The sequence below is a fragment of the Bactrocera neohumeralis genome, chromosome 5 (genome assembly GCF_024586455.1).
Source record: "Bactrocera neohumeralis isolate Rockhampton chromosome 5, APGP_CSIRO_Bneo_wtdbg2-racon-allhic-juicebox.fasta_v2, whole genome shotgun sequence".
Classification (NCBI taxonomy): domain Eukaryota; kingdom Metazoa; phylum Arthropoda; class Insecta; order Diptera; family Tephritidae; genus Bactrocera; species Bactrocera neohumeralis.
Genome location: NC_065922.1, coordinates 55,858,914 through 56,003,092, shown reverse-complemented (window position 1 = coordinate 56,003,092; position 144,179 = coordinate 55,858,914). Strand labels below are relative to the sequence as shown.

Below are 144,179 nucleotides of genomic sequence, written 5' to 3'. Positions count from 1 at the left end.
CAGTATTTTTGCAGCGCTTTTCTTTGTTTTTTACTTCATTAACTCGGTGCAGATTGGCGTTCCATAGCGTTGCAGATTAGTTGTTTTTCTATTGTATAGGGGGTTGCATGCAACAGCACGCCGTCAAGTGACTAAGTGACTAAGTGCAATGCAACAAGCAGTGCATACATACACACACACATACGCTTGTAGAACAACGAGCGGAGTGTTCGAGTGCCAGTAAGTGAAGTACCAACAAGTTGAAGTTGAAGTGGCCGCTGTTGAGTTCATAAGTGTAGTACACTTGCAACTTTTCCACTTAAGTGGTGCTGCAACACTGTGGGCAACATGTTGATAAGACATTTTTTTGTATATTCAGTATTTATATTTATGTATATACATAGTTTTGTGTATGCCGAATTTTTTGAAGCAATTCAGGAACAATTTGTGCTGGCTAAAATATATTTGAGAGTAAAGAACTAATTATATGTGGTAAATTATAAGCATTTTCGATATCTGAGCACTACTTCTGTTACTAAGTCGGGGTTGTGTACTTAATACTTACATATCGTCACCCTAAACGATATAACATACCATACATACATTTACATATGTAATGTAGTAAATAAATAAAGCAATAAAAAGCTCAATTTTGATTTTTGATGATATGTTGTTTTGCATTTTAGGTGACGATATTCACAAAACTTTAATCAAGAAGATTTCAAAAAATATGTATTTAATCAATAATTTAATCAAGGTTTTGTTACCATTTGAAGTTATAGTTACTCCAGGGAAGAGACATAACCCAATCTAGAAACCACATGTACATTTTCAATAAAATACAGTAGAAAAACGTGAATACCCTTCATAGGTTTCAGGTTTCCATATAAGAACTTGGTTTTTATTCTTCAGTTTGTATGGTAGCTGCATGATATAGTTACTAAAATTTTTTCGAAAATGTACCATTGCCAGTGTCTTGTTTACTGTCAGGAGCTCTTTATTAATTTCTGCTTCAAATTTTTTGACTATTGCAGTGTTTTCCAAGAGGTTGCAGTCATTAAGGTGAAAGCAGAGCTGCTCCGTAGCTCAGCCTCCTTCAGAGAAGTGCCCATTAACTCTGATAGCAGAGCAGCGATACTAACCTTGACCTTATTAAAAATGCATTCAGGGTTGGTCCTGAAGTGCATAACCTCGCTATTAATAGCATCGAGTGTCTTTGTCATGAAACTGGGATGGGTGCCAGACCACAGCGTAATCGTAGGAAATTGAAAAGGTGATGAGCTAGCAAGGAGAGGCACTCTAGAACCGCTATCGGTGGAATGGTAGTATTCTACTACTAGATAGCTGGGCGGTACAACGGTACATGCACTATTGCAAAAGCCTTTTGACCCAAGATCGATCGCATGATTTAGTAATACCTTTGGCGTCAATAAGGTTAGACTCTCTCTTGTTGTGGGGCTTTTAACAGGCTATTGTCCTATTAGCGGCCATATTTTAAGGTTGGGAATCTTACCAAACACCATCTGCAGAAGCTATTTGCAAGAAGATGAGGTGGAAACAACTCAATACTTCTTTCCTGACTGTCCCGCGTATGGGAGGTCAAGTTTTTAAAAAGAGGGGAGCGCATTCTTTCAGACATTCCACCAAACTGGCGGAAGTGGAAATTAAACGCCTTGTGAAAATTTGTATTTGATACTAAATGTTTCGCTAATTTATAAGTTCGAACACAGAAGTTCTTAATTTTTATAACTTCCCAAAGGACTACAGGATACAGCAGTCCACGTTGCGATCTCTCCAGATCAGCCATCTTAGCTTATTTAAACTACCATTGTTCTAGACAGTAGTCCAAGCCAATTTTCTCGAGGACACCTCCTCGAATGAGAAAGTTTTCATACAAGAATTTGATACTAATTATTCACTATAATGCGCTATATACTATAATGGTGCATTATAAACAGTCCAACCAAATTAGCAAATGAATATTCCAAAAACTGAAGACAGACAGCAAACAGACAGATATATGATAATCGACTCAGTTCGTTATGCTGATCATTTATGTATATATTTCATAGGGTCGCTGTCTTTTCCTTTTGGGTGTTAAACTTAATATACCCTGTTCAGGGTATAATGATTTCGCAAAGAGATCGCCACGGCTGGCTCTATTTAATTCCAGCCGACCACTTTTTGCAACAATTGGCGCCGTACGTCTGCAATAACGCGCCGAATATTCTCTTCTAAGGTGTCAGTCGTTCGGGCTTATCTGCGTAAACAAGCTACTTTACATAATCCACGACCTAAAGTAATGCGCTCACAATTAAGTTTTGAGGAATATTGTCCAATGTTCACTGCCCACAGCGCACACCAAACAGTGACTTTTTAAGTAACGTTATCTTAACAATGATTAAATATGAGTTTCAGATATACCTCGAGAGCTATTCCAACTAAATTTTATCATATTGCGAAAATTGGTATCTGAACATACAGGGTTTGTCCGGAAAGTAATAGGATTGATTTTCTTCCAACGCGACTGTACTTCGTTAGAGCAGAGGTTCGCGATTAAATTCAGAGTGAAACTCAGAAAATCTGCGACAGAGGCGTTTGATATGAACAAGTACGTTTACCGAGATGTTGCTTTAGGGAGAAGTGGTGTGTTTAGGTGACACCGAACCTTTTTGGAAGGCCGGAAAGAGAACGCTAATGAATGAGAAAATCCAAAGGGAAAACTCATTTTTTTTTTTACATTAAAGGCATCGTGCACTATGAATTTGTTCCTCCTGGACAAACCGTCAACGCCAAGTTTTACTTGGAAGTCCTCAAGAGACTCAAACGAAGGGTCAATCGGGTCCGACAAGACATCGCAGCCGATTGGAAATTGCACCACACAACGCCCCGGCTCACACCGCCTTTCTTGTGGACAGCTATCTACCCCAGGCTGGTATCCCAACGGTTCCGCAGCCGCCCTACAGCCCAGATGTGCCACCCGGACTTTCTTTTGTTTCCATGCCTGAAAAGGCCGATGAAGGCCAGCATGCTTTCTGTGACGCATTCAATGGAAATCGCGCTGGCAGCGCTGCATCGAGACAGACGGGGTCTATTTTGAAAGTTTTTAAAAAATTGTAACGATTGCTTCAATAAATCTTTTTAAATCGATTCAGTCCTATTATTCAAAACAAACCCTGTATTGGAAATTATGATAGATACGGGTTTACATATTCATAAAAGAAGTACAATATTTGCGAACATTGCTTAGATTATGAACCTACCACTTACAAAAGGGCTTAACTTAGTAACTAAATCGTTACCGATTTTTAGTAGTTTTGGACCAAGATTGGATCAAGCTTACTCCGAAGACAATAAATTATACTAAATTTTTCTTCAATACCATCATCAAAACTTGATTTATTGATTCCTATTTAAAAGAAGACTTAGAATTATAGATAACTACTTGGAAAACCTTAAAAATTAAATTGTTTAATTCTCTTTTCTGTTGCTAAATAAGCGCCAATTAAAACTACAACAAACTGTATTCCCTGTTTTCTGCTGCCACAAAGGTGCAAAACTAAGAGTGAAAAGTTAGTTTGGTGTGAAAATACACAAACACAAAGCCTGAGTAAACACTTTCGCCACTTTACCAGCTTAGCTAAGACAGCAAAACTTTACAACTTTGGCTTTAGCCCGAGTCTTTAGACTGAGTTTTGCGCTCGCGTTAAATGATAAGCAAAGCTGTTGAGCAACCTGAAAAGGATATCGTTTACTTAGCGCACTTTCAGCTGACACTTAAGCGCACTTTTGTGTAGTTATTTGCTATTATCTCGGTTAAGTTTCTGCTTAGCGCAGACTTTCTAATTTAGCAGACGAATAGGGAGAGAGTAAAAGAATGCGAGCAAGCGGAAGTAAAATGAGCGCATAGGTTTGGTGGATATAATTTTACTTTTCTTCCAACAAATACCTTTCTGAATTGATGTGCGTCAGCGTATGTGTGCGACTTTGAGGAAGACGAAGGCGCGTTTGGACTTGCCAGTAATGATTATCCTGTTGGGAAGTGATTAATCATGCACCTGAGAGAGCGCGCGCGTGATTATCACCAGTAAGTGACACGTCGGCGGTTGAGTGCTTGCGACGTAAAGTATGCGAAGAGTGTACGTCGGCAAGGAAAAAGAGCTAAAGAAATAGATATATAGTAAATGTGTGCTTACAGCAAATAGTTATGTGGATCATTTTAATCGACGAAATCTAGGAAAGTCAACATAATCTAAAGCATGCTGTGGGTGAAACGAAGATGGAGACTGTGAAGAAGTGGTTGGGTGGCTGCCATAATGCTTTATTTGCTGACGCTTATATGGCGATGTTTATGGGATCATCAGTTTATATAGTGGCATAGACCCATACATACACATCACAAAATAACTGCTGTTATGAGGTCGGTTGGATAAGTACATAGACTCACCGCTCGATCGCGCTAAAAAGAAATTTGCCATACTAAGACACTGGTATAAATTTAATGATAAATTATATTGGAAATTGTGCAATTCCTTCAAAGAATGTACTCCGAAGAAGTCGAAGATTGTCCTATTGGAAGCAGTGAAGTTCACCCGACGAACGTACTTCGAAGAAGTCGAAGATTGTCCTTTTGGAAGCAGTTTAATTCAAACTCGGTTTTGCAGAAAAAACAGCTTATGAAAAAACGTCTGCCTCCATCATGACAATGCTCACACCTCCGCCAGCGTCACAACCAAAATGATCGAATTATGTTACTAACGGTTGTCTCATTTACTGTGTTAGGTCAATGTGCCTTTCTGTCGTTTTCAAGTTCGAAAAAGTCACTCACCCCCGAGCCTATCCTGACCTCCGAAAAAATGTATTCTTCAAACGATTTAAAAAAGTTACAGCGTGGCTTTGTAACTGTAGAGTATCGAACTTAAGGAAAAATAGTCTCGAAATACATAAAAATTGTTGACTAATTACTTATCGGACCGTCCTCGTTTTTATAATCTCCTCATTTGCTGGTGTGCATATGTTTCACACGAAACTGCATGTGAATAACTGCGAATAATAAATTTATCATTTTGTCAGCAGTTAAACGATTGCGTTCGCCCCAACAGCCGGAGCACGAAATTAATAATTCATTGCACGGTGCCTACGCCAGCGGCGACAAGCACACGCACAGACACACACACACACACACCGCCACATGTCATTGGTATTCGTCGGTTCACTCAATCACTGAATTGTCTGCCTGGCAGACGTGCGCACACTTCAAACACCAATTACTCGCATTCGCAACGCGATTCGCACGCCCCACGGCCCCCCCTCACATACCGCTGGCAGCAGTTTTTTGTAATGATTTTCAGCAGCGCAAATAGTTTGTGGAAAAATGGCATCGCCACTAGTGTCAAAAACTGTCAAATGCCGCGTACGATTCAACAATAAATCGTCGAGTTTATTTGAAGTGTTTATTGAATCCGTGACAGCTGTTTTTTCGCACTTTTTCAGTTACAACGGCTGCTTTCCTTCGCTCGTGTGCAGTAGCGCCTTTCGCTCAATTTCGTTGGTTGTCTGTCGTTGACAGTCGATTTTTGTTTGTCGTTTGCCATTTGGTGTGCGAATCTATTAGCCGTAGAGCATGGCGTCTGACGTCGCGCGCAATGTCGCTGTGCAAATGTTTGCTCAACGCGTATGCCTTGCTCTACTCACGCTTAGCGCGTTCGCTGGCTGCTAGCTCTAGCCTTAATGTTGACTCTTCATTGAATGCATTGTGACAATTCATCTTTTTACTGGTGTCAACACGTTTGGACAACGAAGAGTGAGGGTCATGAAACTGCTGAGCAATGCGAGCAGGTGATATGGTGAAGACTTTGATATTCATAGTTTGTGAGAATGATGTTCGATCTTTCTTTTTATTAGGAAGGACATTTTAGCAATAACGTTTTGAGGTTTCGAGATTTATATTAAGTTAAATTAATGAACTTCAATTTACAAAATAAATACAGAAAAGCTTTTAAGCATCAAATATTCAATATAATTTGTTCTCGCATGATGCAATTAGCTCTCTCTCTAATAATTTGCCTTTTCATTTATATATTTATACCCTGAACAGGGTATATTGAGTTTTTTTGTTTTTTTTATACTGGTGTCCATACCGGCCAGAGAGCTAACACACTCGTTCGACATGCTTTTGGACGGTGCAAAAAGCTGTATTGAAGCAGAAGGAGACTATTTTGAATAAAATAAATTGATTTTGCCGAAAAAACCATTTGCTCTGTATTTATACCCAGAACAGGGTATATTAAGTTTGTCACGAAGTTTGTAGAACCCAGAAGGAAGCGTCGGAGACCCTATAAAGTATATATATAAATGATCAGTATGTTGAGCTGAGTCGATTTAGCCATGTCCGTCTATCCGTCCGTCTGTCTGTCTGTATATGTATATACGAACTAGTCCATCAGTTTTTAAGATATCGTTTTGAAATTTTGCAAACGTCAAGCTGCTCATATCGGACCACTATAACATATAGCTGCCATACAAGCTGAACGATCGGAATCAATCGCTTGTATGGAAAACTTTCGCATTTGACGTGGTATCTTCACGAAATTTGACATGGATTACTGCTTAAGGTAATAACATAATCTCCGCAAAAATTGTTCAGATCGGATTACTATAGCATATAGCTTCCATACAAACTGAACACATAGTTACTAAAAGAAATGCACCTGTGAAGGGTATATTAGCTTCGGCGCATCCGAAGTTAACGTTTTTTCTTGATTTTATATATATTTTTCGAATATCGTAACTCATCAATTTATGTTCGAACTATGCCACTAAAAACCATTAACCCACAATCAATGCTTTTATACTGTGTCAATATGTTGCCTTAGAGTATTACAATTTTTTTCTCCTAACCGATATTTGAAATACCTAGAATTAATCAAGATATAACTAACGGGTCGATAGGGATGCTACAAAAGTAGACCGATAAGGACAGCAAACGATGTCATATTTTTTCCCGCTCTTTTGACATTTCTCTTCAGTAAGTTTTGCCATTTCATCATGGAAAGGCATACGATTCAACAACGAGTCGAATTTATTAAAATTTACTACCGAAATTTGAATGCAGAGGCCGCAACTTTTAGAACGCTACGTCCAATTTATGGTCGTCATAGTTGTCCTGTCAGATGAACAATTGAGCATCTAGTGGAAAAATTTGAATCCACAAGCACAGTACAGGAAGATCCAAATCATTCTCTTACACGTCGTTCTCAAGCGTTGGTCATCTCTCTGATATTCGTTGTGGCAAATATTGCAAAAATGTCTTGGCCTACATCATCACAAGATCAAATTAACGCAAGAACTGAAACCGCATGACCACCAGAATCGTCGTATGTTCTTGAATTGGGCTTTATGGGCCAGCGGCGTCATTGGGCCGTACTACTTCCGTTATGATCAAGACCGTCACGTTACTGTGAATGGGAATCGCTACCGATCAATGTTAATCGTATACTTTTGGCCCAAATTGGAAGATATGGTCTTGCACAATATTTGGTTCCAACAGGTCGGTCACAATCGATTTATTGAAAACCAAGTTTGGTGAACGGGTTACTCAAGAATAAAGTATATGATCTATGCCAAAAACCCAGCGACGATTGATGAACTTCATAGGAATATCGATTGTGAAATTGCAGCAGTAACGGCCAATTTTTGCTTGAAAGCCGTCGAAAATTGAGTTCAGCGTCTAGGATTCTGCAAGTGTACCCGTGGTCACCATGCAAAAGAAATTGAGTTCCATACATAATGGCATCGAATGTTCTTTCACAGGTATAAAGAATTTCATTGATATCCCATAGAATTATGTATTGGGTCAGTCTTTCACTGAGTAATTTCTGTTTGTTTTACGAACATTTTTTTCAAAACATCCTATGAAACTATATAGCTTGAATTTTGATCCATTTCAAAACATCCTGTGAAACCACAATACCTTTTGCCATCTTCGGGCATGAGACTGATTCCATGCTTTTAAATGTTTGATCCTTGTAGGTCTATGGCCTAAGTGATCTTTGCCGTCCTGATTTGAGGTGAAGGTTCTCCAGTGGAAAGAAATTTTGGACAGACCGGAACAAGTAATATTCCGAAGGTGCCAAATCTGGACGATTTGGTAGTTGTGGAAGCACAATCCGTTCAACCTGCAGGAGCTTTTGGCGAGTCATCGAATTTGCATGAGGTCTCACATTATCTTGGTAGAACACTACACCTTTTCTAATGATTCTGGCCTTTTTGTTTGAGTGCATCGCTCCATTTGTCTAGTTGATTAAAATTCACTTCAGAATTAATCGTGGTATTGTCGGGCAAAAGCTCAAAATAAACGACCTCTTTGAAACAGGCAACATAACTTTTTTTTGTGAACATCGGCTTTCGAAGTGATTTTAACTGGTTAATTTGTTTGAATTTTAATTTCTTAAAACTTTTCTTTAGAATGTTTTTCGACAAGACCAGCGGTTTACTCAATTTTTCAAAAATATGTGAAAAACTGAAATAGAAGTACTTTAATTCAAAATTAAGTGCTCAAATTTCCAGGAAGCGTTTTGTTTTTAACATAAAAATCCTAATTTTTCATACGTCCCCAAAGAAATAAGAAGAAAGCTTTAAATTAAACAACCTAATGCACATTGCTGGCTTTTTGCCCAAAATATTGATTACTACGTGAAATATCTTAGTAATATTCAGAGAACTCTTTCTGGTTAATAGTTTTCTCAGCACCCAAATATTCAATAAAGACATTTTCTAACTTCCTTTTCGGGCAATACGTACCAAATACTTAAAAGAAGAACCTTCATAAATTTTTCTCAAGGCTTTGTTTTAAAGTTACCTTAAAACAGCTAGTAGTACATAATTTTCATTTGTTACCAGGCGTATAAAGAGAGAGCAAATGAAGCAGCTGCTGTCGTAAACTGTTAGGCCGATCAAGGTCGAAGGAGTTGGTGCTCAAAAACATTTAAAATCAAAAGGAAATACAAGTAAATTTATCTAGGCATTTGTACAAAATAAATTTTAGTCCCTTTAAAATTGGCATAGAGTTGCCACGTTTCAGAAAAACTAACAATTACTAAATGCTTCATAATGTAGGTATGTTATTACTAAATTTTTTAGAGTTTAGTGCCAGCTGTATGAGATATATGACGACATTGACATAGTTCAGCGAATTAAAAGACAGCGGCTACGCTGGCTAGGTCATGTTATCCGAATGGACGAAAACACTACAGCTCTGAAAGTATTCGCCGCAGTACCCGCCCGGGGAAGCAGAGGAAGAGGAAGACCTCCACTCCGTTGGAAGGACCAGGTGGAGAAGGACCTGGCTACGCTTGGAAGAAGAAATTATGTCAGAAATTTATTACAAAACTTTGAAAATATAATACTGAAATACGATTTTTAAAAATATTTGGCAAAATTAGCATCGTAATCGTTTCGATTTTTTCAATTATTTAATGGAAATATAAATATTTCGTAGAAAAGAAAATTTTTAAATTTACAAAATAATCTTTATCAATAAACAAAAGTTTGCGGCGGTCATTAGTTGATTGCTTGTCATCTGCAATTAAATCGAATTCCCCAAAAATTCCCCTATTCCAAAGTCATATTCTAGCTATACAAGCGTACTATTCATGGTTCACAAAAGGATTAAATCTGTAATAGCCTCTTTGACCTACAGTATTAAACAAAGCACTTGCAACCGAAATATGATAAGACCTAAATCTTATTTTCCAACTATGAGGCTCAATTAAATAAGTTCCAAAGTAAACAGGATTTTTTGAATCTAGCGCCCCCTGGTGGCACCATCTATATGTTGACTGGTGCGTTAGAATCTGCTATCTTTATCAATTGTCCAGTGAGAATTTGATGACTTTTAATCAATTTAAAGTGACGTTATTGCGTTTTAAGTGTCAGTATGTTTGTGTTATCGGTGCGAAAATGAGCTTCGAACAAAGAGCCAACATTTAGTTTTGTTTTAAAATTGGTAAAACTTTTACCGAAACGTTTCAATTGATGAAACAAGTTTATGGCGATGATTTTACCGAAAAAAACATTTGTTCTGTTTTCGATGACCTGCTGCCCCCATACCAAAATCCGCATCAACTGGTCAGTTTTTGAGGAGGAAATTATGTTTCCTGAACCAGTCGATGATTTGACTAATCCGATAGTGACAATTTAGTTTGTTGACATAACCATCAAACCAGAAATAGTCCTAATTTGTGAATATGATATTTCCATGAACGTGATCTTGTGTATTTTTCGGTTAACGTAAATTTGTGTAATAATCTTGGAAACGTTACGAGATAAAATGGCAAACTTTACTGAGTACACTGACAAAATTTAACACAAATTCGTAAACAAACATGGTCGACACCAGCTGACAAAATAACGTGAGATTGTACTTTAGGTTTTATTTTGAATATGTTAATGCAAATAAATTTTATTGGAAAATATAACGAATTTAAGGCTGCTTTCTCAATGTCTGGTTACCAGCCTTTCTCTCCGGTTAATAGAGTTGTCCACTTAATAAACATCAACAAATTGTGGGACCGGCCAATGTGCATGGTTAATGGAAATGTCCGCTTAATAGAGTGTCCATTTAATAAAGTTTTCACAGTATTTTATATTCATGAATTATTTTTACTACCCTATGTATATCCTAAGTTGTTTCGAACAGTAGTTTAGAAGTGCATCGCGGACAAACAACGTTTTATATATAAAGATTACCAGCGTGACGAGCTTTATTGGTTTAGCCATGTCTGATAGAGATCAATAATTAAGACATGTTAGTTTAAAGTAGGGGCTCTCGAAATCGAAGAATGCTTATATCAAACAACTACAACTTTACAGAGTATGTCGGTAAATTATTGGCTTACTGTCAAATATTACTTACTTTGTGTTCCGGCATGGTTAAAAATTTTCTGTTAATTATTAAAGAGTATATATTTGTTAAAAATAAAATTTTTGCAACTTGGCAACACCTTTTCGAAGGACTTTCCTTTGAATTTCTATGCTTTCGGACACCTTCGTAGTGCCGACATTATCTTTAAATGATTTGCTTACTTGCACCAAATAACGTACACAAATGCGGCCGACAGACGTTGTAAGCTTTCGGAAAACGCTAGACCGTGGCAAAAAAGTAAAGAGTAAACAAGTGCAAAGGAGAAGCGGCGTGCTAAATTATCGCAAATCAATTGCACGTACTGGCAAGTAGCTGGAATGTACAACGATTGGGGGAGAGTGCGGGGTAGAGTTATGAGAACGAAGCAGTTAGGCAAACGACCCTTTACAACAATAAGTGTAGCATCTGTTTTCATTTTTACGACGAGCCCAACTTTTTCTTTTATTTTACTATTTTTGTTGTACGCCGTTTTTATCGCTTGCCAAAGCGAAAACACAACAAAAGTGGCAACAAGCAATGTTGCGCCGCGTGAGTAGATGGCTGTGTGCAATGCAAAAATTTTCTTGAGGCTTGTTGTTCATATCGATGGCTAGTGTAGGCACACACCTACAAACGTTTGTTGAATTGAAATCGTGTGGCTGTGGTAAGGCCTTGCCATTTACTGCCACGTTTCATCTTAATTTTTTCGCAATTTAAGTTTCTTATTGCTGTTGTTTTTATTGTTGTTGTAATTTGTTGCTATTGTTGTCGCTCAAGTTACATTGTTTTGCTTTCCCCTGCGCCCATAAAGCAAATTTTATTGAGTTGCCGAATATGGGTTGCAAGCCCACACATACACAAAGACCCACAAGTTGCAGACACAAATGTTGCACGAGTGAGGCAAGTTTTCTGGAAAAACAACGGGTTTATGTACGCGCCTCAACATTTATGTGCGTGTGTGTATGGGGGCAAGTAAAATTAGCTAGAATGCCAACTTACAGTCAGCAAGGTGCTGTTGCCACTGCCTCAATGTTGCCGCAGTTGTCACTGCTGCCAATGCCATTGCTCTTGATGATAAAATATTTTACCGTATTTCCCCCGACTCGCCAACCAGCTTGCATACAAGCTAGAGCAAACAGAACTCATCGTTGTTATTGCAAATTCTATTTGCCTCTGCATTTCACTAGCGTACACATGACACCCCTTGCTGCCTCGGCCTTAGATGCCGCGTCTCGCTGCCTTTTTTGCACCCTTACCCCGCTTGCTCCCGCCCTAGTATTTTAGGGTATTGAGTAATCGTTTACAGCTGCTCGAATGCGCAAATAATTTGGGGCAAAACGAGTGTTGTTGCCACAGTTGCAACTACGCTGTAGCTGGCGCCAACAACAACTATGCTAGTGCAATAACAATATTATGGCTATGAAAAAACACTAAAATTTCATTTAGCAGCGGTTATATGTTTGTATGTATTTTAACCCATCTATGTGTGAGTGTGTGTGTGAGACTTTGTGTACTAGCCGTTGCTGTGGCTGGTCACCGTTGTGTTGGCAGCTAGCACAAGAAATCACTACTGACGTAATTGTGAGGAATCAGGAAAACTTTCACAGAGACAGAATCCTCATAAGCAATTTGAGTCACTGCTAACAGAGAAACAAACACAAGAATGCTAGTTAAAGCGAAAGAACGTTTACTACAGGAGCGTTTTAAGTAACTCTGTAACACTTGGATCTATGCATAAAACCTATTTTTTTATTTTTGGAGACTATGAACGGAGGGCGCTCTGTTGTCTCCTCATGTGGCTTGAACTGTACGCTTGCTAAGTCGCTTTGGCTGTAAGAAAATTGCAAGAGCTTTATAAAACATTTTACTCTCAGAAGAGATCAGCTTACGTTAGTTATTTACAGGATTTCTCCGGAAAGTAATAAGACTGATTTTCTTCCGCCGCGTACTTCGGAGGGTGTGCGCACCGACTGGATTATTAGAGGGCATTCCTAGTTGTCTCCGATCACCTGGAGAATCAAGAAAAAAATTTTCGCGCGACGTGTTTCTGTGAGTGGCGCAAATCGGAAGTGCTCACTGACGGCCAGAAATTGCGGTGAGTTGAAGTGTGTCAAGAAAATTTGAACATGTGTGAAAGTGACTCCCAAATTTTGAATAACGTAATTACAAGTGACGAGTCATGGACCTTTGAGTATGATTCTGAGACAAGGCCGATGAAAAGCAATAATTTTGGGCCGACAGAGGGAATCCAAACAGCATGCACCTCGGCTCTCAAGGCGATTCCAGGAAATGACTTTCGTGACGCCTTCAATGCTTGGAAATCGCGCTAGCAACGCTGCATCGAAGCAGAAGGAGCCTACATTGTCTTAATTTTGTTATTATTAAAACTGGCGCAGTTCTAGATTTCTCAGGAGACTGATACATGAGTGTCATCAAATTTTCGACCGTAAAACTGCATACTATTCGGTATATGTTAAGAGTCTTCAATATACTCTATTCACATCGGACTTTGTGAAATATGTAGAGGTAGCTTTTAAATCATCCACGTCCATTAAGTACTTGGGTCAGATTGAAATCCATATCCCCATGTCTTCGCCTATCCATTATTAGGCATCCGGTACAAGTCTGTGAGTCCAGCATCTTTTGGATGAGGATAGCCAGCGCTGCTGACACATTTTGTTGCTCTTGCTAAAAAGCTGATGTATGCTCCTTTTCAGTTCTTCGCCGTCGTATTTGAATAGGTCGGCCGGCAATCCATCGATAGGTCGGCCGGCATCATTGTTCTTCAAACGAATAATTGCTATTCAAACTTCTTCATGGTCTGGCAAGGGAACTTCATCGATTGGGGAATCGGGCTTGCCATTTCCTGGTGTTATACTTTTACTGCCGCCATTCAGCAGGCTGGAGAAGTGTTCCATCCATAATTTCAGTATGCTTTGGACATTAGTCAATAGACCATACAGCATGTGCTGTGGTCGATCGTAATGTTGCAAGGTAGGCAGTCTGTTTTCTCTCCACTGCGACATGACACTCCTCTTTCTACCAGGTACTCTTTTGCCTTTTCCAAAAACCAATGGTTTCGTTTGCCGTTGTACGTTCGTTGGTGCTGTCCTACAGTTCCCTTATACCAAGTTGAGTGCTCTCAGAAAGCAGGAGTATAAGTCGGGCAGGGAATCATTCGGCTGTCTGTTGTGGTTTCAGCTTATCGACATTGAACCTTCCTTGTGTTTGTTGACGTGCGTTTTTTGCTGCACAGAGGCGGGTGCGTATCTTCGCTGCAACAAGATAGTGATCCGAGTCAATGCTAGGACGCATTTCTATAGCATTGGATACATATCTTACGTCTATTACAACATGATCGATCTAGTTGATGGCGTTCAAATCGCCAAACACGATCTTGGTATCGTGACGGGGCAGCTCTCAACATTGGTCAAAGCTTCCATCTCTTTCGTCGGGGCGTGGCCGCGAAACAGCGATCTGCTGAAGAACTTCGCTTTTATGCAGGTTGTTGCTAGACGTTCATCCATTGGTGGTGGATGCCAGTACTTGGCGATGGAGTCTCGTTCTCACCACGAGGTTCGCTCCTTTATTTGACCACCGTCTGTCGGATTTCTTGGACAAGGGTGATGTCTTACGAGGACATCAACCAGCTGTGCAGAGGGAGCTTCCCAACTAAGACATTCTGGATGTATGTCCTTAAATTGTAAAACGTTAAATCCTTAATATGTTTGCAGGTGTCTTCATCAAAAGGGGGTCTCTCCTCCCATGCTACCCATGGGATACTTGGTCTAGGCCCGGAAGGCGTGAGCTGCTTGGCACTCAGAGTATATAAAGCACTTTTGTCTCTTGGGAAACGAAATATTTTTATAAAATTTTTGTATGCGCTTTGCTGCTGAAATTTTAGCATTTTTATAACGAGCAATGTGAACATATTTTTTGTTCAGGTTAGAATTTCACTCAGCACGTTCTTCGCCAAGAATTAGCCTTTTTCGTATCCTGAACACAGAAGTCGCCCTTCGTCGTCCGAAATTGGCATCAATACCCCTGAATACACCCCTGTCTTCGTAATTGCACCACTCCAATCATATTCACTTACGCCGAAATCAAACCCCTGCTGCTTGCCCCAATTTAGACTCATTAGAGTAAAACATTATGAGCTTCCTTACCCACCGCATCCAAGCACTGCTGGCAGTGAAGTAACAAATGTAATAAACGCGAATGCGTCGACTTCAATACAAACAAAGGACGGAGAAGAGATTGCTCCACTCGAAGGTGGCAGCAGCTTGTATGGGTGTATATGTGTATGTGTGTATGTTTATTGCACACTTGTCTGCTTGCCTGTCGATGAGTTTGTAATGTTTAAAAAGGGATTTATTTTTTGTTGCCGCTCGTAAGCTTCTAATAATTTACTCGTATTTATTGCTTATGCCGTTATGAGGTACGCAGGCTCCACCATGGCCCGACAACCCAGCACAGCTGCCAATTGCCAACTGCTAACATTAGCCAGGATTGGTATTGTTGCTGTTGCTTGCGCTGAGCGAGCTTTATTTTCCTGCTGCTGTTATTGAGGCGGCCCGTTACTACATTACCGTTATATGCCATATGTGCTGTGCGCGTTTTCTTTTGTGCTCTCATACGCACCCATTTGTCTTACGCGGCAATAAGTCGTGTTTCCGCGTTCTCATTATTCCCCCCCCACCCCTCACTCGCTATCATTTTGCTGTCTTTTTAGCTCGTCCTAATGAAATAATTTCACCCACGCAAAGTCCATTGCTCTCGTTGGCTTTAATTTGTAAATAATTACGCACGCATTTTGAACTTCGCCCGGTGATTTGTGAGGGAGTGCAAATGCGCGAAGAAGAATCACCAATTCGCCAAACTCCGGCAAACTTGAATATATAGTTTTTGGCAGTTGCTCGCAATATTCTCATAGCTTACGGTGCTGCAACTTTTAAGTGGCAAGGTTGTGTCCTGTCAAAGTTTGCCTTTGGCAGCTGTTTGCTCTTTTTTCGCTAGAATCTAACACCTTTTCTATTTTCCACTCTCCTTTCTTGTTTTTGCAACGAAATTTGTGCGTTTCCTACGTGACAAAAATGTGTCAGTTTTCGCATTACGACTGCAATCGTTGCTGATAAAAAGCACTTCGAAGGTGTTATTTGTGGCACTAAGCACTAGCATAAGTCTCGTGTAAGCTTAGACTGTTATGAAAGCAAATTCATAGTTAAGTTTCTAGCGAATTAAAGTTTAAATCAAATCAAAGTGGTGCTAAAATGGTTTCTGACGTTCATGCAAAATTAAGTTAACAAATATTGTGAAATTGTCAAACATTTCCATCAGCTGTAGTTTCAGCACACTGGTCTATATAAAGACATAAAATAAAATTCTTTTTCAAATCGAGTACAGTTGGCACTATCAAATCTATTATGAAATTTTCAGCCCCGTGAAACTGAGTCAGAAAAAATGGAGTACCTTTATAAATCTGTTCTAATCAAGCAATTGTGAGCTTCTGGAAGCTAAAAATATGAGAACCCACATTAGTTCTCTTCTTCTCCTTCCAGCTTTAAACAATTGGACGAAAATACCCTCTAGGGGTTACATGGGTTTAGGGGTTTTAAAATCGAATCTTTTTATTGTCTTATTAAACTCAACAACAACTCTATAATATTGTCCTAAATTTTCAAGTTGATTCAAGTAATAGTTTCGAAGATATAGCCTTAAGAACTTGTGCACTCGAGGCTAGCTATGCTAAGTGCGCCGTCTTTAAACGCGTTTTTCTCGAAACAGTGTTTTTAAAGTCGGTTTTTCGAGAACTACTCAACCGATCTTCATAAAATTACACAGGTCTTTGATATACAATTCTTAAAGACTTGGACGAAGGATTTTTTTCGATTACAACTATTTGAAAATATATTGTGGCGAAATTTTCACTGAAATTTTATTTTTTTTGTAAAAATGTCTGCCAAAAATCCAATTTTCAGTTGTATTTCCTTCGTCCAAGTTCAAAGTTAAGATTTTAACTTAAGGAATCACCGGAATTTGCGCCGCTAAGGCCGAGTTTAAATTAAATTTTTCCAAAAATTACAAAATTTCATTGTCAATAGTGTATGTTTGTAACAATAAAAAATTCTACAGGGTCCGGCACTCGAATTGTAGCCAACTTCAGGCCGTTCGCGCAGCTGTCGCACTGGAATCAGCTGTTTATAAATTTGCTGAATGACAGTTCGGAGTATTGTTCATAAGTGTACAAAAGCGAACGCAAAAAAACTGATCAGCGATGGAATTCAAACGTAATAGTGTGATTGCTTTATATTTAGCTGGAAAATCACAGCCAGCAATTGTTCGTGAGCTCAAACACCTTAATGTGACTAAAGTTCTTGTTTATCGCATCGGGAAAGTGTTCTGGAGGCTGCTTTGAAGCCGTGGGCAAACAAACATTTCGGTCGCAAACCATGGACGTTTCAACAAGACTCAGTGCCGTCTCACAAAGCGTGAGTGAACCAAGAATGGCTGAAAAACAACGTTCCGAACTTCATTACGACCACACAATGGCTCTCGAAATCACCAGATACGAATCCAATGGATTATTCTCTCTGAGCCGTTTTGGAGAGCAAAGTCTGAAGTAAAAAATACACCAGTCTCGAGATGCTGAAGAAAGCCATGGTCCGTGAGTGTGCCGGCAAGTCACATTCGGGCATCTTGCGATTCGTTTTCTGACCGTCTCAAGGCCATAGTTAAGGCAAAAGGTGGTCATATCGAGCAAAGTGAATTGGTCCTGAATTCATGATTATATTCACACATTTTGTACTTTAAAATAAATAAAAATAATTTTGCAAACCGAATGAATGGCTTTTTAATTGGTTATACTTTGAGTGCCGGACCCTGTAATAAAATATTTCATTTTTTATATGAGAAAAAATTGTTGAAAAAAGGCTGTTTTTACCCGAGGAAAGCCATGTAACCCCTTAATAAAACCGATATCTCGTTAGCATTATTCTCGTTATTCGATTTTCCGTTTGACCATAAAATAATGTTTCATATAATAAAAAGAAGTCAACACGAGTATTTAAAATGCATTTTTTTACATTAAACTAGAGGGAATAAAAGCGTTGCACTAAACTTTCGTTCCTTCGCCAACAATTATATTACATTTCTTATCTTCTTATCCTAAAGAGAGGGCTTTTATTCGGAACAGAAAAGCTGAACATCACATTTAATCCACCTAGGTAGAGAACTGATCCATCTGACATAGCACCGAAGCCGGTAACCACTCTAATCCAGCACTGCCGTTGGACCTAAACTAGACTTATCATAATGCTTAGATGTTCCCCTGGACTGCAGAGCCCTTTATATTTATTGCTTTCTAAATTTATCTTTGAGAGCTTATCCTCAGAATACTATATTCATGTAGGTTCTAAAATATTAATATTCGTAATTTCCCATCGAACATGATACAAAAGAATTGTCATTCAGGCATTTTTGGCGTGAATCTTGTTAAAAACCAGCAAGGTATTAGCACTTATAGTAAACAGATTTGGCACGCATTTCTCTTTCATCTAAATTTGATTGCAATTAGACTTAATATTCAGCCTCCAAACATAGGAGGGTCTCAGTGAGAAACATTGATTATATACCGAAAATACCTACCATAATATTTTTAATTACCTAAATGGTCGCATATATCGTCAGTATTTGAGTTATATTAATAAATTTTTCAAACCTTCGTTTTCTTAACATAAATATTTCTGGTAGACTTAATTCTTACTATGTATTAAATATTTTGTGTATTTCCTATCTACCATTTTGCACATGATGTTTTCAGTTTCGCACGCAGGTAGCTCTTTCCATCAGGTTTTGATTGTCTTTACCATGTTTCAGTCCAGATTGTCGTATAGCCAATGCATGTGATCACGTTTTCGGGTGTTTGCCGTACACCATTCTTGGCAATCTCGTCCACTATTTCAATGCCCTCGATGCCTTTGTTGCTTGGCACCCAGTAGAAGTGAAGGTGCTTGCTTCTGGCAACAATTTCCACTGCTGCCCTGCTTGCCAAGACACTTCTGGCCGATATGCGATACGAGGTTACTGCCTTGATTACTGCTGGCTATCTACGTAGATGTTGATTCTGGATTTGGCTGCAGGTGCATTAGAGGTCAGCTCCGCGGCTTCCCCAAAGCAAAGTCCTCAGCTTGAACTATACTGCAGTGGTCCGGCAACTTGAAAGGCTGCCTTATGAATCTTCTTTTCCAGTTCAAAAGTGGGATCATGTAGTTGGTTTTTGCCCAACCGCCATTACCCACCGAGCTATGCCCGAAGGTTCTTTATGTAAATTCTCCTGCAGCCAGTAGTAATCTCGTCGATTTTGCTGCACAGTTTTAAGCTAAGAGGTCTATATATGGCAGGAATAATAACAGTTCAAAAGCCGCCTTTGGAGTTGCTCTTAAAGCTCCCATTATGCTCAGCGCAACGAACTTCTGAACCTTTTCCATTAGTTTTTGGTAGGTGGATTTCCGTACGCATGTCCGCCATACTACTGCACCGTAGAGCAGAATTAGTCTGTGTAGCACCAGTGCATGAGAGAGCGCCAGGTTGTACCGTGGGCATCTGCCTACACGCATATAAAGTATTGCCAGCTTTTCTCACTATTTCTTCAAAGTTGTGCTTCCACAGCAGTTTACTATCAAAGACTACCCCAAGGTACTGGCCGACAGTTATGTCCCATTTACCAAAGTAAACCTTCATAGAGGAATTTTGCGTTTTCTTGTGAACCCAAGCAGTTTTCTCCGGGTTCAGTACCAGATCCGCTTGGGATGCCCAATTCTGAACTGTATTGAGAGTGGTGGTCATAATATTGTTAATGGTCTGTAGACACCTTACCGTTATTTAGAAAGCAATGTCGTCCGAATATGCCACTATCTTAGGGGCCTTGCCGTCCAAGTTCATTAGCAGTTTATTCACCACTAATGTCCATAGAAGCGGAGTACCTCTAAAGACTTTCTTGATCATTTGAGTGTGCTTCCGTACTGGTCTTCTCTTTCTAGAGGCCAAATGGCTTCTGATCCAGCGTTGTATAGCCGGATCGAGAAGTTGTTGAATACTCTAGAAATGTCCAGGAATGCTCCAAGAGCTTATTCCTTATATTCAAGAGCCCTTTAAATATCAGTGTGTGCAGTCTCTACTAATCTGTACTTCGTATATGCGTGTTGCGCCTTGGAATATATATACAATAAGACAGAGTATTGTAATTAGTCATCTACTGCAAGAGCTATACACCGATCTGGCAACTTTTTGATATAATTTTTGTGAAAATATTTGCCTCTCTGCAAAAAAGAGTTCAGTAACAACGAATATATTCACGTCACTAAATTTCTATTCGGCCAGCATTATCTTCAACTCTGAGGATGAGGGATTAGATTCGGAAAATACAAGGTTTTTCTGGAAAGTAATATGACTGAGTCGATTAAAAAAAATTTATTGAACCAATCGTTACAATTCTTTAAAAACTTTCAAAATAGGCTCCTTCTGCGTCGATGCAGCGCTGCCAGTGCTATTTCCAAGCATTGAAAGCGTCATGGAAGACATTCTCCGGAATAGCCTTGAGATCCGAGGTGCATGTTGCTTGGACCCCTCTCAAAAGGAAGATTACCTCTTTGTCTCGGGATCATACTAAAAGATCCATGACTCGTCACATGCGTCTGCGTTATTGAAAAATTGGGGTCAATTTCACACATGTTCCAACTTTCTTGGCACACTTTCACTCGCCGCAATTTTTGGTCGTCAGTGAGCACTTTTGGGACCATCTTTGCGAACACCTTGCGCATGTTCAAGTGCTCCGTCACTATGCCATGAACTACAGATTTTGATAAATTTAACATCTGTGCAATTAAACGAATACTTAGTCGATGGTCTGAGTTCAAAACTGTGCGCACACAAGTCACATTGTCGGTGTTTGTCGAAGTCGCAGGTCTCCCAGCACGTTCTTCATCGGCGACCTCTTCCCGGCCCTCCAAAAAGCCTGATGCCCCCGAAACACACCACTTTTTGTTAAAGCAGCATCTGGGTGAGTCCGCTTGATCATATCAAACGTCTTTGTCGCAGATTTACCTTTGCTCTAACGAACGCTGCATTTTCGGCTTGCACCACTCACAGAAACACGTCGCGCGAAATGTTTGTCCTGACTCTCCAGGTGCTCGGAGACAACCGACCAGCCGAGCGTTCGAAACCTCTACCAAATCCAGTCGGTGCCCGCACGCTGCGAAGTACAGTCGTGGCGGAAGAAAATCAGTCCTATTACTCTCCGGACAAACCCATTATAGTCATCTTCAGCGAACTCTTTTTGTGTTTTAGATCACATCCAAAGGCTTTTAACGTCATTTAACTACGTTTTGCTTATCCGAGGATGTTTCCACTTCACTTGATTCCGGTTAATAATATTTATTTTCATTTGGCTTGAATTCCATTTCATGCTTTAAACTGAAATTTAATCCACTCAAGCCTAGAGATGCATCTCCTAGGTCAATAATATCAACATTTGCGCCAATATTGACAAGCGAAAGCCGAATGCAATTCCGAGCTCTAATAGACATGTAAACACGAATGCTGCACTTAAACTGCATGCTACACCGCAACGGTCAATGTTGCAACAACATGGCGCGTCATGTTGTTATTACAATACGCTGCGCACATACAACGCTGCTGCCGGCGCAATTTTGCATTGCTATATACCTAAGTGTGCAGCACACATTTGTGGCATGCAACGCGCATTTGGAAAATGCACGAATGGTGACCCAGAGAAGCTAGTATTTAGCTGGAGTGCCACCAAAATATTAAACAGCAGTGAAAGCAATGGCAGCAGCATCAACAGCACCGGCAACAAAACAACAGCGACGGCAATAAAAATACATGACCAGAAACAACAGTTGTGGCGCTGTCCTTAAACACATACAAGTGCATATACCGTACAAACTTACGTTGCGGGTATGTGCCTAGGAAAGTGTAAATGTTGCAAGGCCATGAACGCGAGGCGGTAGGCAGCTTGTTTACGCCAAAGTGCTGTGCGGGTTGCTGAAGACGGCGGGAGTGCGAGTGCAGTGTTGCACCAACAGATTGAGCTGTTCGCCTTGCCACAATGCCGTTACATATACTTTGTGTATGTTCGTGTGTGTATGGCGCATTGAACAATTAAATAACAGCTGCTACCTGTGCACGTTGTTGATAAATATCCCGGCAAGTGTGTGTGTGTGTAGTTGTTAACATGCCACAGCGGCAATGTGGCCAACCAGTGTGCCGTGACGATAATTCACCCATTTTGCCGGTGGCAACGCTGCCGTTGGCGCAGCTCTCCTGGCGCTGAGCCCACCAAACTTATATTATGTGCGCCGTGGTGTTGCCGTTGCTGCCACACCGAATGGCGCTGATAAAGTAAATTAAATGCAACACACTGCTGAATGACCCAGGCTCCCTTAACCGCTGCTATTGTTTTAATTTTTTCTTCTTTGCTCATTGGCCATTTCAGTTTTTTGCTTTGGTATACCCGATTTTCTCACTTCTTCCTTCCATGGGCTTTGTACCCAATTCAAAAACAGTTTGGGGTATTCTTGCGTTATGAAACAGAGTTCAGTAGCCGCAAGAATGTAAAATTATACTTGTAAATGAAGAGGCGGGCCAAGGGAATTGTTTAAAAGTACAAAAAGTGAAATAACTTTCTGAGGATTACTGGATGATATATTAGTAAAAGTTTAATATCATGCACTCTAGGTGAGAATCAAAACTTACTTCACTCCTCGTACATAATATGCCGAATTGAAATGTATAGCTTTCCAATTATGCCGCATTATCTTCTTTTCTCATACAGCTTATGGTTCCATCGAAAACTATGTATACTCGCTGTCATCCCACTGACCCCACATTTTCCGCAAAACCTTCTTCTCGAAAACTCATTACGCCGACTCATCAGATGTTGTCATCGTCCATGTGACTTTACTTCTCAATTGCCTACTCAGTCCAAACTAGCACCCGCAGACAAGAGTTATGCTGATTTGGATTTCGAGGCTTACATTGACGTAAGAACCAAGTCGCTAGTGCGGAGACTACCAGACCCATTTGCTTCGCTTCCTTACCCAGTTTGATGTTAAGACCAATGATATCAATATCATCGGCGTACGTCAGCAGCTCGATTCAGCTCTGCAGCTCGAATTATTTTCTCCAGCAGCAGATTGAAGAACTCGCACATAGGGGTCGCCTTATCTGAAACCTCGTTTGGTATCGAACGGTTCGGAGAGGTCCCGACCCTGACGGACGTTTCAGTATTGCTTAACGTCGATTTACATATCCGTATTAGTTTTGCGAAAGTACCAAATTCAGACATAGCGGCATAAAGGCAACTCATTTTTGTGTTTGCCAAAAGCAGCTTTAAAATCGAAGAAGAGGTGGTGTGTGTCGATCATCTTATCACCATAAACATAAACGTAAGAAATCATATGTAAAACCTGGCCAACATGCCAAATCAATACGTGCCGCCAAGATAATACTCTTTATCTGGTAGGATCAGAAAGACGTGCTATATTATAAAGATCTAAAACTGTATGAGCCATAATGAGAATGGGTATACGAGAGTAATGCTACCCAAGTCAGCTCGTCAAATTGAAGTGAGCAATTTCCTAGAAACATCCGGTAATTTGACTAAACACGAGACAATAATTTTCCATCATAACAACGCTCGGTTTCATGTTTAAAGACCAATTATAAACTATTTGGAAAACAGCAGCTGGAGGTTATGGCTCACCAGCGTTACAGCCCAGAACTTACTCCTTCTGACTACCATTTGTTCCAATCGATGTAGAACGTCCTAACGTATAAAGAATTGGCTTGATTAATTATTGACTTCATTCAACGTGGCTTGTTTGGGATGGAATTCAGAAATTGCCAGAAAGATTGGAAAGCGTTAGAGCTTTTGATAAGCTACACATTTAATAATACTATTGTACACGTTTTTCTTAATTAAACGGTTAAGTTTTCTTTCTTCCTTTCGGTTTCGTTTCTTTACACAAGTTTTTGATTCCATTAGAATATCGAAACAAGGTTTTCCTCGACCAATAAAGAATGGAATTGGCACAGTCTTTCACCTTTTAATGGTACGTTTAATGAAGCAACAGTTTAATTGATTCCAATCGTACCTAATATCACTCCATATCCATTGGTGCTCGTACTGTCTTTATTATTTTCATATCCGTTTATGTCCCTACCAAACTTCCATCAAAATGATCAGCTTTCATTAAAAATATCCTCAGCAGTATAGACTACTTTTGGCGATAATGTTTGCCCTATTAATAAACAATTCCCTTTGTGAAAGTGAATTTTTTTTTATACCCTGAACGGATTTTATTAAGTGTGCACTGTGTTTTTATATTATTTTACCTCCTTTTTGAGGGATTGGTTAAACAATGATTGAAAAGTAGTTGGGTTTTTGAATTAGTTTTTGCCAATCTGTCCTTATATTATACGTTACCACTCCTTCATCGGCATGGTCGAGTAAAAGGAATAAGAATTCCTAGATTCAAATTGGATTTCGATTCACCATCTTTTCTGGACCAAAGATGGTTGAACTCGTGGACTGCATATTGCAATCTCAACTTCCGAAGATTGGCTATTGATAAGTTTTTGCGATCAATACTTAGAGAATGTCGGTATAGTTATACGTCGATAGCAATTAAAACAATAATTTCACATCACGATGCCTCAAAGGACGTCCTTAGCGGCAGGGAGGCTGTATATATAGTGGCTGCTGGAAAGTGGTTGCATATGTACGGGACCACAAGGGCGATCCGGGAAATGAAATAGTAAGTCAAAAGTACCAGCCGCTAGACTAGCGAACCAGTTCAGAAAAAATACAAGTCGCTAGAAACGCTACATAAACAAATTTCCGAAATGCTGACAGACGGATCAGGGTAAGATAGACTGCCTCAGGGAGCGGAAGGAAAACGCAAGTTTTCTACTCACATGGTTTCGAAAAGACTGCAGGGCGATTGTTGACATAGTCACAGGTCATAACTTACTGGCAGCTCCTCTGCTTCGGTCTGGCCTTATCTAGGAGCTTCGCTGGATGAAGTACCAGAATTCGATTAGAAGTCTCTATTAAACTTTGCAAAAGGCGTTGACGTCCTTCTGGCTTTACAAAGGACCTGTAGGTCCATTGTATTTCTTCCGTTATGGCGATGTCAGCATTTGCTTTCTCGTGAACATTAAGGAAACGTACACATTTACAAATCGACCGCTCGCCGTTTCAACCATTAGAAAAAATGTTGGCAATTCTCACCTCCATAAACATAGTCTCATCCATGAGATTCGTATACCATTGAGAAGGTGTGTTGGTTATAAAAAGTTCGATTTCACTCGAACTTGATATTTTACATCTTTCCTGTTAACACGTTCAGCTTTCGCCGATTACCGGCATTCCGAGGGCACGGCACTTTGCTGTAGATTCCATAGCACTACAAGGTTCGAGCAAATCAAAGGATAAAAACCGGAGTGTCGGATGAAGTCTATTAAATAATCGAGTAAACTGACGCAGCGTTCTCCCTGCAGTTGTTGTTCCTGTGTTGTTGTTGTTCTTGGTAGTACTATTTCTGTGCCTTGTGTACGTTGTCGTTGTTTTTGTTGTATAAATTAAATGATTCCGCAAAACAGGCATTTTCAGCAGGTTTCTCACCTCACCTCGGCCCGCACAGCCGTGACAGTCCTCCGCTCGCTTTGAAATATGCTCGTGTTATTGTTTACTACTCGTTCCATTCACTTTACTCCTCGGTTTTGTTTATTCACACCATGTAATTCGGCTGTTTGTTTTGTTTGTGTGTTTCCTTCTTACACCTTATTTTTACAATGGCACTGCCGTGTGCGGCGTTCGGCGCTGCGGTCATGTCTCAACGGTAATTCGTGGTGGCTATTTGTTTGCTCTTTATCCGCCGCGAACTTCATCGCCCACACTTTCGTCTTTCGCTTTTAAAATGAAAATTTTCCGCATTCATTTAATGCGTGCGGATTTTCCGACACTAAGTGGCCACATTAGGGTAAAGTGTGAAAAAATCTCATTGAGCTTTGCCACACTTTGGCGCTTACACTTGAGGGTTTAGTAAATAATTTTGGTTAATCCAGTTCAGCAAACCGCTGGGTGCGGAAGTGTGGACTTAAGACCTGCTCTTACTGTGTTTGCTATTCCCTCTTACTTGCTTGCTTTTGTTTACTGTTTTTGTTGTTTAAAATGCTATGCTCACGAGGGAGCTTACAGCTTTTCAGTTAGCTTTCACCGCTAAGTAGCACTAAATAGGCGAAAGTTGAAGCTAATGAAATTGTTCGGGCGTATTTGATGTGATTTTCGCGCTTACAGTTAATTATCACGTTTACACTTACAAACGTACGAACGAATTCGCTTTTAATTATGCCATTACTATTATTAGAACGTCCAGTTAGGTTAGGTTAGGGATTCACCTTTATGCAGTTGAAGACCGATCTTTTCTAAAACCGTAAGATTTCTAAAGATTTATGAAAATGTTCACTTTTCGATGAAGATCGATCATTTAAAGTCGATAGAATCTTTCGTTTTACCAATGGAATTTCGCACAAATCTTCTTTGGCACTACAACGTGGGTCGGTCTGGGTTTTGTACACCCAAAGTGCACTAGGAGAATGGAGTCATGTGTAGAAGTTCATGCAGGTCAGGAAAGTTCTCTGATCGCCATTCACTTGGGAGTGGCCAGAAACGATTCTTTTAAATATGACTCAAGCAGCTCACGACTTGCGGTCTTTGACCAAGTTTCCTCTGGGTAGCCTAAGAACATCCGTTCGAAGGCGAGCTAAAGTGAGAAGGCGAAACATCTCCTACATAGGGTTGTGCGCTGGGTTTGGGACCCGCCACATAAAAAGCCCACCCAATGAAAAACTACCAACAGCCTCGGATGAGAAACCCCCCTTTGATGACGACCATGGCAAACGAAATAAGGACAACGATATTAGGGCATGCACCTGGAATATCCGGTCCCTTGATTGGGAAGGTGCCGCTGCCCAGCTGGTTGATGGCCTCGTTACAGTGAAGGCTGACAACACAGTAGTCCAAGAAATGCGATGGACGGGACAAGGACAGAGACGAGTGGTCCTTGTTTCATTTACTACAGTGGCCATATAAAGGAGCGCAAGTTTGGTGTTGGATTCGTGGTGGGAGAGAGACTCCGTCGCCGAGTACTATCATTCACTCCGGTGAATGAACGACTAGCCACAATCCGCATCAAAGCGAGGTTATTCAACATATCGCTGATTTGCGCCCACGCCCCGACGGAAGAGGGGGACGATGTGACCAAAGATGTTTTCTATGAGCGCTTGGAGCGCGCCTATGAGAGCAGCCCCGCCGCGATGTTAAAATCGTGCTTGGTGACTTTAATGCCAGGGTGGGCAAAGAAGGTATCTTTGGCACTACGGTCGGTAAATTCAGCCCCCACGACGAAACATCCTCAAATGGGTTGAGGCTGATTGACTTCGCCGGGGCCCGAAATATGGTTATCTGTGGTACTAGTTCCAACATAAGAAGATTCATCAAGCTACCTGGCTGTCTCCGGATCGAAAAGCCACCAACCAGATCGATCATGTCGTGATAGACGGAAGACACGTCTCCAGTGTTCTAGACGTGCGTACGCTCCGAGACCCTAACATCGACTCGGACCACTATCTTGTTGCAGCCAAGATTCGCACCTGCCTCAGTGCAGCAAAAAACGCACGCCAACATACACAAGGAAGGTTCGACGTCAAGAAGCTGCATTTGCAAACAGAAAAAGAAAGAGGCCGGAATGCGTGAGTACGAAAAGCTTGATAAGCTGGCCGACAGGAATAATGCTCGAAAATTCTGCAAAAAAATGCGGTGGCTTACAGAAGGTTTCAAAACCGGAGAATACTCTTGTAGAACCCCCAAAGGTGGTCTAGTACCGATGCCCAGAGCATACTTAAATTATGGAGGGAACACTTTTCCAGCCTGCTGAATGGCAGTAAACGCACAACGCCAGGAGAAGGCGAACCCGATTTTCCAATCGATGATGATGGAGCAGACGTTCCATTGCCCGACCATGAAGAAGTTCGAATAGCAATTACCCGCCTGAAAACAACAAAGCAGCGGTGGCCGATGGATTGCCGGCCGAGCTATTCAAACAAGGGGGCGAAAAACTGATTAGGAGCATGCATCAGCTTCTTTGCAAAATATGGTCGGACGAAAGCATGCCCAACGATTTGAATTTAAGTGTGCTCTGCCCAATCCACACAAAGGGAGACCCCTCAATCTGCGCCAACTACCGTGGGGTAAGCCTCCTCATCATCGCATATAAGGTTCTATCGAGCGTATTGTGTGAAAGATTAAAGCCCACCGTCAACAAACTGATTGGACCTTATCAGTGTGGCTTTAGACCTGGCAAATCAACAACCGACCAGATATTCACCATGTGCCAAATCTTGGAAAAGACCCGTGAAAGGAGAATCGACACACACCACCTCTTCATCGATTTCAAAGCTGCTTTCGACAGCACGAAGAGGAGCTGCCTTTATGCCGCGATGTCTGAATTTGGTATCCCCGCAAAACTAATACGGCTGTGTAAACTGACGGTGAGCAACACCAAAAGCTCCGGGAAGGACCTCTCCGAGTCGTCCGATATCAAACGAGGTTTAAGACAAGGCGACTCCCTATCGTGCGACTTCTTCAATCTGCTTCTGGAGAAAATAGTTCGAGCTGCAGAACTTAATCGATCAGGTACAATCTTTTATAAGAGTGTACAGCTGCTGGCGTATGCCGATGATATTGATATCATCGGCCTCAACACCCGTGCCGTTAGTTCTGATTTCTCCAGACTGGACAAGGAAGCAAAACAAATGGGTCTGGTAGTGAACGAGGGCAAGACGAAATATCTTCTGTCATCAAACAAACAGTCGTCGCACTCGCGACTTGGCGCTCACGTCACTGTTGACAATCATAACTTTGAAGTTGTATATAGTTTCGTCTATCTTGGAACCAGCGTAAACACCACCAACAATGTCAGCCTAGAAATCCAACGCAGGATAACTCTTGCCAACAGATGCTACTTCGGACTGAGTAGGCAATTGAGAAGTAAAGTCCTCTCTCGACGAACAAAAACCAAACTCTATAAGTCACTCATAATTCCCGTCCTGCTATATGGTGCAGAGGCTTGGGCGATGACAGCAACCGATGAGTCGACGTTTCGAGTTTTCGAGAAAGTTCTGCGAAAGATTTATGGTCCTTTGCGCGTTGGCCACGGCGAATATCGCATTCGATGGAACGATGAGCTGTATGAGATATATGACGACATTGACATAGTTCAGCGAATTAAAAGACAGCGGCTACGGTGGCTAGGTCATGTTGCCCGTATGGACGAAAACACTATCCTAGTTTTTTCCCAATAGTGACGAGGATTTCTATGAAAGTACCATTGCGATATACCTACTAACTAATGAGTATTTTTTAGACATCAAGAAAAAATGAACCAGTAATTGCAGTTTCTAATTCGAGTAAATTCCAAACCAGAGTTTCAATTTTCGATCATTTCTTGCAGCAAATGGAGTCATATGAGGGCAAAAATCGAGTATTCTTTTCCAAGGCGTCAATCAGCTCAGGTTTTGTGCACACTAAAAGTTGCCTTCAATAAATTGATTAGTTCCTTGGCCGTAGGGGATATTGCGGCTTCTTGTTGGAACCGAAGGTCGTCCACATCAACAACTTCCAGTTCAGGCACGAAAAGGTAATTAATCATGGCTCCATAGCGCTCCCCATTGACTCCGACATTACGGCCGGCTTTATTTTTAAAGAAGCAAGAACCAGTGATTCACTTTACCTATAGAACACAGCAAACACTTACTTCTAGAGGATACAATGGCGTCCCAAGAATGGCTTGTGGATTATCATCTCTGCCAATAGGTCAATTTTGTTTTTTAAGAGTACGTTAAGTTAGCCAAAAATAAGCTTCACCGCAGCATTGAATTTTTTTTTTCTAAAATCGGAATCATTGGCCATTTCGTTTTGGGCCCACTCATCGTACTTACGACGCGCTTGATGATCGTTTGATTTCAATTCTTGCATGAGTTGGATTTTACAAGCCCGCATACCAGGATTCTTCAGCAAAATATTCTATAAAGTAGTTGGGTACAACTCCAATTGCTGCGCGGTATTGCGGTGGGACTTATTTGGATACTCTTGAAAACTGTGCTCTACACCAGCAGCTCTGAGAATGCGCATTATCCTTTAGAGTAAACGTGAGACGATACCGATTCTTGGTTGCTCGAATTACCGACTCTGCTGGGCGATTATGTCTGATACCATTGTTTTGAAGTAAGACCGTTTGCTATGAAATGGCAAACCAAATTGTGTATAACGCAGGAAACAGCTGTCGAAGACCAACCCAGAAAAAGTTTTGCCTCATTGGGTGTGTCGAGAAAGAACACCCTTATATTCTATAGCGGTCCGATTTCGATGATTACGACAATTGAGCAGCTTCTTGGGTACAAAAAAACGTGTTCACATTCTAGTATAAGAACATTTTTTTAACTGAACTGAAATGTTATCTTTTAGTACACTAAAAATCAAAATTTATACCATATTTAAGTTTTATACGGGAAATTACAAACTGTCATGCGTATTCTGTCATCAACGCATCACTTATGTTTAATCGCCGCTATTTCACCAGCTCAAACTGCAATCCGTCATAAGCACAACTGCATACATTTGAAGCAACAAATTGTTGAAGCAAAGCACACAGCACAAGTTGCAACAACATGCAAGCGTACATGCAACCTGAATATCTGTTCGAGTATTCATAAAAACTTTAAAATTACTGTGGCATGCTACGAATATGCAAAATTCCCTCAAGGGTAACCAACCGAACACATTGTTGTGTGTGGCAGGCACGGCAGCACAGTGAAGAGACTGATGTAACGGTAAGCAGGTACAAACGCACAGAAAAGTGGAAGCATTAAAAAAATTTACAACAAAAATTATTTGTGTGGCAAGGTGTCAACCACCTGCCATTTGGCATACTGTGTAGCCACTTGACGCGCAGCAACAACAACAAAGCACAGCAAGGCTACACAATAACTAAGCGGCTGTTGAAAAAGCTGAGGAAGCCAGGCGGTGAAGCGAGGGAGGAGTGGAAGAAGGAGGAAATGTCGTTTGTTGACAATAAAGGCAATAACAAAAACTAACAATAAAAGTAGTGAATGGCAATAGGGATGCCAAGATGAATGAATAAAACGACGTGCGCGTCCGTAGCGGTGACTTGAAAGGATAACGGTGCAAACTAAAAAATGCGACAATGACAAAAAACACAACACTTTACTAAGCGGGCGGCACAGCAGGGAGTGGTGGGGCGTTGGTTGAGTCAGTGATGTGGTCTTATCAGCATTTCCTGTTGAAAGTTTTCATATTTTCACACTAAGCGCACTGTCGTACATATCTACACATATCCAAGCCACAGCCACTTCCGTTTCGTTTTTCTGTTCTCGTTTTTTTGCCAAATAACGGCGTACGACGTGGCGTATGCGCAACAATGGCTGCTGCTACAACAGGTTGTCGGGTGAAAGTGTTGTGATTTTTCTTGCCGTTTTGCCGTTTTTGCTGTCACAATTTTTTCGAAATCAACTGGGTGTATGTGAAAAATATTGTTGCTTTTTGTTGCCGCTGGTGTGTGGCGTTGGTATGTGTGGTGGCAGCACAATAATAGAGCGGAAATATTTAAACATTTTTCTTGTTGATCTGAATGGCGCAGCGAATGACTCTATCTGTGTTTTTAACGTGCGCTTTTGTGTTATTGCCAGTGATTTTCTGCTGAAGATATTTCGCAAAGTTAAATACAGTTTTTTGTTGACACAGAAAAAGGTCTGTAAACACAAACTGGTAGAGCGTTTGTCAATATTATTTTATAAAATATATTCTTAAACATAAATATAAAGAAGAAGGGTTGCACTGCAATCTTAAAAGTAAAGAAAAACGGGATCGCTCATACATAAAAAATATTAAACTTGAAAGAAAAATTTTGGAGATTTTTTATTTATAACGAAATGATGGATATGTGGAATAAAACATAGAATTACGGTCGTTAGGTCATAATAAAGTTTCTCTTGTCGATTTCTCAACCACCTTTGTTAATTTGGAACTACTATGTTCTAAATTTATCAAGATAGTCACGGCCAGTGACTTTTTGATGTTTGAAACTACTGCCTCTCGATGGTTTCTTTGACTGTGCTTCGATAATGTTTTATGGGACCATTGTTTGGTGAAGGATACTAGGAAAAACTAGCTTAGCAGCTGGAGCGTGTTCAAAGAACGGTCCTCATCGCCATTGGTTGTGTACTAAGAACAACACCAGCAATGATGCTCAATATCATTTTACATTTTTTATTTGTGGACATAACTGGAAGTTTGTTGTTGTTGTAACGGATACTTACGGTGAAGGTGTTAATGGCTCCACTGAGAATGGGAGATAGCTATTTACGGTCATTTTAGGTCAATCGCGCTGAAAGCTGCTGACCCGCAGTAACATCTTCTGATCATTACGTGTCGGTATACATACCTGCGTAAAATTTGTTGTCGCGGCGAAATTGTTAGAAAAGGGATGTAGAGAGCATTTTGATGAAAGCTTAGAAGTTAAGAGGGAAGGGAATTGTATTCTTCTGTCGCGTGCACTCTATAAACTCTAGTGTCAGGCTGTAGCGTCTTTCAAGCGGAAACTTTAAAGTAGCAGTAGATATACTGTTTGAAGTGAGTAAGTTTTCCTCAACACTGTTCATTCAGTAAGCTCAATAACCAAAACATGTGCCGCTGTGAGATTTATCTGCCACATAGTGAACCGTAAGATGTTCTCCGACTGAATTGCTCCTAGAAAAGTCAATCCCATTTTTGCGGCTAAATATTTTTTCCAGCAGTATGGCGGCACTTTCTCCTCTATTACCTATAGTTTTTCAAACTGAAATGGAAATATAGCTCGGTAGACATGCTTTTGGCGAACTTAGCGAATTGACGAACATAAGTTAAACTGTGGGAACTGGCCTTGTCGATCTATGAGGATATGTTAAATTTTAAGAGTTTATGGGTAAGAAATGTCGCGAGCTGATTTGAATAATTTTAGAACACTAAACAATGTAAACTTCGGCTGCTTTGAAGTTAACATAGCTCCTTTCACAAATACACAAGATCCTCTGCAAGCACTAATTTCCGATCGTATGACAGCTATATGCAATGCTGATTCGATCTAAAGAGTTTCTTCAGAGATTGCATTACTTGCTTTGGATAAGAATCCATACCAATTTTCGTTCAATGAAAAAGTTTCCCAACTTTCCCATCGTTCAGTTTATATGGCAAATATAAGATACAGCGGTCCGATTTCGGCGATTACTACAAATTACTTCGCTTCCTTATCCACTCTGCAAAACGCAGGACTAACGGCGCGGTTATTAAGGCCAATGATATCAATGTCTTCGACGTACACCAGCATTTGTGTTCTCTTGTAGAAGATTGTACCTTCTCTATTCAACTCTTCGACTTAAATTATTTTCTCCAACTGTAGAATGAATAAGTCGCACGTTTAGGACTCGCCTTGTCTAAAACCTCGTTTGGTATCGAATGACTTAGAGAGGTCCTTCCCAATCCTGCCAGAGCTTTTGGTATTGCTCAACGTCAGTTTACACAGCCGTGTTAGTTTTGCGGGATACCAAATTCAGTCATCGCGGCATGAAATTGTGGGGTCTCCCTTTTTGTGGGTTGGAAAGAGTACACTTAAATTCCAATAATTTTACATGCTTTCGTCCGACCATATTCTACAAAGAAGCTTATGCATGCTCCTTTTTAGTTCTTCGCCACCGTATTTGAACTACTCGGCAGGTAATCGGTGTTATGCTTTCACAACCATTCAGCAGACTGGAGAAGTGTTCCCTCCATAGTTTAAGTATGCTCTGGGCATTGGTCACTAGATCATTTCAAGGGGTTCTACAAGTGTATGCTCCGGTCTTGAAACTTTCTGTTGGTCATCGCATCTTTTCGTAGAATTTTCAAGCATTACCTTTGTCGGCCAGCTTTTCCAGCTCTTCGTACTCACACATTTCGGCCTCTTTCTTTTTTTGTCTGCAAACGCGTCTCACTTCCCTCTTCAACTTTCGGTATGTTACTGATCCTTCTACTTTACAAAATATAATTCGAACATATGTAAATGATGAAATTGGAATTACAACCTTACGCAAAGAGTGCTTTAAAGATATGTCATTACATTTCCAAAACTGGACTCGAAATCGAACCATAACTTTTCAAAACCGCAGATACTGAATATGTGAACCTCAGTGCCTAAAACTGTTTTGGTTTTTACCCAAAATAACGGCGATATCTCTTTATATTACTGAAAATCAGAGAGCGTCTTCCCCTCATAGAAGTGTGGCATTGTATCCAAAATGGACGAAATCGCGCCAATACTGGGGTATTATACCATAATATACCTAACTTCCGGTAAAATTTGTAGCATATCAATCATTAGTTGATCGTAAAATATTTAATATACTAAAGATGAATTCTGAAATTTTGACAAAAGTTAATACAATCAGTTCAAAGCTTTCTCTAGCTTCAATATACGCATTACAGTAACTTCTATCGAACATACGCAACGTATTTTAAGAGTTTTTGAGTTGCCAAAATTAACAGTAATTTAAAAATACCGCATAAAACTAATTAAATTTAAATTTTTTCATAACAAAATTAGAAACAATCGCAAAATGGAAACACAATTGATTGAACACCAAAATTGTCCTCGAAATGGCATGTCACATGTGGCACCGTTTTAAACGTAGACGTGCAATAAAACATTTGCTAATGGCTGGACAACAATAACAAGTTTTGCATTTGCGGTTCATGTTCCACCGCGGCCTCTAACCATATTTCGTTGTATTTGAAAGTTTGTTGCACGCTTGAAATTAAAATCACCCCACAATGTAAGTTCACAACGGCAGCGTTTTGAAACTATAACCAGCACAAATGTTGTAACAACAACAACGACTCTCACTAAAATTGTTACCAAACTCATGCATAGCCGAAATCAGTGGTATGAGCGAGGAATTAGAGCTCAATGTCCTTGGAAAACATACCGCCAGGTTTCATTAATTGAAACGTTCACATGCTTGTGTATATGTGTGTGTGTGTGTGGTTACATATTTATTTGACAACTCAAAGTTGCCCATATCACCTCGTGTGAATATGCATTGTTGTTGTTTTCGTTTTGTGCATGTGACAAGATGTGTAAGCGCTTCTCGTTGGCGGATGAAAATCAAATCGTCCGTACCCGTGGAAAATACGCGAAGCAGAGTTGTTTTGGTGGGTACTGGTGTATCCCGCGACAGGGCTTTGGTGTCACTGCGAACACAAATTGCATTGTCACTGCCAATTAAACATGAAAGCGAATATGACTTTTTAGTGTGCTTCAGGTAAAAGTGAGTTTTTAAAGCAAAGCTTTTGGAGATTTGAAAAGTCCCAAGTAAGTTTAAGTTTCAAAAACAGATTAAGACTCAGCAATCATTATTGTATAATATTTGACAGAATAGACCATGTCCAGCACGCAGTAAAAAAAATATAGCAGCCGTAGACGAGGGTGTACACGGAGACTGTGGAGAGTCGATTTGGCGCATTTTACGTCCAGATCTTAAATTGAAAGCGTACAAAACACAGTTTGTGCAAGGATTAAAGCCGTTCGACCTTCCCAAGCGACAAATGAGAGCCAAAATTATTCAGCAATGAGGCTCATTTCTGGCTCAATGCAGCATTTGGGACGAAGGGCAACCTGAAGATCTTTAAGAGATTCCATTTCATCCAGTAAAAACAATGTTTTGATCGATTCATATTTCTTCAAAAATTATGCCGGTGAGAACGTAACTGTCAATGGCGACCGTTATCGCGCCATGAAAATCGAATATTTGATGCCTAAAATTGAAGTTCGTGATCTCGGCGACTTTTGGATTCAACAAGTCGACGTCACTTTCCAGGGGATTTGTAAGACTGAATAAAGCGATCGTTGTGCCAAAGATACTTTCTTTGCCCTCCCTAGCGTTAAAGTCGCCAAACACGGTTTTGACATAGTGGCGGGGCAACTCTCATAGATGCGCTCCAAGCGCTTATAGAATTCATCTTTGGTCATATCGTCCTCTCCTCCGTCAGAGCGTTGGAGCAAATCAGTAATATGTCGAAGAACTTCGCTTTGATGCGGATTGTGGCTAGACGTTCATCCACCAGGATTAATGCCAATACCTAGCGACAGAGTCTCCCTCCCATCACGAACCCCTCACCGAATTTGGACTCCGTTATATGGCCATTGTATTAAATGCCACAAGGACCTACTCCCCTCAGTTCTTGTCCCGTCCATCGCGTTTCTTAGACGGCGGTGATTTCCGCCTTTACTGTAACGAGGACATCAACCAGCTGGGCAGCTGCACCTTCCCAATTAAGGACCGGAGATTGCAAGTGCATGCCCTCAAATCATAATCCTTAATGCGTTTGCAGGGGTTATCAAAAGGGGGGTCACTTATCCGAGGCTGTTTTTTCCTTTTCATTAGGGCGTTTATTTACGTGGCGGGTCCCAAACCCAGTCTCGGGAGGTATGGTTCGCCTTCTCACTATAGCTCGCATTCAAACGATCTTGGATCTTGATCTTAGACTGGAAGTCGTGGGCTGCTTGAGCCATATTTAAAAGAATCGTTTCTGGTCACTCCCAAATGAATGGCGATCAGAGAACATTCCTCACTTGCGCGAACTTCTAGACTTGGCTCCATCCTCCAGGGGGTTGCCATCTACTAGAAAACTTAAGTCCAATAATGTAATAAAATGAAATATTAAAGTATCGTTTAAAAGCCAAAACCAAGATATTAAAGATTTGAAAGTATTTCTAGAAAGGGTTGCCACCTTAAAACAAAAAAAAAATATTTTCAATAAAAATAAAAAAAATATATGAAATATTAGGATGTACTCTAACTTAAATGTTTTGAGAACGATTTTTGTCAGATATAATTTTGAGAAAGGTTGCCACCTGTCAAAACTTTAACTCAACCAAATTGATTACATAAACAAATTACTAAAAGACTTACGAATTTCATGCCGAAATGAATAAAGAAAACTACTTTACAAATATTTTTGTGTAGGGTTGCCACCTGTTCAGTTTTTATTTATTTAATGTACTAAATAAATAATTGATTAATAGCATACAGCTATGTGAGTGTCAAACTAAACCGGTTTAAGCATAATTTGCGTCGAAGTCAATTTTCAGAAGGGTTGCCAAAATTCAAAAAAAATTTATAAAATTAATCTCTCATTACAAGCTTTGATGGTTGAAAGATATTTAGGAAACTTTTGACAAGCAATCATAAGATCTGATGGGATCATAAATAAGCTTCAACGATTCAAAGTTATCACCTATATAACTAAAGCTGGAAAAATATATACTTAAAATATATAACTCGAAATTTTTCTGAGATCTTGGTATTTTTATTTGCTTACTGCAACACGTAGTACAGTATATCGAGTTGCAACAAATGAGTTATGTACATGTGATTTTGAGTATATTCGAGTATGTTGTAAGCAACAAATTTTTCACTTCCCTCCTCTGCCTTTTTTCGTAACGTGAAATGCATGAAAGCGCATACGTTTGCTTACCAGAGAACAAATTGCTAGGGTGTATGTGTTCACATGTAAATTGAACATGAGTTTAGAAACAAACTTCATCGTTAGCGCTCAACACCTTCATTCACACCCTTGTGCCACACCTAAAGTTTTACTCCTACAATGCTTACTTCCTTTCCATTGTTTGTCTGTGCCTTTGCCGACTGCTCGGTTTTGTTCTTTAACTTTCGCGATATTCTTGAGCAGCTGCGGTAACACTTTTCTCCTGCAAAGACAAATTTAAATGTGAGCAACCGTCCGCGGTGAATGCAGTGCAAAATCCTATAAAGGGATTGGTGGTAAAGGAAATATTAGTAGGAGTAGTACTACTTCCTTTGAGTATAAGGAAGCTCAGCACCTTCCTCGGGTATGAAAATTCAAATAGTTCTGCAGTTTTTGCGGTGTCGATCTGAAATTTCCAACACATAGTTTTTGCCAAAAAAACTGCACATTTGTAGCAATGGCCGATATTGGACCACTATAGCATAAAGCTGCCAAACTGACCGATACGAATTTACTAGAAAACTTTCTCATTTGACAGTATATCTTCAAGACGTAATATCAGATCGGACCACTACACCAATTACCAAATCAAGTTCTTGTATGGAATATTTTTAATCTGTGAAGCATTTTACTAGAGGGTTAAGTGAGCCAGCTCATATCCTTATATCCACACTCACATATTAAGCTGAAAAGGTGCAACTTCACTTCGCTAGAAGCCCTTCTTCAGTCGTCGTATGCTAATTGCCTCGTTGAGTTTGCCAAACTTTTACTTAACACCAATTTTATTCTTGATGATACCTTCCGGTTACACTCTCCTGCCGCTTCTTCGTTCTCTATTGTTACTACAGGTACATTTCTCAAATATCTAGCTGTTAATCAGTTTAACACTTTCTATTTAAAACGCACATAAATTACATCTCACCGCTTAGTGCTTTTCGATTTTATTTAACTGTCTAAGATATTCTTATTTACATATGTCAACTATTCACCAGCTATACATATGATAGCGCCTAAGCTTAATTAATATTCAATTAAAAACTAGATACTTAGTTAATTTACTTCTTACAGTTTGAAAGTGAGTGATGTCTGAAGGGTTTATGACATACCAGTTTGTTCGATAAGTTTAGTCGTTTGAGAGGAAAAACAAAATTTTATGATTCAAAATACATTTTATTATTCAGTATAATCTCCCTGAGCATTAATGCACTTTCTACAACGATCATCCAATCTGTGGATCCCATCCCTGAAGTGAGAATCCGGAAGGTATGCAAAATATGCTTCAACAGCTCTTATGACTTCTTCATTTGATGAAAAACGATTGCCACGCATACATTTTTTGCGTTCTGGAAACAAATGGAAGTTGTTGGGAGCCAAATCTGGTGAATACGGTGGATGCTCCAACAATTCGAACTTTAATTCATGGATTTTAGCCATTGTCAAAATGTTCTTGTGACACGGTGCATTGTCCTGATGAAAAAGGATTTTTTTTCTTTTGCAAACCGGGTCTTTTTTCACGAATTTTTTCCTTCAACTGGTCCAAAAGGTTGTAATAATATTCAGAATTAATTGTTTTACTAAGTAATCCACAAACAAAATTCCTCTCGCATCCCAAAAAACTGTTGCCATAACCTTCTTGGCCGATTTCAGGACACAAACTCGTTTCGAAGCCGAACAACAAGGTTCACACCACTCTTTAACCTCTTGTTTTGATTCAGGATCATGGTGATAGACTGCCTCATCCATTGTGATGAATCGACACACAAAATCCACTTTATCATTTCTCAAGTGTATCCGTGGTGATCCGCATCTCGTCAAGGATTATTTATATAGTTTAAGTTATAAAATCAAATCTTGCTAATCTGTATTAAGCATGGCTTTATATAACCGTAGTAATACTTATATAAACTCAAAATTGTAACTTTTTCATTTAAGAAATTTTACATGCTTCCATTCGTACTCTCATTGCGGGAACCAGAGATAAAGAGATGTTTAACTCCTCTCTCACTGGAAGTGAGAGAGCAATTGCTAAACGTCAAAACCACCTAAACTTTGACAGTTGATCGAGTTCAGGAGGTTTTGACGTTTAGCAATTGGAAACGAGCGATGGCCAGATTGAAATCTTACCAAAAAAAAAAAAAATACGGAGGGATTTGTTGCATCGTTCAAGACCTCTTATCAAAAATGCAATACAATGAGAATTAAATAAATTTGTGAAATTTAAAGGTATTTGATGAAATGTTTTGTAATTTGAAACATCATAGTATTATTTTCAATTGAAAATTATTAAAAACTTTTAATGATTGAGAGCTAACAACCTTAAATCCTATTATTGGGTATTGAATAGACAAAAGTCAGTTGTTATAATATTCTTTAAAAAAATTTAAATAGTTTCTCCATATAATAAATAACCACTATTTAGTAATTTATATTCGTACTAAATGTTGGGTATTGGGTTAAAATGCCCAAAAATTGTTATTTTGTTCGATCTGGCCATAATGGAAAATGTTATAAAAAACGCTAATTTTGAGGCGCTCTCACACTGGAATAAGTTTAACATCCCCTTATTCCTGGCGGGAACTGTGCCCTATATGTGCCAATCTGTACTTTATCGCGTTCGTCGTGCAATTGGCCAAATGTTCCAGTTATCCGGGTAGCCATACATATGCTTCAAATATCGCGGACCATGTGACTATTTTCTACTTTTCAACATAAAAGGAGTAACTCAAGTAGCTGAAGCAGCTGAAGTGCATTACAAAAAATTATATAAATATCTGTGCATACACTAGTTGACCATTCGAAACATTGTGTTGGGTCTAATGGAACCTACTTTGAATAAATAATAACATCAAAGTTAGTATAATTGTATTTTATTTCATACCCAAAAAGATAGGTTTTATTTACACACACTTGTATGTAGAAATTCTGAAGAGGAGTCGATTCGTGCAAGTTTTCATAATAAATAAATAAAATATATTTCAATAAAAAGGACATGAAGAAAAAAAACAAGAAAGTTTGCATTTCAGAAATATAAATGCCAAATAAATCCCAAATAATTAACAATCCAACCAAAAACTAAATTGCAAAAACCAGATTTTATGAGGAATCGCTATTTTCTTCATTTCTTTCAATTTTCGAAAACTCCTCTTCAATCCCTTCAATTTGACACCAAAGTCATCAAAATCGGTTAAGAATTGCCGAAATTCCGAAAAAATTCCAATCTGGTCACCCCAGTCACACGGCGGCGCAAACAAAATTTTTCATTTCACCAAATCGCCGATTTGCACCAGGCGCACAGAATCGCCCAGTAGGTAGCTGCCGCGAAAAAATATTTTTTTCCGTAGCCTATCTCAAAGGCGCATTATGAACTGCGTTGCCGGCACATGCAGAACAACCGGATGTGAAGCATGATACAACGTTTAAGCGAATAACTTCCATAATTCTGCACCAATGTCGACCGTTCAAGCACGAAATGAAAGGGCAAGCGTGCAGCGATACAATCAGCTGAAAATAAAAATTAACAAATCACATATAGAAGAAATTTTTTGATAAGCAACACTGTAATGAAAAACTCTAGTTCAGCATTTATAAAACAAGACGAAACAATCTTTGTGCTACTAATGGATTGAGATACTTTCATATGTGTAGTCTGCAAAATAACCACTGTTGTGTAAGGTTTTATAAGCGCTTCTTTCGCACTGAATTGCAATGTTTACGTACAAGATGAAACAAAGTGCTCTATAAAATTGTATTCTCGAAGCGATTACCTTTCGTTTGCCAACAAAATCACTGAAATCGGTTGCGTTTTATCACAGTTATAGCGAATCTGCCGACTTGACTGTATTAGTACTGCATTATCCACCATTTCCTGTAGCTCCGTCCGCGCCTTTGAGGTATGCTACGAAAAAATGTCACATTATGTATTTTCCCGCAGCTACCTATTGGCTGGTTATGGTCGCCTGGTAGAATTTGATGTTTGTGAATTTGGCGAAAAATGCCCAATGTAACCAGAAGTGGACCAGAAGTGGTTTTTTCGTAGTTCCGGCAAATCTTAACCGATTTTCATGATTTTGGTGTCAGTCAAATTGACGAAATTGAAGAGGAGTTTTGGAAAATTGTAATAAACGGAGAAAATATCGGTTCTTCGTGATTCTTTGCCGATTTTGATAATTTTGATGTCAAATTAAAGGGATTTTAGAGGAGTTTCGGAAAATTGAATAAATAAAGAAGCATTGTAAAAATAAAATTTTGTGCTTAGAAACATTTAAATAAAGAAAAAATGTACACATTTTTTCTATAAACTTTATTTTGACAAACCATATACTACAATAATAGTTCATTTGTGTTATTTTAGGTTATGTTTAGTAACATGTATATGTTTTTCAACTGTTTTATTATCTTCTTTTACTTTTTATTTTTTTATTGTTTATTTAAAAAAAGTATTAATTGCAACTAAATATTGAGATGTATATAAGCAATGAATAGTGAAGTGCAGCTTCTCTACATGCGTCTGGATTCGCGTGTAATACTTTTCGGAAATCAGCGTGCTGCATTACTTCTGTATATAAGCGAGTGTGAAGATTTGAGGCCCCGGGAACGTGCACTTTCAAACTGTCAGCGTCAAAGCCTGCGAAGCAACCTAGAATATGTGAAAAAAGTTATCAGTTGTAAAAAGATATTACATATGCATATACATAAATAAAGCATGTTTGAAATATACCTATAATAACTACTGTTTATGAATTAAAAAAATCGTAATCGTCTAGAAGGGTATTATCGATAATTTGGGGGTTCTACCGAAGGGAACACGTTTAGTGCAGGGAACCTGTAATGTGTGCCTGGTGTAATATGTACCTGTTTCTTACGAATTTCACAGCAATTCTTAAGCCCATGAAGTGTGGAATATCGACTTCTGGTGACTGCTAGCAGGTCACCACTTTAGTCTTTCAATTTTAAGAGGTAATCTCGAATTTTCGATTTTTTTATATTATCAAAAAGCAATTATCCAAAAATATTCTTGTAGACATGTCGACTTTTCAATACTCAAATTATTTTCAGAAGATTTGTTGAACCGGCATCCAAAATAGTTAGGATTTTCTCAAAACCTTAAACGCGTTTATCTCGAAACTATCTTTTTCAAAACATTTCTCCCTATTTCACTGGTTTTACTATACCGATTTACCTGAAAATTTTAGAGACATTTTTATAAACTTTCTATCAATATCCCGAAATTTCAATTTCCAAATTTTCTCAGGCTTCTCTTGAAGCCAACTTTACTCCATTAAGGGAGTTCTGCATTGACCGATACAAATGGTAGTCCGATGGTCAGGTCAGGGCTATATGGTGGATGCATCGAAACATCCCAGCCAAGCTCTCCCAGGTTTTTCCGAGTCATCAAAGCTGTTTGTGGTCTAGCGAAGTCCTGAAGGAAGAGGGAGCCCTTTCTGTTGATAAGTTCTTGCCATTTTTTTCGATTGTTTGCTTCAATATCATCAGTTGGTGACAGTAAAATAGAGAATCAATGAAGAAATGGTTCGATTTCATTTCGCTTCAGCAAAGAATCGCAGATGTTAATTCGGTCCATTCAATTTTTCACAGACAATTTGTGTGGTACCCAAACATCGAGCTTCTTTTTGTAACCAGCCTTTTTTAAATGGTTCAAAACCGTTTGATGATGAATGTTAATGACGGTCCTGGTCAATCTTTCGTCGACTTTTTCAACGATAGGTAGACCAGAGCGAGGTGCATCTTTCACATTAAAATTTCAGAACGGAAGCGAGTGAACCATTATTGTGCTACACGTACTGTAACAGCGTCGTCTCGTAAGTCCGGGGCATTCTTCCCTTTTTTATACAAAAATTTTAAAATATTTATTCTTTATATATATAATACAAGTATATGTATAATATTATTTAAATATTTCTTCATTATTTTCCTTCATTTACATTTTTGAATAGGTGTAACTCTTTTTCAACTTCCTTGAATTTTATTTTTTTTTTTGGTTAAATAACCTTCCCTGACATACTGAAATTATCGAGTGAACACTTCTCCCGCCTGCTGAATGTCAGTGAAAGCATACATAACACCAGGAGATGGTGAACCCGATTCCCAATCGATGGAGATGGCGCAGACGTTCAATTGCCCGACCATGAAGAAGTTTGAATAGCAATTACACGTCTGAAGTACAACAAAGTGGGGGGGAGGGCGGATGGATTGCCGGCTGAGCTATTCAATTGCGGCGACGAATAACTGATGAGGAGCATGCATCAACTTCTTTGTACAATATGTTCGGACGAGGATTGGAATTTAAGTGTGCTCTGCCCAATCCATAAAAAGGGAGTCTCCAAAATATGCGCCCTGTGAAAAGAAGATCGACACACACCACTTGTTCGTCGATTTGAAAGTTTCTTTTGACGGCCTTTATGCCGTTATTTCAGAATTTGATATCCTCGCAAAACTAATGCGGCTGTGTGAGCTGACGTTTAGCAATATCAAAAGCTCCATCAGGATCGGGAAGGACCTCTTCGAGCCGTTCGCTACCAAAAGAGGTTTCAGATGAGATTTATCCCTTTATTCAATATATTGATTTTCGTACTTTTGGTTCACCATATTCCGCATATGTTTTCTATTAAAATCTAACGTATCATTAAACAAGTAAGGAAGGGCTAAGTTCGGGTGTCGAACATTTATACTCTCGCATGATAAAATTATAATCGAGATTTCATTATCCGTCATTTACATATTTTTTTTTTATTTTGCTGTACAATTAATTAGATTAGCAGTTCCTGAGATATGGTTTTTGGTCCATAAGTGGGCGACGCCACGCCCATTTTCAATTTACAAAAAAGCCTGGGTGCAGCTTCCTTTTGCCATTTCTTCCGTAAAATTTAGTGTTTCTGACGTGTTTTGTTAGTCGGTTAACGCACTTTTAGTGATTTTCAACATAACTTTGTATGGGAGGTGGGCGTGGTTATTATCCGATTTCTTCCATTTTTGAACTGTATATGGAAATGCCTGAAGAAAACGACTCTGTAGAGTTTGGTTGATATAGCTATAGTAGTTTCCGAGATATGTACAAAAAACTTAGTGAGGGGCGTGGCCACGCCCCTCCCTAATGCGATCCTTTGCGCCAAATTTCACTTTAATATCTTTATTTATGGCTTAGTTATGACACTTTATAGGTTTTCGGTTTCCGTCATTTTGTGGGCGTGGCAGTTGGCCGATTTTGCCCATCTTCGAACTTAACCTTCTTATGGACCCTAGAAATACGTGTACCAAGTTTCATCATGATATCTCCATTTTTACTCAAGTTACAGCTTGCACGGACGGACGGAAGGACAGACAGACAGACACAGACAGACATCCGGATTTCAACTCTACTCGTCACCCTGATCACTTTGGTATATATAACCCTATATCTGACTCTTTTAGTTTTAGGACTTACAAACAACCGTTATGTGAACAAAACTATAATACTCTCGTTAGCAACATTGTTGCGAGAGTATAAAAATGGCGAAGTTCATTCAAACGTCAAGCAAGGTAACCGCCATTTCAACGTTCACATACAGAAATTTACCCGCAAACTGCCAATTGCAATACTTTGGCCAATTAATAGAGCTAATAATTAGTAGATAGCTCGCAGACCACATCCGCCTAACAGCATCCACACTGTTATTTGGCACTTTGTGGACAGTTGTAATCAGCGATGAGACGAAGAGTTAGAGTCAGACGATGAAAATTCGTCGAGTAGCCGGAATACGTTGAACAACGTTGTCACACTTATGAAAAATGGTCAGAGTTTTATAAATTTTACTTAGTTTTGGAAGTGTGTGTGAACGGTTATATAAGGTCGGATTGTAAAATCAATCAAATCACATTGCAAATTGCAAAATATTTTTGATGCTGATTACTTGAAAGAAGCAGCTGATTTCACTCATATCGTCACCTAAATGCAAAATAACGTAACATCATTTTTCATAAGTTTACAGGCGAAGGAAAAACAATACAATAAAAACCAGTCATATTGAAACAAAATTTGAGTTTTGGTTATAAAATGGTTATATATTGGTTATGCATTGATTATATATTGGTTATTCATTGGTTATATATTGGTTATATCTCACAGAGAAAGCTCAAAATTTTATGTTACAAATAATGTAATATGGTGTAGTGAATTGTAATCAATAAAAAGTTCAATTTATTTTAGGTGACGATATGTAGTATGGTGTGCTATATAGAAAATTGATTTTTCAGTTCTGGCGAACTCTGCGTTTTTGCAAATTTATGTGGTTGCGTATACGCACCGTGTGCCCCAATCGATTTCATACAAGTATACATGTAAGGCAGAGAAGGTGCAATACCCAGTAGAGGAGCTAATTCTTTATACCTACTTTTGTGCATGTATTAAAACTTTTCTTACAACTCTTTTGTAGTGAAATAGATATCACTGGAATCGACCACCGCTTTAGCATTGGGACCTACTTTCGCAGCCATTTTTCAACCACTAAAGCCATCATCAAGCATTTGATGTGAGCAGACCCATCAGCAAGCTAGCATATTTGCCGCACACAAATCTACACACACTCAACCGCGAACGCATATCTACACCAACACATATAAATATTGAAGGTATGATATGTTGCCACCCACTCTTGCCACAACAGCAGCATTACAGCCACAACCACAGCATGAATATACCCAACATACATTCACCTCGAACACCGAATAAGTCCCCCTGCCAAAGGCACACCGTCATTGTCGGCATTCAAACGCATAAGCCACCAAATGCCACCACAGCTTGTAGCAGTTGTCATACCATTTGTCAAAACAGCCGCTTATACTCCTCCTTCATGGCGGCACTGCGCATGTGCTGCTTTGCTGTTCACATTTAAAATTACATTTTTGCTGCCCTATTGCAAATTAGCAGAAAAAATAAAGCCCACCACGTGCTAAGTAAGCTTCTTGCCACGCAACACGTGGTGGAATGTATGAAGCCGCCAAAATCGTCGTCTCCCAAAATATGTTCCACAAATTTCGAACTTCGAAGCGTGTTAGATGCAGCAACGGGGTTTGCGGTACGCAGTACATTCGGCGCTCCAAGTCGAGTATTTTCACTCTCCTCGGGAGCTGTGTACGAGCCGAATGTCCCGCCGAAGTGCTAACCAACACGTCGTGCGGCATTCGAATTGGTCCAGTCATTGCTGCTGGGCCAATGCGAATCGGATTAGGAAGCTGTGACTTTAGTTTCTGTGCAACGCTGCTGTAAATTGGACGCGTGGAAAGACCAATGCGGGCGCGTGTGTCAAGGCTTAGTGGCACTTTGTGAGATTTCATTTAACAATCGTTATGAAAAAATTAAAAAAAGTGATTAACACTGGTGTGCAAAATATTATTATTAAGTAACAACACATTAAATAAATAAATAATTATAAAGCACACACAGATTTGAAAGCAAATACCTAAAATGCTCGTAAGATCGCGAAGTTACTTGCCACATTTTGTCACGCGTGGTTTTGAAAACAAATCTCAAACAGTTTTGGGAAAGCGCAGTGTTCAAAAATTATACACAATGTTGTTGAAATAAATATCGCAAAACAAAATAAATAACACAATTTGATGAAAGTGTTCAACGACGTCAGTGAAAGCAATGAAATAAATTAAAAAAAAAAAAAAACAAAAGTAATAAAATGAAACTTGTTTTGAAAGCTCATGCATTTTACTCCCTTGCGCGGTTGATCTGCTACAATGAAAAGATGACCATCGTTCTGCTGTTGATCATTTCGCTAATCCGAGGTAAATACTGAGTGCTGTAGCTCCCCAAATGAATGAAGATATTTTCCAACTTCAGTTTATGAATAAATCTGAGGCAAATAAAATTTTGGTTCAGAACAAGTGATGATGACACTGATGGCGTTTGGCAAGCACAGTGTAGCCTATTATAAATTCAAAACATGCCAATGATACAAATGATTTCATCCTACAAAAGTGACAATAAAATAAAAATAAGTTGAATCCGAACTAACTTTCTTTTAATAACGAATAAAAAAAGTTTGAAAAACATTCTTGTTAATCATAAAATTCATAAAATTTTAGTACTTGTAAACTATGCTCATTTTAAAAATAGTTGCCATTATGTTCTTAAACTATAAAGATTAAATCCAACAATAGCTCGTTCAGCAATCGTAGCAATTCTTAAATATTATACGTTTTTTTATATACTAAGGAGTCTTCGTGAAGTTTATAACGGGTTCATTTAGGAGTTTCATAGAACCTCACAAAGTTATAAGTTATTACAAACTCAAAATATAGCGTTTAGGATTGTAGTTGTGTAAACTCATTTTAATATTCAAAAACAATGTTTTTAAACAAGTGTAAAAATTTATGATTTTATGATGCGTTATGACAAGTTGCGAATCCCCTAATTATTTTATTGGTTCTCAAAGTAATAAATAAAGTTATTATGTTGTTTCCAAATACCCTTAAGTACTTAAGTGTTTGATTTTCTTTTCAATTCTGGATTTCAATAAGGTACCTCACATACAATCACAATCGGTCAAAAGTATAGGCGTCCCAATATTCGGTACCTAGGGGCTTGAACATAAGGTGGCATATTTCAAGGGAGTTTTTCGTGCAAAGTTGTGTCTCGTAATATTAGTTGCTTCTTGATTTGTGTACTGAAATGTGAACGAATCAAATGGAATTAAACATTGGTTATGTGAGAAAAAGGCGTGGTTGTAGCTTATTTTTGAACTGTGACATAGGAGTATGTTAAGTACTAAATGAATTCGAAATCGGTCGGTCGGATCCCGAGATATGTCATTTCCCCAGAGGAGAGCAGTGCAACGCGCATCTTCCAATTTGCACACGGGTTCCCATAAAACCGCTCCATCTCGAAGGTACAATTTAATGTCTCTGGTGTATTTAGTTAATTTATTGCGCTTTTAGTAGTTTTGAACAGTACCGTTATATGGGGAGTGAGCGGGGATATATTCCTATTTCATCCATTTTCTGACTGTGTGTAGAAACTACAATAAGATTCGTACTCAGCAATTTTGGTTGTTATAGCTTAAGTGGTTTAAGAGATACTTATGTTCATTAAACTTAATAGAGTGCGGGGCCACGCCCACTTTTAAACATTTTTGGTTAATAGGTACCACTTGCTGCTGCGATACCCTGTGCCAAATTAAAGTTTTATATCTTATTTTAGCGCTTAATTATGGCACCTTTATAAGTTTTCGATTAATGACGTTTTATGGGCGTGTCAGTGGTCCGATTACTTTCCCCTACTAACTGGTAATTTTTTTCCAAGGTACCAAGTTTAATCAAGACATAACAAGTTTTTTCGATAGATTTTTACCGTAATTATCGGTTATTGTGTAAGATATACTATATAATTGAAATTCAGACAGAATCCTTTGCTGATAATAGTTTATCTGTGTGTCAAAAAATTGCTTGAGGCGGCTAAATACTTTTCTGAATAAAATCAGGTGAAAACTCACCCTAGACCCCATATAACTAACAAGGTTCTTGTACAAGAAAGTACTTTTCTGACTTTGAACCTTGCAAGTTGCAGGAGTATGAATATGCCCTTTCCCACTACGACATTTCCTTTAAAACCGTATGTTTCATTTTAGTCCAAAATGATTCTGCCATATGAAAATATCTTCAAGCGAAAGTTAGAGTGAAAATTTGGATAAAATTGAAAAATGATAAAACTGTGAAAGATCTATAATAGGGAATGTGTTAATGAACACACAATTTTAAATCCCTAACAGATGATAAACTTATTTGTGATTTGAAAGTTTAGAAGAGTGTCGTGTAAAACGCTTTCTGTAAGCACTAGCTATAAATAAAAACAATGTAAACACTACAGTTTTCCTGTTTAACAAAATTTCGTAACTGAAGTGGATGGCTCAGTGAATAAAGGCCTAACGAACTAACGCCTAATTTTTAAAAATGAAATAATGCCTAAACAAGAACGCCGAACAAGAAAGTGAAAGAACGTCTAACTTTAAAAATGAAGGAAAGCCTAATTTTAAAAATGAAATAAAATCTAAATTGTTAGGGTTTCTTTCATTATGTAATAACCACTAATGAAAGAAGACCTAACAATACGAATTAAAATGCTTGGAACTTTAAGAAAATATATTAAACTCTTCATCAATAAGAGCTTTAACAAATTTGAAAAAATTTCCATTTTTTGGAATGATGCGGCCAATAACGCCGTTATAGGCCTCGACAGCTGATGTAGTCCGTGTTCTTTTTAAGAAAACCGAAAATACTTCGGGTGTCACCTTGAAAAAAAACAACAACAAATTGCTTTTATTATTTTAAAATCTTATAATTTTCCCTTTTACAGAATGTTTACAGGGTGGTGTATGCATTTTGTAAAAGGGAATTTACCATTCGCAACCATAAAAATCACACTTTTAGCAAAATGAAAAATCGCCTAACATTAATGAAAGAAAGCCTAACAATCAAAAATGAATAAATACCTAATTAGGCGTTTCTTCATTTTTGATTGTTAGGCTTTCTTTCATTATGAACAACCGCCTAATTCCTATATGCAATTTTTAGGCATTATTTCTTTTTTTTTTTAGGCGTTAGTTCGTTAGGCCTTTTTTCACTGAGCCGAACTGGATACCTCACTAAAGTAGAGTAACTGCGCGCCTTCCATCTCTGTTTGAATATACCGATCTATTTGATTTATACTAGTTGGTCGTTCGTTAAATACTGGTAACTCTACTTAACCATAAAAACTTATAAGCTATGTGAACGGCACATTTTAGTCCTGAATAACAGAATATCATCACAAATTATAATAGTCTTCAAAAGGCCCTCTAAATTATAAACAGAAGTACAATAATATAATTAAAACTTAAATAAGACGTAGTATATTTATTGGCTGAAATTAAACAGATATGTTTACTTGTTTTTCTTTCGATAACTCGATGAAATTGAAACTGTTTTTGTAGACTGAAAGTAACTAAATGAACTCAATTAAGCGGAATTCAAAGTAAAACGGGGCTTAAGATGTGGGAAGCCCACTTTTGTCATATAAAAAACGTATACAATTTCGTATATATTGCGTAACTTATTAGAGAGTCATCGAAATTTTAGAGAACCAATATAATTTGCTAAAAATTGGTATAATTTTTCGATGAAAATAGACTCCTCTGGTTTAGAAACTGCCATCATATTAGTTAAGAAAAATGGATTTCACAGACTAAACCGAAATTTTCTATGGAACTATAGCTATTAAGTTATATATATATGTATAACCGTAAGTAATATATTATCATCTACCATATATAAGTACTTGTAGAAAGTCGACTTTTCTTCGAAGCGCATGGACCGGGTTTGGTTAAGATATCTCAAATTATTCTTAAATATCGAATTCAAAAATTAACTGAAATTGTTGAAAACCTATGATAATATTTCTCGTTTTCATTACTTCAATTTGCTTTATTAAAAAAATTGTTATGTAAACAAATTTGTAAGCGCATAACTAATGTTATTGACATTTTTTATACCCCCTTCAGTGTAACTTCAAAGTGATATATAAGATTTTCATATATATTTCAATTAATAGTTGGAAGTACTGCATTGATTAATTACAATTACAAGCAAGAAGATACACTGTTGTGAAAAAAGTTTTGGTTTGAATTTAATTAAAATTTCTTACTTATTGACCGATAGATGCGGTTTGAGATCAACCGGAAGTTCGAAAATTTATTAGGGGTTAAGGCAGATATTAGCACAACTCTCCAAATGTTAGTACTAGAGCTCCGAGACTGATGGACATGTTAGGTTAAAAATAAACCAAAGTCACTGGGGTAAAGGCAATTGGTGCTTTAAGGACACTATTTGTGTACAGTTTTACATTTATTCATTAATATTTGTTTTGTATGCAAGAAGTGAAAATCTGATAGAATTTAAAGTTGTGTTAAATGGGAAGCAGGCGAGGTTATTGTTTCGCTCAGTGTGTGAATGGTTGGGCAACCTCAAAAACTAAAATTGGTAATGTAATTAATTAGATATAGGACTTAACCTAAAGACCCATTATCTAAATTTCACACCCGCTCATATAAAGCTGTTCCCATCATTTGGTTTTGAAATTATTTCTTGTGGCGATTTTATTCCGTGAATTATCGCACTTATTGTAGTTTTCAACTTAAATGTTAGACTGGAAGTGGGCGTGGTTATTATCTGCTTTTAGCCATTTTCGTAGTATGTGCAGAAGTGCTAAGAAACCTTCTTCTCAGCAATTTTGATTGAGTTAGTCAAGCACAAAGACATGTACCTTGAACACTTAAATTGCGGGCTATGACCACTTAAAAAAAATGTAGGCAAAAGGTTTCCCATGTTAGGTACCTTAATTTAGTGCTTATTTATGGATTTTTATAGGTTACTTACATGCATAACTATATATTTACCATATGTCGATTAGTTTTACTTAAAGTGGGATAAGTCCACAAATAAAGCTGCCAGAGACATAAAATTTCACCCTCGAAAACGTACGAAAGGATTTTATAAGAAACAGTGTCAAAACGGAACTAAAAGTGGAATTCATATTGCAAACGTTTTATCGAAAATATCGTTCAAAATGTAAGATATATTATAGAGATTCGCAGAGAATCCTCCAAAATAAGTTAAATCGGATCAACAATATATATAAAAAGTGTATATGTATATGTATGAATGATCAGCATGTTAAACTGAATCGATTTAGCCATGAAGCCAAGAAAGGACAACTGGAATCCGGAATTAAAATTTCTGAGAAAGCAATCATTTTTCGAATTTTTCGTTGTTAAAAAAAACTCTAAAAAGTCAAGTTTATTTTGCTGTTTTCCCACATTTTCCTGAAAAATTTGGTTTAAAAAAATGTTTGTATACAAATATTGACTAAACTTCTGAAGCATACCAACTGTCTTTATTCAACCGAAACACGCCTGTACTTCAAATAATTAAACTTAAAAAAATATATATATAAAATTATTTTATTTTTTATAAAACTTTAATTATTGAATATAAATTCATGGAAAGCGCTCTTATAAATATTTGCATCAAATTCCATAAAAATATTTTCTACAAGGTGGTTCAAATAAAATAAACATCATTAAAGTGTTTACCCAAAATAACTTATTAAAGCAGTTAAAGCAGCAGATTATTGTTGTTGTTATTGTAAAATAGTTAAAATTTGTGAAATTGATACGCAAACACTTGAGCATATTTCACATGCATTGCCAATAAATAAATTCTCGATTATCTGCTTGTGGATTTGCACTTGCACATGTGTAGGTATGTGCGTGCCTATGTATGAAAGCGTGGGTATGTGAGTGTACGTTGATTATCGCCGATCGGCTGCGCGATGGCGGCTGCGGTTTGACGGCTGCACACGCTGTGGCGACGCCGCAGTTTGCACGTGGCAAGTGGCGAATTGGCGTGCACTTGAAATACACACGCACACACACTCACACCGTAGCATATGTTTGTGTACGCGCGGGTGTGAGACAAATAAACAATGTGCATGCTTATGAAAGCAATGGCACGCACACGCACATATTAATGACGCAAATTATTTTATTGCGGCTTAATTGACTGCCATTTAAAATTTTAATACTTTTGTTTATTTATGGAAGTCAAGCGCTTACAAGCGCACACAAACATACGTACACACAAACAAACTTGTAAATGTATTTCTGTGGCTTTGCGGTCGGCGGCAAAACAATTGGCCTGCCCACTGTTCACACATTGTTTTAATTGTTTATAAAAACCGAGTATTTGATTATACTGATTTTTCATAGCAATAAATTTGATATTTAATTATGCCGATTATTTATTTATTTTTTTTCGAATTTTTTTATAAATTATGGAAATTTCGCAAGCCATTTGTACTGAGGCGTGTATGTTTTCATGGTTAACGCTGTTTACATTGGCGACTATTTATTGCTTTTATATGTTGTTGTTGTCGTTTTGAAACGCAATATGCGGTAACTTAAACAGCGATTAAATATTTAAACTTTCAACAAATAATTGCCAATTTGTTATCGTTAATTACTCCGTTTGAAATTTCTGCATTTAAATTCACGCACCAGATAAACTTTATTTAATACTATATAAATATTGTTGTTGCTATTAATATGCGCTTAAATAATCCTACTTTTGCGAATCAAATGCGGCAAATACATATATGTTGTTGGTGCACTTATATTCATTACTGTTAATTGTTGCAATTCAGAAACTATTACTTTGGGTACTATGTGTTATGCGTACAAAATATCCTCAACTTCGAACTAAGGTTAAACTGTTTCGACCGTTTTTAAATCAGATTACACCTCGACCTTGTCAAACCTGAACTTTATGATAACTATTGGGTAGTCGAATCTTCGTATTTCTAATCAAACTTGAACTAATTATACCCTGAACAGGGTATATTAAGTTTGTCACGAAGTTTGTAGCACCCAGAAGGAAGCGTCGGAGACCCTGTAAAGTATATATATAAATGATCAGTTAGTCGAGCTGAGTCGATTTAACCATGTCCGTCTGTCTGTCTGTCTGTCCGTCCGTCCGTTTGTATATATACGAACTAGTCCCTCAGATTTAAAGATATCGTTTTGAAATTTTGCAAACGTCATTGTCTCTTCAAGAAGCTGCTCATTTGTCGGAGCGGCCGATATCGAACCACTATAACATATAGCTGCCATATAAACTGAACGATCGGAATCAAGTTCTTGTATGGAAAACTTTCACATTTGACAATTTAAGTATATTCACCAAATTTGGTATAGATTATTTTCTAAGGCAACAATGTAATCTCCCAAAAAATTGTTCAGATCGGATTACTATAGCATATAGCTTCCATACAAACTGAACACATAGTTACTAAAAGAAATGCACCTGTGAAGGGTATATTAGCTTCGGTGCAGCCGAAGTTAACGTTTTTTCTTGTTTTTTTTTATATTTTTAATTAATTTTCATGAACCAAATACGTACTATTTTGGCCGACCATTCTTTGCCTTTTTCCGCTTGAAATATTATTCCATCAATGTAAAACTTGTCTGGTTTCTCGGCGAAAAACTGCGACAAGTAATTTTTTCAGGCTCCTCTTGAAGCTAGCTTTACTCTATTAAGGGAGTTCTGCATTGACCGAAATAAATGATACTCCGATGGTGCAAGGTCAGGGCTATATGGTGGCTGCATCAAAACTTCCCAGCCAAGCTCTCCCAGTTTTTGTCGAGTCATCAAAGATGTGTGTGGTCTAGCGTTGTCCTAATGGAAGACGAAGCCTTTACTATTGATCGGTTGTGGCCGTTTTTTTCGATTGCTTGCTTCAATCTCATCAGTAGTTGACAGCAAAATACAGAATGTATCGTTCGATCAGGCTGGAGCAGCTCATAGTAGATGATACCTTTCCAATCCCACCAAACACTCAGCATAACCTTTCGTGGCGTCAATCCTGGCTTGGCTTGTTGAGCTGCGCCATGCTTGGACCATGGTCTTTTTTACACATTATTGTCGTATTTAATCCACTTTTCGTCTCCTGTTACCATTCGTTTCATAAATGGTTCGATTTCATTTCGTTTCAGCCAAGAATCGCACATGTTAATTCGGTTCATTAAATTTTTCACAGACAATTCGTGGTGTACCCAATCATCGACCTTCGTTTTGTAGCCAGCCTTTTTTAAATGGTTCAAAACCATTTGATGATGAATGTTAAGTTCCTTATGTGTCAGTATTTTCCATAATTTCGTCGACTTTTTCAACGATATGTAGACCAGAGCGAGGTGCATCTTTCACATAGGAATTTCCAGAACTGATACTGATCTCCATACACTACACAAATTTCATTGTTGGCTTGCGTGGCATTCTTCCTTTTTTATACAAAAATGTAAAAATATTTTTTTTTTTTTATTATTTCATTTTACTTACAATCTGTCGTGTGACAATAAGCAAATGCTATTATATCTAAGATTCACTTTGATGCTAAAATTGCAGTTTGTCCCTTAAATACATAAAGGCATTTCAAGTATAAGATTTGTACTATATATCACAGTTCACTTAATTTAGTATTATATATACTTTACAAATTTATTAATTCAATTAAACTTAAGATCTAAATGTTAAGTCTAAGGGATGTAGCCTTTGCGGTCGGCGAGTCTCTTCACTCTTGTCCAGCAGATTAATGGCGTGTATGTTGGGGTGACAGCTTAGGCGATTGAGATATCTTGAACTGAGTTTCTGAATCTCGCTCTTCACCATATTTATTTCAAGATCTTTATGTAAGTTAATATTTTTGATGTACCATGGAGCGTTTGCAATCAACCTGAGTGTTTACATATCTTTGAATTAGTTCTACGTTCGATTTACTTGCAGTTCCCCAGATTTGTATTCCATATGCCCAAATCAGTTTTAAAATGCTTTAATATAGAATCACCTTATTTTTGAGACTAAGTTTCGATTTGGGACCCAGTAGCCAGTACATTTTTCCCGTCATGATTTTTAACTGATCTCGTTTAATTTTTATATGCTGCTGCCATGTTAGTCTTCTGTCTAAGTGCATCCCAAGGTACTTAGTGCTAGTGCATTCTGGAATAATTGTTTGATTGGGATTGATGCTGGGGCAATCTCCTGCTTTTATGGTGAAGGTAACATGCGCAGATTTTCTTTCATTTACCATAATGTTCCAATTTCGAAGCCAGGATTCAACTGCGTTCAGTTGCTTTTGAATAGTTTCAGACACTTCGTTTGCAGAGTAAGCAGATGCAAGAATGGCGGTGTTGTCCGTATATGTGACAACAGTTATATTTTCGTCGTTTATTATTGACACATTGGCAGTGAAGATCGTGTACAGCGTTGGGCCAAGCACGCTGCTTTGCGGAACACCTGCTTTGACTTCGAATATGTCGGAAGTGTCATCATTAATTCTAACGTAAAAATGTCTGCAATCTAGGTATGACCGAAGAAATAGATAGAATGGAGCTGGTAGTTTCATTTTTATTTTAAATAGCAACCCCTCATGTCAGACTCTATCGAAGGCTTGTTGAATGTCTAAGAAAACTGCCGAACAATACTGCTTCTCTTCGAGACATTTTAGTATGGTTTTGACGATTCTGTGGCACTGTTCAGGGGTTCCATGTAGTTGCCTGAATCCAAATTAATGGTCTGGGATAACGAATAAGGAATCCAAAACTGGCAACAATCGACGAAGAAATATTCTTTCGAATATTTTAGAGAATATTGTCAGCAAACTTATTGGTCTATAAGAGGTTATTTCGGAATCATTTTAATTTCGGCACACTTCCATTGCGTAGGAAAGTGACTTAGCCTAAAACTACAATTAAAGATTAAAACTAAGAATAGCAGGCATTTCCTTGGTAATTGTTTGATTGTCCATGCATCAATATTATCTGGGCCAGGCGATTTAGAAATTTTCAACTGTGACACTTCTGATTGTACTTCAGTCAGTTTAACCTAATGTATTGGTTCATCCATTTGACATGGAATCTCGTGGCGCTGATGGTCAGTATTGAGAGCAAATGGCTTGAAAGTATTAGCTAGGTGGTTGCCAAAAGCGTCGGCTTTTCTTTTGTCAGATCTACACCAAGAGTTTTTTTCATCTTTTATCGGTACCTGTCGCTTCGGGGGACGTTTCAGGTATTTAGTAGCTTTCCGCAGATTGTATTCATCGTTTTTATTTGGATCAGCATTCTTAAGAAATTCTGCAATAGATTCTTCTTTCAGCTCTGCCAACTTGGATTTTAATTCTTTGATTGCTGCAGGATTTCTGCTATTCTGCCGTTTGGAAAAATCGTATGTTCGACCTTTTAGTTAAAGAACGCTGCTTTTGGGATGTGACAACAACAGGCATATTCATATTGATAATGAGAGCGGAATGATCTGAGCTCATATCTTCATTATTCGAAATTTCTAGATGATGTGGGTTTATGCCGGTATAAATTGCGAAGTCAATTAGATCCGGAATTTTGTTGGGATCAGTCGGCCAGTATATGGGTCTGATTTTTTGAGAAACACACTTGTACAGTTCGCGGCCTTTGGGATTCGTAAGGCGTGAACCCCACCATGGATGTTTGGCATTGAAATAGCCTCCGGCTAAAAATCTGGGACCCATTTTGTCGAAAAACGATTTAAAAGTTTCTTTGCTTATATTGAATCGAGATCAGATATACAAAGAAGTTATAACAATCGCTCCACTGCCGGTCTGGATTTTTAAAGAAGCTGCTTGAATTGATGGTACTGAAACTGGCTCTAAAACAATGTGTTTTAGTGATGATTTTATAAGAATTGCCGAACCACCGTGTGCTTTACCGCCGGGGTGGTTTGAAGTAATGGGATCGAATCTATTAATTTTAAAATAGGACTTAGCAATAAAGAGGGTTTCTGAAACCAGTAATATATCTACACTGTTAGTTTTTATAAAATATTCAACTTCCAGTCTATGGCTGCTTAGTCCATTGGCATTCCAAACCGCTATTTTTAGACTTAATTGCATAGCTTAGTTAAGAGATTGGTTGTAGTAGAACTAAGTTGTCCTCTTGTTACATCAGCATAGCTAACGTTTTTATGGTGAACTTGTTGTTCGGCATTTGTAAGTTTGACCAAGGAAGGCCTTGCCTTATTATTAAGCGAGTCTTTTTTTGACACTAACTCCTGATTAATTCTACAACCTTTGTAATTGGCGGTATGATTTTGAAGGCAATGGATCTTTTGAACAGAGAGACGAGGAATGGTCTAGTGCACACTTTACACATCTATAAGGCTTTTTGCAATATTGCTTGGTATGGCCGAACTCTTGACAGCGGTGGCATTGTAGCAAATCGTTAAATTTTCTAGATGGCTCAATCCTTACTTCGGCATTGCATAAGCGATTTACGTCAAATTCTTTTTTATTGTTTACTGAAGGTTAAAGATCAACAAAGAATATTGACATTGGCAATTTTGAAATTTTGCTTTTTGCATTCACAATATTTCGTACAGTATGCCCGTTTTTTGCTAAGTCATGCTTGATATCATCGATAGGAGTTGAAAAGTTAATATTTTTTATAACTATTCGATATGGTTATCTTCTTTCAATTGATATGTATGAAATGTAATAGTATTGGTATCTAAATAGCAAAAGCAAAAGAAATGGGTCTGGCAGTGAACGAGGGCAAGACGAAATATCTCCTGTAATCAAACAAACAGTCGTCGCACTCGCGACTTGGCCCTCACGTCACTGCTTGACAGTCATAACTTTGAAGTTGTAGATAATTTCGTCTATCTTGGAGCTAGCTTAAACACCACCAACAATGGCAGCCTAGAAATCCAACGCTGGATAACTCTTGCCAACAGGTGTTATTTCGGACTGAGTAGGCAATTGGGAAGCAAAGTCCTCTCTCGACAAACAAAAACCAAACTCTATAAGTCACTCATAATTCCGGTCCTGCTATATGGTGCAGAGTCTTGGACGATGTCAACAACGGATGAGTCGACGTTGCGAGTTTTCGAGAGAAAAGTTCTGCGAAAGATTTATGGTCCTTTGCGCTTGGCCACGGCGAATATCGCATTCGATGGAACGATGAGCTGTACCGAGATATACGACGACATTGACATAGTTCAGCGAATTAAAAGACAGCGGCTACGCTAGCTAGGTCATGTTGTCCGGATGGATTAAAACACTCCAGCTCTGAAAGTATTAGACGCAGTACCCGCCGGGCTAAGCAGAGGAAGAGGAAGACCTCCACTCCGTTGGAAGGACCAAGTGGAGAAGGATCTGGCTTCGCTTGGAATATCCAATTGGCGCCACGTAGCGAAAAAAAGAAACGACTGGCGCGCTGTTGTTAACTCGGCCATAATCGCGTAAGCGGTGTCTACGTCAATTAAGAAGAAGAAGAAATAGCTAACAAGTTTTCTGTAGCAATCACTCTTTGAAGTCATCACTCTCGCTGGTCCGTCCCTGCCTGCCTTGTAGGTGAAATTTTCTTTACCAATAACAGTGGAAAAGCTTTTCGACATTTTATTTATATCACTCTCTTGAGGTAAAAAAATTGGTGGTGGTTTGTGAGAAACTACAGCACTTAACATTGAGTCCTCTTTTTTCTTAGAATTGTGTTTATTACTTTGCACGTCAAAATCTAGCACAGAAACCCGGTTTGAGTTGTTTGACCCTTCACTCATCCTTTGTTGTTTTTTAGTTACTTTTGGAGAGTCAATGCTCACACGCTTTCTTGCTTTAGGTAGGTACGTGGTTTGCCAGACTTCGCTGTCCACACACGTCCCGTCGCTGTCAGTGTCATCGATCATTAAATCAATGTGTTCTTTTTGTTTTGTTGTTTTTTTTTCTTCGACTTTAGTTCACACGCGTTCGGATTATTAATATTTACTTGTTTTAGTTAATAAATCCAGAGCTTAGTACGTACGACTGCACTCACTAAGCACCCATTAAGAACTGTATTTCAAAATATAGCGAGTTTTTTCATTATTTTCAGTCATTTTTGAACAGCTGTAACTTTTTTCAACTTCCCCGGATTTAATTTTTTTGGTTAAAAAAAGAAATTGTTGGGTAGGTTGTTTAGAACCATTGTACGACATAGAATACTTAAAAAATACAATTATAATTTGAGATGAGTACAGAACAATATAAAGATTTAAACGGGAACGATGAAGTTTTCGGTGGTGCTGCCTTACCACTGTTTGGAATTACGATTCTTCACTTATCCTGAGGCAACCATATACTACATATATACACGAACGATTGCAAACTGATCCAGCCTCAGATGTAATACAATTTCTATATATTGAGAATGATAGAATAGAACTACAGCCAAATACGCAATTCATCACGAAAAAAAAACAGGATTAAATTTTCGGAAAAACTATTTTTGTTTTGTTGCATTATCGTATAGTATACACTGTAATAAACATTCTCTCAAATTTTTAAATCGAAATTCAAACTATTACGCTCGCTACAGCGTTTCTTGTAGAAAGGGGACAGAGGGTTTTTCTCAGAATGGTGTTTTTCAAAACAGTTTCCACTCTCCAAGGAAGAGTGTTGAAGATATCTAGTTCCAATTAGGAGAGAACATTTTTAGCGTCATTCTTTATCGTGCTACTTAAGCTTTTTTTTGAAATCTTCCTACTTTTTTCTGTCGAAAAAAATACCAAGTTCGATACTTTTTGTTCAAACCGCCGCCATTTTGTCAAATTTCAGCTTCCAAAAAACGATAGCGACTTTCCTTCAGATTAATAATCTTTTTGAAATTTTTGTTTTAGACCAAAATTGCGCCCACATCGTACAGGACATTTTTTTTGTGACATTTCGACAATTTATTTAACTATTATACACTCAATAAATAAACATATAAAATATAATTTTGTATTCGTCGTGAATGTATTTATTTGTAAAAAAACCGGACCGATTAGTTAATTTCAACATTAAAAAAAAATAAGTGACTTTTCAGAGGGTCACACTAGGACGACCCCTTAAGTAAAAGTTTATTCTTGGAAGTAAAAATTAATTGTTTGAATCATAACTGGCGCAACAATCGCGTTACATTATTAGTAGCTACAAACATAGAAGTTGACGTAATTAATTAACAATTAACAGTTGTCCTCAGGCAAATGAAGGTGTTTTAAATCATTCGATACTGTTTTTGATAAAAATGGAAACGAAAATTATCTAGATATATCCTGGAATAACATCATATAATTGAGAATTGTTCAACTATTATTATTCTCTGTAATTTCAATTCACTCAATTATGCAACGGTCCACGTTTGATAATCAAAAAGATTACAGAAAATATTATTGCAGCCGCCATTTTGACTCGAAATTTCAATGGAGAAATGGACCTCTTGCCTCTTGCAGATTTAAGTTGATTTTGAAACTTGATTAAATTATAATTAAAACAAGTAAGGAAGGGCTAAGTTCGGGTGTCACCGAACATTTTATACTCTCGCATGATAAAGTGATAATAGAGATTTCATTATCCGTCATTTACGTATTTTTTTTATTTTGTTGTAAAATTAATTCGATTAGTAGTTCCTGAGATATGGTTTTTGGTCCATAAGTGGGCGACGCCACGCCCATTTTCAATTTTTAAAAAAGCCTGGATGCAGCTTCCTTCTGCCATTTCTTCCGTAAAATTTAATGTTTCTGACGTTTTTGTTAGTCGGTTAACGCACTTTTAGTGATTTTCAACATAACCTTTGTATGAGAGGTGGGCGTGGTTATTAACCGATTTATTCCATTTTTGAACTGTATATGGAAATGCCTGAAGGAAACGACTCTATAGAGTTTGGTTGACATAGCTATAATAGTTTCCGAGATATGTACAAAAAACTTAGTAGGGGGCGGGGCCACGCCCACTTTTCCAAAAAAATTACTTCCAAATATGCCCCTCCCTAATGCGATCCTTTGTGCCAAATTTCACTTTAATATCTTTATTTATGGCTTAGTTATGACACTTTATAGGTTTTCGGTTTTCGCCATTTTGTGGGCGTGGCAGTGGGCCGATTTTGCCCATCTTCGAACTTAACCTTCTTATGCAGCCAAGAAATACGTGCACCAAGTTTCATCATGATATCTCAATTTTTGCTCAAGTTACAGCTTGCACGGACGGACGGACGGACAGACAGACATCCGGATTTCAACTCTACTCGTTACCCTGTCCACTTTAGTATATATATCTGACTCTTTTAGTTTTAGGACTTACAAACAACCGTTATGTGAACAAAACTATAATACTCTCCTTAGAAACTTTGTTGCGAGAGTATAAAAACAATAATTATTATTGTTAAAAATTAAGAAAGATCTACCCACTTTCATCAACTGACAACTTTGAAAACCAATAATTTCTTACAAGTTGAATATAAAGTTAATAAAATAATAATCCACGGGGTTATTCTTGCACCGAGAATAACGTTTTCGTTTTTATACTCTCGCAACAAAGTTGCTAAGGAGAGTATTATAGTTTTGTTCACATAACGGTTGTTTGTAAGTCCTAAAACTAAAAGAGTCAGATATAGGGTTATATATACCAAAGTGATCAGGGCGACGAGTAGAGTCGAAATCCGGATGTCTGTCTGTCCGTCCGTCCGTCTGTCCGTCCGTCCGTCTGTCCGTCCGTCCGTGCAAGCTGTAACTTAAGTAAAAATTGAGATATCATGATGAAACTTGGTACACGTATTCCTTGGCTGCATAAGAAGGTTAAGTTCGAAGATGGGCAAAATCGGCCAACTGCCACGCCCACAAAATGGCGAAAACCGAAAACCTATAAAGTGTCATAACTAAGCCATAAATAAAGATATTAAAGTGAAATTTGGCACAAAGGATCGCATTAGGGAGGGGCATATTTGGAAGTAATTTTTTTGGAAATGTGGGCGTGGCCCCGCCCCCTACTAAGTTTTTTGGACATATCTCGGAAACTACTATAGCTATGCCAACCAAACTCTACAGAGTCGTTTTCTTCAGGCATTTCCATATACAGTTCAAAAATGGAAGAAATCGGATATTAACCACGCCCACCTCCCATACAAAGGTTATGTTGAAAATCACTAAAAGTGCGTTAACCGACTAACAAAAAACGTCAGAAACATTAAATTTTACGAAAGAAATTGCAGAAGGAAGCTGCACCCAGGCTTTTTTTAAAAATTGAAAATGGGCGTGGCCTCGCCCACTTATGGACCAAAAACCATATCTCGGGAACTACTACACCGATTTCAATGAAATTCGGTATGTTACATTTTCTTAACACCCTGATGACATGTACAAAATATGGGTGAAATCGGTTAAGAACCACGCCTTTTTTCAATATAACGCTATTTTGAATTCCATCTGATGCCTTTTCTGTATAATACGAGTATATACATTAGGAACCAATGATGATAGCGGAATAAAACTTTACACAAATAAGGTATTTGAAAAATATGTAAATGACGGATAATGAAATCTCGATTATCACTTTATCGTGCGAGAGTATAAAATGTTCGGTGACACCCGAACTTAGCCCTTCCTTACTTGTTATTTATATAAATTTCGCTCATATTATCAGCATTTAAAATCGAACATGAAAATATGTTATAATAATGTTTTCATTTTAAGAAGCTGTTTTCTGCTCGAAAAGCACTTTTGCAGACTTACTCAATTAGTGTAAATAGGTGACTATTATTTGTTACGTATACGCCTCGACGCCACCTATTCGAAGTTTATGTGCATCCCCATGAAAAGATATTCTATAATTTGTATACGTATACCATATATGTATGTATAAATAGCCAAATCGTATTAAAAATATTGTGGTTGCAGACAGTGGAGTCTTTACACCCTTTTAAGAAGAAGAGCCTAGTTATAATTAAAGGGAAGACATGAAAATTAAGTATTTTTCGAATGCTTATATGCGTAATTGTGCATTTTTTTTCGAAAATTCGAAGTTGATCCGGCAAATAGTTTCATAGAAATTTTCTCAGAAATAGCTTGATACTTTCAGGAAAAGAATTTTTGAATATAATTTCGATTGTTTCAGCCACTCTGAAGTTTAATTTCTTTAACAAAAACTACTTATTTCAATTTAAAAAAAATCAAAACTTTTACAAATTTTTCAATCATATCCTGTATTCATATATAGTAATTATATACTTTTTTGGTTTTTGGATGAGGAATAGTTTTAAGCAGAATAAAGCTTCTCACCGACAGATAACTTTTTTCGGAGGTCATCCTGTAAATCGGCTACGGAATCAAAGGAATTATACATTTTACAAAATGAATACTGGTTATTATAAAACATATATTTTATTCTGTAAATTAAAATGTCTACTTATTTACATAAAAATACTATATTGAAGAAATTATTTATTGTGAAACAGATTTAATGAGAATCCAATAATGGGTATATTTAGCAAATATTGCTAAAACCAAATAATGTGTGGCATTTTATTAACCACGTAAGAGTGTAGAATTGCCGAGATGGTGAAAGAACTGATATACACTACTAAAGTTGAATGTGTGGGATATATGTATATTGTGTGGTGTTATCCTGTGTGATGTGGTCGCGTATGGAGTGATCTTGTGTAATGGTGCCAGTATTGTGTCGGCTAGAGTAGTGTGTATATATGGTGGTGAATTACACTACGAGGGGAGGGAGGCTTAGCTGATTTGTATCTACACACAAGTATATCTATATGTAGAAGTGTATATTATCAAAATACTAGACCCCGAAAATTATAGTGATCCTTAATTGTATTGGATTAAATAAAATTATTTCTTGCGTTATTTTAATATTATCCTTATTTTACAAGATATATTTATTTTTTCTGGAAGGTGTTTTTCAATAGAATAATTATAACTAGTTGGGCATTAATAAATCTCTGACCATATTGTTTTATTTCTTGTGTTTATGTTTGTGTTTCGCATTCCACTGACACTTGAAATTATATAACTAAACACGTGTTGTGTTCGGAAGAACCGAACGTCGCTCAGTGTAAGAAAATATCCCGAGGATCAGTGTAATACAAATATGTTAACTTAATGGATATGCCCGCTTGCGGTTGCCTAACAACACCACTCGTTGACCCACGTTACTTGTACTGATTTGCAACTCGCTTGCTTATAAATAAACAGCAGGCTGAAACGTTCGATTTAATGAATATAATTATTTTCAGCAAGAAGTCTTTTTTGTAAAATATGGTTGATTCTAGAATTTTGATACTACTTTTTATTATTAGAACTTTACTTCCAAATACACTTCATCCTCAGTAATTTCTTCCGGGCGACAGAACCCATTGTACGACTGTATAATGCTTTATATTCTATCCTTTGGCTAAGTACGTACTTGTACTTGTGGTGGTTCTGAAGCGAAACTATTCGCAGTAATACTCTTCGGTTTTTGATTCTTATGACATTAATCATTAATAAGAATCTGTTGCCCTGGTTAAGTCATATGCTAGGCAATAGGCAAGTCATATACTATAGGCAAGGTATAAAAATCACTTACCAGATCACTTTTGGCTCCTCGCAGGGAGACATCCTATCCCCCTTGATGGGGCAACCTTAAACAACGAGGAATTACTTCTCCATGGCAGAGAAATTCAAAGTTGTCTGCTATGCGGACGATCTCACTGTCCTCTGTTCAGGTTTAATCTTAATCGCATATCCCTCTGTATAGAAAATACGTACCCTTGAAATCTGCTGACCGGAGGTCCACGGACTAACTGTTATTCCGGGGAAAACAGAAGCCTGTCTCTTCATAAGCAGCAAGTCCATAAATATTCTAGTGGATAACGAAGCGGCAATTAAAGCAATTTGTAGTGCCAATTCAAAGTCTCATTGCGTTAGGTTATGCAAGAATGCAATAATAAGAAGAATAGCAGGAAACACAGTTAATACATGAAAAGACAGACGAGTGTGCCAGCTCGGTGGCGGCTGGAAACACAATCTTGCTGAGCTGCCACAGGCCATTCAACTCATTCAAGGGTTGTTTGAAGCTGTGAATCCTAGAGAAATACCTCAGATCTTGGAACACAAGCAACACAGGGCATACCACAAATTTACTTTTTGCTAATGTTGATGGTTGACAGACCAAATAGCTCTTACTTTTAGACAAAAGGGAGCTTAGCAACATTGTAGAGGTCATAACAGGGCACCTAACCTTAACGATATATCTTCCGAAAATGGAAAATAATGGAATCGGAAGATTGCAGGCCATTATCTCTGCGAATGCCTTACATTTAGCCGGATGAGAAGGACATATTTCACGGCTCCCAATAATCTAACTTAAGAGATATTGGGCAGCTCGGGTAAAAAATATCAGGTCTTTTACCAAATCTACAGAGTTGCTGGATAAAGTTTAAATTGGTTACCTCTTAGAAGCAAAATGGTCCTAATGTTGGCCTAAGTGCGGCCGCCTGCGGCCCGGCGCCTATGCGCCTCCCTTTTCAATCAAACAACCAATATCTTTCAAAGATACAAAAAATTCCATATAAAAAATGGATTTTGATCGATTGTTTTGTATGGAATTATGGTTCGATCTGAACAATTAAAGAGATTGTACCGTGGCTTTTGCCAAAAATCTCTTGGACATGTCTCGTCAAATAAAAAAGTTTTTCTTACAAGGATTTGAATTTGATCTCTAAGTTTGTAAAGTTCCGACATATGTCTAGCTACTTGGGGAGAAAAGGACGTGAGCAAAATGGCAGAACAACATCTCAAAAATTGAGATTTTATTTCGCGAATATACAAACAGATGGACAGGCCGGTGGACATATACAGTCTAATAGAATAATAGAATACCACTATAGAAACGAAAGAAATCGAAATTTGGGGACTGCAAATGTTCGTGGAGAGTCTTGTTATTATTCTCCACTAGAAATGTATTTTTTATCGTGCTCTGAATTTCACCCTTCAATAACTTTAACAAAAAAGATAATTTTGACGAAATATTTATATCACGGGGCACGCGTCTGGTCCCCTTCGTAATGAACTTCTAATTTTCAAAATCGGTGATTTTGCGAAATTTTCATGGACCACTTGACGTGGCGTTAACCCATAACTAATCCGCAAGGCATATCAACAAAACTTTCAACATTTATTCATTAACACACAAAGCAGTAGTAAAATTTTACTTGCGTCGAGTTAAAGTTCTTAAATACTGAGCCGCTATTTGGCTATTTGAATTAATTAAAAGTGCTAAGCAAATATATTTTAATAGCGAGTGCGCCAACATTTTAAAGGCTCATTAAATCTAGCGGCACTAATTTCGCACATTCACTCGCCAATAACAATGCGCCTCAACGCAAACTGCCACCACATCATAAAATAAACTGGGCTCATTAAAAATTTAACTGCCCTATGCGGTAAACGGGATTTTTTCGCACACAATTTTATTTTTCTTTTTTATTTATTTTTTTAATTTTTTTTATTTTATTCTTCGGTCTTTCCTCAGCAAGGTGGGCAGAAAGAGCTGTTGACTGCATTCGAAGCGTGCAGGCGTTAATACTTAATTACAAAACAGCAATATGTTGCGAATCTCAGTTGAGTCAATACCTGGGCCTTAAGGAGATAAGACATTGACAATCTCTATCAAGCACGTCGAATAAATAGTAAATAACAGCAGCAGCGTAACATCACTTTTCATAAGTTTACAGGCGTTTGAAAAACGATATAATAGAAACCACTCATATTGAAACAAAATTTGAGTTTTGGTTATAAAGTGGTTATAAAATGGTTATATAGTGGTTGCATATTGGTTACATCTTGGTTATATCTGACAGCTGAAGGTGAAAATTTTATGTACAACCTATGTATAAGACTATGAGTTTAGATTTATTAAATACGTTGCGTCACCAAGCGATTAATGGTTAGCAACAGACCAGCATTGCATACTTTTGTGCGCAATGCGGGATTGTCTAGCACATATACACGTACACATTGTTAACTGCACTTACTCATTTGTAGGCATATTTGCATTTTTTCAGGCGACAACCCGCCGACAAAGCCCATAGTGGATATGTGGTCGCTAAATCTGCGCGATCCGCTAACAACGCTTAACAGCCGTCAGCATAACTGTGCAATTATATGTGTGTATATAAGTGTGTGCGTGCAACTGAATCCACACAGCAATTATAAATGCACGAATACTTTTCGAAAAGCTTTTAATGGCGTCCTTAAACTTGCAAATAAATATTGCTAAATTTACGGCTATTGAGTATTTTTGTATGTTTGTAACGCCGTTATGTATTTTCAATTCAATTTCTATACAATTTGGCACTCAATTTGGAAAAAAATGAACACATTTATCAATAATTTATACAAACACAGTCACAAACAATTAATCATTTAATCGAATTTACAACAAAAGTGCCAAATTGACGCTTAATTATGTAAACTACATAATCATTTAGACATAATTAATTTCACACACACATACATATGAAGAAATTTGTTTGAAATTATCACAGCTTAATTATTAGTGATAATATTTGTCATAATTGAAAATTATTGAATTCAAACACTTTTCACACACACACGCACACAAACACAAATTTCCGTTAGATCTGCAATTATGTGTCCAAATTTGTTTTAAATACTGCGTCCGCTGCTAAACATGCATTTGTGCGAATTCCCATTTGAATGGTGGCCTAATGAATGTCGAGCCGGTGCCAAACGCGGCAGCATTTATTCGACCGCTTAATTTATCTAGTCGCGCTTTTGTTGTTGCTTTATTGCGCATTTCAAAGCAAGTATTTGCTGCTTTTAATCATTTTGTTGAAATATTTACTGTTTTTTTAATAATAACGTTTTCCCAAGTGTAGCGGCATATTAAATAATGTGAGTGAAAAATATAATTTCACAAAATAATTTGTTTGCATTTCAATTATGACCCCGTTGGTATTAGTTTTTCCGGTCATAACTTGCGGTCGCAAAACCAATTTATTGACTAGTTGAAAAACTAGTGTCACATGAATCACAAATCGAACTAGTCAGTCGTCTGCCTTTTCTCTATACAAATAACTTGTGATTTTAGACGCTGATAATGAGAGATGGCAGTTGTTAGACTTCGTTCAGAAAACGATTTACAAGAAGTAAAAAGTTAGCGTTGGCCCCTTCTACCTATAATATTATTATCTTGTTATACCTTTCACAGATTTCTGTAGCATAGAAGACTAAAAAGGATCTTCACCTTGATATTAATATATCAGTTTTAATGGCAGCTTTTTATTGAAGCCAAACTTCTTAGGCGACTTCGGAAAAGGTTGCGTTAAACGTTTAACGCTCCAGTGGAGGGGGAATAGCGTTGAACGATTAACGCAACTCGGAAGGAGAAGAGCAAGAGAGAAAGATAGAGTGCGAGAGAGAGAGAGAATGAGAGTAAAGCAGAGAACTTAAAGCGAAAATTTGTTAGATTTGTAGCAAAGAATTCACCTCACTACCACAGAATTCACGCTGTGAAATGTTAACATTTTTAACAGTTCTCCCCATACTCAAACAGAGAATATGAAGAGACATAAATATATGTATGTATTCCCATGATTACACTCCCAACGAATGTAAAGGATTTCGGTAAAGGACTTTTTTCACATTTTCGAAAGTTTTTAGCCTGTTTTTCAGTTGAAAAAAAAGGTTGACTCAGAATGACACACCCTAATGTACATACATATATGTATTTGTATACATTGCCGAACAAATAATGCACAAGCAAACAAACATACATATGGGTGCTCATGTGAATATGTCACCAACAAAAAATTTAAACATTGTTCTACAAAAACAACAATTGACTCAAATATCAGAAGCATCTCAAGTCAATATGGCAGCCGAATTGGCGAAGCCCAAATGTAGTAAATTTTACAACAAAAATGATTTCATTCATAAACGCAGGCGCAAATTCCACAAGCGACCTCGCTTCACTCATAAAAACAGAGGCCGTAACATCTCCCCGAGCATGCCTTTGCCAACAAGCGTCTTTTCGCGACGATGGCAAAAGCTAAAAATCATAAATTGAACAACTTTCTGGTGTTTGTTTTAAGAAAGATTCAATGTCAATTCAAAAATATTATTTTAAGTTCTCTACTTAAAACATAGAGAAGGTGCAAATTGAATTCTGTATGATGTTGTATGTGAATTTAAGAAAGTGTTGGGCACTCCTCCATATTTTATTTCCCTCTCGCTGGTTTTCTTTCATACAAAATGATATGCATTTCTTGGATATCACTAAGAAGTTTCACTTCTTCCGTGCGTAGGGACTCCAGGCACCAGTTTTTTTTTAAGTATTCCGTTCTGGAAAATATGCTCGAACATTGTAGCGCTGCCTTGGTCAATAAATAATCTGTGTTAAATTTTGTGGATATATCTTATCGAATAAATTTAATTTTGCAGGTTTAATCTATAGTGGCCTGATATCGCCGGTTCCTATAAATGCGCAGATTTTTGAGAATATTAGTAATTAAATTCCCGGGTAAATGATATTTCAAACAAGAAAAAACGTTAACTTTGGCTGCACCGAAGCTAATATACCCTTCACAAGTGCATTTCTTTTAGTAACTATGTGTCCAGTTTGTATGGAAGCTATATGTTATAGTAATCCAATCTGAACAATTTTTTCGGAGATTACATTGTTGCTTTAGAAAATAATATATACCAAATATAGATGACAAGTTTCCGTACATTGCCTCAGAAAAATCAACCATTAAGTTTTGATATGATAAATTTTGACGTGGTGAAAAGAATACAAAAGGCAGTGAATAAAGTGGACGTCCAAAATAAGGTTGTTACCGGCAAAAACTTCAAAAAAGTCCACAAATAGATTTGGAAGGCCGTCAAGTGAAGTTGTTCGAGATAGTAGGCACTCCAAAGATATCAACTGAACGTGAACATCATATAATTCATGAATATTTGAGTATGAGAAAACTGTGTGCTAAGTGAGTGCTGCCCAAGCTCACTTTTGACCAAAAACAAGGACGAATTGATGATTCGGAGCAGTGTTTGGAGATGTTCAAGCATAATAAATATGAATTTTTTCGTCGATATGTGACAATGGCTGAAATATGGCACAATCATTTCACTCCAAAGTCTAATCTACAGTCATCTGTGTTGACTGCACACTATGAACCCGCACCAAACCGTGCAAAAACGCAACAGTTGGCTCTCAAAGTTATGACGTCTATAATTTGGGATGCGCATGAAAAAGAAATGCGACTATTACAAAGCATTATAGAATCGTTTAAAGGACGAAAGGACGAATTCGCTGAAAAACGGCGGCTTTTGAAGAAAAAGAAAGTGCTATTTCACCAAGACAATGCGCCGTGTCACAAGTCAGTGACAAAGATTAAAAACACCCATGAATTGGAATTCGAATTGCTTCTGCATGCAACGTATTCCCAGGATCTGGATCCAAGCGACTTTTGCTCGTTTTCTGATCTCAAAAGAATGCTCAAACATTTGTTTTTTGAGAGTTAGACTAGTGCTATGATGGTAAACGCGAATTATATTAAGAAGGTAAAAATCATGAAAAGTGTAAAATGACTACAAATAATAAAATTCAAAAAGTCGCTGCCTTTTAGGTTTAATTTTTGCCGCATCTGTCAGACCAGAATTTCGTATTACTGTCGACTAATGTTATCGGAGTGAAATTAATTTGGAATAATTTGTTGGTTATTGGTATTATAATCATGACTTTTTCAAATAGATAAAATCCTTGAGCAAAAAATACTAAGATGTTGTTCATAACTTTAAAATTCTTAATTTGTTCTCCCAAGTATATGTCGTCTCGCTCAAAATAATCCCTCTTGGCTCCAATATACTTGTATCTACAGTTTTTCCAATCCTTGAAACAGTTGTTACAGTCAATTTCCGGAATAGCCTCAATGCAAAAACCAAGAGTTGTTGGCCTGCAATTCCGGCATTTTTTACCGAATAGCTTAGCGCAACCTACCTATAACACTATTTAGACGGTCGGAAGAAATTCAGAGCACACCACACTTCAATTATTGAAGAAAACTGTCAATATAAACTGGATTTGACTTGACATGTTTTTTTTTCGGCAAAGATCGCAAGCATAGATCCAAGACTCATTGCCAATAAAAATACATTTCGAAAACCCCTGCTAGTTGGAAAGCATTGCTGTATGTACACCTATAAAATGGCACAATTAATAAAAGGAGTGTACAGAGTTTGTTCGGAAAGTAATAGGACTGAGTCGATTTAAAAAAATTTATTGAACCAATCCTTACAGTTCTACAAAAACTTTCAAAATATGCTCCATCTGCGTCCGTGTAGCGCTGCCAACTCCGGCATAGTCTTGAGAGCCGAAGTGCTGCTTGGATCCCCTCTCCACTCGGAAGATTGCCTCTTTGTTTCGGGATCATACTCAAAGATTCATGACTCGCCACCTGTGATTACGTTATTCAAAAATTGAGGTTCGCTTTCACACATGTGCAAATTTTCTTGACACACTTCCACTCGCCGCAATTTCTGGTCGTCAGTGAGCACTTTTGGGACCATCTTCGCGCACACCTTGAGCATGTTCAAGTGCTCCGTCATAATGTCTTGAACAACAAATTTTCATAAAATACTTAGTCGACGGTCTGAGTTCAAAACTTTGCGTCACATTGTCGGTGTTTGCCGAAGTCGCAGGTCACCCAGCACGGTCTTCATAAGCGACCTCCTCCCATGCCCTCCAAAAAGGCCTGGTGCCACCGAAACACACCACTTCTTACTAAAGTAACATCTGGGTAAGCCTGCTTGATCATATCAAACGTCTCTGTCACAGATTTACCCATTTTCACACAGAATTTTGTCGCACACCTCTGCTCTAACGAACGTTCGTTAGCTAGGAACGCCCTCTACCAAATCCAGTCGGTGCGCTAGTTAAGAACGTATTCCTTGAGTTGAAACAATAGATATGCACTATCACTACAACAAACCAACATCAAAACAAACTTACGCTTTAATACCACAACAAAGAAAATGTATCTAAGCAAACAATATACACATATGTAAACAAACCCAAACAAATAATATGATATACATCTGTATCCAAACAAACTATCAATAAGTAATAAGGAAACATATTAGTTAGTACAAATAGAAGTAAAAACCGTGTAATAAGTCAGCCTTAAGAATATTAATAAAGAGACATTTCGGTGCAGCTCAAAAACAAATTCTTTTGACTCAAACCAATACATATGCAGATTGTGGACTATTAACCAACGAGAAACAGCACAACTAAATTTAGCGACTGAAAGAAGTTTAACAATTTAACTTAAACTACTAACCACTTTACAATTTGAAAAATAAAACACGTTTGTAGTTTTCAAAAAACCAAAGCTGCTTTGGAAACGACGCACGGCAACTCTTTCAAAACTTCCTGCAACGAAACAAACTGCTGAGCACGCCAAAACAGGAAGTGCTTGAAAAGTGAAAGAAAATCTAAAGCAAAAACGAAATATTTTACGCAAATTGAAAATTACACAGAAATTAATTGTGTGTCGTTTGTTGGAAAAAAAGAAATGCCAAATTGAATGAAATTTGTATGCGCGCCACAAATGGCAAACGGCGAACGCCAAATGGCGAATGGTGTAAACCGAATGTTGCACGACTGTCTAACGGCTGCAAGCAAGCATTACCATAAGGATTTCGGGCGCGAATAATTTGTACCGAGGGGTGGCAGCAGCTGCGCTTGATGTCTTCCGGCGGTTCAACGCGCACGATAGTCAATAGTAATGTGGGCAATAGCTCCCTATCTCTCCTTCGCCTCTTTCGCCTTGTATATACATATATGTATTTATGTGTGTGTGCCAAAATTTAAATTATATTGTCGTACAATTCTCTAACTCTTGCCACGGTATCTACACTTTCAAAGACTTCTGTTCGCGCCGAAAGTCATTTCCCACAGTTGCTGTCTGCCGCCGCAATCTACAAATGACTTCGCAGTTTCGCTATCTTAAGTCCACGCTGTTGCTTAGAATGAAAAAATAGAATGAGAAATCAAGTGCACTCTACTCATTTACGCAAATTATTGCCGACAAGCATTTTGGCGCAGTATTTATGGTGCTCTTGAAGACATCTTCATTTATGCTTATAGACTCTTCGTGTGGTGTGATTCAACTTGTATCAAATTTAGTGTCCTTCGCGAAACCTTCGCACTTCCAGTTCTTAGTAGCTTTGCTGGTCGAGCTCACTCACTCACCTTTGCCAATTTTTCCATTATCACATATCATTGCGGATTTGCACGGCGCACCCACTCCAGCCTCTAATCCGCAGCTCGCAATCACCAGCCCATATACAGCTGCGCCTCGCTGGTGCCGCAAATTTCATCTCATCTGATATTTATCGCCATAAAAAGGTGTCATGCAGATTTGTATCTCCAACTTACTTATGACCTTACCAAACAAACCACCACCTCCACCTCCAGCTATCACCCAGCGCACTGTTCTTCCTCTTCTTGTACTTCTTATGACCAATTCTACTGCTGACTGCTGTGTCTTATTTTGTTTTTTTATTAACTAACATAACAGTGCAATGCCTTGTTTTAACCTCGTCGTTTGCTGCCTACTTCTTTCGCTCGCAGATAAATTTCATTTTCCAAATCCCACTTGTCATTCTGTGATTTAAAGTTTGATCCGCTCTTCCCCTACACGCTGTGTTGTTTTTGTAAGTCGTATTTGTATACGGCTTGTTATGTTTCTTTGTTTGTGGTATTTCGAGTTTGATTCCGCATTGGTAATTTGCCCTTCGACATTTTTCATTTGCCCAAAAAATTGACATTGGCCTTAAGCAGGCAATGAAAAGTCCAAATGTGCTCAGGATTTGTAATTCTTGAAATGTTCTTTGGACTTTAGCAAGAAAATTGAAAGATATTCGTTTAATATTATTTCAACTTCGTAATGTTTTTGAGGTGATGTCAATATGGAAAATTGTTGGCTTATGAAGTATAAAGCGCCAGATCCTTATTTACTCATTTTAACTTTGAAATATCCTATCTTAAGGAAAGCCAAATTAGAGAATTTAGTCTTGAAATCTCAGCCGAGTAAAAAACCAACCACGAATATTTGTTTGTCAGTTGTGATATTGAAGTGTTATTTATTACAAGCTTAATATACATAGACAGATAGATAAAAACTATATGAGGTTTTGCACTGCGGCCTATGGTCTTTTTTGCCCTCCCCTAGATCACATATTTGATCCCATAAGTTGAGATCGCTTTTGGTACCGCCTAACTATCGCTGAGTATAGCGACAGACTTGTGGCGATAGTTGCTTTATGGAAACTCATTTATTTGATTGGATAGCTTCAAGATATTTGGCTTGAGTTATCGTCAAAGATAGCGCTATATTCACTAAGAAATTATTCAGATCAAAATCAAGATAAATATCGTCTTAAAATCCGTTTTCTTTATTAGATAGCTATGTAGCTATAGTGGTTGTTCGACGGCGTATCTAGGCCTTTAACAGCCCATTGCGAAATCATAGGGACTAAAATCCCTTTCACTTCATTATTTCCTCTCTGAACCGCTGCAGCACTGATGAAGCTCATCAGTACTAAATTGTATTTCTTGTGCAGCCTCTAAGGCAGGCCCGTTCAACATAATTTTGTGAAGGGCCAGGTTTAGCATTTTCATAACCGTAGCGGGCAAAAAAAAAATAAAATGACCTTCAGTTTTGGTATATTTATTTATTTATAAAAAGCAACATCACATAAATCTTAATATATTATTAATAATGTAACTATGGCCTTAGCATATAAAGATATTCTTATTCTTAAAATCTAATTAATGAGATGTCTGAAATTTTTTCTGTTTGCACAGCGCATCTATGTCAGCTGGAGTTATAGAAGTGGCTATGTGCAAAATGCCTTTAAGATGGCTATCTAATAAAGATGATCTGGTTTTTGATTTGTTAAATTTCATGCGAGAAAACAGCTGCTCGCAAACATATGTACTACCAAATAAAGAAATATGTTGAATAGCCAGCTTAGTAAGGTTTGGGTATTGACACTGGGTGTAATATACTTTTTGTAAAATTCAATTAAGTTTGGAAGACAATATGCTGTTTTTAGATGAGAGCTGCTTTGCAATTCTATTAACTCCAGCTGTAAACTCAGCGCAGCGCCTTCAATTTCAACATCAAATGGATTTTGAAACACTTTCATGCAGGGAGTTTGTGATTTGAAGTCTGCGAATCTGTCGTCAAACTCGTTCCTTAATCTTTGTAACATCAACACGTACTTGTCAAAATCCAAGGTATCTTGCTTTCTTGTAGATAAGGTCTCCCAATGAATCAACTGCTTTTGTTCCAGCTGCTTTTCCAACAACAAAAGCTTTTTTTTGATAGCTAGAACGTGTTCGTATAACTGTGTGCATAGTTGGTCTTTCCCTTGCAGTTGCAAGTTAAGATCAGAAAGATATTTAGTTATATCAACCAGGAAAGCCAGATCAGCCAACCACTCCTCATCAGTAAGGAAAGTAATTTATTGGTCTTTGTTTCCAAGAAAAATCTTTAAGTCGTCCAGCAGGGAATAGAATCGTTTTAGTGTAGCTGCTCTGCTGAGCCAGCGAACGCGACTGAAGTATACAATGTATTCGTGATCTGAACCGACATCAGCCAGAAAAGCCTGGAACTGTCTGTGGTTAAGCCCTCTTGCGCGTATAAAATTAACTGTCTGCACCTTTTTATCCATCACGTGTTTCAGGCCTATACAACTGGGATGTCCAAAGACTATGATGGCGGGCCAGATGGTGGCCCGGGGGCCGTATGTTGGACAGGCCTGCTCTAAGGCTACCAAGATCTTTATCGCTTTACTATCTGTAGATATGGATATATTTCTAGTTGTGAGCACACTATTTGTCAGAACAAGAAGACTTCCTTTAATTAGAGTGATCTCCGCTTGAAAAATACTGTAGTGACCTGGTAGTTAAAAGGCGATTCTGGTATCTTATTTCTATACAAAGACACATCCTACCCCTCTATTATCTACTTTGGAACCATTTTATTTATTAAGCGACCATACTTCAATTTGAAGATTATTTTTAAGAGGAAATGTTGTCCATTGCTTGCAAGCCGTTGGCCGGTTATATTTTCAGATTTAGTTACACATATAATCCCAGTGAAGGGTATTATAGCTTCGAAGCCGAAGTTAATATTTTGAATTGTTCCATTTTTTTTTTAATATTAATTTAATATATCGGTCAATGTATGAGATAACTATACAATTGAAATTTAAAGATAATCCTATCCAGACAATAGTATTTCTGTGTATCAAAATAGGTTGAATCGGGTCAATAATTCCCTGAGGCCCCATATATCTATTATAAAGTTTTCGAACTTCCGGATGACTTTATACTTCATATATCGCCCACAATTTGTCCTACCAGAAATTTCGAACATCCGGTTGGCTTTACTCCATTGGTGACTGATTGTGAGGTACTTTAGGAAACCCAGGGAATATTTCTTATGTGGCATGTTAATAGTATTGGGTATTGACGAAAATAATAAAATCGGGTTGATATTTAATATAAAGTTTTGCCAGTTCCAAGAAGAATTTCCTGGTATTTGGCCTTTGAAAGTTGCAAAAACATCTTCGGTTACACCCAAACTTTGTCCTTCCTTAATTGTTCTAACTGCCGTAAGTCTTTCAATATATTGTCCGTTAAATTGAAACCGCCTTTCTTAAAATTTTAAACAATAGCATTAGACTCTAAAGTTTCAGCTACTCAAATTATTTCTACCGATGTAACCAGGAACCTCGACGATTTACGTTATTTCTCTTCAGCTACGATTTAATCGTTAATAGCAATGTGAATACACAAACAAATAGTTCGCAAAAACCCGAACATGTTAACTTTCACCACCATCTCATATAAATTCAGATTATTACACCGAAAACCCCTGTGGGTCATTGCCAGCAGATGAGAACCCGCCGAAATAAAAAGCTGATGCCGGCTAGTATTTATGGCAAAAAGTTGGCAGTCGCAGTTATACAAATAGTTCGCATACCCAAAACACAAACACATACAAACTGACACATTGACATGCGCACATGTGTTAACTTGAAGACATAAATAATTGAGTGAATCAACGAAATCAACACAATCAACGAGGCGGCACTTCATTTGCAAATGCTGCCGGCGAATGAAGCAAAAACTCCGATAGAAAATAGAGTCGAAAGCACAGTCGAATATTTTCCCACTTTTTTGCTGAAATGCTTTTCATTGCCGCGGCGGAGAGGAGTGCAAAAACGCAGAGAAAAATAGCAAAGAATTATAGAAATTCGCAAAAGCAACTAAAAAAACTTAAAAATGTAGAGAAAAAAATATAGCAAAAAGTATATGAAAACGAACAAAAAGCAGTGATGATATGCGAATCGATTTCATTGGCAACGCATGAATAAAATATATGCACAGACAACTTTCGCTGGCGCTTCCACCGGCTGCCGCTCGCCTGCCGCACGAAGTTCAATATTTAAATATTTATAGAACTTCATGCAAGTTTACATTCGGCAAAACTGAAAAGCGCTGCTACCAAAGCAGGAAACAAGCGAAAAAAATCACTTCTTCGGTAAGCAAATGTTGAACTCAAATACGCAGCTGATGGCGGAAAAAGTTAAGAATGCAGAAAGGAGTAGCGTAAAGTGTTTAAAATTGTCGGCGTTTATAAGCAATTGTTATGCGAAATAAACATACATACTTACATATGTAAGTATGCGTAAGTGCTGAGAGGCGAGCAGCTAGAGGGTTTTGGTAAAATAGTGCAAAAACGCGCTGAATCGACACAATTGACCGAGAATATGATTTATTGTAAATTCGTGTGCGTCTTAAGTGCAAACGCCGACAACGCAGAAGAGTAGCAGTCTGTGCCGACGTCTCATGCACCGAAACCCACTGTAATTTTACAGCGATTGAGTGAGACTTTGGAGTGGGTAGTGGCAGTTTCGAAACTTAATGGGCGCCACGAATGAAATAAAGATGTCTATATTTGTAGTCCGCATGCAAAGTAAAGGCATTTGTAGTTAAACACTTAGACAATAACGAAATTACTTAACATGGCGATACAACAACGATGGCCTCCTATTAATTTTTCACTATAATTATTGTAGTACAATTGGTTATTTAACTACGTCAAAACAACTTTGAACAATTGCCTTTCGACGACCATTCTCTTGAAGCAGAGAACAGAAAATTCACTGCTGTTCCGAAGCGTCGTACAGTACATACCAAAGACGCTATGCTACTGTGGAACAGAGTATCCAAGAATACCCTAATGAGTCCAACCGCCATCGCGCCGAACAGTTGGAACTGTAATCAACCACACCACTTTATGGAGGATTTTGCGGAAGAGTTTAAATTTGCGGGCTTACAGTGATCATCAAGCGCTTTGCACGTTCGCTGAAATGGTCCCCAAACGAGGTGGCCACCAATCCCGATTTTCACAAAAAAGTTTCCTTCAGCAATGAAGCTCTCATTTGGTTATATTTGGGTATCTAAACGGGGTTTGAATAATAAATAATAGCCCTTGGCCGGATAAAATCTGGGTCAATTCCGATACGTAGAACTGGCTGTTGTGGGAATTAAGTGATCATGAACCACAAGCCATTGTTGAGATGTCGTTACACCCTAAAAAAGTCACTGTTTAGTATGCTCTGCGGGGACATAATATGTGGGACAGTGGCAGTCATGAATAATGACTGATTTTATATCTGAATTGGAGGATGTTGATGTGACCGTCATTTTTTTTTAACGAGACGCCAAAAGCTGTAAAAATTGGTGGAAAATTTGGCGTCTCGGCTGGAACTATTTGAGCTAGCCGCGGCGGTCACTATCCCGAAGTCATTCTTGAAACGAAAGGCAAACCCCTATATTCATAATTAAGCTAAATTCTTGACCATAACATTATATAATATGCGGTTTATTACTTGTTTAAAACTACATGTCTAAAACAAACGCTCTTTGTAATGTTTGTTAAGTATAAATGTATTGTATGTAATGATAATTATCCCTACATAATGGTTTTCTTCGTCGCCTCCCCGATGAACAAAGACCAAACTCTATAAATCCCGTGGAGGCATGTATAATGACTTTACCTGATGAGCCGGGCTCAGATTTATGGTCCTTTCCACATTGGCAATGGCGAGTACCGCATTCGATGCAACGATGAGCTGTAGGAGATATAGGAAGACATTGACATAGTGCAGCGAATCAAGAGACAGCGGCTAGGTCATGTCGTCCGAATGGATGAAAATACTACAGCTTTGAAGCTAGGAAGCAGAAGAAGAGAACAACCTTCACTCTCTTGGAGTGATCAGGCGGAGAAGAACTTCACTGCACTTGGTATCTCGATTTGGCACCAAATAGCGAAAAGAAGAATCGACTGACGCGCTCTTATTAAGGGGTTACATGACATTTTTTTATTTGCTTATTAAATTCTACACCTATTTACCTCTAGAATATTTTCCTAAATTTTCAAGTTGATCCGAGTAATAGTTTTGGAGATACAGCATTGAGAACCTATGCTCTCTGTGTTTGTGAAGTCGGTTGGCAAGATTTCTCGAGAACTACTTAATTGATCTTCATGAAATTTTACACAGGCATTCTTAAAAATATGGACGAAGGATTTTTTTTTCGATTACAACTTCTTCTTCTTAATTGGCGTAGATTACAACTATTTGAAATAAAATGTCGCGAAATTTTCACTGAAATTTTATTTTTTTTGTAAAAATTCTAATAAAATATTTCATTTTTTATATGAGAAAAAAATTTCTGAAAAACGCTGTTTATGACGCATGGAAACCCATGTAACCCCTAAACTCGGCATAACCGCGTAAGCGATTTCTACGCCAGTAAAGAAGAAGAAGAATATCCTCCGCCTCTGATAATATCTGTGTGTTATGTACTCCTTTCTATTGTAGAATATTTCCCAGTCATGGCAGTTGTTACCAGTTTTCACTCGATTTTCAAGGAATGATTATTTGCAAAAGCTCATATTTCGCGGTCCTCTTTATATACTATACTAGTTATGCTGATTTTCCTTTCATTATAGCCTTTATTAACTCCTTATTGTCGTTCATTCTTCCCAAATCTTCACTACTTTTGACTCTATCTGTCCAAGGAATTCCTAGGATTCTTCTCAAGAGACATAGCTCGAGAGACTGTAGATAATATAAAAACGTCTATTCAGCTGAGGCCCAGACGTGAAGGAAAGCCGAAATCAGCTAGTTGAATAGCAATTATGTATGTATATTGCAGCTAGTAGCTAAAAACATTAAAAGTTAAGAAAAGTGTTTACGAAACTGATTCTTATATCCCAATCCCACCTAAACCCTGATGACAGTGCGGATTTTACATTTTTTTTGTGTGTTCTGAGTACTTAAATATATGGTGAATTTAAAAGAGGAATTCTCTATTTTTACTCAAGAACTTTTTACGACTTTTCTTTAAACCTGAAAGTGTCTTGAAAATAACGAAAAGAGAATTTTTTGTAAGAATTACTCAACGAATTTCCGGAAATTATTAATGACTTTAAGCGTTCACGAACGTGAGTATGCATTTACATATGTACATAAATATGCACTTTCGTGTGTGTGTATGAAAGCGATGATCGGCATATGCTGGTGTGCGTAAGTGACCGTCAACAAGTTCGTGAATGGGCAATGCATTTCAAGGATCTGGTCGGTGCGGCCGCTGTCATGCGGATGGAGAGAAATTACAAACGGATTGGAGGCCGTGGCCGCCGGCTGGCAGCAGCTGCTGTAGTTGTAGCAGCAGAGGCAGCAACGAATGCCAAGTGCGAGCAAAAATAAACGCAAATGCATTTATTTATTTCATGCCAAACCATAGTGCATATGTGTGTGTGTGTATGTGTATGTGTGAAAGTGAATATTAAAATTAATATGGTCAGATGTGAGAATCTTTTTGTATGCACGCCCGAATGTTTGTGGCTACAATTAATATTGCCGACATGTTTTTCGTGTTGCTCATGTCTGTATTAACAGATGTCGGCAATTTTATATGTATGTATGGTATATATGGTATGTGCCTATGCATCTGGAGCATACATATCAATGTGCATTGACTTCGGTTTTGGCACTCCAATTTCGCTTACAATCTACAAAATTTCACTAACTGATTGAGTTCTTAAATTTTATTGTACCTTTTTTATTAAATATTTAATTCATAAAAAGTACTTTCATGCTTAATAAACCTAAAGATTGGCCGAATTCTACTATTATTTAAGAGAAAATTTCAGAAATAAATCATTCTCATCCCCATCGTGAGAAATTATGTAACAAAATAAACGCTGGCTCGTATTTTTGACGAATGACAAATCGATAGCTGAGTAACTAAGGGTCTAGTTCATTTATATACAGACAGACAGACATGGCTGAATCGACTAAGCTCGTCATGCTGATCATTTATATATGATGCTTCTTTCTGGGTGTTACGGGTGTTGCCTTTTATATTTCGTAATTTGGCAAACCTAGTGTTGCAATCTGGCAACCCACAATTTTATCGTAAAGTTTGGCACTTTTCACATAAGTGCTCAGACCGTTTTGACATACGAACGCTATTTGTGATGTGTTGTTTACAGTGACTTAAAATATTCATCTCAGCCAGAAAATGGAAATTAATCGCGGTAATTTTCGCACTCAATTTATACAATTTACGTCGTGACTTAAATCAATTTTTGGCGATGAAGCTCCATCAATGAGCAATGTTTATCGATGGAAAAGTGAATACTATATTTACATTCGAGGTCGCATATCACTCACGATCTGTAATGGGGTATAGACATGCTTTAGGGTAAAGAGTTTCAGTTACAGGCCTAAACTTAATTCTGTTGAAATTTTGACCTGGAAACGTGAGTCACTCTTGTGAAATATGCGGTAGCCAATCCGTGATAGTCAGCGGTCACGGCTAAAAGAGAGGACGTTTCACCGGAGTCAGTCCGAAATTATTTGTTTAAGGGTTCGCTGAATAATAATTGCAGCGCCTCGCTAAAAATATGTATAAAACTCTATACTACTCGCCTAGCGAGGTTGTGCGAAACTATAAAACAATAGCCTCGGGTGATGACCCCACTTTTGATGACGGCCACAGCAAACGTAATTAAGGGCATGTACCTGGAATGTCCGGTTGAATTGGGAATGTGCCGATTCCCAGCTGATTGATGTCTTCGTAAAGTAATAGCTGATGCACCACAGCCCAATAAATGAGATGGACGGGGCAAATGGCATAAATTCGGTGTGTGATTCGTGGTAGGAGAAAGAATATGTCGTCGAGTGTTGGCATTCATTCTGGTGGATGAGCGTCTCGCCACAATCCACATCAGTGCAAAATTTTTCAACATAACACTGATTTGCCTTCACGTTCCGATGAAGGACAATATGATCAAAGATCTCTTTTATGAGCAGCTGGAGCGCACTTATGATAACTGCCACTCCCACGATGTAAAAAGTGTGCTTGGCGACATATTTAAACAGCAGGGTAGGCAAAGAATAATGTTGTGATAGATGAACGATCTATCTGCAGTATCCTTGACGTGCGCACGCCTTTCAACAAACACAGGGAATGTTCGACGTCGAGAAGCTACTATCAAAACCGACAGCGAAACGGTTTTCTACTCGACCTGTCGTTCTACTCGGTAGGCATTTCAAGCTCCTTACGTACAGCTGCAAGCGAAACCATTGATTTTCGTAAAGACAGAAAGAACAGCTGGTACGACAGCTTTCGTCGATTGGTCGAGAAAAATGTAAAAAATGCGATAACAATTCTTCAAAATATGCCGAGGATATCGTGCACAAGTGCACAAATATTTGCTTGGTAGTTGTCTTTTAAGAAATTAGGAAAACCAACCCCCGAAAATGGATCACTCTTCGCCACGGCAATGCGAACTCTCTTATTCCCGTACGTGAAAATAAACTAAGAGGTCAACGTTTTTCAACACAAGAACAGGCGATTGATGCGTTCAGAACGCATGTTTTGGATTCGGCATGCATACAAAAGTATATATGATCTTTAGGGAGAATATTATGGAAACCCATATATGTTTTGTTTTATAACGCCGAAATATAAAAATCCACAAGCGTACGAACTTCGTGGCAGACTTAGTATACCCTGTTTAGGATATAAACAACCTCTTATTTAAAGCAATTACTTCCAAAAACTACGCTATCCTCCTCTGTATATCCTCAGTAAAACTTCTTAACAGAAAAATTATGGACTCCTCTTACAAATGTAAACGCATAAACAATAACTAATACGCCACTTCTACATAATTAATGTTTTTTGGTAACTCATACGCCCGGTTGGCGAAACCTTATTTTAAATGCGGCTTGCAATATTTTCGCAATTAATTTAGCTCCGCTTGAATTGTGTAAACATGCATGCTGAAAGCATGTGCAAACACCAACAATTTGAATATTTGTTGTTTGTGGCCATGTTTGCATTGTTTGGCCTGCTGACGTCATTCGTCAACACCATTCCTGTGCGCTTCGCATCATTCAAACGCACTTCCTTTGCCACACGCTTCCGCTACTGAATTACTTGAGGTATGTTTCTTGTTATTGCTGCTTTGCACTCCATTGTTTAGTTTGCTTGTTATGGCTGCGTCGCTTGCCGCAACCCTGCACACCGCCCTGCCAACTGACCTCTCGTCCTTTTTACCCCAGCAACACTGAGGTTGAGACTTGTTTGTCAATCTGTTTATCCACTTGCCATAATCCGTAGCTCAACACTTGTGGCATTTTCAGCAGGAGTTGTAGTCGCAATTGCTACTTGCAACGTCTGTCGCAGCATAACTTGCAACAAACTTAAATGCATATATTTGTTCATACATACATACATAAGGACACAAATTGCATGCGAATGTGCGCGTAGCTTTGCGGTCTCTGTGTTGCAGCTGAGTAAATGATGTGAGGTCGTCGCTGCTGACACGAGCTGTTGCAACATCGCTCAAGCATCGCTTTCTCCGCTGCAGCTCGAGCAATTTGTGCCATTTTATTGCCGGCTACTGTTTATTTACTTAGCAGTTGTCGGCAGTAATAAGGATTTGCAAGTGCACGAGGCAGTGCAGAGTGAGTTTAGAGGAAAAGTAAAATTCACTTACCCTAACTGTAGTTTTGATCTTATTTTCCGGGGTTTTTATTTTCATAACAAACTCAGTTCGGTTTAGTTTTTATCACTTATGTGCTTCAATTTTTTTTGATACAAACAAGAAAAAACGTTAACTTCGGCTGCACCGAAGCTGATATACCCTTCACAGGAGCATTTCTTTTAGTAACTATGCGTTCAGTTTATATGGAAGCTATATGCTATAGTAATCCGATCTGAACAATTTTTTCGGAGATTACATTATTACCTTAAGCAGTAATCCATGTAATCGTTCGGTTTTTATGGCAGCTATATGCTATAGTCAACCGATCTGAACAATTTCTTCTGAGATTACATTATTACCTTAAGCAGTAATCCATGTCAAATTTCGTGAAGATACCACGTCAAATGCGAAAGCTTTCCATACAAGAACTTGACTCCGATTGTTCGGTTAGTATGGCAGCTATATGCTATAGTCAACCGTTCTAAACAATTCCTTCGGAGACTACATTGTTGCCTTAGCAAATAATCTATACAAAATTTCGTGTAAAGATCTTGTCAAATGTGAAAGTATTCCATACATGAACTTGATTCCGATCGTTCAGTTTGTATTGCAGCTATATGTTATAGTGGTCCGATATCGGCAGTTCCGACAAATTAGCAGCTTCTTGAAGAGAAAGTGACGTTTGCAAAATTTCAAAACGATATCTTAAAAAGTGAGGGACTAGTTCGTATATATACAGACAGACAAACGGACAGACAGACAGACAGACGGACATGGCTAAATCGACTCAGCTCAACACACTGATCATTTATATATATACTTTATTGGGTCTCCGACGCTTCCTTCTGGGTGTTACAAACTTAATATACCTTGTTCGGGGTATAAAAATAAACCAAACGATTATCCTTCCAACCGGCACGAAGAATGCATCCGTCACAGTAACTTGTAGCCTGAACTGCTTCGTTTTCATTTAGTGGAAGTTATCAGTAAGCAATTATATACAGAGAAAACACAGATCGAATTATTGAACAAGATATACTCGAAGACGAAATTTGTATATTAAGGGCCCCAGAGAGGGAGGTTCCGAAATCCTCTCTCATTTCGACTACATCTCTGATAACTTAGATTACTGCGTCGCGGAACCTACTTCTAGTGGCATCTTCTACGGGCATATACCTTTGAGGGATGTGTGGATGGGCAGAGTCCTTGGAGAAGAGTCTCGGGAAGCTTTTTCACCTCTCGATAGAAGCTCTAAAGGAAGTTTGGAGGGAGGTAGCTCTCAATCAACTCTTGTTTTAGACTACGAGTGTATTTCAAGGAGAAGCGGCAGCCACCATGGTAGCAACAGATGTACCTCTAGAGCGGCTTCTTTAAGTGAGTTATGCGTTAACTCCTAACAACATTCGTTTTGATTTACGTGAGTATTTGTTGAAGTTAGTCAAGGAGGCATGAACTCACTAGCAGTATCACCAAGCTACTTCCTTATTAAACTTGTTTTGGTGCCTCGCCACTGCATAATCACCGGAGACTGTAATGATGAGCCTTCAAGAAAAAGCATCCTTTTCCAAATCTCGTCATGATGAGAACGAGCTGATGTTCCTCTGTCTTCGTGCATTCTGATCTGTGGGTCTCACGCGTGCTCAGCAAACGACGGTGGGCAATCCGAAGGTGGCCGGGAGGTGAAAACATTTCGACTCTTTCTCCTTAACTACCCAGCTTTCGCCAGACTAAGTTTAAGGCATATCGGTTGCCATACTTTTTACGAACCCGGTGAATTGGCTGGAATTAATATTAGTCGGCTTAATTAATTTCTAGTAGGCGTTAGGCTTTCTGATTCATACCTAGGAGTTCTGTGCAATACAACGGACAGGGTTATGTCTTTGGCTATGCAAGGAGGATTATTTATGGCCTCAAGCAAAAACTATTATATTTATCTAACCTAACCATACTTTGAAATTTTTTTTGTATAAGGAAAATATAACTTTCCATATCGAGTAAGAAATCTCAGATACTGATCGAGACAAGATAGAGGACAAACGATTATTTTACATATGGCTCAAGCAACTCTCGACTTCCGGTCTTTGGCGAAGTATTCTATGGTTAGCCAAAGAACATCCATTTGAAGCTGAGCTAAAGTGAGAAGACGAACCATCCCTCCCCAGGGTTATGTGCTGGGGATAATTTCGTCCATCTTGGAGCCAGCAGTACAAGTCACTCATCATCGCCGTCCTGCTATATGGTGCAGAAGAATGGACGATGACAACATCGTGCGACTACGCTGGCTAGGTCATGTCGTCCGAATGGATGAAAACATTTCAGCTATGAAAAATATTCGACGCAGTACCCGCAGTGAGAAGCACAGAAAGATGAAGACCCCACTCCAATGGAGGAACCAGATAGAAAGGACCTGGCTTCGCTTGGAATCTTCAATTGGCGCCACCTTGCTTTCGTATACGCTTGTAAAGAAGAAGAAAAAGGTTTCGAGCACGAAGGTGTTTTTTTAGAGAGTTATACCATTGTCTTTAACTATGATTTGAATTTGTTAAAATTTGTCGCAAGTCTCCTCCTCTTATTGTGGACAACATCGCATTTTTATCCAATAAATGGAGTATTCTGCACATTTTAGATCGCTTCCCAAAAGCTTATGGAATTTCAAGAGAAGATTGATTGGGACATTTTCTTTTTCAAAGATCCAACTTTGATCTTTTTTAAAAAAAGAGGAAAAGGTAGATTATGACAATGCTTTTCGAAATAAGCACAGTTTCGAACATTGAAGGCATATATTTCGTTTTTGGAGGCAAACTTCGAAAAGCGAAGAAAATACTTTTTATTTAGGAATCGAAGAAAGTGTGTTTGGTCTAATACCGAGCCGTGTGTTGTACGGTGTAATCTAAAACGGTATTCAATAACAATTCATTAAATATAAGAATGAAATAAGTATATAAGATGCCCTGATGCATTCCATATTTACATGCGTCTAGGTAATTATGAATTTAATGTTCATAAAATGTATTTTGCTTGTTTTCAGAAACTCTCACTTTTCAACCAGAATTTGTGGAAAGCATATCAAATGTGTCAGTTGCTGTCGGCCGAGATGCCACCTTCACATGCCACGTACGGCATTTAGGCGGTTATAGAGTAAGTAATTAACAAACATTGTATATTTATATACTTTAGCTATAATAACACTATAATATAAATATTCAATAATTTTGCTAACTCTACTATAACATGAAACGAAAGTTATAGAATTATTGAATTAACCAAAATTTATTCTTCTTTTATCTTGTGAAAACTTAAATTCATTCGGCTATAAATTTATAAATCCATTTGAGCTGTACATCTATCATATAGTACATTTCAATTCATTTACCAAATGAATTTTTGACTTTATTTCATGGTCTGTTGTACTCTCTATCTATCTGCTCCTTTTCGATACCGTCACATCACTTCTGATCTACCTGTGGCCATCACAACCGTTATTAAACAACTACAATCGCTGCCGACTGCTAATATTGCACACTTTGCCGCTATTTTCGCTGTCATTTCGACTATCAATGCTGTTGCCGGCGCTAACTGACGGCACTTGTCGCCGCGACACCACTATCAGGTTGGCTGGCTAAAAGCGGATACAAAAGCCATTCAGGCGATACATGAGAATGTCATCACACACAATCCACGTGTCAGTGTTAGTCACTTGGATCAGAATACATGGAATTTACATATAAAAGCAGTGTCGGAAGAGGATCGCGGTGGCTATATGTGTCAGCTGAATACGGATCCAATGAAAAGTCAGGTGAGTGTGTGCAAGTGCTAAGAATGAAATGAAAATCGAATGCAATTAAATTTTGTTAGAAACAGTTGGCATGACATGGGAATTTAAAGTTCAGTATTTGCTTAAAAGAAATGGTAAATTGATTAAAGTTTTATGATTAGAAAAAAGTCTATTAAAGTCTTCCCATTAGCGTACTGTTCTTTTCACCGCACAAGGAATTGGTACTTTTTACCTTCTTTGGTGCTCTACTCTTTAATATAAATTACCAGATATACATATATCAGAAACATGACTAGTTCATACTATTACCAAGGTGCTCCATCTTGTAGAAAAATATATATACTCTGCTCTCTCTACTTTTGTCAATATATGGAAGAAATACTTATTTTACAACGTTTGGTAGTCCTTTGCGTTCGTCGCCTATAGTCTCCCAAATAATCGAGTTCGTTTTTGAATACACTCAAGTACGAACTTGGACAGAAGCGACCGACTGCCTTAGTTATGAGGCGCCGGGTACTTAAAACAGGTAAAGATACTTTTTTCAATACAAAAGAGTCCATTCGACGCTTTTCAAGATCTTATATTGAAAACGTACAAAACACAGCTTGTGCAAGAACTGAACCTGCTCGACCTTCTCAAGCGACATCTCTTCACACCATTAGTTCTTGTAAAAGTTCCAAGAAAATCCGACGTTTTCGAGACAAATTTTGTTCACCGATGAGGACAATTTCTAGCTCAATGGGTATGTAAATAAGCAAAATTTCCGTATTTGGGAGAAGTAGCAAAATGAATGCTATTTTATTCAAAAGAAACAACGGTTAGGTGTGGTTTGTAGGCCGGTGGAATCATCGGTCCACATTTTTTCAAAAATTGTTGCCAGTGAGAAGGTAACCGTCATGGCACAAGTTATCGCGCCATGATAACCGACTATTTGATGTCTGAAATTGAAGCTTCTGATCTCAGCGACATTTGGTTTCAACAAGACGGCGCCAACTCCCACACATCGCATCAATCAATGGTACCACACCGTTAGACTCTGTCCTGATGGGATATGTAAAGTCTAAAGTCTATGCGGGCAATCCCACTTCGATTTAGGTTTACCAGTTACCAGTCGAAAAGCTCGAATGAATCATCGAAAATTAGATTCAACGGATGAATCATCTGAAGGGTTAATTTTCAAAAATAATTAGCAAAGAATGCTCTTTCGAATGATAATAAACATTCGTCATTAAATTTGAAGTTTCTCTGCTGTTCTTTAAAAATGTAAGAAATCTCGAAATGGATCACCCCTTATCGCTAAAGAAAAACTGAACGTTAAAGAACGTTATAGACGAGCCAGGTTCTGGACGACCATCAAGCTCTACCGAAGTCTAAAAAATTCAAAGTTTTGTTGCTTGAAAATTATCGATTTACAATTAAAGACGTAACGAATATTATTTCGTTCAGCTCAGACCGTTTAAAAGAATATTTTTCGTCTCAATCGCGTCAAGTCTTAGTTGTTTCCCCAATCACAATAATGTACTATGTACGTCGTACGGCATTGGTTCTGCGTAATTATTTTGCCAAAAGCTTCACTCATATCAGTCTAAAACCACCTTATTCGCCTGATTTGGCTTCTTGGGACTTCTGACTATTCAAAAAATACAAAAGACAGTTTGCGTGGAGGCCATTTTGACACGATTCAGGAGATAAAAATGCATGTTAGGGTATGGAATTGCTTTAAAATAATAAATAATAATGAATCTACATTTTATAAAAAAATTCACTTTACCGTTTGACCAGAGTAGTACCAATGCAGTTGCGTATCTATTGCTTATATACTAATAATTTTCTCCATAATAGTCCTGTTCTTCTTCTTTACTGGCGTAGGCACCGCTTAAGCGATTATAGTCGAGTTAACAATTTCTAATTGGAAATTCCAAGCGAAGCCAGATCCTTCTCCACCTAGTCGGAGTGGCGGTCTTCTTCTTCCTCTGCTTCCCCCGGCGGGTACTGAGTCGAATACTTTCAGTGTGAACTGTTTTTGTCCACTCAAAAGACATCTTTTAATCCACTGAACTATATCAATGTCGTCGTATATCTCATACAGCTCATCGTTCCATCGAATGCGATATTCGCCGTGTCCAACGCGAGGACCATAAATCTTGCACAGAATCTTTTTTTCGAAAGCTCGTAACGTCGACTCATCAGATAGTCTTGTTACACCTACGTTTTTATTCCACAAAGTTTATAACTCTCAGAAAAGCATCAGAGAGATGGTATATATACATACATAAATGTGTCTGTATGCTCATATAGTATATGTGAACAAGTCACTCAGTTCTTAAGATATTGTTTTGCACTTTTTATCATTTGTTAGAACCGCTGACATCAAACTAGTATACGATATAGCTAGTATACAAACTAATCGACCAAACTCAAGGTCTTATATGGACTTTTTTTTAACAACATATCAGCATAAAATTTGGCACAGATTATTGCCCACACTAAAAGATTTGATTTGATGATATAAGAAACGCAACTGAGAAAGGCATCTGCGCTGCTGTTTTTTTTTTTGTTATAACGTAAACTATTTTTAATATTTTATTGTAGGTAATAAACTTTTAAAACATTGTTCGACGTACGTATTCGATGTACGTAAATTTAATGAAATACAATATCGTCCATTTCATGAAGCTACCAAAAGGTCAACTTTTGGTGACAATAGTAAAAGATCGCCAGAAATATAGTATGTGGTTGGAAGGGTTCGAAACAGCTGATGCATTTGAGCTTGACCTGCTTGGTTGGACCTAATTTACAAAATAATTGAATATAAATGTATTACATTCTTCTTTAAGTTTCAAGTTATCTGGAGATTCTACTAAACTGTTTCTCCCTAGTATAAAAATCCCTCTAGATAAATATTAATAAGAAAAGTGTGTAAGAGGCGTGGTTCTAATTTCGTGGATTTGGAGAGTCCGATTTTCATTTTTTTAATTTTTTTGAAAAAGCTATAAAAGATTACAAACGCCAAAACTCAAGTACGTCCCAATAAAATAAGTGCTGATAGTTGGACAAAAGATAATTCAAAAGGGGTGTTAAGTATTTTCGGATTATCTTGCCAAAATACTCTGCATATATGAAACACACGTAGATTATCCTACTGTTTTCAGTCAAAAAAGCGAAGACTTTTCAAGTTGCACAAACAGTTAGCTAACTGGAGAAAGCAAAAATCTGAAAAAGAAAACCTCCCTTGGTTACGACGTGATTACTGCCGAGGTTCTTTTTTCATCTTTAATACTTCTTTATATTTTATTCACACATGACTTGTCACTACACTGCAATTATGCAACAGCCATATTTGCAGAGGTTACCGCGTTGCTTGCTGTTGGTAGCAGTGAACACGAGTCCACTAATAATCTGCAAAAAGCTGTAAATAAAGGCCTAAAATGGGAATAGAAATGCCAGAAAAAAACTAAGGGAAGCTAAGTCATGGTCATTTTCATAGACCGTATATTACACTGTACTTTAACTCCGCGAAATACTTACACTTGACACTAAGCTCGGTAGAAACTTCATGTAAAAATTAAACGGAAGGAGCTAGACATGCGACTCAAAAATATTAATTGGTTAATTGGTAACAAAGTAGTGTTATCCATCGAAAATAAGTTACTTATCTACAAACAAATTCTCAAACCGATAAGGAGCTATGGTGCACTATATATTAACGCAAATTATATGAAATTCATCCAATAATTTTAAAGCAAATTACCAATACTAATTGTCAAAGCGCCTTGGAATTGGTATTGATCTAGGTGTAAACTTGCAGAATATTAGTTGCATTCATTGCTTACTTTTCAGTGGCATCCGCTAAAGTTAGTCGTGTTTTTATTTACTTGACAATTTTTGTTTAGTGAAACAGTGATCAAAGAATTTGCAAGTGGATTCTTGGCCAAAATTAAAACTGTACGATGCCCCAGACATGGCTACGTGTGATTCGTTCCAATTTCCAAAAATAAGGATTTCCAAAACAAAGAAATAAACATAAAAATCACTGAAAGAGCTATAGGCTAAATCAAAAATTGAGTCTGAGAAGGTTTTCGACGGAAGAAACGGGGAATATTTTCAAAGCAACTACATTAATGTATAAAATTTAATATTTTTTTTTGCAAAAAAACGAAAATTCCCGTTATTTTTTGAACACACCTCATATGCATTTTTCAACAATTTTTAACTGCTTACTTACAAATATCATTTCATAATTTGTATAATTTTCATATGCTTACACGTCCCTACATACCTACATGGCGTATGAGTAATATTCAGTGCCCCTAATACCCATAAAATATCGCTCATACGCCACTTAGATATCCATAATTTAAACATTTTTACTTTGTAGCAGCAAGAAAAAGTTTGATTTTCTACCAAAGCAATTTGCAAAGTGTCGAACTCTGTGTGTACACACCGCAAACACAATAAACCAATATTGTCATGCAGCTGAATATTGCGGTGGCATCGAACTGAAAACCTTTAAATGCACAAGAAAGACCAACTTAACAGACGAACACACTTTAGTGTGCTCACACACGACTGAGTGCGCAGTAAACACCAACACACACACATACACACACAAATAAGGCGAATAAGCAAACAAATACTAAAACAATGAGTATTATAGAGCTTGTGGTTGCTGGTTGGGGTTAAGTAGGAATAATGTTTGCAAGCAAAGACAAACGCACGCCCGGCGCTTGCCACACACCCCTGTCAGCGCCGGCCACAGCAGTGCCAACCTGCCCAACCAGGCAGCGCACACTTCAATGTCCAACCAAGTGAAGTTTATGGCGCCAATAAAATGTATTTCATGCTTCCTTAATTTTTATTTCACTTCTTCGTCGGCGCTTTCACCGCGAGTGGCTCGCTTGCTTCGCTGCTACGAAATGTGGCATGTGAATTTTCGTATTTTCACATTTTTGTGGCTGGACATGAGGCGAAAATACACGACTGAATGGATTCCTTTAGGTGTTTGTATTTTCTTTTATTTCTGTTTTGTATTTTTTTTAATGATATTGTAGATATACACAAAGGAATATTTGCTGGCAAAATGGATGAGGTTGTTGCCAGTAAAAATTCCCACAAACTATTGTAAAATATTGCCACAACAAATAGACTAGAATAGTTTCTCATAGTTACAGATAAATAAGTAGGTAGTTGGTTGCGCTAGGCAAGTGTATACTAAGCTCTGTCAATACTTGGCGACTGTGCGCCACAATAAAGTAGCCGGCCTCTACCTTTTTGCCAGCTGTCAACATTTGCCCATTTTACCTTGTGTCGCTCGTAAATTCCTGCTCTACATGCCCGTTTATGTGTTCTTCGCTCATTTGTTGCTGCTTATTTATGTATTCATAAGTTGTTGTTGCTGTTTTTGTTGGCTGCCTTTGCTGTTTATTAAAAGGTGATTTTTATGCGCACATCAAGGTGTTCGGCGTGTGAGATTTTTTATAACCATTGCTCTGTGGTAGTTTGACAGTTCTGGCAGGAAGTTAGCGTCCAGACACGAAAGTCGGACGTGGCGGCGCTGATGACAGCTTTGATTATAATAAAACTACAAATGCACGGAATTCACTTAGCGCAATCAAGTTAATTGAGATTAAAGCACACATATAGGTAACAGTAAATGTGTTTGTGCCTGTTGAGTAGATTTCTGAGATTTTTGTTTAAGATCAACATGAAGTCTACAATTGTAGTCTTCAGCATATGTGTTGTTGCCAGCCAATTCACTAGACATATAAGTAAAGACAGAGTTGTGGAAAAGGAATCAGACTCAAGAAAAAATTCGTTCAAAAATTACGTTTCAAAATTCAATTAAATATGTTCATGTATGGTTGTATATAATATATTGGGTAGTCGAAAAGTCTTTTCGTATTTTGTCAATAGATGTCGTTGCAGTCGTATATCTCCAGTGCTACAAATCGTATTGTGTCATACCATATAGTGTTGGAAAGGTGAGATTCTAAGCTTCATTTAACCAAAATTAAATTCGGGGAAGATGAAAAAAAGTTACAGCTGTTCAAAAATGAATGAAAATAATAAAGAAATTCGCTACATCTTCTTCATTTTCGCTATCTTTGCTGAAATAAAATGAAATCGAACCATTTCTGTAGCGAGACAAAAAGTTCATCAAATACGACAATAATGTGCGGCAAAGAGCGTGGTTCAACCATGGTGAAGCTCATCAAATGGTCGCAAAGCCAAGATTGACGCCTCGAAAGGTTATGCTGAGTGTTTGGTGAGATTCGAAAGGAATCATCCACTATGAGCTGCTCTAGCCTGGTCGAATGATTAATTCTACATTTTACTGTCAACAACTGATGATATTGAAGCAAGCAATCGGCCAGAACTGATTAACAGAAAGGGTTTCGTCTTCCATCAGAACAACGCTACACACATCTTTGATGACTCGGCAAAAACTAGGAAAGCTTGGCAGGGAAGTCTTGAGGCATCCACCATATAGCCATATAGATCTTGCACCGTCGGACTATATTAGTTTCGGTCAGTACAGAACTCCCTTAATGTAGTAAAGTTGGCTTCAAGAGAAGCCTGTGAAAATTACTTGTCGCAATAATAAGAAATAAACACCAAATTCTCAGAAAAGGGCATGGTAACCTATACTTGGACTACCAATAACTTTGAGGGAAGTGTCTGAATATCTCAAAGATGTGATTTCGTTCGGTAAGTTTTTGTCTCAAACGATTTACGATTCTCAAAAGCAACAGATGAATCTGATCTGGAACGAGAGCAGCAACATAAGTTTAACGTTGATGGCATCTTTCTACTTAAGTAGGGTATACTAAATTTTTTCACGGAGCTTTTTATACTCAGAAGGAAACAACGGGTACCCTGTAAAATATATATGTATATACATACAAAGGATCAGCATGACGAGCTGAGTCTGTTTAGCGATGTCTGCCTGTCCGTTTGTTTGTATATACGCGAACTAGTCCTTTAGTTGTTGCCTTATCGATCCGGTAAATCGAAAATTCATCTTCTCAAAAGAGGCCCCTCTATGGCTTCGTCCACAATCAAAATTTTCGGTGAGACAAATCCAGGTGTCGTTCACGAAAGGCAATTGTATCCCAAAAATTGAGCATTTGCTGACGATTGTGGTATGACGGCATCATTTTTTCCGTAATGAGGCAAGAAATGTCTTTATCATGAATAGTGAGCATTACAAAACGATTTTGACCGACTTTTTTTCCGGACTTTGTTTCCAATTTTTTCAGCAAGACGGTGCGTCGGCTTAAGTTTTTTCGCCAATATCTTGTGATTAAACGCCACTCAATTATTTTCTCTGGGGCTATATTAAATCAAAGGATCACGCCAATCAACCAGCAGCGTTCGAGGAGCAACGAAGCGCACTAAAGCCATAATTTGTATTATTATTGTTTTTCAATGTTATTGACATTAGTTCAAAATAAAATTTATAAAGGTGCACTACAGTTATCTAGCTAACACTAACCTTTTTAAAAACTTTAAATTCTGGTGTTTTTGACTAAAAATTTGTCAAAAATTATTATTTTAGTCATAGTCGGTCTAGTAATAACGAATTTTCAGAAATATGCATCTCATCAATAAAACTAACTATTTTTCATTATATCCATAATTAAAAAAAAAAAATTACTATGAATTCTCTCTTTATAGATTGGTTTTCTTGATGTCGTAATACCACCAGACTTCGTTGCGGAAGATACCTCTTCTGATGTGATCGTACCAGAAGGCAGTTCGGTCAAATTAACATGTCGGTGAGTGTATTAGAAAATATTCACCAAAAATAAAACTAAACAAACTAGTAAGGTTAGATAAAAAAAAACATAAATTTTCTTTAGCATTATAATTTTTCATAAAAAGTTAAATTTAGGTACCGGGGTGTAAATATTCGGTACCTAGGGGTTTGTACAGTTTTTTTGGATGTTAAAAATTTTTGGTTATAAATTGCCACACACTAAACGCATTACTCGTGCCAAGTTTTATCCCGTTATATTAATTGCTTCTTGATTTGTGTACTGGAAACTGAACAAATCAAGTGAAGTTTAAAATTGTGCTATATGGGAAGTGGGCGTGGTTGTTGTCTGATTTCGTCCAATTTCACAACATGACATAAGAATATAATAAGAATGCCATGTACTAAATTTTCGAAATCGGTTGGTCGGGTCCCGAGATATGGAATTTTACTAAAAAGTGGGAGGTGCCACACCCATCATCCAATTTTCACACCGCCTACCGTAAAGCTCTCTCATACCATCTCGTTGGTAAAATTTAATGTCTCTGGCGTATTTATGTAGTTATTGATTTATCGGGATTTTAGTAACGAGTGAACGAGGAGGATTTCATCTATGTATTTCCAAACTGTCGGTTGAAGTTCTTATAATAATTGTAAAAAAAATATATAAAAAAATTCCCACAAATTTCCCTTTTTACTGAGATACTCTGTACCAAATTACTGCTTTATATCTTAATTTTTGTTTAGTTATGGCACTTTATATGTTTTCGGTTAATGGCGATTTGTGGGCGTGGCAGTGGTCCAATTACGCCCATCTACGTACTCGACATTTTTTTGTACTAAGGAACCCACAACTCAATTTTTACTCAAGTTACAGCTTGCACGGAAGGATGGTCGGACGGACAGACTAACAGTCAACCGGATTTAAATTTTTCTGTCATCCTGATCCCTTATATATACGTATCCGACAAAACTATGTATACCCCAGCACATTTTATATTGTTCTTTGAATATTTTTTTCAAAAGATCAACAATTCAAAAATTGTACATACGGTAAGTGCACACTGTAAGTTGACAAATAATAACGGTATGATATTTACCGTTAGCTTTTATTTTGCTTGCAGAATGTGCACTTGTTGATGATCAGTTGAACTTTGCAGGCGCCAAAATTATGTATACCGTGGCAATATTTGTGCGTAGTGCTTCTTTGCGTAAATAGTTTTTGCAAATATTTAGAAACAAACTCGACAAAAGTAAAATTTCATCATTTTATACTCCATAAAAGTGTTTGGGTAAATAATATAAAGATTTTATTTAGTGAAATGCCAAGATCTGCAGACAAAAGCGTTGACCTGCGAAAATTGATTGTTCGTGATCATTTAGATAGAATGGGATACGGAAAAATTGCAAACAAATATTCTAAAAGCAAGGCCACAATCCAAAAAGTGATAAAAAAAATTACCAAACAAATGGTGGGCTAGAGAGTGCTCCAAGATCAGGCCGCACCAGAGTAACTACAGTGCGCGAAGAGACAAAAATAGTGAGAGAAGTGAAAAAAGATCCGACTATATCAGCCCGATTTATTAAGCAGAGCCTTCAAATAGATGTTTCCGAGCGAACAATTCAACGAAGAGTTCGAGAGGACGGGTATTCCAGCCACTACAAGATTAAAAAACCGTTCATCAGCAAGAAAAATTTAAAGGCACGATTGTAGTTTGCAAAAAAGTATTACAAACTGCCACCAAATTTTTGGAAAAAAGTAATTTGGAGTGATGAAAGCAAATTTGAATTTAAAAATACTAAAGGACGGCAAAAAGTTTGGCAAAAGAGCCACGAGAAGCTTCAGAGTAAATGCATTCAAAGCAACATAAAGTTTGGAGGCGGAAATGTATTGGTTTGGGGTTGTTTTAGCTACAGTGGTCTCTCAAATCTCGTAATGATCGAAGGTAAAATGACGGGAGAGTCTTATGTTCAAATGTTAAGTACCAATATGGAGCCAGCTACGCAAAAAATGGGCATACAGGATAACTTCGTATACCAGCAGGACAACGACCCCAAGCATACAAGTCGGGTTGCAAAAGAATACTTCGAACAAAAATCGATAGAACTCCTACCATGGCCTGCCCAAAGCCCCGACTTAAACCCCATTGAGCACTTATGGCATTATTTGGATGACAAGCTTGACCGATCTTCTTGCCGCTCAAATAAAGGCGATATTTTTAATAAATTGAAAGACTCCTGGGAAAATATACCCAAATCACTCCTTCAAAACTTGGTTGACAGCATGCCTCGACGTCTATTGGCAGTAATTAATGCTAAGGGTGGCAACACTAAATACTGAAGCTCTAGTGTGAAGATAACCTCAAAATTTATTCGGGTATACATACTTTTGTCGTTCCTAAGAATTTCTCTTTTTCAGATTACCGCGTATTCTGCAGTCACTAGCACTAACATGCAGAAAATTTATTTAATTTTTTGTATATAGTATACTCATAAGCAAAAACAAAAACCATGCAAAAAAACAAACTTCACTTTTCAAAAGATATGATAATTTTCTTTTCAACTTTCATGGGGTATACATAGTTTTGTCGGATACTGTATATATGTATATAACCCTACATCTATCTCGATTAGTTTTAGGTGATATACATACATACATACAACCGTTAGGTGAATAAAACTATAATACTCTGTGGCAACTGGTTGTAGTTGTTGTACTATATGTAGTATATGAGAGTTATTGGGGTAGTACTGACTAGATTTTATCTTTTTTCCCAATACCACCTACTATGAGCAAAAGTCAGCTATAGATACTGGGGTCCAAATATTCGGTACCTAGCGGCTTGAACAGTTTTTGTTGGATTTGAACATTTTTTCGTGGTGAAATTGCATACTTTACAGGAACTATTAGTGCTAAATTTTATCCCGTTATATTAATTACTGCTTGATTTGTGTGCTGCAAAGTGAAATAATCAAATGGAATTTAAAATTGTGTTATATGGGAAGTGGTCGTAGTTGTAGTCCGATTTCGTGCATTTTCACATTATGACATAGGAATATGAGAGGAATGTCACGTTCCAAATTTTGTCGAAATTGCTTGGTCGCGTCCCAAGATATGGGATTCCTGCAAAAAGCGGGCAGTGCCACCCCCTTAGTCCAATTTTCACACTTGCCGTGAAGCCTTATCGGAGGTAAAATTTAATGTCTCTGATGTATTTAGTTACTGATTTATTGCGCTTGAAGTAATTTTAAAAAGTACAGTTATATGGAGAATGAACGGAGTTATCTTCCGATTTCATCCATTTTCACACTCGCCTTGAGAGCTGAGGTGCCTTCTGCTTGGATCCTTTCTGTCGTCTCCAAGTACTTGCCTTTCATCGGCATTTTCAGGCAAGGAAACAAAAAAAGTTTTTGGGGCCACATCTTGGCTGTAGGGCGGCTGTGGAAGCGTTAGGATGAAGGTCTTGGTTAGGTAGCTGTTCAGAAGAAGGCGGTGTGAGCTGGGGCGTAGTCGTGGTACAACTTCCAATCGGCTTCCAATTCCAAATGACATTTCGTTTGAGTCTCTTGAGAACTTCCATGTAAAACTGGGCGTTAATGTCGAAAAAGACAATGAGCATCGTTTTCACTTTGGATTTGCTCATTCCTCAGCGACCTCTTCCCAACCCTCCAAAAAAGCATGGTGCCACCGAAACACACCACTTCTTGCTAAAGAAACATCTAGGTAAGCCTGCTTGATCATATCAAACATCTCTGTCGCAGATTTACCGAGTTTTATACAGAATTTAGCCGCGCACCTCTGCTTTAACGAACGCTGCATTTTCGGCTTGCACCACTCACAGAAACACGTCGCACGAAAATATTTGCCCTGATTCTCCAGGTGCTCGGTACACCCTTTACCGAATCCAGTCACTTTCGGTTCGAAGTACAGTCGCGGTGGAAGAAAATCAGTCATATTACTTTCCAGACAAACCACGTAAGTGGGTTTCGTCGATAATTTTATCCGATAAAAAATTTGTAAATTATATTAAACTTTCGGTATAATAACGTAATTCCGATATCAAAAAGTATTCAAAATGTTTTTAATACTGAGTATGATTGAGTATATATGAGAGAATACAGTGTAAATTGAAATTTCCAGAACGTAAGCGAGGGAACCATTGTTGTGCTACACGAACTGATACAACATCGTCTCTGTAAACTTCACAAATTTCATTGGTGGCTTGCGTGGCATTCTTCCCTTTTTTATACCAAAATTTCAAAATATTGCGAATTTCTTCATTATTTTCACTCCTTTTTGAACAGATGTAACTTTTTTCAACTTCCCTGAATTAATTTTTTTTGGTTAAATTAAGCGTAAATTTTCACCTTTTCAACCCAGTCATATGGTATGACACAATATTATTTGTACCACTGGAGATATACGACTACAACGACATGTATTAACAAAATACGAAAAGACTTTTTCGACTACGCAATATTGAATGTATCTACATATCTGAGAGTCGAAACCCTACACATCCACACACTCAAACTAATTTCGTTTTTATTTTATGCTGTATAACCTGCTTTAGCATAGTGCGCTCATTAAAATCTACTAAAATCCTCAAAGCCACCAGCGGTTACAACAAAAACTGTGCACACAGCGCAGGAAACTGGCTCAAAGTCATTTGTGATAATTTTTGGCCAATAAAAAATTACTTTTGCCCAACAGTAATAAAACCACAACAAATAATTCAACAAAATCTTGCCGCCCCAAAGGTTAGGGAGTGTGTGTCCGCCACCGCCATTAAGTAATAATGTCAACAAATTAAGCGACACTTCATTCTTCTTGATTTAGTGGACAGAACTTTGCCATTTCGCTGGCCGCCACACTTGCTCCTGTACCCCAGCTGCACAGAGTCGAGCATACAGTTACTAAATGTACCACAAAGTAGCAAAATTTCTACCACATTTGCCACAATAATGAATGGCTAAGTGTTGCAGCGAAGTAGAGCGAACGCAACAAAGGAACGTAGACACATGGAAGGATATCGGGCATTGCAGCGGTGTGCGGAGGACTCAAAGTATTTGGTCAGTTTGTATTTGCTGCTTACTTTGTTGGTGATTTATTGACCCAAAGAACACACATACACACACATATGTAAGTATGTGTACATAGAAGCAAAAAGGTTGCAGCGGGTCATGAGGCGAGTGAGTTTCACTTAATATTTAACTTAAGTACATTGCTAAATTTCCACTTTGTTGGAGTTCGAAAATTTTCGCAAAATATGTTTTATCTTTTATTCAATTTTTGCAACAGCCAGTCTCGTCTTGTTAGACATTGAACTTAAATGGAATGCTAAATAATTTCCGACCGACAAATGAATTAATTAATGCACTGCACTTTATGATGCTGCCACTGCCGAACTTTTCGTCGAAAGTTTTCAACACTGCTGCAGCGTTTTTATTATTATTTATTTTTGTTGCTTTGCCTCAGTTTGTTAGCCTGTTTTCGCTTACTAGCCGGCAGCAAGTTGTTCACACTTATGTTTAAACGCCCAAAAGTATGCAAACATGCTTTGAAAGTCTAAGCCAGTCACTGACACTGTGCAAATGGACCTAACCGAGTTGGCTGCAGTTCAGCCAGCGCCATTGTTTACACTTCTGCAGCTGCCGGCTTTTGTTCGGTAGACATTTGCCTGCAAGTAATGCAATCATCAAAAGTGTTGCATACATTACGGGTGCGCGCTAAACAAAGACAGTGTCTCGGTGAGAGCTAGAGTAGACGCTCTCATACCGCTAGCTCATTTTTCTGGGAGTTTCAGTTTTTATTTACATATAATATTGTGTGTGTGTGTTATTGCTTGGGGGTCTAAAGAAATTTAAGTTCTCTGGCAATGACATCTGCTTTTGTGCGATAAGAAACAATAAAAAGTGGGTAGAATTTAAAAATTATAGTGGTGACCTTTTTAATGCGACTTTAAGTGCAAGTTTCACTATTTTTTTTTTTAATTTTAGTTTTTCATATGTAACTAATGGAACTCAGTGTGGTAAACTGAGAAACTGATTCATATTTAATGTTGAAATAATTATTAAATCTCAGAGGCTGCTAAGTATTAAAATTAAGCTGTTTGAGGCTTCCTACTATTCGTCAAAAACATGTGAATTGAAAGTGAGTTGCCATATACATATAACTATTTCTTCTAACGATACTGACAACAAACGACGTCATATCTTTTCCTCGGTCTTTTGACATTTTTCTTCAGTAAGTTTGCCATTTCATCATGGAAAGATATCCGATCCAACAACGAGTCGAAATTATTACAATTTACCACCGAAATTCGGAGTCAGTGGCCTCAACTTTAACAACGATACGTCATAATCGTCCTGTCAGATCAACATTTGAGCGTCTAGTAGAAAGATTTGATTCAGAGGCACAGTACAAAATGTTCCCGTGCCAGTGATACAAAGAAGTGCATGTAGTGAAAAGAATATTGCTACAGCTAGCGCATCAATTGAGGAAGACCCAATGGCATCGCTATGGCGAATTTTGCGAAAAGATCTTGACCTAAATACATTCACAAGATCAAATTGACGCAAGAACTGAAGTCGCTTGACCACCTGAATTGTTGTATATTCGTGAATTAGGGGGAGCAACAGCTTGAAAATGGTTCGGATTTTGATGATCAATGATAACCTAATATTTTTGGCCCGAAATGGTTGGCATGGACTTGGACGATATGTGGTTCCAACAGGACGGCACCACAAGCCACACGCGAATATCTCACTCGATTTATTAAAAACCAAGTTTGGTGAACGTGTTACCTCACGAAATGAATACATCAAGTCGATGGTCTATGCCAATAAGCCAGCGACGACTGATGAGCAGCAGAATCGGCCGATTTATGCTTGAAACCCGAAAACATTCATGCAGCTTTTTTACAATTTTCGACATGAACTAACCAGCTGAAGTTGAGTGTCGCAGCGCTGACTACCGACGTCCATTTAGCAGTGAAATCCCTTATACAATGATTTTTTCACGCTTGCTGTTTTTGACTGTAGTCAGAAATCAGCTTTTGCATAAAAAAAATATCAGTAGAGTGTGGGTATAGTTTAGTTAAAACTGTTATTAAGCCGATGCCTTACGTGTAACGAGATGAGCAACCGTACCATATTTGGGTTGTGTTTCCATAAACCCCATTTTATAAGGCTAAGTATTCACACCCTTGCGGAAAAAGAGTGTGCGTTACTATAAAAGTGACCGTTATAGCAGATATAAGTCTGTATATAATTTTCCTGGACCTATTTGTTAAGTCTTTAGTTTCGTCTTGCCAAATCCGCTTTGCTATCTTGCATTTGATTGTAGGTGTCTACATATTCTAGTTATTTGTTAAAATTTTGCATTGAGCTCCTTCTTTATCCTTCTTAGCAATCACGATTTTATCTCTGCCTTGAATTTATATAGAAAGTCAAAGCATACAAGTCTGTTTTTTCGTTACCGAAAATGTTCCAGTTACCGAAACTCTACTTATGGGCAAGTGTAGTTGATATGCCAGTGAACTTCCAACTGTCCAACTCATGGAACTAACCTTTAGCGACGACAAGCCTATTAATGCCGCCTAGCTCTGCCTGTGCAAATTCCGTATCTTCCCGTAGTTGTTCAGTAGAACTCCACAGGCCTTCTTCATGTATAGTACTTCCGATTGGAAGATGCTCGCTGAATTTTCTGAACGGATAAGTAGAGATATCAAGATCCACAGAGTGTACTCCCTATATCGCAGTCCTGTTGGTATAGATTGAGGATATATCCTTCTCCCGTACTAAAACTCTTCTGCATTCTCATCTAGACAGTATTCTGACTGGGAAGAAACAATTGAAGTATAACGTTTGTACGATATTGTCTCATTTATTTACTTTGTTTTGAGCTGATTCACAATTTAGCTATGTTTATAACTTTTCCTGCTCCAACCACCAATATCCTTAAGCAAATGTTGCTACTTTCAGTATGAAAACGTATATGTCAGTTGTTGCAGGAGCTTATTAAGCGCATTATTTGCAGATGACTTAATCACTTCGGTAACTCTGTATTCCTTTAAATTTCTGTTACTCCTTAGGTAAGAGTTGTTCTAATGACGGCCGTGTACAGTCAGATATATCATATATCCGATGTTTAGGCCCCAGTTCTTTCCGAATATCTCAATGAGGTGACACTACCCATCATTGGGGCAATCCTTTTATGGTTTCTATTAGAGTAGTTTCACTGTTTACTAGCGTTTCCATAATTTTGTTAGTATAAATATGTAGGTATGGTGGAAAACATTCTAGACGATAGATCTAAAATTTTACTCTTACTACAACATTTCAATAATTGTAAATTTTTTGATAATAACAATATTTCTAATATTTTTACTATTTTTACTATTCCAAATGTCACTTATTTAATAAATCATTCTGCCCATATAAGTAAGCTTTCTATGACTGAATGATATTAATAAATCTGCTTAAAGAATACCACGAATATACAATATATAACCTTTCTCCCTTAACTTAAACGATTTCAAATGAAAAATATGTCTTCAAATCTTACTATATATTTTAGTCATAGACTAAATTGGTTTAATAATCATATCTAACTTCCCATTAGCAAAAGTTATATTAAAATGATTCTCAAATAAGATATATCTGCCATGAACTCTACCGAAGAGCCCAAATTTTTTATTGAGGATATATGAAAACGTCAACTAAAAGTTTGGAATTTATTACATTACATATAAGGTTTAAATCGAGGTCTAAGCCAATTCCATTCATAATACTAAGCGCTAAACCATATAGTTCATAAGACAGCTTCTCGACTTAAATTCACGAATATATCACATATTTTGAATAACTTAAGTGATTTAGAGAGATGTGAAAAATCGAAAAATAATATTTAGGGTATATAGGTGAAGTCTGGGCTGATTGCACAAACTTTCGACATTGCTTAGGACACTTATGCCAACGATTTTTCCAGTCCGCGAAACAATTTTTATAAGCACTTTTTGACCTTCGGCTCCTTCCGCGAATTTTGTTTTACCTCTTCGATCGACGGATAACGAGTTCCACGGAACGGCAATTTCAGTTTGGGGAACAAGAAAACATCACACGAAACCAAATCTGGTGAATACGCTGGTTAATCGATTGTATTCATTGCGTTTTTGGCTTTAAATTCGATCACAATCGTGACTCGATGCGATGGTACACTATCATAGTGTAAAATCTGGGATTTTTTCTTCCACAATTCCGGCCGTGTTCGGCCGATGTTACGGTCAAATAGAACTCCTAATTGACCGCCTGTCCCTCAGGAACAAATTCATGATGCACCAAACCACGAATATTGAAAAAAAACAATGAGAATCGCCTTGATTTTTCAGCGGCTTTGGCGTGGTTTTTTTGGTTTCGGCTCTTGTTACCCCCTCCAATCCGATAATTGTTGACTTGTTTGTATGTGTAACTCATAAGCCCATGTTTCATCGGCAGTTACAATGCTCTCCATGAATGTAGGATCGGAATTCGTACGATCAAGCATGTCTAAAGAAACCAGTTTACGGTACACTTTTTGAAAAAAAATTCAGCTCTATAGGAACGAGTCAAGCAAGAGAGCGTTTCATACCCAAAATATCCACCAAAATCATTGGAATGGACTCGCGAGAGTTATCGAGCCTCTTGCCATCTCTCTAATACTTGACTTACGATTTCGCGGTCGAAGGTCGTTCAGAACGATCTCTCGACCGTCTTTGAAGACTTTGTACCACTCGTAGATTTTGTGTCACCGCAAGCCTTTTCCAATATTCGTGACGATTTCGTACACTAAATTTGTGGAAATACAAAATTGGAGACAAATTATTTTTTCAAGAATTTTAGCCATTAAAAAAAATCGCAACGCACTACTTAGGTGTACCGACTTAAGCAGCTGCTGTAAGCAAACTAGTAGACGGATCGCGCTCATATTTGGCACAGTAATTAAAAACAGTCATTCCGGGGAATTTAAATTACAATTTCCTTGTACTCTTTTGTCACAATGTATTTCAACCGCCCCCCTCTATCCCTCTCCACGACTTCAGATCGCCGGCAAAAAATTTCCCTTTTATTTTTGTTACTCTATCTTTCATTTCCAGTCGGTTTCGTGCCACTATGTATGAATTTCTTTAAATTTGTACCATATAGAAACATTTTCTAACATCACGTTTGTGATCAGAAATACCTGGTTTCAAATAGGACGAAAAGGTGTAAAGAGAGCGAATTCGGTTTCATGATATATAATTATTCTATATATTCATATATTTTGAAGCTAGTGAAGTAATTTTTTTACGACCAATTCGATAAACTCTAGATCAAATACTAACATTCCTTCTAAAATTCAAAATAAACATATATACATAATTTGTAAAAAAGGAATTATCGCAGCATTATCAAAATTTTATTTATAAAATTATAAATAATAATATTATTTACATTTAGGGCACGCGGCTATCCGGAACCAATCGTGACATGGCGCCGGGAGGACGGCAACGAAATCGTGCTCAAAGACAATATCGGCACAAAGACGATGGGTGAGCAAATATTGAATACAAATTTCTTAAAACTAGCACTAAAAAAAACTCAACATTATCTATTTCCTAAATCTCTTTATTTCTGCTTTGTCTCGCACACAGTGTCTTCATTTCGCGGCGAAGTGCTGAAGCTGACGAAAATCTCACGCAACGAAATGGGCTCATACCTCTGCATTGCATCAAACGGTGTACCGCCGTCGGTTTCAAAGCGCATCTCGCTCAATATACATTGTAAGTACATAGGCAACAGCCAGCATGGTTGCATTCGAATATAGCATATACATAAGTACACACGGTAAATTTGCATAAAAAGGTGCCGGTGAGTGTTTGTTGGAGAGTGTGTCCCACCGGTTTGCCTAAAATAAAAGAGTACATTGTCGGTTGTCAGCGCAGCTGCTCATTAATTACCGCAGTCTCATGTTGCAACAGCTCCCCAACCCCAACTCTTATTGTTCATTGACTTCAAAAAGGTACTCTGTCGGCTAGTTTACCACACAAACCACCCATCATTGTGCAAAGCCCTTTTTTTTTGCGTTTTTTGCACTTCGGCAACTTATCACCGAGCTGCAGCTCGTCGGCGCACAAGTGGCTCTTTTTGGCAAGTTCCCTTTTGGTGGCAGTCAAAAGTGTGAATACAAAGGTCTACCTGCAGCTTAACGGACTATGCCCACAACGACCAACTGACCAGCACAATCTCCATTATGGCTCACACGTGAAGCGCCTGTGGCTTTAGCCTGCAGCATGTACTTATTACCTGTCTTCTCGCCAATTTCGTTCGTTTTACTTTCGAAACCACTGTTTTGTCTTTATTTATTTGGGCACTTTTTGTACCTTTTGCCATTCCTTAAAACGTGTGTTATCCCGTATTTAGTCATCACTACAAACTTCACTTTGTCAAACAGAAAGGTGGAAGGGTGTTTTAGAAACCCTTTCGTTTCACCCGTTCTACGTGTAACCTCATTCTTCTTTACCACCTTTTCTCCTTGCTTTCTTATATGTTTTTTGTTCGTTCATTTTCTGTTGGCCATTGGCTTAAGTTTTTTGTCAAAATGTCGCCAGCACGTGCTCTATTCAGTGCGCTCAACTGCATCCACCAACAGTTCACTCAATCAAGTGGCATGCAGCAGCAGCGCAATTTTCTCGTCATCTTGTGTGGATCCACGAACGTTTCTCAGTTTGCGACACAACACGAATCACTGCAGCTATAAAGCTGGCATGTGGAGCAAATGTGACTAAACGACGTGCTTCACTTAACTAGGGATTTTCTTTCGTATTTTTTTTATCACGTGGACTGTGTGCGCACTTCATTTGTTTGAATTCATAAATATGTTTTGGCGTATTTATGCGCGTCTAAGATACCTGGGATACTAGCAAAATTCCATCTAGTACAGTATAAAGAAAGAAGCATTCCATACCTTAGAAATAAATATTCGCTATATTTGCAATATTTGGTCATTAGATTAGTTCATTTAATGACGGAGAAATTTTCGAATCAGCTGGATATAGAAAGATGTATACCGACCTTGTATGTATAAGAAAATCATACTAACTTTATATCGAGTCAGGGACAGAGTCCGTTGTGATTTACTTGAGTACCTGCCTGCGAAGGCCTAACCTCACGGTGCTTTCTATTTCTAGAAGCACGTAGATCAATACAATGCGTTGATCAGCGCCCCAAAGCATAAATGCATTCAGCACTCAAACCTTGGAGAACCAAAGTATGAATGCATTCTGCACTTATACCTTGGTTCCAATTGGTTCGGGTGGAACGGGATATCCTATCCGCCTTGGTCCGGCCGACCTAAAACCTCTGCCGTACTCTGGGTCCGGCACCCGGCCGCAATGCGACTCTACATTGGACTAAATGCCCTGCCTGCATTTAGGTACAAACCACAGCCACCACGAATCTCCACAAAGGGCCAAACCCAATGAGCAGATTGGAGTAAACTCCAAGGGCAAACTGCTCCCCGTGGTACCAGGTTATAGTCTCTGGTGAGACTTTGTAGCTTTTGCTACTACTAGTTGAGCTCCCGAAATCCCAAACTCAATGACTGGTGACATTTGTCGCTTGAACAACAAATGCCTTTATATTAGGAATTAATATAAAGAGTATAATATCATTTCAAGCTAATATTATAGCACTATTTCTGACTTTGACCATGCTGACATTTAAAACAATACCTGCTATGTCAGACACAGTGCATGTGGATTTTAGTCGCCTCTTACGACAGGCAGGGGCCCCCTACCCGCAGGGGAAAGAGTCAGGGACAGTTAGAAATCGATTTCATACAATTTTAGGATATTATACCAGTGATACCGTGGGATAAGCCTCCTTCCTCGGGAAGGACCCTCCGAGCCGTTTTGTACCAAGCGAGTTAGTTCTGCTTTCTCCAGACTAGATAAAGAAGCGAAGCAAAAGGGTTTGGTAGTGAAAGAGAGCAAGACGAAATATCTCCTGTCATCTAACGAACAGACATTTCTGGAAAGTCTGGTTCTGTTTATTTAAGTGGGCTGGTAGTAAGTACGACAAGTACATACCTTCACTAGCGGCTGCTGTCATGACTTCAGTTTATCAGTAGAATTCGACTCGTCGGCCACGGATTTTTTAAAATAAAAAATAGCAAAATTTGTCAGTAGTAGATTCTTGTTTTCAGAAAGAAAATCAGACAGTAAAATAAAAAAACTTGTTGTTGTATATGGTCAGTAATTTCCTTAACGGCCATCGTTAAAACTTTGTTTAACGTTTTTCAATATGGTCGCACATCGACTTTTGGTGAGTCTCTTCCCGCTTGAAGGTGGGCGAGATAACTGATGATCATCTACTGGATATTGAGCCTGAAAAATTAATTAGACGATTTAACCATGTGACAAGAAGGAACAGTGGAAAGAGTGAACTTCACTAGCCGAACCTGTCACAAAGAAAGTGAAAACTGTCCTATCTGTCCAAACTGTGATGACCACGTTTTCTGAGATTCACAAAGTATGATCTACAAAAATAACTTGTACAGAACTCTACTATGGCGAATTAATTGGTTGAATTAGAGAAAAACCGGACTAGACTACGAATTGCTACCCTATCCACCATTTGGAGGTAATTTGACACTATGCAACATCTTATTGTTTCAAACGTGAACTCGTCGAACGGAAAGTTGATTCAAGAGGTTATCCTCAGCCACGAAGAACTGCTTTCAGCATCGCTGAGTCAAGATAGCGAGCTAACAGGAGACGTTTATGAAAAAAATTGTAATTTTTCCAAATTTTTCATTATTTAGGAGTTAATTTATTGATTGCCTTCTTCTGTAATATTCATTTTGATTTAGGATTTGGTAACAAATATACCACGTTTAGTCTAGCTGATAACCCGCGTTTTCAGAGATGCTGTACAGTGCGTATCAACGACGCTATTGCTGCTTGGAGCAGAATACCGAAGAAGACCCGAGTAGGTTCATCCGCCATCCCGCGCAAATATTGTACTAAGATCCAGATTTTGCAGAATATTCGTTACAAAATTCAACTCGTGCAGGAATTGAAGCCGAAGGACCATCACGCGCATCCTACATTCGAGACCGGTACCAATCCCGAATGACAGGAAAATCTTGTTCAACTATGAAGCTCACTTTTCGTTTAATGGTACGTTTGTAAACAAAATTTTGTGTGATTATAATCCACACGCCATTGTTGAGACGTTGTATCCTCAGAAAGTCTCTGCGGTTAGACGAAATCAATTTTTAAGATGAAGCCGATCATAATGTTACAGTCAACGGGGAACGCTATAGGGATATGATTAACGACTTTTTCCTGCCGGAATTGAAGGATATTGATGTAGACGACCTTTGGTTGCAACGACGCTACGTGCCATATTAAAGAGAACATTTGGGGAGAGATTATCTCGCGATGTGGGTCTGTTATGTGGCCTCCAAGATCGTGCGACTTAACCGATGTGTTATTTTTGAGAGACTATGTGAAGTTGCTTGCTTACACATATAAGTTACAGACGATTAAGGCTCTGGAAGCGAAAATTCGCTAGTTATTGCTGTAATACGGTTCAATTGCTGCAAAAAGTGGTCGAAAGTTTGGCCCTTTATCTGGAATTTATTCGAGCAAATTGCGACGGTGCCTTGCCCGGAACCTTTATCAAAACATAATGAAAAACCCTTATATTTATAACAAAGCTAAATTCATTAAATTAAAGGTTGATCCATTTCGAGGTTCTCTACTTTTTTAAAGAAAAAGCACAGAAACTTCAAATTTAAATTATCTTTCGAAAGAACATTATTTGGCATTTATTTTTTTACGTATCAGAGTTCAGTTTTCGATGACTCGTTCGAGCATTTTGGACTGATAACTGGCAAATGACACATGTGATGTCTTGCTCCAATGCCTCACTGAAGCAGGATTGCCTGAATAGACTTTCGACTTTACATATCCCCACAGGAAAACGTCTAACGGCGGGATATCACACGATCTTGGTGGTCTATCAACCGACCCAAAACGTGAAATTATCTACACACTGAAGTGTTTTCCCAATAAATCTATTGATTGATGCGATGTGTGGGAAGTGGCGCCGTCTTGTTGAAATAAAATGTCGCCGAGCTTTAATTTCAGACATCAGCCTACAAACCACAAACCACAAAACACCAAACAATTTTTTTTTCTGAATGAAATTACAGCTCTTAAATCTCTTCATACTCATAGATACAGACATGAGCCTCATCGCTCAATAAAATTTGGCTCGAAAACGTCGGATCTGCTTGGAACTTTTCAAGAGCCCATTGAGTGAAGCGATGTCGCTTGGGAGGGTCGAGTGGCTTCATTTCTTTCACAAGCTGTATTTTGTATGCTTTCCATTAAGATCTCGACGTAAAATGCGTCAAGTTGTTCTATACGTCGGTCCTAGTTGCTGCAAACGGCGCCCAGTCGACTCTTCACGGTCTTCGTGTACACTCTCAGCTACGGCTGCTATATTTTCTTCAATGCGTGCTGGTCGTGGTCTATTCGGTCGAATGTTATCCAATAATGAATGCTCCGTTTCAAGATGGGTGATGGTGTTCCGAATAGTACGCTCAGTAGGTACATAAGTTGAGCGAACGCGTCAAACACATTCTTCACAGTTCGTTAATTTTTCGTTAATTTTCGTAATAAAGTTGAGCGATTTGTAAGTAGGCGTAAGTTTTGCACGCTGAAATGCCAAGCAATACTGAGCAAACATAACATGACACCTTGACACGACTCAGGCGCGATATGTCAAAAAAGGCAATCGAAAAAAGTACCTCTTCTTGGAACATCAATTATATGAGTTTTGTTTATTCTTGAAAACCACATGTCTAAAAAAGGCCTTTTATTTTTCTACTTTTCATTGTTTTTATTTTTTTCTTTTTTTTAAGAAATGCAAGACTTATTTATTTTTTTTGTAAAAGGATAACGTTAGCACTTTGTTTTCAAAACCCCTAGCTATTTTCACTTTTTCCCGTTGATTTCACTTCTTGGACTCACTAACACAATTCTTGTGAGTAGGTTATACTTAAAGGAGGGCTAAAAATAACCGTTACAATTTGCATTGTGCTTTCGCCATTGCTCCAAAGGACTTTCGCTTGCGCCAGTGTGGCGTTGCCAAGATTTGCATGCAAATAAGACTGATTAATTGCCGCATGCGAGCATGTAATGCATTTCCGGCTGCCATTAATGCCCACACAATGCAAATGTACATGTGAGCTTACCACATACACAAACTTGTGAAGCACGAATATAAATTAAGAAATATGTAAATATTTTAGGTGTGTTTTTTTTGCCTTAACCATACACACTTACAACCGGCCAACTTGCAAGCTGTTCTGCAACATTTTGTGGCATTTATTTTACTTTGTATAGAAATTCTCCGAGCGCAGGTGTATAATGCATTTCCGTCTAGGCATTTTGTAAAGGAAATAATTAAGAGAATTTTCTTGCAAAACCACAATGCTACATGCAATTTGCCGCATTAAATTTGTTTCAAAAATCTTCTCCCACACGCTGTGCTCGAAGTAAGCTGCCCTACAAATGATAAATGCCAACGCAAAGCTTTGGCTTAGACATCCGATTTACTAACACAGACATCGGCTTTGCAGGATGTTTAAACGTAAACAGCAACAATACACATACACGTATGTATGTGTGTTTATAAACGCTCACTGTGAGCGAATGTCACGCAAATCATGAAAAATCACGTAGCAAGCGGAAGTAAAAATACGTTCACATTCATTATGTCGGTTACTATTTGACATTTCATCAATGCGCAAAAACCTAACTGTTCATACAGTTTGCACAGCATTGTACATATCTACATATGTGCATATGTATTTGAGAGCCAACTGCAGTAAAAACTGGAAAAGCTGTATAAGAAAAATTAATACTAAGCACCATCTCCAAACTGGTGCATATAGTGGTCGACCAGAAACACGACTTCTGTTACAATAAAACTTATCTCGTTAACTTTAAGGGGTAGCAAGATTAATTCGTGTAAAACAAAGCTTATTCTAGTGATTTTTATGAATCGGTTAAAATCTATTTAAGAAACCCATGGTACATTACAACGGGTGATCCAAGTAAAGGTACCTTTTTCAATAGCCTCTTCTTGACAGATCACGCGTGGATCGTGTCAAACTGTCATGTTATGTTTGTTAAGTATGTAAAGTCTAAAGTCCATGCGGACAATCCCGCTTGGATTCAAGCTTTGGATCAAAACATCACGCTGTCATTCACCAGTTACTAATCGAAAAGCTCAAATGAATTATCGAAAATTGAAAAGATGTTAAACAAGTAAGGAAGGTCTAAGTGCTAGTGCAATCGAACATTTTATATTCTTACAACTTGCAAGAATCAAAGCCAGGGAAATACTTTAAGGTGTAACATGTCAACCAGAGGATCGAAATTTAAGCAATTTTATATGTACATATGGATACTATATTTAACGCATACACCGACATATTCGATGTAAATTTTGTTGTTGAAACCAAAATCATTATACATATGTAGTATGTAGGAATTAGGGTAGTATCGACCCGATTTTAAATGTTCCCTGGCTTTCATAAAGTACCTCACATACAATCACCAATCATATGGAGCAAAGTCAGCCGGATGTTCGAAAATTCTGATATTTGTTAAATGGAGCTAGGTCAAGTTTTCGCCCAAGTTTATCTATTTTAAACACAAAGATACACTGTTATGATCAAAGCACACTCTCCATCATATTCTCATATTCATTGAGATAACTCACATGTTGGCCGAAATATGTGGTACAAAGTTACCCGGAAGTTCGAAAATCTTTATATTAGGAGGATGGGAACTCAGAGTAGTATTGACCCGATTGAATCCATTGGTACGCCACAGACATTTTACTATCAGGAAAACGTTTTCCGCAAATTTCAATTATTAACTCACATATTAATTTATATTTTCTGTTAAATGTCGACTATAGGTCCTGGGGTAAGCAGTATTGGTTGAATTTGCGCAATTTATGGCCATAAGATGGCATACTCTAAAGACATTCTTATTTTTGCAAAGTTTTATCTAGTTATATTAAATCCTTTTTGATTTGTACATTGGAAAGTGAACGAGTCAAATGGAATTTAAAATTGTGCTAAATGGGATAGCCCACAGGTGTCCAGTTCTATAGCTTAATTAAGTGCTCTGTTATGGCACTTTACATGTTTTCGGTTATTGTCGTTTTTTGGACGTGACAATGGTCCGAATACGCCCATCTACGAACTTCGCCTTACTTTTTTGCCAAAGAACCCATATACCAAGTTTCATTTAGTCAAGTTATAGCTTGCATGGACGGAAGGATGAACGGATGGACAGACAGATAGACAGTCGCCCAGATTTCAGCTCGTCTCGTCATATTTATCATTTATAAATACAGTGGCGGATTCAGAGGAGGGAAATGGGGGAAATTTCCACCCACACCCCAAGGGCTAAAGGGGTTATTAATAGTTTTACTACTCTGAAAAAATATAAAGTAGCAGAAATTTAATCCAACAATTTTTCATTTTATTTCAAAAACAAAATTAAAGACTGCCTCCATTTGTGAATCTAATAAATAATGCTAAAATATCTCTGAAGTTACAAAGTGTTATAAATAAGTCAAAAGCACAGCGGATCAAATCAATGCGTTGATCAGCGCCCTGAGAATGCTAAGCATTTTCAGTACCAATTGACAGTGTGGAATGAACACACTAACCACCTTGGTAAGACAAACAACGTCTAGTCAGATCCGGCTTGATAGAGAACTTGAAACAGATGCTGCATTCAGCTCCATCCGCGACACATATTTTCGATTGATACATTCTCCGCGGTTTAGAGAAATATGGGATAGATTTTAAATGAGTTTGCTGCATCCAGGAAAAGTATATGCTTTGAAAACCAAAGAAATGGAAAATCTTATTGATTGCTTGATAGATAGATTCAAAAAATTTGATAGGTGATATATACTCAACAACTATTACGTTAACAAAACTATTATTCTCTATAGCAACATGCTGCAAGGGTATAAAAATACGACAATGCCAACAGTTGCTCTGGAACAAAAAAACATTTGTTTGTATGCCCAAATGGTTGAAAAGGTATTTTTCTGTTTGACTCACAATAGTCAGACAAAATGTCTTTGAAATTTATCATAATCAGCTAACTCAATGTTGCAAGAACTAGTCTTGAAATTTTAAAACTCACGTAAATAAATAATAAAAAATCCGCAAAATCAGCGATTGTTGAACTATTGTAAGCAAATACAACGCACCAACAGATGCAAAGAAGATCGCAAGAGATCCTACTCAATATGTTTTATTTTAACAAATCTTTGTCTCTTTAACCCTAATACTGTGAGTTTCAAAGAGAATGGCATCAAAAACGTAAATAATTACAAGAAAATATGCTATCTTCGGCCGCACCGAAGCTATAATACCCTTCAGAGGTGTATTTCATAGAGAAAATCTTGAAGATATCTCGTCAAGTAAAAAAGGTTTCCTCGTATTTGATCGGCCAGTTTGTATAACAGCTAAATACAGTAATGATTTAGTGATCCGGTATCGGTCAGATCAATGTCTAAAAAACTGTTATTTAGAAACATTGTGATGTACCTCAATCCTTTATTCACATACTTCTTCATAAAGCACGATAACAGCAACTAACTCTACCGGACAATCAATAGCCTTCTAACAATTGTGCAGCAATAAAATGACGCAACGCGCAAAATGCGACCATGAAATATGCCCAAATACTCACACATGCACCTGACTAATGCGTATTTTACTTTCTACTCATGAAATTTTTTGACGCAAGTAAATGTGTGTATACATAAACATATGCATGTATGTATGTTTGTATGCAAGTAAGCCACATACTACTCACTATCCTGATTAATGTTGCAACACTCCAACCGGCAATGAGCTACACTCCGTAAACACTTCGCCTTACACACGCGCTCACACACGCACACATGCCGAGTTAGAGTAGACATAATGCTCTATGTTGGCCAGCATTCGATATTGTCAACGTTTGCCAGTGCGGTAATCACTGGTCCAGTCTGTGCCTAATACATACCTAAATACCCTCTATGTCTCACATCGTTTCCATCAACGGCACAAGCGGCGCAGCAGCTTCGTCAATGTCCCGCATCCATCAGCAAAACTCACACACAGACAGTAGGTTGGTTGTGTTGCAGTTTAATTTTTGCCAACGCCGCTCACGTTCGAGCCGACTCCACCCCTCACACCGCCAAGTGTTGTCACCAAGGTTATACTTGTATGGACATACTTAACGCGACTTTTATTTGTAATCAACTTAGCTGGCAGGTAGGCACGACCGTTGCCTTAATAGATATGCATGTATGCGACTCTATGCGTGTTGCAGTTAGGGCTCACCGCCACGGACTGATCTATGGCTTCTTCCCTGCCGCCTCATACATTTCAATACGATTTTGGTCAACGGCAAATGTTGAATTTCGCATTTCCACGGCATTAGTTCGAGTGACCATGAAAATGTGTCAGTCTGCGGCATAGAATTTGTGGCTCTTTTAAATTTCTCCAAATTTTGCTTGCGTTTAGTTTGTGAAGCCAACGCTGTGTGTTATTATACTGATATGAGCTTGTGTTTCTATTTCCATGTTTTGCAATGAATTCAGTCGACAATGTCGACCGCAGACTCTTTCACATTTATCACTATATTTTGTAAAGAATTGAGAGACAAGAATTGCTTACTATCATTGTGTAAATAAATATCCTTTATTACATATGTTTGTGGTACAACACTGACACTTGCGAAGAGTGCTGTTTATCAGACTATTCAAAACCGAGTTTGAAGAAAGCTTTGGTTATCACTTTGAACATTGTTAAATAATGAAGCTATAGTCTCTAATGTAAAATAAAATATAAACTCTAATAAAGCGAGTTTCTCAGTACCAAAAAAATGTTGACAATGTGAAGTAAAAGTTCAGTGGATTCGGATCGGACCTTCCCCTAGCTCTAATATACCCAATACTTATAGTGATTTTCGACCATTTACTCGACTTATGGCGAATATGTGTATATCCAATCTCCGCCTACAAGATTAAATCGTTATAGTCCAGTCATTTAAGCTTAAATTAGGTAAGAATCTCGGAATTCGATACACCCATTTATATGTCTGTAAATACTTGTATATTGACACCCTAAAGTTGTCTCAAAACCTACATATGGTAGGGTATACCTACTATAATGAGCTTACTATAATGACTGGACTATTAGTGGTGCAGGAGTGTAGAGAACGGTCGTGCAGTCTATCGCAACGTAACCAAGTGCACCTTATCTGGGTGCCCGGTCACAAAGGTGTAGCCGGGAATGAACTTTCCGATAAGCTCGCCCGCTACGCAGCAATCACCAACACGGCAGGACCTGTACCTTTTATTGCGCTCAATCCGCATACCATAAAGGAGCTGTTCCGCAAGGATGAAGGAGTGGACAATCAGGGGTATTTACAACAAATCCAAGGCATGTGCTATGTCAAGTTGCTAATGAGTGGTTACAACCTTAAAAGGTTTAAATATGGCATCAACCTCTCAAGGGATAAACTCAGGCTACTTGTCGCATTCTACACCGGCCACTGTAAACTCAAGAAGCATTTATATAATATGGGCCTAGCTTCTTGTGCAAACTGTCGTTTCTGCGACAAGGAGCCTGAAACTCTGGAGCACCTGCTGATTGACTGGACTACTTTTCTCAAATATAGATATAATACCTAGTAATATATTGGAGCTTATCAATATGCTGGGGTTAGGTGGGTTATAGTGACTTAGCAGATGACACAATAGACCTTTGGTCGCGGCGCAGTTGTCATCTATTTTTCTTATCTTATCTTATCTTATCTTATCTTATCTTATCTTATCTTATCTTATCTTATCTTATCTTAACTTATCTTATCTTATATATGGGTCCGTCAATCGGTTTTGATAAATCAGTGGTTTTTATTTCCCAAGTGGGATCGCTTTTCGTTCTTCAAATGTTCCAATACCGTTATATAAATATTTGTGGTTTTTAAGTCTTCTAAAAATTAAAAAATAGTAATGTTTAGCCAACAGGTGCTACTTCGGACTGAGTAGGCAATTGTTCTCTCGACGAACAAAAACCAAACTCAATCAGTCGCTCATAATTCCCGTCCTGCTATATGGTGCAGTGGCATGGACGATGACAACAAGTGATGAGTCGACGTTATGAGTTTACGAGAGAAAAGTTCTGCGAAAGATTTATGGTCCTTTGCGCTTTGGGCTCGGCGAATATCGCATTCGATGGAACGATGAGCTGTTTGAGTTATATGACGACATTGACATAATTCAGCGAATTAAAAGACAGCGGCTACGCTGGCTAGGTCATGTTGTCCGAATGGACGAAAACACTCCAGCTCTGAAAGTATTCGACGCTGTACCCGCCGGGGGAAGCAGAGGAAGAGGAAGACTCCACTCCGTTGGAAGGACCAAGTGGAAAAGGACCTGGCTTCGCTTGGAATATCCAATTGGCACCACGTAGCGAAAAGAAGAAACGACTGGCGCGCTGTTGTTAACTCGGCTATAATCGCGTAAACGGTGTCTAAGCCAATAAAGAAGAGCCACTTTGCCGGCCAAACCTGGAACTTAATGATGTAGCCAAATTCATCCGTTAGAACATACCGATGTCGAAACTCAGAGCCATTACACTTCTACAGCTACAACGATGTGTTCAACATGTTGCTTTGATATTTTTGTCCTCGTTCGAACAGTTCAATTTGGACGCACACTGCACCGCCTGTCCCGGATTCATTTTTTGATATCAGTAAAATTCTATTATTATTCTTAATTTTATCCCATAATTCGTTTTCGAAAAGTTTGCTGAAAATATCGAAACTTGTGTCTGTTAAAATGCCATGTCTAACGAAAAAATCGTACGACAACTAAAAAATAGTACAACTCCCTTTTGCGAAATGGATCTAAGAGTCAGTCCACCAGATAATTAAGAACTCGTTTATTTTTAGGTCAAGCATAAGGGTTATACGATTATATTCTTGGTCATCGATTATAGCGTTGATGAGTTAAAAGTAAGCTGAAAAGAGAATTTCGGCCAATCGTTTCATTGACATTAAATTCCGCCTCTTGTACTAATTCTAGCATCTTGTACTAGTGTTATTTGAAAGATATTTAAAGCTTAGAAGCTGATAGTAGTTCTGAAGAATGCCATTATAAAGACCTGACCTTTTTGCTTTTTTATGGTTTTGGTCGATTTTTGCTGATTATAATTATATATAATATTGAAAAGTGATCGACGGTTTGCAAAAGTTTTTGGGAGCTTGCCTTACCACGAAAACAAAAATTTGAGTGGCACAAAGCATTCGGCGAAAGTCGTTAATGCTGCCATCAGAGAAATAGCAGAAGATCCCAAGGTATCTCGTAGATCGACTCAACATATTTTAGTTAATGTTTAAGTTATACGAGTAAATCGTGTGAATGCTAAATTCGCTCCAAAGAATCAAACATTTTTTTTGTTGCAAAAATGATGTCGAATAGAGGTCGCAAAAGAGATGCTGGACAAAATAACTGAGGTCCCTACATTTAGCAAACTCATTACTACTGGTAACGAGACATGAGTTTATGAATGCAAACAAACTGTCCAACAATCCAGCGAATGGAAAAAATTAACCGAAACCAAAAAAAAACACAAAACGGATGGAGTCATGTATAGAATTTTACACAAGTGAGGAAAGTTCTCTGACCGCCATTCGCTTGGGAGTAGCCAGAAATGATTCTTTTACATATGGCTCAAGCAGATCAAGACTTCCGTTCTTAGATCAAGTATCCTCTGCTAAAGTAAGAAGGCGAAACATCCCTTCCTCATTGTTGAGCGCTGGGTTTCGGACCCGTCACGTAAAAATCTCTACTAATGAAAAGGAAACAACAGCCTCGGATAAGTATCCCCGCTAAAACGGCTGCGAAAACTGATACCAAACGCTTCATCAGGATCGGGAAGGACCTCTCCAAGAAGTTCGATACCAAACGACGTTTCAGACAAAGCGATTCCTTATTGTGCGACTTCTTCAATCCACTCCTGGAGAAAATAATTCGAGCTGCAGCAATAAATAGAGAAGATACTATCTTCGTACAGCTGCTGGCGTACGCCGATAACATCGATATCATTGGCCATAACAACTGCGACGTTAATTCTGCTTTCTACAGACTGGAAAAGAAAGCGAAGCAAATATGTTTGGTAATGAACGAGGACAAGACGAAATATCTCCTGCCCAAACAAACTGTCGTCTCGCGACTTGGCGCTCTCGTCACAGATGATATTGATAACTTCAAAGTCGAAGATAATTTCATCAATCTTGAAACCATCATTAACACCAACAATATTGTCAGCCTCGGAATTCAACGCAGAATAGCTCCAACAGGTGCTACTTCGGCCTGAGTAGGCAATTGAGAAGTAAAGTCTTCTCTCGACGAACAAAGACCAAACTCTATAAGTTACTCATTATTCTCGTCCTGCTTACGTTACGAGTTTTTGAGACAAAGTTTCTGCAGAAGGTTTATGGTTCGTTTCGCATTGGCAACCGCGAATGCCGCATTCGATGGAACGGTGAGCTGTAAGAGATATACGACGGCATTCACATAGTTCAGCAAATTAAGAGACAGCGGCTACGTTGCATAGGTCATGTCCTCCGAATGGATGAAAATACTCCAGCTCTGGGAGCTCTCGACGCCATACCCGTCGGGGTAGCAGAGGAAGATGAAGTCCTCCCCTCCGTAGAAAAGGTCAGGTGGAAAAGGACCTGGCTTCACCTGGAATTTCCTAGTGGCGCCAAACAGCGAAAAGGAAGAACGACTCGCGCTGTCGTAAACTCGGATATAACCGCGTTCGCGGTGTCTACGTCAATAAAAAAGAAGATGTCACAATTCATTCGTCAAACTCATCACTACTGGTGACGAGACGTAAGTTTATGATTATGACGTCCAAACTATACAACAATCTAGTGAATGGAAAAAATTAGCCGAAACCGAAAAAAAAAAAAATCGCTAAAGGTACTGAAGTCACTAAGGGCCATCCCAGCCCAGGCTTACAAAGGTGTATGGTAAATTGATTCAAGCCTTGACATGTTTGTATTAGTTCAGGAGCCTGTTTTGAAGGCGATTATACAGATTTGTATTAAAATACGTGAAAGTGCAGTTTCATTTTGTCGGCCCGTGCCAAATTTAGATCAGATGTTACGTTATTACTGTATTTTTTTTAAATTTTTGGAAAAAGTTTATAACTACTTTGCATGTCTTTTGCAGTGTTGGTCACATTTGATCAAGTTATTCAATCTTTAAACTGACTTTCACAGGTTCCTTGAAATATGCGCTTCATCCCAACCAATCTCTTGTTAATGATCGAGTATAGCTTGGATTCAAAAAAAATAGTATATATTCAATATTCAGACATGAGTTCGTGCTGCATAATCTTGCAGTGGAACAACAGGCGGAGCATTCTATCCAAGCTTAAAATTTAAATTAAAAATAATTTTTAATAAATCTATTTTATTTGTTAAATTGCGTTTGCCGCATATGGCTCACCCTGCATTTAGTGTCAAGCTAACCGCAAATATTTATGCTTTCACGCCTACTAAACTTTTGCAGTATTTTCTTTTGAATGCGTGTGTTAATTTGATTTAAAATTTTTACACTTTTGAATTAAGAGCATTTCCTTTTCATCAAGGTTGCAAAGCAGAAAGTTATACACGACATGCAACACTGTTGGCTGCTTTGTTTCTACTAACAATAAAGGCATGCAATTTCTTGTGAATGTATGTCAACATATTTGTAATATTCTGAAAACTACCGAAGCAAATCCAATTTTAAATTTAAAATAGCTTTTGAGAATTGCTGCCTTTGGAATTTCAATTAAATCGACTTCAATAGATTATCACCTAATAGCATATATGCACGTATGTATGTATATATGTTGCAAGTTGCATGTATTATCTGTACACCTTTGGAGACACGTTTCGCCTGCTGCAATATCGTCAACTGCCACTTTTCAGCCGCAAGTGGCACGCATTCTTGTGCGAAAATCAATTAAAATCTCAAAATCTGCAAATCAATGTGAAAATGCACACACAAACAGCAGCATACATACATACAGCAGCATACGTACGCGTACAAAACTTGTCCAAAAATTGAGACATCTACACAAAAGCTCAGCACTAATAGCTGAAGTGCCCATGCATGCTTGTATATGCACAAGTTTCACATTAATTGTGTATACTCATGTTGCATGCAGCATATGCACATGCATGTATATCTGTGTTGGTTTGCAATCAACTGTCATTTTGACTTTGCCCTGGCGAGTGTGGCTGACCACAATTTCGAAAGTTTTTATCTCTCCTCCTAATCTCCTTGCATGGCCTTAGAATTGTTGCAATTTTTTTCTTGTTGCTAGCACAAAAAATGATATTGCAATGCTTTTGTACTCTCGCAACATGTTGCATGGGGTATAAATGTTGTTATTTAGATCAAATTTATCTTTATGTACATAGATCAAAACATTTCAAGACGAGTCGAATGGGTTCACTAATGTGGAAAATTTCGCCAAAATTTAGAAGCTGAAGGTTAATAACATGTTTCCTGACAAACTCTCGAAACCGTTTATAAAATTTGGTAAAGGGATTCACGCAACAGCATCGACCATGGGTTAGTTCATAAGATCTACGTGGTTCATATAATGAATTTTGATAGCATAGAAAATATTTTCAGAGTACTTCTTTTTCCTCAAAAGCACAATTCTGCTCTCTGTTTGAGGGAAGATGTTGTACGGTCTGAAGAACCAAACTTTAATGATTACAATCACCAATATTTTCACCTTTTTGATACAAGCCAGAAAAGAAGAAGAACAGCCGTTAGGTTATTGAATAGGTATATAAAAATATGTATAAGTGGATGCCGGAAGTAAATACTCTTTGCTCAAAGCACTGTATACACAAAAATCATCCGAACGGGCTCGCTAGAGATGTCGAGCTCATTTACCATGTCTCTACCACTTGCCTGACGGTTTTCAAGCAACTTATCATTCACTTTTTTAATATTTTCATCACTTGAAGTGATCAAAGGTCGTCCGGAGCGAAGCATATCTTCAACTACTTGTATCTCTGGACCGTCTTTGAAGGCTTTGTACCATGCGTAGGCTTGTGTTTTTGATAAAACTGAATCACTATAAGCCTTTTCCAACATTCGCAACGATTCTTCACTCGAATTTCGGTAAGAAATACAAAATTTGTGACAAATTCTTTCTAATATTTTTATCCATTGTAAAAACCGCAACGCACTACAGCTTTGTACCGACTTAAGCAGCTGCTGTAAACAAACTAGTTGGCAGATCACGCTTATATTTGAGGTATTAATTAAGGATCAACTTAGTGAAATACATTTTTTGAAACATCATTTACCCGGCGAATTTAATTACAATTTCCGGATGCTTTTTTGTCATAATGTATTTATTCATGTTCCAACATGGAAACAAAATTTATAATTAAATAAAAATTTGACTAACCTGAGTTTGTGGTATGAATACCAAGGAGTGTTACCCTTGCTAAAGATATTCTGGAAAAGTGTTATACTGCCTAGAGCATCAGTCATATTTAGTTTTAAACCTGAAAGAAAAAACACCTAGATGAAATTTGACGAGTTTTAATAAATTATATGATATATGGCATAAAAATATTACAATGGTCGCTTTTGAAAGCAAGTGAAAAGAATACTTAACTTGATCAAAATTTAAGAGTATTTAACAATACTTGCAGCAATCTAACTATCGAAACCTACAATGTTTGTATACAAAATTTTGAAAACAAAAAACAATAGTCGAGGATTAAAAATGTTGAGGCTTCCAGCCAAATTTGAAATATTCCTAAATAATTATAATTCGGCTTCCGCCGTTTTTTATGCTTGGCTTATATTTTGAGCAAAGTTGGCGACGTTTTGTATATCCTTAACATTTTTCAAGACTCCATTTATAATAAAAGGATATTAAGTTTGTCGCGAAGTGATATATATAGAATAGATATATAATATCTATTCATATAGAGATGTACAACGTAAAGAGCTGAGACGATATATATGTCTATGATTCGTTCCAAGGAATCGGATTTTTTTGCACAAACGATGTCGTTGTAGAGGTTACAAAAGAGATGCTTGCCAACATAGCTGAGGACCCTACGTTCCTAAAATGCATCATTATAGATAACGAGACATGTGTTTACGAATATGACATCGGAACTGTACAAATAGTTTTCCTCAAATGAACAGACGTCGATGAAACCAAAAGCCTCTGAAGGCCGTCACAGCCGAGTCTTATAAAACTGTATAGTAAATTGAGTTAGACCTTGACATGTTTGTATTGGTGCAGGAGCCCATTTTGAAGGCGCTTAAACATATTTGAGTCGATTTAGCCATATAAATGTATCTACATGTACAAAGTTTTCCAATAAGAGTGATATGATTTCATTAAAAAAAAACAAACTAATTGTTGGAGAAATTCAAATGTTTTTTATTTAGTATAAAGCACAATCGATATAATCAATATTGAATTAAGTTCTGAAAAAAATCAATCAAATGGCCTCCACGACATCTTTTGCAGGAACGCATTTAATGAACCCAATTTTCGATTACTTTTTCCACTAAATCAAGTCGATTTTCATGAATAGCATTATTATTAATATTGACTTCTTAAGCTTGGAGAGAGTCTGGTTTATTGCTAAAGACCAATAACTCCAAATACTTTAACTTTAATGATGTCTTCAAATAACCCCAAGACCAAGAATGATGTTAAATCACAACTTCTTGAAGGACATTCAATGTCACAATTTTTTTAAATAATGGAATCTCCAAACATTTCTCGCAATAATTCGGTTGTTGGACGTGCTGTGTGGCACGTAGCTCCATTTTGTTGAAACCAGATGCTGTCAAGATCAACTTTTTTAAATTGCGGTCATGAAAAGTTGGTTACCTTCGATCTATATAGCTATCCATTGACAGTAACGACATCGTCAGCCGCGTTTCGAAGAAGAACGGATCGATGATTCCTTCTTCTTCTTGACACCGTTTACGCGGTTATAGCCGAGTTTACAACAGCGTGCCAGTCATTCCTCCTTTTCGTGGCATCGATGATTTCATTAAACCAAAAATGTAACGGTTATTCATGAATAATTTGTGCATTTTTCGCACCAGAATCGACATTTTCGTTTATTTACCGCAAATCAGCAAATTCAATGGCTTCAGTTCTTGAGTGAGAACAATTTTATATGAATTACATATGGATCCAAATCCTTTCTCAAAATCAGCAGTGTTGTGGTTTGAGACAATCCCAATTGTTGAGAATGGTTTGTGTGGTGTTCAGCCTCACTTGCCTGAACGGAAGCAATATTTTCTTTACTTCTAGCAGTTATTTGTCTTAATGGCACTAGAGAATTGTGTAAAGAATATGTCCTCTCGAAATTTTCAACAATTCGACGAATAACGAGCACAGGTGGACGATTAATACGACTATAAAATGGCAAAAGCGCACGAAAAGTTGCAGATTTTGCAAACGCCCTGTTCTCCCCCAGAAGCTGTTCATTTGTTGCAACCGCCGATATCGGATCACTATAGCATGTACGTATCTTCCATATAAACTGACCCATCGAAATCCAGTTTTTGTATGGAAAACTTTTTTATTTGACAATAGATATTCACAAAATTTGTAACGGGTTAGTATATAAGGCAGTGATGGAATTTTTGCTCGTTGTGGATTTTGAAAAATTCTTACGGTGATTCAGTTTTATTAAAAACACAAGCTTACGAGGGGTATAAAGCTTTCAAAGGCGGTCGAGAGATCGTTAAGACATGCCTCGTTCTGGACGACCTCTTCAGGCAAGAGTTAGAGAAAGGGCAAGAGAGCTCGACATTTCTCACGAGTCCGTTCGAATGATTTTGGTGGATATTTTGGGTATGAAACGAGTTCTTTTCGATATTCGTGGTTTGGTGCTCCATGAATTTATTCCGGAAGAACAAACGGTCAATAAAGAGTTTTATTTGCCCGTATTGAAAACTTTCGCGTGAATACATTCGCATTTACATAGTAAACCTTCAAATTTCGTATAACGGAACTTTCTTATAGGCCTCTATCTTTTTTGATCATTGTTCTAACAAGAAAGCAATTATGAAACAAATTGAAAAAAATTTCAAATTTTTCATAATGTTGATTATTTTATATAAAGATTTATTTAACGCAAGAAATATGATTTTTTTTATTCCATCAAAGAAAACTGAAGTATGTATGAAATTTCCAAGAACTCACATTTATGCAAAAACTCTGAGTTCTTTTACAAAGTCCATCAACATATATTGAACATATATATGAAGAGTATAAAAGCTACAGTTGCTCATGTATGAACATATTTGTTGTGATAAGCTTCGTATGCTGTCTGAATGGTCTTTGCAGATTCTTCTTCTGCGAATTTCATGCAACTTTCAACTCGCTTTGATTGCTGTTGCTTATTGAACGGCCCACCACACATCACTTTACTATCCAACGCCTTTGCTTAGAAACACACCCGTGCACATACATAAATTTATAGCTATGTGTGAGTGCACCTACACATATGTGCAATACTGTGGCCATTCTTCATTGGAATAATAACAAAATGTCACTCGCTTCGGTTGCTCTGTGGTTTCTGCTTCACTACAGCATTTCACAACAAAATATTTTCCAAATTGCATTGACTTCAATACCTTTTGAACTGAACTCGAACTCAAGCGCAAATTGATGAACTGATTTTTAATGTTTTTCTTGCTTTTGTTGTTATTTGTTACTATTTGTTCTTGATTTTAGCATTTGTATAAGTGTATCAGTTTGCTAGCATACCAGACCATTGCTGATTTGCCCTTTCAACACAGGTTTGTTGTTGTTGCAATTGCTAAAATGTCCAACAAAACCACACAATTCGGCAGTTCGGTAGATGCAGAGCGCCGCAATCGATTTAGATACAAAAAGTGCTGCCTTCACTCACTTCACCACCGCTCCGACTATTTGCATGTGAGTTAGTTAGCAACTTTAAATGTTGTCTCTGGTCACTTCGTGATTTGCCTAGAAGCACGTAAAGTTTTCCTAATCAATAGGTGTTGCATGTTGCACCATTGAATGTTGATTTACAGCACAGCAGCATGAGGCAAGCATGCTTCGTTCTAGCACCTTTTGGGCGAGGAAAAGCAAAACGTATTTGAAAATGCTGAAACTTTCGTATGATTGATTGGGCTACTTAAAGAGAATCGTATCTGCAACTTAGATCATGTTTGAAGTGTAGCAATATTTTGATAATTTAAACAAATTATTATTTAATTTTGAAAATTCTCTGACCTCTAGCTCCACCTAAAGAATTTACAAGAGTATTGTAGTAGTTTCTCCGAGTTCCAAAAAGCATTAAAGTTATTGATATATTCAAAGCAATGGTCTTCTCATTCCATTGATTCCCAGACCATGAATGTTTAGGTACAAGATTGCAGCTTTTTGAAAATGAAACTCCCTTTAAACACGCTTTCATTCAACTAATGTATTATTATCTACGCCAAAAATGTAATGGACCATAGGCGCAACTAAAACTAAACACTTCGGCTGATCCCACTTGCCTCTTTTTGAAATAGCTGACATATGAATGGATCTGTTTTATTATGCATTTGAATAATGAATTCCTTTAGAATAAAATCAAATCAACTCTGTTTATGGTTTCGTTCGCTAGTAATGGCTTCGGAACATCGTTTCTGTTTATATATTGGAAAGAATGCTACAGAAATACATGTTTACATCTTAAATCTTATCACTGATTTCGTTAAATCATATATGACAGATTTCCGTAATCACATTTTAGGAACTTTTTTTTAACTGTATACTTATAAATCGTATTGAAATAGATATCTTGTTTTAAACACCGTGCTTATTCCTTATATTCATATGGTTTCATGGCCATGGTCTATGGCCTTTGAATTTGATAATATGAAAATCAACAGACTTAGAGTGTGGTTATGTTGCAGGACAAAGTAATATTACTAGTAACTACGAAGCAGATGTTTTTCCAGAGCAAACACAACCTAACAATTAGACTCCGAAAAATAGGGAACTTATAAGCTTCTAACTAATAATATTAATTTGACAAACATGTTATACATAGATATAGCTGAGTCTCTATGGAGTCAATCCCTAACTTGCTCAGCCAGCACACAAACTTGGGATGAATGGAACATGAACCACACATGTCGTCTAATAAAATCATAATGAATGACATAAAAACTCTAGGAGGAGCGCTAACAGCCCACAGTCTAATTGGAAAATATGCCAGCAGACTGTGAACACCACACAATGACCAGAAGAAATACCAGCCTATAGAACATTTTCTATGCGAATGCAAAACGTTGTATAGGAAAATAATTGGAACTATCAGTCGAAAAATTATAAATTACAATAAGTAAGCACTGAAATAGGATATAGAACTGTAATTTGGCATGGAGGACTGCATATGTGGGCAAAAATTTTTGAAAAAGTAGGCGCGGCCTGTACTCACATTGAATCAATAACTAAATACCCCAGAGACGATTAACGTGGCCGCGCCCACTTTTAGGTGAAATCTCATATCTCGGGACCTGCCCTACTGATTGTGAACGAATTTGGTGCAAACCATTCTTCTGACATGCCTATATAACAAACTAGGCGAAATCGGACTACAACCACGTTCACTTCCCAAGTAACACAATTTTAAATTCCATTTGATTCGTTCAGCTTCCGGTACGTACAATTAATATAAAGGGATAAAACTATACACGAATAATGCTGTTAGAGTATGCCACTTTGTGATCAAAAATTGCCCTAATCCAACCAACTAGTTACCGAATATGTGGACCCCAGTATCTATAGTTAACGAGTGGAAGGCAACAAAGTGATGAGAGAAAACTACAACGAGCAGCACTAAAAGTGCACAGTCGTCCAAGAAAACCCTGGTCAAGCGCACATCAGAATCGAGGCCAGTTAGATTTTGATTATAGAGTACTGAAAACCAAAGGGCTGGTGAGGGCAGTATTCTATCACCACAGTAGGTAGGAGTGACATCTTAAAACCCTGGCAGGTCGTCAAGTACGTTCAATGCACGTCGCCATAATTTTTTTGGCCGTACAGGTTCAGTTGAGACGAGATCCTGATACGTGCCCGAACCTGGCTCTGAACATAAGCTCCCATAAGAACTTGTGTTGTATGTTTGCATAAATAACTACGGGGTTCATAAAAGGCAACTGTTACAACGTGCGGAGAAGCGGAGACCCATTAGAACCCAACAACAACAAAAACCCCAGCAGAAGGAACAACAGACAGAACATTAAAACGAAAAATGAAATGAAATGACCAAGACGAGGAATACAGGACCGTCTTCCGTAGATACACAAGCACCACCAACAATACAAAGAGAAGGAAAGAGCACCCCAGTTGTTACCACAGAAAGACCTCTAAAATTAACATCGAAACATAAATATATTCTTCAAATGAGACGGGCAGAAGAGGAATCCTTAGAAAAATGCAAGAGTATCGTGCAAATTATGAAGACGGCGATGGCAAACAAAAGAACGCCAGCATAGACGTTAAGGACAGAGCGATACAGCTAGTTGAACTCTTCGACGTAATCAAGGGTTACCGTAGAAACTGACTCGTCGCAGAAAACGAGAAAATACGGGGACATTTTAGCAAACACGTCACGACCCCAGAGGCGCGCGCGACAAGTCCGATGAAGCCTCGAGAAACAGTGAGACCACAAAACGAAAAGAACGGCCAGTGGCAAAGAGTTATGCCTAAAAGAACAAAGAAGGAAAGAACATAGATGCAAGTCAGAGAGTATATAGTAAGCCGAACGACAAGCAGTGACCACTAAAACAGCAGAAGGCAATAGCTTTGTCTTAGTTAGTTAGTTAATATCGATAAAAAGAACAAGGTTTGTCAGCTGTATTTTCTTTCGATTGTTCTGTCACAAAAGTAACACAAATTTAATGTAAAAGCACCGAAGCAGCCCAGCAAGTCACCGAAACTCCAAGACATTAAATGAAAAATAACACATAGATACCGTACAATTCTTAAGAATTTAGGTACACATAACTTTCGGTTAGAATTGTCAATCGAGCCTTAAAAAACTCATGGAAACCTTAGCAGAAATCTCTGGTAGTGCTGTTGGGTAATTAACCGGTTATTTAACTGATAGCTCATTCCAATGAGATTTCGTAATCAAGTTTTGGACACAACTGGGATTATCTACTAGGTCTTTAGTACTTAAGGCAAAACAAATAGAATTTTTCCAAAGGACTATAAACAAGCTGGTTCTCAAGATCCCAATATATACATATATGGTATTCCAAGAAATTCGAACACATTTTGATTTAGATTGATTCCAGCAAGGAAGACAATCCAAGCTGGTTAATTTTGAGATAATTTTTTGGATAATATTTTGATTTATATTACTTTTGCTCTAACTTTCTTCAGAAGGTCGTTGATATTTACATTAGAAAATTGAACAAAATTGACGGTTGAGGAAGTCTTACGTTAAAATATGAGTAAAACTCTAAATCAACAGATTATAGCAACAATACGAGTAAACGGAAATTTTCCACATTAAATATTCATGGAATGGTATTTATCATAGCGTTGCCAAAATTTAGAAAAAATAGACTCACTAAATGCTCTATGCTCCATGACATAGTCAAATGTGACACACTTTTAAAACGATCGTTGGTAGCCATTACTCACAGAGACTTTTTTCTCTACACAAACCACAAATTTATCCTCAAAGGCGACATACTTTGTGAGCACATAAATATGTTAGTTGCTCACATGAATTCATTTGCCAAACTCAAGCGCCAAACTTTAAAAATTACCATAAAATTACAGCAGTCAAGTACCCCTTAATTGACCTAACCACATATGTTGCTCGTACCAACACTAACAACATCACCAACACCACTACCATCACCACCAGCACCGGTACCGGCAGCAACATGAAAATACACCAACTACATGCACATTGTAGGTAATTTGCTACTGCTGCTGCTGCCCCACCACCACCACATAGACTAACACTTTGTTGGCATTCTTTTTGATTTATGGTCTTTGTCTTTGCAGTTCATCCTGTCATTCAAGTACCGAATCAATTAGTTGGCGCACCGCTTGGCACTGATGTGCAGATCGAGTGTCACGTCGAGGCCTCACCAAAATCAATTAACTACTGGATTAAGGACACTGGTAAGTTTGTTAGAACACTCTACTGTAATAAATGTATGTGTGTGTGTTTGCGTTTGTATGGGAATGTAGTGTGGCTTACTGGATATGCTGTGTGTGGCATTTGGCTACTAGGCTGCTGGCACACACAGTGGGTAATGGTGAGTCATTATTTTTGCATTTTATAGACATTTCGTACACATGCTGCCCTTACATAATGACACTGCCACATGCATGCATACAAATGTGCCTATGTCGGTACGCACATTAGTACTGGCCCAATTAAACAGTTAATGGCTATAAAGTCAACTATTGAACCGAGCTAAGGTCAAATAACAAACGAGTGTTGAACTGACCAAGGGTCATATAGGCAGTTGGCTGAACGATTCCGAATATAGTGTTGGTATGAGTTTTGCGGCAACGGTTACCTCTGTAGGTATATAACTGTAAAATGTAGTAAAAGTTCATTTGAGTTCATAACTGAGTACCGATTTTAGTGTATTTTCAATAATAATTATCATTAGCAAGTACCTTTCGTCTACGCAACACTCTAAACATTTATACAAATGGCACGAAAATGGAGGATGCCGTTGGTGCGTGGATATACTGTCTAGAGTTAGTCATAAGGCAGCCTTTTAAGTTGCCGGACCACTGCAGTATATTTCAAGCTGAGGTCTTTGCTATTGCGGAACATGCGGAGCTGGCCTCTAATGCACCTGCAGGCAATTCCAGAGACGACGTCTACATAGACAGCCAAGCAGCAATCAAGGCAGTAACCTCGTATCGCATATCGGCCAGAAGTGTCTTGGGAAGCAGGGCAGCAGTGGAAAGTGTTGTCAGATGTCAGAAACTTCACTTCTACTGGGTGCCAGGTCACAAAGGCATCAAGGGCAATGAAATAGTGGACGCGATTACCAAGAATGGTGTACGGCTAACACTCGAAAATGATATAAACAATGGGTAGCTCATGCCTTGTTTATAGAAGCATGGTCAAGAAAATGAAAACCCGATGCAGCGAGCTACGTGGATCCAAAACTACAAAAGTCATGTGCGAAACTGTAGACCGGAAGGTCTCAAAACTCCTCGGCACTCGATAAAGGAGACTGTAGGAACATGATAGGAATAATAACTGATCACTGTCTGGTGGCGACACTCGCTCGCAGAATGTGGCTGACAGATCATATCTTGTGCACTTGTCTAGCATCACATTCTAAAGGATGACTGCTCTTTATGGACCTATGTACATAGTAACTCAACTCCATCTGGTATCGCAAAGGGTCAAAACTAGTCTATGCGTGGCTCATGGACCTACCTGACTAACTAACCCTTAACCTAACCCAACCTTACTTAACCTTTCGCTTAATAAAATTTCATTCATTTTTATAGAAATAAAATTTTTCAGTATAACCCAGAGTCATCTATTGGAAGAATTTCAAGTAATATCGTAATATAGTAATTTGAATATTTTTTTAATTACAAATCTTCAATTGTTTTACTAATCAATAATTTTACCTTCCAAGGTCCACTTCTATTATTTATTGGTTGGTTTTAGCTAAGTTTTTTCCCCACTATTTCATAAATAATATATAAGAAAATTATTGCTAGTTAGTTCGAAATTTGAGGGGTTAAAGACAAGCTTCTGTTATGCTAAAAGGGCTTTCAGGTTTTAGCCCTCATATATCGATCTTAAGCTTAGTTCACTGAAGTACCACCGTCAAGATAGAAATACAGAGCAATTCCATCTCGTCATCTTTCAACAAATTTCGGAACTTGCATCCGCATCCGGGAGGGAAAACATTTATTTTATAGATACGTTCATTGGACACTGCTCGGTTATATACCTCTTACGCCTTGTTGAGGACGGGAGCTTACTAAATCTCTCTCTATTTATAATACTACGATCCAGAAGGGCCTTAAACCGCACTTCGCTAATTGTTGACCATCGCTTACCAAGCTCCCACAGAAGTTGATCAGACCACAAGATGACTGCGGAACACTAACTGGTCGCCAGTTTATTAGTAAAACTCTTTGAATCACGATGTAAATTGACTATTACAAGGAGAGTTCCAAAGTAAAAAGGACTTTAAAAAAGCAGTAAAAATGGTTTTTTCGACAAAATCAATTTATTTTTTTCCAAATAGTCTCCTTCTGCTTCAATACAGCTTTTTGCATGGTGTTTTAGCTCGATGGCCGGTATGGCCGCCAGTATGCTAGTGCAAGCCTTTTGAATGGCCTCTACGTCTGCATATCGCTTTCCTTTCATGGGCAAAACCATTTTTCCGAAAAGGCAGAAGTCGCACGGTACCATATTAGCTGAATACGGGATGTGGTTAATGGTTAAAATGTGATTTTTGGTCAAATAAACCTATTTAATGATGTCCTTCGATTGTTGGATTCTGAGCAATTTTTGGTCGTCAGTCAATTTGTGCGGAAAAAACCGTGCACACACCTTTCGTAAGCCCAAATGTGCGGTCAACATGCAATAAATCGATGGTTTGGAGATGTTCAATTCCATTTACATGAATTTCAATAATGATTTCGGCTGATTTTTGATGAAATCACGCACAGTTTCGATGTAATTTCCGGTGATCACGGATTTTGAATGGTCCACATGTTGAGCGTCATTTATGTCCTCACGAATACTTTGAAAACGTTGAAACCACTCGTACTCTCTGCTACAGGATAGGCTTCATCGGCATAAACTTGTTACATCAATTGAAACGTTTCGGTAAAAGTTTTACTCATTTTAAAACCAAATTTGATGTTGGCTCTTTGTTCGAAGCTCATTTTCGCACCGATAACACAAACATACTGACATTTAAAACGCAATAACTTCATTTCCAATCGATGAAATGTCATAAAATTCTTACTGGACAATCGATAAAGATAGCAGATTCTGTCGCCACCAGGGGGTGCTAGATTCAAAAGGTCCAGTTTACTTTGGAAAGCACCTTGTATAACAACTCATACTAATATATTTTTAGTCTCATTGACTTTACGCCATCTCTCTGCACCACTATCGAATATTATCTCCAAAATTCTATTCACGATTTCTAAACTAAAGTGAGATGAATGAAATCATTTTGCTTTGGAAGACATGATGTATAACTTTTAACTCAACATATACAAATGAATGTTTGTATATAACCAACTATATTATTTATATACAAATAAGTAGAGGTTAATGCTTTTCTAATGAAAACTAAATAGAATGAAGGCAGCAGCAAGAAAACAAGCAAATGTTACAATATTGACAAAGTGTTTCATATAAATACTTTCTCCACACGATGGGACGTCTTCCAAGTAGAGTACTTACTGTTGTTATTGTTTAAACGAGTAAGACATGTTATTACAAGTAAATAATGTTTATTTATTTTATTTAACAATGTGTTGCTAAATTTAGTACGCACGTACGTATATCACATATAATATTGTCTACTTAGAATCCAATATTTTCATTGCTGGAATTGGGAAAGTGGATGTGAGGTTCTATTGTTGGAAATTTAATTAAATTTTGAATAGGAATTAAAATATAAGCACTTAAAAAATGTTATTTGATAGTTTTAAGACGATATTAATTACGAATAATTTTGTCGCTTATAACATGGCTGGAGTTTTTTTTGTGCTCTTTCTGGAAAAGTCTATAAGTTATCTGATGAAATAGAAGAAGCACCAACCGAATGGCTTGTGAGTTCCTTACAACATATCTGAAATTGCTGATTCACGTTAATGACGAGTTATTTGCCGTTAGAAAAAATATTCTAAAATGGATATTCAGGAATATATTGGAATTTAAGGGCTATACCAGTGTGACGCATAAAAAATTAGGCGATATTCGTGAACTTTTTTAAGAGAAAGTAAGCAATTGAATATTTCGTACTTCTTTTAAAGGTATATTTTCAGCTATATATTAAGATTTTTTTTTTACCAGAATGTTGAAAAATAACGGAGTTATGGGCTGTCTTCGGAGGTACCAAAAAAAAACAGTGCCCCAACTGCTGGCATGATTCCGGCCGAATGAGTAGCTGAAACAAAAAAATTTGAAAAGTTTATTAAACTTAAAGATATTTCCTATACAATGACATATCTTTGAAAAATATCAAAAATTAACAAAATGGCGTAATTTTGGAAAAAATTTGTTTTTTAGGTAAAAAATTGACGTTTTTTTAACGCCAAATTGACAATTTTCAACCAATCAAAAAGATCGCGGGTCATTGTATAGTAAATTTATTCAATTTTTCGTTGAGTTATGACGCCTGCAATTTTGAAAAATGTTGTTTGCACCTGCGAGCGGTCGTTTTTAGAACGCTGCCATCCAAAAACTATTCAAGATACGATCTTCCCGATTTCACAGGATATTAATGGAAATATAAGCAATCGAAAAAGCAAATAAAAAAATTTTTTTTTGAAAGTGTCGCACTGGTATAGCCCCTTAAGAAGGCCTTCAGGAACATACGTATAATTGACTATAATACTAATGAATCACCGAGTCAACCCATAGCAAAAGCTTGTTAATTAAGCTTGTGAAATTAAGTTTAATCAGCTTAAAATTTGGAATGGTTTTGACAGATCAATCAAATTGAAATAACAATTGTAATAATAAGAATTATTGGCAGATTTATATTTATGATATACTAGCTGTATCCTGCGCATGTTGCAACACCATCAACTAAAATAAATTTGTAGAAAAGACATTACACAAATATTCAATTCTTTTAAGAAATTTTATTAAATTTTTCTTGTGTCGAAAATTGGTCGTATGAACTCAGAAACCTTCTTTGCCTCATGCATAACAACTTTTATATAGATCATTCCATGATCAATTGAATAGTTTATGATTCTAAAATGATGATATAAACTGGAAATATTTTTGAAAACATATAACTTTTGGACATAAGAAAACATAATAGCATTCATTGAGACAAAATAGCACCCGGAAATTGTTATTTAAATTTAATTTATTCAATATAATGTATTTTTCAAGTTGGTAGGACTGTCCTTAATTACTATGCCAAATATGAGCACGATCTGTCAACCAGTTTGTCGGTACACCTCGGTAGTGCGTTGCGATTTTTACAAGAGATAAAAATATTGAACAAAGAATTTGTCTCAAAATTTGTATTTCTAACCAAATTTCGTGTGCGAGATCGTTGTGAATGTTGGGAAAGGCTTACAGTGACAATCGTTAGAGAGATGGCAAGAGAGCTCGACATCTCTCACGAGTCCGTTCGAATGATTTTGGTGGATATTTTGGGTATCGAACACGTTCTTGTGTATTTTATAATAATTTTTTTTACTGAATTTATTGACTGTTTGCCAATAGGGTTTGAGTGCATTAGAAATAGCATCCGTATTATGACCGTTTCTCATGACTTTCTATTCAAATTGATCATTTGACTCCTTTCCGGATTCGTTCCTCGAACTTACGCTCATAGCTTTGTCGAATCATATAGGACCCATAAATTAAGGTTAGGTTATGGCGGAGGTATCACACTAAAACTGTTATATACAGTCCTTTTTTGTCAGTTGGATATTAACTATCAACAAAGTGAATAAGATACGCGGTGTTTTAGCTTTCTTCTGGCAACAGGGGGATAATCGAGAAGGAAGTGTTGAGATGTTTCAACTTCATTTTCTTCCAAACACCTGATGGAGAAGACATTCGATAATATGTTCAATCTTACTGCTCCTCTCCGTTCTCATTCCGTAGTTCTTGAGCTGAAGTACTAGCAATCTCATCAGCCTTAATGTTTCCTACAATATCGCTGTGGCCAGACACCCAAACCGGTCTTGAGCGCACAGTCAGCGATCACAAGGCAAATATTGCTACTCTACTATCGGATAGGTACCACTCTAAAGGTGGCTGCGCTGAACAGTAGATTTTATGAAAGCTATCTGCGCTTGAAAGGCGTTTCCACGAGTATAATCATTTATATCGCCTTCATAGAGCCAAAAAATGTCGGACATCCTTTAAAATATATATATAAATGATCAGCGTAATAAATCAATGTGTGTACAGCTGTGAGAGTATTCGAAGCAGTACCCGCCGGGAAAAGCAGAAGAAGAGAAAGACCTCCACATCTTTGGAAAGACCAGTTGGAGAGGGACCTAGCTACACTTGGAATATCCAATCAGCGCCAAACAATGAAAAGGAAGAACAACTGGAGCGCTGTTGTAAACGCCAATAAAGAAGAAGAACGAATGAATCTCTCATAATAATTTGACAGTATTCTCAGCCTAATTCAGCCGAAAGACTGTTTATAATTTTACAATAGTAAAATGTAATACTTTAGTCCAGCAAAACGAAGTATTACACACACCTTTACAAAACTCCACTTTTTTCATAGCCAGATCAGACGAGCAAATCTTCTTGACTTACCACTGTTGCTAATACTCTTTAAGCACTCGTTAATCCCCAACTACGATTTGCTCGAGACTTTTTTACAAATACTTGGTAACCAAATTACATGCAAAGTACTGTTATTTTGATAAGCAGGCTTAAATTGTAAATGAGTTTTTATATGTAAAACAAATGAAACCAAGAACAAGGTTATTAATTTGCCTTTCTCATCAACAGGTGAAATGATTGTGTCCTCGCTAAAGTATCATGTACAGGAATCCTCTAAATCCCTTTACGAAACGAAGATGACAATGATTGTGCGTAAATTCCAAAAAGACGACGTCGGCTCTTACCGCTGCATAGCGAAGAACTCGCTTGGTGAGGTGGACAGCAGCATAAGACTTTATGGTGAGTTTAAAATACACATTACTCGTTGTTTTTACGCGCTGCCTGTGAGCATTAACAGTTAGTTTCTCAACATGTAGCGCAGCTTTATTGGCTTTTTATTATTATTATTTCATTTCTTTGCACTTTTTGCCTGTGTCTTCAGCTTTATTTCAATTAGGTTGAGCAATTTGCTGCCAACACTGATGGCCATAAAATGGTGCGCGATAGCTGGACCGAGATCTCGGTTTAACATGTGCGCGGCTTTATTTACTTTCCTTACCGCGTTGGTTTTTTTTTTGTTTTGCATTGCTCTATCATTTCGTAGCATTTATTTACACTTTTATTTTATATACATATTTTGTCTCACCGCAGAAATACCCGGTCCGAATCGTAAAAACCCAGCTGGCAAGCACGGCATTGGCGGCAACAACGACGCGGACACCAATGACGTACTGAAAATGAAACAAGTCAAAGTCACATATCAGCCAGACGACGAGGACCTGTACGGCTCAGCCGAGGATTTCGATGACAGCGAATTGCCCTTGCCACCATTAACGCCGAACATCTATTACGCCAACGGACAGAAACAGCCGACACATAGACCGGCCATGTCCGGCGCTGGCATGGGCGGTGGCAGTGGTGCCCCAATTGGTGGTGGCAATGGTGGTGGTGGTGCCTCTGATGGTCGCCATCATCACCACAACTCAGCTGGCGGCGCTGGTGGCATAGGTGGTAGTGTCGGCGGCATAGGCAATCTGGACTTCGGTAACTTGGGCGCCAGCAGTGGCGGCCTCAGCATTGCTAGCGGTTTCGCGGTAACTCTTTTTGGTGGCATAACGCGCGAGCCTACATTTCAACGCGGCGCTACTGACACATTTGGCGGCAGCGGCGCAACGCATGTACACAACACTACGGACAATAAGGAGCTGACAGCGCCCACCACAGCTACACAACATGGGTGCTTGGCGTCACTTTGGTCATGGGTGTGGTGGTGGTGGCAGGAGCAGCTGGACAGCAGCTATTACTTTTGGCGTGGCCAGTGGCAGCAAGCGTTGCTTGCCTTGCTCGTTCCCAGTTTAATCACTTCGTTCTGCTGGCATTTATTATAATACGCGGTTGTCGTTAAATGCCAATGCGTGGCTCCAGCGCGGCGTGCCGGTGCACCAGCAAAATCGCGCGACAGCGCTAACCATGCAGAGGAGATGGGCAACGCGGCGCGCGTTGTGTGCGACGCAGAAGTGCGACAATGCTCGGCGGATGCTGTCAATGTGTCGAAAATGTCGAAGTCGGATGTGGCGTCTCCTGTTGCGGTTACCAGTTGAATTTTACATTGCGTTGTGTTGCGTTCAAACTGAATTTAGAGACAGGTTAGTATGAAAATATAAAATATAAAAATCTAAAAAAAACTTAAATTGAATGAAATCAAATAATGAGAGACATACATACATATATTCATAAAAAATCCTAAAACGCATTACTATAAAATACTAGTCTAATTGAAAATTGAAATTTACGAAACAAAAAAAGGAGGAACAGAGTCAGTTAATAACCGATTTTTCATTCGCTATATCAAATATTATTGTGAAATTGAGAAAGCCACAAAAATGTTAAGCTGTTAAATAAGTTATCTAGAAATTGAAGTTGGCAAAAGTTAAATGTTATAAAGGCGAAAAGTAAGAAAATAAGGTTATGTAATAAAATAGGATTTTGTACATACCAGTTTATATACTACTAGTTTATATACATACATGCTAGTTTATATTACATATGTATAACCATTGACTATAGTTGGAGTTATATAACTCTCACTATAATTATTTAAGCTAGTGAGTAAGGCAAACAATCATGTAATGATTAAGCTAATCGGAGAAAAGTATATAGTAAATTTTTAGGTTTGTAAATATTAGTATCGATGTAAAATAAGTGTAGTGTTAATTTATATATATATTATCATATACTTGCTTGGTATAATTTTTTGGCTTAAAAATCCCAATTACAAGTCATATGTAGTCATGTAACTGAATTTAGATTTGGTTAGGTGGTTAGATTAGCTTATACTGGCCAGCTTTCGCACCTTTTATAGACCTACTGGTTCTTTATGATGTCAGATGGAGGTTAAGCTTATTACAACCTGAAGTTTATGCCGTGCAGTATGTCAACGCTTTTTGCGAAGCTTAAGAGAGACTTGCGAAGCTCGTAGATAAGCCGAGTTCTGGATAAGGCTGGATAGAAGCAGAGAGCTGTTTTAGCGTCTTTCTCATTCCTACTTCCTGACAATTTCTTCTTTTATCGTCGTTATTTATGCCCAACCGGCTCGCATACAATGTTAATAGGTTGTGCCAATCCAATAGGCTAACAACCATTCTTCAATCCTTTCAAGACCGTGTCAGTAGATAGCGCGTCTTCGTCCTTAAAACACGCATTCTGATCCTGCGGTCAGCCATTTTGGAAACTTCATGTGTATTGTTTTAGATAGATAGATAATAAAAATTGAGGTTTTGCACTGCGACCCACGGTTTATTGTGTCCTCCCCTATATCACATATGGTCATCAGGATCCAGCATCCTAAACAATTCCAGAACCCTGCTGGACGCGACTACGGTGATGTGATCCCTGTCCACGTAGATGGAACCTGGGGCCTTTAGTTTTGGCAAATTGCTAAGCAATCTAGAATCAGGTGTTCTGTGGTTACCTGTTCCATGTTGCAGAACCGGCAGTTGCGCAAGATTATGCCCATGTTGGACAAGTGCTTCCTGAGCCTGCAGTTCGCTATATAGAGCGCGACAAGGAGGAGAGTTTGCGAGGTTGAACCCTCAAAGAAGCAGCTTGGCATGGCGCATTCTTGCTGATAATGAAATTATCTTTCCACTCTCTCCTCCGACCTCACTGTATGCATAGTTTTATCCCCATCATCCTGGGCGCTGCCGCTGAGCGGACTAGTGCGTCGTTTTTAGTGACATACATATTTCCTGTACAGATTCGGTAGCCAGACGGATCTATTTCGTTTCCCGGAATTTCTTTGTGTCCTGAAACATAATATTCTACTACCTTCCTGGTTTTATTTTATCTTATTTTTTAGTTAAATCAGCCGCTTTCCTGACTGCAAAGACTTCCGCCTAGAAAATACTGCAATATTCCGGTAGCTTGAAGGCTCTCACTCCATTAGTCATTTTCGATCCGACTGTATAGATGTTGTAAGTTCCGCTGCCGCGTCGCATGCTCCTTCGTCATCCACACTTTTTTTATTAAGACTTACCTAATCTCTCAAATAAAACGTGAGTGTATGGCTTGAACAACAAAATTGTGTGCAATTCTGAAAGAAAACAGGTACCCAGTAATAGTTGTTGGCAACAACTGATTGGGCGAATCAGAAAGCCACCTAATAGAAAAATATAATAATTTATTGGGGAGAACATTTATCATATTTACTTTTACTTAGACACTGTTGTTAGCAGAGAAACAAAGCTTAACAGGTGTTTTCTGAATTGTTCGGCATTTCGTAGCATGTTCAGTAAGTTAATTTAGTATTATGTTAATTTAATGTTAATCCTCTCGATTAAATCGTGATGAAATTTAATTTTCATACCGAATTTCTATTGCAAATTTTTTTGAGTTTTTATTATAATATCCTTAATACGTCAGCACTCACCTTCACCAAATTGTACCTGGACTGCCAAAACAAAAAATTAAAAAAAATATTTGGGAATGTGAAAAAATGGGAAATCAACAAATTTTCTGCCCTCAAATCCGGTTGTTAAGTAGTACCCCCATTGACCGTTTGACCCTATGAAGCGTATTCATGAGAAACTACACCACTGTAATCACAGAAAGCCTTCACTTTTCTCCGACTTGGCCGTAGATTTTCGGTTTCAGCTTATGTTTTGAGTGCCATTCGCTAGATGGTTGGACAGTTTCGACGTCATATTCGCAAGCTCACGTTTCGTTCCCAGATTAAATTTACGCTCCGAATTGAGAACACTCACATTATGGTGATAGTTTATTGTCGATTAGAGATTTCAGAAATGAAAAGTACTAGAAATATTAAGATGATATTGGATGCTAAAGTGATGAACCTGGGTTACAGTATCAAAAGAATTTCAATACGCTTTCTTCACGGGTGATACATCAACTTTTTCGATAACACTTTTGTATCATGATTTGTCCTTTGCTTCAAAATAGGCCACAGTTTCGGTGATCACCTCTTCATTCGACGAAAATTTCTCAGCGAGCATACTTTGAGACCTGAGAACTGGAAATATTCGCTGGGTGCAAAATCTGGGGAATTGGATCGTAATTCTTCAAAACACTTATGCAGTATTCCAACGATTCGTAGCCGAAATTTTATTGGAAACATAAAACTTCAAGCAAATACTTTAGTCAATAGTTCAGTTTCGAAAATCAATAGTCTTGAAATTTTATTAGTTTGCCTTATGGTAGTGCAAGCTATTTAATTCTACGGATTCGGAGCATGTGTTTTTGACAATTATGAAATCTGCTTGACAACCATTAAGTTCATATCAGAAAATTAAAAAAAAAATTCCTCAATATTTTTATAACGAAATTACGGACTTGCACGAAAGACTGGATTTTTTTTTCACTGGGCACAAGAAGCCAGTGAATTTTTACATTCACGGAATTCGTTAACCTTATCTAAAGATTAAACCACTAGTCGAATTAGACCATAAAAATATCGCTCTGAGAACATATTGTATTTGCATTTTTCCACTTGCTTTGATGTATTTCCGAGAGGATCAAAACCATTTTGCGAGTTAGTTCACCCCTGGGGCTTTCAGGAAAACCCTCAACCTCCCCTCTATCCCTACCAGGGGCGTGGCAATAGCGTTCACAAAAAATGTAACACTTTGAGAATAATTACATTTTTCTTAACCTTTAAAACGCTGTAGCGGCTATTTGACCTAGATAAACATGCAAACCAATTTGGACTTGTAACGAACATGAAAACAGATAAATCAACCGTGCGAAGTGATAGAAACATCCCAAAGTTCATATATTTTCATACAAAATATATGGGGGTGCACTAGGTGTAATATTATAATATCCTTTTTTCGTCCTTTTCGATATGATATCCTTGAATTTTTTCTGAATTCTATAGATAATAATATTCTAGGAAGCTACCTGGAAGCGCAAGTCGTTTGCTACGCTCTAAATATATTTCAATAACATTTAAAAACAAAATATGTCGGCCAGACCCGAGGGTCTCGATGAGGGTTAAATAATTTTAGGTATTTTTAGAACTGGAAAAACCTCGAAAACGACCGATTTTTAGTGAAAGTTCTGGTACTTATGCAGGTCTGAAAAAACTAAAATTATACTTCTCGCTATTTAGCAAACTCAAAAAACCCCCCGAAGAAACCGTTTTGAGTCAATTGAAGACATTAAACG

At 37.9% G+C, this 144,179-nt stretch overlaps 1 protein-coding gene across 1 annotated transcript; it reads left to right on the top strand.

The window, feature by feature from the left end:
• Positions 1–47,308: 47,308 nt before the first annotated feature.
• Positions 47,309–140,476, top strand: LOC126757913 (lachesin). The gene is made up of 9 exons (XM_050471839.1): positions 47,309–47,387; positions 88,200–88,309; positions 88,782–88,967; positions 96,624–96,724; positions 107,182–107,273; positions 107,376–107,504; positions 131,954–132,073; positions 138,627–138,797; positions 139,149–140,476. The coding sequence occupies exons 1-9, from the start codon at positions 47,348–47,350 to the stop codon at positions 139,883–139,885; spliced, it is 1,686 nt and encodes a 561-aa protein (XP_050327796.1). The 5' UTR covers positions 47,309–47,347; the 3' UTR covers positions 139,886–140,476.
• The last annotated feature ends 3,703 nt before the right edge of the window (positions 140,477–144,179 follow it).

Coding starts and splice junctions, on each gene's coding strand:
- LOC126757913 (XM_050471839.1), top strand. CDS start 47,348: ATGACCATCGTTCTGCTGTTGATCATTTCGCTAATCCGAG. Junction 88,310..88,781: donor GGCATTTAGGCGGTTATAGA/GTAAGTAATTAA, acceptor CACCACTATCAG/GTTGGCTGGCTAAAAGCGGA. Junction 107,505..131,953: donor CATCTCGCTCAATATACATT/GTAAGTACATAG, acceptor TTGTCTTTGCAG/TTCATCCTGTCATTCAAGTA.